Below are 133,939 nucleotides of genomic sequence, written 5' to 3' on the forward strand. Positions count from 1 at the left end.
TCTAATGGCATCTGTTTTATGTGGGGTGTCCCCAAACATTAGCTGTAATGAGTTGGAAGTGGCACAGTTAGGAGCTTGGGACATCAACACCAGATGTCAGGCCCTCCGCCTCCTCTGAGCACAGGACAAGGCTAGGCCAGGCCCACAGCCCTGGAACATTGCAGGAAGCCACCTCTGCAATGGACACCATGGAGTGCTCACCCCTGGAAGGCATGAACGGGTGCTGGGAAGGCAAGGCCCTGCCTTCCTGGCACTGTGGCAACTAGAGACCAAAGTGCTACATAATAGCAGCAAAGTCAGGTTGTGCTCACCTCATTCACTGAATCTGGGAGCTGTTATCTAAGGTTGCTGGCTGGTGAGCTCGGGGTTCACCCACCACCCTCCCAGCGCCCAGCACTGGGATTACAGGTAGGTCCTACGCTGACTTTTACATGAGTGCTGGGGATCTGAACTCAGGACCCCACGGCTATGCAGGCCACCAAGGGCGCACTGAGTCATCTCCTTGGGCCCCAGGCAAGTTCAATAAATAGCCCAGGAACAAAAGAAGACAACATCATGAACCAGCCGATCCTGTCTAGCACACCATGGCATGGCCTGGACTCCATTAGTGCAGGCAGCCCGAGGGTCGCTGGCACATGGGAGTTGGGGGTGGTCTCCAAAGGCTACATCTCTTTCCTGTAGACTGAGTGGTGTCTAGAAATCCAGGCTCAATGATCTCTGGGAAAAAAATAGTCACTTTGGGCCCTTGGAGCCGGATATCATTAAAGGAAGCCTGACAGGAAGTAGGACTCGAGGGGCTGGACCAATAGGGAACCTTTTCCTTCAATTGGATCCCTTCTTTTCTAAAGCCCTGCCCTGAGCATGCCCAGTGTTCTCCCGTGTCAGCCAGATCCAGTTGGTAACTACCGACACTACACCACCTGCCGAGCTTGCAGTCCCAGCAGCCTTTGTCTCCCTCTCTCCACGAAGCCCAGAAGTGCCTCCGAGACCCTCCGCACACGGGAGGAAACCTTGACCCTGAGCTGTGAAGGTCCTGGCTCATCACCTGTAGGTGATAAAGAGCAATCTAAAGAAGGGCCCTTCAGCTGGACCGGGAAGGGGAGGTGCGGGCTTCATCATTGGCCATTTATGCCCGAAGACGCTGCAGAGAACAAGATCATCACTGGAGACTACTGAGCTTCAGCCTCGTTTTTATGTATGGCTAAAACCTGTTCAGCTATATTATGTTCTGGTATTAGAGTGGATCATGGAAACCTGGTTCTGTGAGTGTGTGTGTTGCACACGCGTGTGCACACATAGGCCAGAGGTCGATGTCACAAGTCTTCCTCTATCACTCCACCATATTTTTTGAGACAGGGTCTTTCATTGAAGCGGGAGCCCGCCTGTTTCGCTAGGCTGACTGGCCAGCAAGTCCCAGGGATCTTCCCGTCTCTGCCTTCCTTTGTTACAGGTAGAAGTGTGCGGGCACATCTGGCTTTTTCACATGGGTGCCGGGGATCCGAACTCACAACCTTAAGCTTGTGCCATCTCCCCAGTCCCTGTGAGTCCTCTTGAGCCCCAACGAGTATTTTATCATGATTTCAACAGCAGTCTTCAAAAATGGCATCCACGTTTTGCAAAGGTAACGGAAACCTAGATGGAAGGGAGAAAGGAAGGGAAAGACGATCCCGTGTTTGTGCAGGGGTGAGGGAGACAGAGACAGGAGGACCATTGCAAGCTTAAGGCCAGCTTGGACAGCGCAGCAACTTCCAGGCTAGGCTGAGCTACAGAGTAGAAAGGATATCTAAAATAATTTAATTGTTTTTGCTTTTTTGTTTTTTCTTCCTTTTTTTTTTTTTTTTTTTTTTTTTTAATGAGAGGTGAGGTAAGGACGTAGGGCCCGTGGGCCGGCTGAAACGGCGCCGCGCCCTCCCTCGGGGCCTCCCTCTTCCCCTGGGCAGAGCCCGGCAGGCAGAGTGGGCCCAGCTGACGCCCTCCCTCCCGGCTCCGCCCCGCGCCGTCCTCGCCGCGCGTTCCCCGGTCCCCGCAGCCGCCGGGAGCCCGGGAGCCGGAGCCGCCGCCATGGGCCGGGCCCGCCCCGCGGCGCGCCGCTCGCACAGCCCAGACCCCGCCACGCAGCCCGCGCCTCCCCGAAGCCGTGCCCGCACCCTGGCGCTGCTCGGAGCCCTGGTGGCCGCTGTGGCCGCCGCCGCCGCTGCCCGGGCCTGTGCGCTACTAGCCGACGCCCAGGCGGCCGCGCGGCAGGTCGGTGGGGACCGGAGGGGGACGGTGCACGGGGCTGCCTGGGACAGTGGCTGCAGACTGAGGCTCAGAGTGAAGCTCTGCCCCGGACCCGGGAAGGGGGACTGGGAACGCTGGAGGGGACAGTGGCCGGGACAGGGTAAAGTAGGACCGGGCCTTTGGAAGGGAAGCGAGGGCACCCAGAGTAGACAATGGATGAAGGCGTGAATGTGAGGCAGGGGCCAGCCAGCAGCGACTGGAAAGGGGACAAGGAACTCTGGGGCTGCTGAGCTGGTATTTGGACAAATGGGCTGGCAAATACGGAGGGGACTCTGGAAGAGGATGGCCGGAGTTCACTGTAGCAGGAAGCAGCTGCCTGCTGGGGACTGGGATGGGGAGATTGGGGCCTGTCATCTCAGCCCTTTCTTCCCAAACAGGAATCGGCACTGAAGGTTCTGGGGACAGATGGCCTCTTTCTCTTTTCCTCGCTGGACACGGACCAGGATATGTGCATCAGCCCAGAGGAGTTCAAACCTATTGCAGAGAAACTGACAGGTACCAGAGATGCTGGGCACTCACGGGACGCATATCAGGTCGGGTCCCCCCCCCCCCACACACACACACACTACTTTGGGTGCACGGGCTGCTTTGGCACCCAAGCCCATTTCGGTCATGATTGTGAATGGTAAGCTGGCATTCCTCCACCACTTCCCCGCCACATCATTGGCTTGAAGCGCGCTGTGGAGGTTCAGCCTTTACCCCTGTCACAGGCCTGGGGAGTGTGGACACTGTCCTGCTAGCTGTACTTCAGAAGATGGAGACACCCGCTTGCCGGGCTAGAAGGCAGAGAACCAGGTTAGACCTGGCCGTCTGATTGTGGGGCCCTGCCCTGGCTCCCGGGGTTGAAGATTCAGAGGGGCTGTGAGCAATGGCCAACGTGCAGATAGTCACAGACAGGAACCACAGCTGTGTCCGCTGCGCTCTTGACTCCCAGGTGCCGTGTGATTCCCAGCGCCTGCTAGCCAGGGCTGCCCAGGTGCAACTGTTAATTTTCGTAAAATAAGAGCAGAATAACCTGGATCTCAAATATAAAGCGCTTGTCCCCTCCCACCCAGGCTGGGGGTCAATGCGCTTGTGAGTGTGGGTGTGTGGGGGCAGCCTCACCTTTTGTTTGAGGCAGACTCTCTCATTAGCTCCGGACTCCTCCACTTATGCTAGGCTGGTGGCCAGCAAGTGGCCAGGGGTCCTCTTGTTTCCACCTCCCCTCTCATAGCGGGATTGCAGGCGTGCATGACTCTGCCTGACTTTGCTTGTGAGACAAGTGCTCTAGTGAGCCATCTCCCCAGCTCACAACATCACTCACCCTCCTTCCTCCAGCTTTTGGAGACAGTGGATATTGAATACACAACTCTGTTTATATTTTACCACTGAACCAAGTTATGTATAGCCCAGGCAGGCCTCTGGCTTGCAGGCCTCCTGCCTCAATGTCCCCAGTTCCCTCTTCTATTCTCAAACCTACGATCTTAGGCACCCTCTTGGGCACCAGCTGGTTGTGGAAGCCTGTCAGTGGGCGAGAGTCAGGGGATGAAGAAACCAATTATTCTCAGGCTTGGGTACCATAGTGCCATCATGGGCCAGCTTTTGGGAATGGGTATGAAGGATGGTCACTGCTAGAGTAGGACAGTCAGGTGAAAATAAAAATATAAAAAAAAAAATTTGTTTGCATGTATGTCTGCATGTATGTGCACCATTAGAGTGAAGTACCCTCAAAGGCCAGAAGAGGGCATCAGATCCCCAGGAGCTGGAGTTAACAGTTGTGAGCCACCATGTGGGTACTGGAATTGAACCCAGGTCTTCTGGAAGAGCAGCCAATGTTCCTAAACAGAAAGTCATCTCTCCAGCCCCATCTTTTAATTTTGAAATACAATCTCACGAAATTGCCCAAGCTAGTCTTGAACTCTGGATTCTCCTGAATGCTGTTCTAAATTTCTGCTGGCCTGAAGTGATGGTACACACCCAAAACCCCTTCATTCAGGAGGCAGAGAGGGAACACACAAATTTAAGGCCAGCCTGATCTACATAGCAAGTTCCAGGTCAACCTAAGACCTTGTCTTAAATAAAAATAAAAAAAAGTGAATAAAAGGTTTTTCCTGCATTGACTTGCAGATCAAGAAATATCAACGATCATATAAAAATTGTATTATTAGTGTGTATATGCACAATCACACGTGTGTGCCACAATACACACCTGGAAGCCAGAGTACAAGTTTTGGATGTCAGTTCTCTTCCCTCCACCTGATTGAGGCAGAGCCTCTTTTTTCCTTTTTTTGGTTTTTGTTTGTTTGTTTTTAGAGACTGAGTTTCCCTGTATAGCCCTGGCTATCCTAGAACTCACTCTGTAGACCAGGCTAGCCTTGAACTCCCAGCGCTCCACCTGCCTCTGCCTCCAGAGTGCTGGGAATAAAGGTGTGCGCCACCACCGCCCCGCTGAGGCCGAGCCTCTCTAGTTTCTAGTTTCTGTTGTACAGCACATGTTGCAGGGATAGAGCTCAGGTCAGGCTTATGTGGCCATCTCGCCAGCCCAAAAGCCATCTTCTGACCAGGGTTGCTGTGGACTGGGCAGTTTCTTGAGTAACCCCTGGAGGGTTCACTTGGTAGGCAGAGGTGGGCCCTGAGCAGCTGCAGTGTGAAGAGGGAGTCTGGGTACTTCTGATGACCGTGGTTGCGAAGTACTTAGGCTGTGCCCCATTCAGCCTGGCTAGTCACCGGTGCCGCCACTAAGTGCCAGGCGTGGTCTCTGTGCCTACATCCATCCTCGGGAGCCTGGAGGATAGCGCTAGCAAGCTTCATTCTGTCATAGACAACCATTCTGTCATTGCTTTGGAAGCTGCTTCCTCCCCTAAACCCTGCATTGTGGCTCCATCCACATGGGGAATATGAGGAGCTTTGCATCTCCTTATGGGAGAGCTGCTCCTCATACAGAGAGGCCAAACCAGCCAGAAGAGCAGGGAGAGACAGGTCAAGTCTCCACCCACGGGTTCTCATCCAATGACTCATACGTCATAGCCTATAGCCTGATATGGCTTGCTTTTCTTTTGCTAAGATTCCCTTGAATGAGTCCCTCACAGTCCCCTAAGATCCAAAAGAGGGTCATAACTAATCATGAATTCAGAGTAACACGGGCCTGGCTTTGAGTCCTGACTCCCTCCGAAGTGAAGTCATCTCCACGTGCCTGTGAAATGGAATTGCTAATGATATCATCTGCTCCCGGGCTATGCTGGAAGTAGGATCCCTGCATGGTGTTTGTCACTTCGGTGACTGTTAGTTCTTAGCCCTGTCCCAAGCCTAGCTCCCTCATCACAGGCATCCTGGGAGAAGTGAGGCCTGGAGCCCTGGGCAAGATCTCTCCAGTCACCTCTGTCCCATAGGGTCAGTTCCTGTGGCCAGCTATGAGGAGGAGGAGCTGCACCATGATCCCAGCGAGGAGACTCTCACCATAGAAGCCCGATTCCAGCCTCTGCTCACAGAGACCATGACGAAGAGCAAAGATGGCTTCCTAGGGGTAAGTCGGGGCAAGGGAGGGACCACGAATGTCAAAACTGCCCGTGTGCCTTGCTCCTGAGGACAGGCCTGTGTCCTCTTCCTCACCCTTGCCAGTGTCCCTCAGGGTGCCCACAGCATCCAAGAAACTGAGCTTGCTTCCCAGTTTGGTCTGGTGGGAGAGCCAGAGGAAGCTGCAGGAGCCCCTCTTTACACAGGGAAGTCTGGAAGAGCTTCCTGGCAAGGGTGACATCTAACAGAGGCTGTCCCCAGGGACAAATGGGTGGGCTGGAGCAAAGAGTTAGAGTCACGGAGCCCTGATGATGGGCACTTTCTGTCTGTTCCAACTCCTGGCCTGTGGCAGGTTCTCTGTCAATGGTGACCTGGATGCACAGTGCAGTATCTGGCGGGGACTGTGGCAAGGACGAGCCCCTGGGGGAGAGAAGGGAAGAGATAGGCACCAGCTCCTTCCCAGCTCCAGGCCTTGAGGACACAGTGAGCCTATTGCAGGGCCATGCCCGTCCCCACCCCTGCTGGCTGACACCTGTCTCCTACCAGATCCTCTGGGTTTCCTTAATCACGAGGCAGGAGGGGTTGCTTCCCACCTCCCCGTCGGCTGCTCCCTCTGCCAGGAGCAAAGCAAGCAACCATCCCTCTGTGCCCAGCCCATACCTGCTCAGCAAAGCCCCACTTCTGCATGAGCAAGAGCCTGTGGCAAAAGGTGGCAGGCAGGCCAGAGGGCAGGTGCGGCTGGCCCAGGGCCAGCGAGAGGCATGCTGGCTAGTGGGGCAGCAAGAGAAGAAGCTAGATTGCTGAGGGTCTCTGTTTGACCTTTAGCCTTTGTTCTGCAGAAGCAAAAACGCTTCAGTGGGTTGGTTGTGAAATCAGGCTGGGGTGGGGGAGTTGGTAGAGGCAGGGGGATGGATGGGGGTGCAGCCTGGAGGGTACAGAAGAGGAAAGGGTACGGTGTGGCTGCTGATGGGAAGTGAGGAGCAGAGCAGGTGACGGAAACTCCTGGCTGGGGACCAGTGCTCGCTGTGCTCTTTGCCCAAATGGGGGCTGTAAGAAGAGGGAGAATATCACCTCGCCGGACACAGCACGCTGAGGTGGCCGAGGCACGTCAGGGGGAGTTCTGTAGGTGGAAACATGGATTCAGCTTTGCATGGGAGACCAGGAGTGGAGGAGGGGTTGGCAGTGATGGCGCTGCTCAGCCGATAGCTCCCAGGGAATACTGGGAATGGTGGAGGGATAAGAACCAGGCGGGGGGGACCTCAATACTCAGGGACATAGGGCAGTGCCCAGCTCTGCCACAGCGCAGGACCCTTCCTCTGTCAGTGCCCTGCAGGGTTGGGCAGGCAACTCAACCTGGCCCTCCTTTGAGAACCGGCCTGTTAGATTCCAAGCCTGGCTCTTAACACTGGAGGTAGAGAGGGAGGGAGGGGCCTGCTGCCCAGCAAGGATTGGCAATTTCCCAGTGGTCCAGATCTCCTCTTTGGGGAGGTATGGTGGTCCTCCTGCCCTGGTAATGGTGCCACAAGGGCCCAACACTTGCCTATACCCATAAGACCGTAGACAAGGGGCCACATACCTCCAGGGTCCTGCCTCTGAACTCTGGGCCATGTGTAGATAGCCCACTGACTGCTGGCTAACTGCTTCTGCCCACACACACTCTTCAAGGGAAGGAAACCGGTGAGGAAAGACCTTGCTCAGGGTCCGAACATGATGGGCAGGTGACTTGAGGCAGGGCATTTTGGGGGGGACCCTCCTGCTTTCCCAGGGTTCTGCTCTTAACTCTGGAGTTTTCTGGCTTTTTCACTTCCCTCCATCATCAGACTCAACAGCAAACCCAAACTCTTGTCAGATGTGGTTTGGAGCAAAGCAAGACTGCCTGGGACAGGGCCTAGCACCCGGGACTGGTTGAAGGTTTATGCAGGGGATTGGGGTCGGACCTTTGTGAAGCCAGAGCTCAGCCACATTGGTCAAGGCCAGGTGGCCCCTCCAGCTACTCAGTGGCCCAGCCTGAGTAAGCTGTCCTGGTGTGGCTGGACCTGGAAAACCACTGGGTATGTGTGAGACGAGCCACTCTCTGTCAAGACAGTGCTAAGATTGTGGCCGTGGCTGAGGTGTGACCTTCCCCATGCTCCTTCTGCTGCCCCAGCTGTAGTCTGACTGGGCTTGAGGGACATAGGGCATCCCAGAACGCTGCTCTCCCTGTCCCAGGTCTCCCGCCTCGCTCTGTCTGGCCTCCGCAACTGGACGACTGCAGCCTCACCGACCGCAGTGTTTGCTGCCCGCCACTTCCGGCCCTTCCTTCCGCCTCCGGGTCAGGAGCTGGGCCAGCCCTGGTGGATTATCCCTGGCGAGCTGAGTGTCTTCACAGGCTATTTGTCCAACAACCGCTTCTATCCACCGCCGCCCAAGGACAAGGAGGTAAGAGTAGTACCAGGAGAGGCAGGCCCCACCGGCCCAGCTCAAGGGTGGCCCTTCCTCTCTGAACCTGGACCCAAGTACCAGGTATCCCACTCCTTCAGTGTCCTGCCCTCTGGGCATGAGCTTACAGACCCAGGCCCGAGGGTTCGACAAGCCAGCCAGGGTCTCACTGCCGCCCCCAGGTCATCATCCACCGGCTGTTGAGCATGTTTCACCCACGCCCCTTCGTGAAGACCCGCTTTGCCCCTCAGGGCACCGTGGCCTGCCTAACTGCCATCAGCGACTCCTACTACACGGTGATGTTCCGGTGAGTGTCACAAAGCTTGGGGGAGGGTAGGGGAAGACCTATCCATTGACCTCCCCCAAACTTTACTGCCTCCCTCCTTTGTGGATTCAGGGTCTCTGAACCTGTTTCCTCCTCGGTGGGTCAGGGGAGTAATGACTTTCTCAGAGGGCACACAAGTTTGGTGAGAGGTGTCTGGAACTTGCCTAGTCCTGAACTAGACCTGGGTGGTAACCGGGATGGTATCATCCACACAGAGGGACACATACACATGCATGCATGCGCACACCTTGGATAAGGAGGAGGGGGAGGTGGGGCAAGGCTTCCAGGGAAGGCAGCACAGAGAATGCGTCTTCAAGAACAGCTCCATTTGAAGTGTCTCCTGCTGTCTCCCTATCCCGACCCCACAGGAGTCTGGGCAAGGCTCCCCTAGGTTCCGGGGGAGATTGGGGAGGGGTCCAGGCTTAGTAAACCCATTTCCACAGGATCCATGCCGAGTTCCAGCTCAGTGAGCCTCCTGATTTCCCCTTCTGGTTCTCGCCGGGCCAGTTCACCGGCCATATCATCCTGTCCAAAGATGCGACACACATCCGTGACTTCCGGCTGTTCGTGCCCAATCACAGGTAGGAACTGCCCCCAGCACAGCCTCAGCGCCCAGCTACTACATTCTACCACTGCTCCTGTTACCCTGTCCCCTTAGCCCAGACATCAGGGGGCCCAGGGACCCTTGAGTCTCAGTCCTTTCCCCTGCCCCCCAGTACCACCGCTTAGGGGACCTGGTTGCTGACTAAGAGGAGGCAGCATGAGGTAGCGAAGTGGTCTTCCTGTCTACTCAGACATCTCCAGGCATTCCCTCCACCTCTGTGGGAAGAGAGCCCAACAAGACACCTCGAGCCTTCACTGCTGCCCCATAGCCACCAACAGGCCCTCCCCAGAGCTGGTACTCTCCTAAGACAGCCCTAAGCTAGCCTACGTATGCCACTGAGGGGAATGCCAGCAGCTGCACAGGGCCCATGGGAGTCTAGGAAGGCTTCCCAGAGAGGTGACATCTAGTTTAGCCCTATGCCAGCTATTTGCCTGTTCGGATCAGCTCCATAATCAGGGGACTGAGAGGGTGTGTGGAGGGTGGGGGTGGCTTCCAGAGAGTCTTCCCTGATAGCGGGTGGACTATTAACAGGCTCATGAGGACCTGTGCCAGGTTGGGACCTGAGCTGGGAGCTCTGAGGCCCTGATTCAAAACTTGGTTTTGGTAGCAATGGGCTATGTGGCTGTGAGCAAGGCCCTGGCCCTCTCTGGGCCCATTTCCTCACCTTCCAGGTATAAGACTGACTCCTGCCCTGTTTCAACCATGGGGCAGGGGTAACCATGGTTGGGAGAGCCTGAACCCACTGAGAGAGAAAGAGACAGGACAGAGACATGGTTGTACACCTGCCCTTATGAGTTTTGCCAAGTGGGGCGGAGGCTGGCCTCAGTGTGCCTGTTTTGAGGTTCTGGACTGATTAAGACAGGAGGTAGATGACCAGGCAGATCCTATTGCTTCTGGGCCTATGTCTAAGAACCTGGCCACAGGGACAGCCCTGATGGTATCCAGTCACTGCCACAGAGACTATTGCTTGGCAGTCCTGGGGCTCCCCCGTGTGGCTGATCTTCAGATTGCACTGACCAAACCAAACTTCTGTCTTCTGCAGGCAAGAGCCAGCCTGGGAGGTTCTTCCAGGGGCCTCTGCACCAACAGGGTTCTCCTGCGGCCTCATCCTGGGTCCTGCAGCGAGACACTGGCCACCTCTCTGCCGCAGATGGGTCGTGTGATGAGAGTCCTTTGAACTGTCGAGGCCTGGCTCAGGCTCTGCTGTCAAAATCCCAGTGACAGCTCTGGAGTCTCAGTGTCTCCAAATGTTAATAGGACAGCTGCTTGCATTACATTAGATGGCACCAGCCGCACGGTGGTGGCACACACTTTTAATCCCAGCACTCAGGAAGCAGAGGCGGGTGATCTCTGTGAGTTTGAGGTCAGCCTGGTCTACAGAGCGAGTTCCAGGACAGGCTCCAAAGTTACACAGAGAAACCCTGTCTCAATAAAATTAGATGGCACCTGATGTGTGACTAACGGGCTTTGGTGGTGATGTTGTTTTACCCTGGCCATCCTCAGGTCCCTGAATGTTGACATGGAATGGCTGTATGGGGCCAGTGAGACCAGCAACATGGAGGTGGACATCGGCTACATACCCCAGGTGAACACTCAGGTGCCCCTACCCAGATGTGTCCAGCTGCAAGGCTTTGCCCTGAGCCCCGTCTCCCCGCCTCTGCAGAGTAGACCATCCCTGAAGGTTTCTCAGGGCCCCTCTCTGAGACACCCCTCACCACTGACTTCTGGCCCAGATGGAGCTGGAGGCCACGGGCCCCTCGGTGCCCTCTGTGATCCTGGATGAGGATGGCAAGATGGTTGACAGCCACCTGCCCTCGGGAGAACCCCTCCAGTTCGTGTTCGAGGAAATCAAGTGGCACCAGGAGCTGAGCTGGGAGGAAGCTGCCCGGCGCCTAGAGGTGGCCATGTACCCTTTCAAGAAGGTGAGACTGGGCGTAAAGGCCAGGGTAAGGCTCTGTGCAGCCAAGGCTGGGAGCTGTAGTCTGGTTATGGGCACTGTGCTGGAACTGGGGGCTCAGAGCCAGCTTGGGCGTGGGATTCCTGGGATTCCTCTCTGTTTCTCTAAACTCAGCCATGCCCCTGCACACACACATGCACACACATGCGCGCACACACACACACTCTCCATGTACCCCCCCCACGTGAATAAATACATACTTCACAAGCACAACCCCAAACAGGACCCTAGCCACTCAGTTTCTCTCTTGGTTTGACCGCAGGTCAACTACCTGCCATTCACGGAGGCCTTTGACAGGGCCAAGGCTGAGAACAAACTTGTGCATTCCATCTTGCTGTGGGGAGCCCTGGACGACCAGTCCTGCTGAGGTGAGGTAACACCCTGGTCAGCTCTAAGAGAAAGTGGGGGGGGGGACCTTCATACCCTGTGTATGGGGCACAAGAGGCTCTGGGACAAACAGAACTTGAAGCCATAAGGACCTGGGCCACCTAGGAATTGACTCCCAGGGGAGGTTTGCTGTGCTTGGGCTGAGCCTAGAACATGACGCCAAGTATAGAAGAAAAGGCCAGACGGACGTGTTCATATTCAGCCATTTTAGTTTGGTGGCCTTGACCAAGCAACTTCCCCTCTGAGCCCGTTTTCGTCATTGGGGTGTTGATGTATCTTATACTCTGTAAAGTCTCCAAGTGAGAGAAAAAACAGTGCCAGAAGCTGGGCCTGGGTTTCTTTTCTTTCTTTTTTTAAGATTTTATTTATTTATTGTGTATACAGTGTTCTGTCTGCATATATCCCTGCAGGCCAGAAGAGGGCACCAGATCTCATTACAGATGGTTGTGAGCCTCTTTGTGGTTGCTGGGAATTGAACTCAGGACCTCTGGATGAGTAGCCAGTGCTCTTAACCACTGAGCCATCTCTCCAGCCCAGGGCTTGGGTTTCTTATCCAGAATATTCACCAAAGACCTTCTGGAAAGTTCTCTGGGTGTCCAACAGTGGATTCAAAGTGGATTAACAGAAGCGAAGCTGGCGGGGAGGGGGGAGTGGTGGTCAGAAGGTTTCCTGGAGAAAGTGACTTTTAAACTCAGAGATGAGGTTTGTCACCTGACAGGAGGGAAGAGGGTTTGGGGTAGAAAGTGTCTATGTAAAGGCTCTAGAGACAGAACTAAGTGGATTGAGAGGCTGTAGCTGCTAAGAAGGTCCCCGCCACCCCAGCCTCAACCCGGGATGCCAGTCTGTTCGTGTTAATCCCACTGTCCCTTCATTCAGCATCTACTCCTTGGGGGTCTGCTGTTGGCTTTTTATTATTTCTTGAAACAGTAGCCCAAACTAGCCTATAACTCACTCCTCATGTAGCACAGGCTGGCCTCAATTCATAGCAATCCTCCTGCCTCAGCCTCCTGTGTGGTAGGCTGCAGGTGTGTGCCGCCACTCCTGGATAGTATCCACTCTTCTAACCTGTTATTTCGTCTGGGTGCAGAGACATTCTGCAGCCCGCAGGACTTACCCAGACTGAGATCATTGCTGTAAAAATTAGAGCTGCTCACCCTTGGCCTTGCCCCGAACAGGTTCGGGGCGGACTCTCCGGGAGACTGTCCTGGAAAGCCCGCCCATCCTTACGCTCCTCAACGAGAGCTTCATCAGTACCTGGTCCCTGGTAAAGGAACTGGAAGACCTGCAGGTGAGCAAGGGGTCAGGGGGAGCAGCCTGTGGCGTCCCCAAGACAGCATGAGGCCCAGGTACCAGGAAATAACATTGTTCCTCACAGGTCCAGCAGGAGAACGCACTCCACAGGCAGCTGGCAGGCTTGCACCTGGAGAAGTACAGCTTCCCTGTGGAGATGATGATCTGCCTGCCCAACGGAACTGTGGTGGGTCCCAGGGGACAGGGAGCAGGGGACAGCGAGCATGGGGGGTGGTCTCTTCCTGAGCTCGTCTCAGCTGGTCTGAGGCTGTCATCTCCATCAGTGGCATAAGGATCCTGAGCAGGAGATCCTGGGGTGGGCACGTACACAGGCATTTAATATAGTAATAGAGTCAAGATGTCCTCAAGGGAACCTCGCTGGACAAAACATGGCCCAAGGGAAGGCTCCCTGGGAGCCAGGGAGGGAGGGCAGAGAGGAATAGAAGAAGACCTGGCCTGAGCCGACATTCCAGGTCCCCCTCTCCCGAGGGGCTGCTTAGAGGGCCTGGCGTCAAGTCACGGCAGCGTTGAAAAACTTGTCCATTTTCAGAGTAGTAGAGCAAGGCTCCAGCTCTGACCAGCTGCCGTGTTACGTCTCAGTGCGGCCAGAGTGGGAAGACAGGGCTATGGGAGGGTGGTGAGCTGGCCAGCCTCTAGGGAGGGCAGTCAGGAGCAGGAGCTGTCTGGATGAAGGGGAAGGACAGTGTGCTTGAGGCTTCTGCTGGTCCAGGCTCAGGTGAGAAGCCCCTGGCCGTGTTGGGGAGCCAGGGAGGAAAGGCCCAGAGGGACAGTTGGGAGGCTCGTGTATTACTGGCTCCTACCCCATGGAGCCTACCCTGAGGTCCTGAAGACAAGGAGACAGGATTTTGGGAGACTCGACTGGCATGCATCTCACACCTCCATTGCTTCGTTTCCTCGTGGCTCACCCATCTGCTCATTCACTGCACACCCACCCCACCAAGCTCCTCAAAAAGGCATAGACACGGTGGTTGAGGCAGAGAGAATCTAGGGAGGCACACTGAGCACGGGGCACCCTGAGCATGGGGCACCCTGAGCACTTGGATAGGTGTTCGGGGTCATGAGGACAGAAGAGAGGCCATTTCTGAGGCATAGTAGAGGAAAGGTGGTATTGGAAGGTGGGTTTTCTGCTTAGTGGGTATGGTAGGGGGGCACTCCCTCAGTAAAGGGCTACATGGGAGCTGAAGAAAAGGGGAGCAGCCTGGCCTGGGCAGCTCTAGCCAGTGTGATCACCCTCAGTGTGCTAGCCTGTCTGATCTCACCCCAGCATGAAGCTGGCAGAGGCTGTGATGGCCTGGGCAGATGTGGCCTCGGCCTCTCCAGTCCTCCTCACCCAGCCCTTCCCCCAGGTCCACCACATCAATGCCAACTACTTCCTGGACATCACCTCCATGAAGCCGGAAGACATGGAAAACAACGTCTTCAGCTTCTCGACCTTTGAGGACCCATCCACAGCCACCTACATGCAGTTCCTGAGGGAGGGACTCCGGCGTGGCCTGCCCCTGCTCCAGCCCTAGGGAGCCTAGAGTCCTAGAGAAACTGGACCTGGTGAGAACCTGGTGGACAGATTCCACACACCCTGGAGCCACAATGCCCTCCATCCATTTCACACTGGCAATGGCCTCCGCGTCACTCCCAGGTTGCCTAGCGAGGTCAAAGGCCAACCAAGGCTGCTCCTTTCACTTAGCCTGAATGAAGGTGGTTAGGCAAAGGGCCTGGCTGAGTGTGTAAATGAGCCAAAGGCCTGCTACCACTACCAGTTCTTCCATTCTCATCGGGCTCCCAAAGCTTCAAGTCCCCCAAAACAGAGTCTGGGGTGATCTCCGTGACTCTTCCATACAGCGATGTAGGTCAGGGCCTTGGTGCTGGGAAGACAGACTGCCCCTTCTTTCTTGGCTCCCCTCTCAAGTCGAAGGAATTCAAGAGCTTGGCCCTGGGTGCCAGGCTGCCAGTCCCATGCCTGTTTGGCGCCTTCTCTCTTGGCATCCCCCAGGCAGCTTTCTGTGCCCAGTGCCCCCAGCTTGGAGTCGCCGTCAGCCGGAGACGGCTGTGGAAGCCTATGTGCAGGGCCCTTCTACAGAAGCGGAGACCATATTGTCACACTGCCCCCCTTCAGAGCGCTTCATGGACCCGATGGCCCGAGCCCAGTCCTGTTTGGGGAGTTGACGTTCACTGTGAAGTAGGTTGTATGTCAGTGATGGGTTCTGGGGCGTGGGGTCCTACTGCCTGCACCTAGCAGGGGTTCATGACAGGACCATTGGAGTCAGTGTTCCCATGACACCTCCCACCTGTAGACCCTTACTCTGTAGAAGTGTAGCCCAGCCAAAGACCACAGCCTTCACCACAGCCAGCACTGTCTAGGTCCTCAGGGTCCTACGGACAGACTCGTTTGCCACTGGGTGATCACCAGTTCCCCTCGGCTACTCTTAGACTCGGTCCACACCCTGAACCACTGACCATGGCCAGTCTTTTTTATACACACAGAAAAGTGTTTTTATATGAATGTTCTCGTTTTATATATGAATTTTCTCACAGTTTATATTTTTTAAAAAATCTGAATGCTGAGGAGAAAGAAAGGGGGCAGTGGCTTCCCCCAGCAGCAGCCGCATGATGGCTGGGTCTGAAATCCCAGATGGGTCCAGCCTGATGTCCTCGCAGTTGCACGTGGGGGTGGGAATACGCCCGTCTTCCTTCTCTTCTACCTTTTTTATAAGTAGTCCTTCCGAGGGTCAGCCTTTCCCCAGCTCTGTCCTGCGCTGCACACTTGATCTTAATGTCATTAAGGCCTTCTTGACTTCACCCGGTTCCATGTGTTCCCAGTTCTTTCCCCTGCTCCACCAGGGGCTCAGCCTTCAGCTTGGCAGAGGAGGAAGGCTGGTAGCCGTTCCCTGAGCCCAGCCCCCCTGTCTGCTGCTGGAGTCACCCACGGCGCCCACCTCAGAGTCTCTGGGATGCCCTGCAGCAACCACCCCCGCTTTCTCATTTAGTTCTCACAACAGAACAGTGAATTAGAAAATTACCCCCATTTTCAGACCAACGTGTTCGCATCTTGGGGAAGCCAAGTGGCTTCTCAGGGTCACTCAGAGCTCTGGAGTTGTGATTTAAATCCACGTGACTCCAGCGGCTGTGTGTTGGTTTGGGGGTGCTTTGTTTGATACCCCTACTCACTTCCCCCCATGGTGGGAAGGAACTCCTCTAAAATCATGACTCCTGCAGGTGGAGGTGGCGCATGCCTTTAATCCCAGCACTCAGGAGGCAGAGGTAGGCAGTTCTCTGTGAGTTTGAGGCCAGCCTGGTCTACAGAGTGAGTTCCAGGACAGGCTCCAAAGCTACACAGAGAAACCCTGTCTCAAAGAAAAAAATCATGATTCGTAATAGGACTGAACAGAGCAGGTGCCAATAGCTCTGCCAGGTTCTCGGGGGGGGGGGGGTTCTTCCATGAACCCTACAGAGAAGGAGGGCACCTGAGTGCTTCACAGTGCCTCTGCCATCTTGTGGGCATGGTGCACGTGTGCCACCCAGCCTCAGAAGGGGCCAGAGTGGATTCCACACTGACTGCTAGGGCTTTCTGGGTCTTCAGCTGATACCACTGCACATCCCCAGCTGCCTGCGTGTCACCTCTCTTGCGTGTCTCTCTCTTGCCCCATCCCTAGCATGTCCTGTAATAAAATTGGAGAGTTGAAGGGATCTTGGTGCTTTTCCTTTGAGCAGGATGTTTGGTTTCAACCTTGTGCCGTCTGACTGCTGCCTCTGTCGGGAGACAGGCAAGGATGGGCACATTTGAGCTGGTCTGTCTTTGGAGTTCTGTCTGTCAGGAGGTCTTGAGTGACTTGCCTAAGGTAAGTCTGTAATAGATAGAATGATAAAATATACCAAAGAATCTGGAACTTTGTGTAGAGAGTGGGCCTGAGGTTAAACCCATTGTCTAGAAGCATTAGGTAATTATGGGAGGAAGTGTGCCAGTAGGGGTGGTGGGATAGCTCAGTGGGTAAAGGTGCTTGCTACCAAGACAACCTGAGTTCAGTCCCTGAATCCCACGTGGTAGAATCAATTCCCAGTTGTCTTTTGACATCCACATAGGCACCATAGTGCACATACATGGTGGGAAGGGTGTTAGGAGGGGAAGACCTGTAAGAAGGGTTGAGTCAGAAGAGGGCAAGAAAAAGACGCAGAACCAGAGAGTGTCAACACCTAGCCATCCACAGAGGAGGGCTCTAGGGCAAACCACACTGCAGAGCCAAAGCCGCCTTTTGTGCTTCTGTCACTGACTAACGCGGCGAAGCGAAGTCAGTTTCCAGATTAGGGTTGGAAAATAGCCACTGACATACCTTCTGGGGACCAGTGCAAAATGAAGTGCAAGAAAAACGCCAGAAGCATTTAGTTAGGTGCTACGCAATGGTGGCTCTGTCACTGAAAGGCTGTGTGACAGTGATATCTTACAATCACAGGAACTGAGAAATTCCTGTTATCTGGGACTTGAGTGGTGCCCCATCTGTGTTTCTTTTTTATTTTTTTATTGATATTTATTGAGCTCTACATTTTTCTCTGCTCCTCTCCCTGCTTCACCCCTCCCCCCTTCAATCTTCCCCCAAGGTCCCCATGCTCCCAATTTACTCAGGAGATCTTGTCTTTTTCTACTTTTTACTTCCCATGTAAATTATATCTATGTAAGTCTCTTTTTGTGTCCGTATTTTTGTCTAAATTATCTGGGATTGTGGTTTTGCAGTTCTTTGCTTTATGTTTAAAAACCACCTATGAGTGAGTACATGTGATAATTGTCTTTCTGTGTCTGGGTTACCTCATTCAAAATGTTTTCTAGTTCAAGCTATTGTTATTTTTTTCTGCTGTGCAGTACTCCATTGTGTAAACGTACCACATTTTTCTAATTCATTCTTTGATCGAGGGGCATTTAGGTTGTTTCCAGGTTCTGGCTATGACAAACAAAGCTGCTATGAACATGGTTGAGCACATGTCCTTGTGGCACAATTGAGCATCCTTTGGATATATACCCAAAAGTGGTATTAATGGGTCTTGAGAAAGGTTGTTTCCTAATTTTCTGAGAAATCACCACACTGACATCCAAAGGAGTTGTACCAGCTTGCACTCCCACCAGCAATGCAGGAGTGTTCCCTTTTCCCAACAACCTCTCCAGCATAAGTTGTCATCAGTGTTTTTGATTTTGGCCATTCTTTCAGGTGTAAGATAGAATCTCAGAGTTGTTTTGATTTGCATTTCTCTGATGACTAAGGATGTTGAACATTTCCTTAAGTATCTTTCAGCCATTTCAGATTCCTCTGTTGAGAGTTCTCTGTTTAGGTCTATACTCCATTTTTTTATTGGATTATGTGATCTTTTGGTGTCCAATTTTTTGAGTTCTTTGTATATTTTGGAGATCAGACCTCTGTCTGATGTGGGTTTAGTGAAGATCTTTTCCCATTCTGTAGGCTGTCGTTTTGTCTTGTTGACTGTGTCCTTTGCTTTACAGAAGCTTTTCAGTTTCAGGAGGTCCCATTTATTAATTGTTTCAGTGTCTGTGCTGCTGGGGTTCTATTTAGGAAGTGGTTCCCTGTGCCAATGTGTTCAAGTGTGGCTTCCCTCTTTCTCTTCTATAAAGGTTCAGTGTAGCTGGCTTTTTGTTGAGGTCTTTGATCCATTTGGACTTGAGTTTTGTGCATGGTGATAGATATGGGTCTATTTTCATTTTTCTACATGTTGATATCCAGTTATGCCAGCACCACTTGTTAAATATGCTTTCTTTTTTCCATTTGATATTGTTTGCTTCTTTATCAAAGATCAGGTGTTCGAAGATGTGTGGATTGATATCCGGGTCTTCTATTGGGTTCCGTTGGTCCTCCTGTCTGTTTTTATGCCAGTACCAGGCTGTGTTTAGTACTGTAGCTCTGTAGTAGAGTTTGAAGTCAGGGATTGTAATGCCTCCAGAAGTTCTTTTATTGCCCAGGATTGTTTTGGCTATCCTGGGATTTTTGCTTTTCCAAATGAAGTTGAGTACCGTTCTTTTGAGGTCTTTGAAGGATTTTGCTGGGATTTTGCTGGGCCCCATCTGTGTTTCGATGTTTACAGTTGTGCTGCAGCTGCCCTGGGATTCGGCACCGCAACTGAGCAGGTTTGCCGCCTGGAGCAATAGGGCTACACCAGTTCCCTTAGGTGTCGCACACTGCGTTACGTAGTGTGTGTGAGTATACTCAATAACGCAGTCACCTAAGGACACGTTACTCGGAGAGTACCCTTTCTTCAGCAACCCATAACTAATTTCAAGAGGACAACAATAGAGAAACCATGCACAGGCGCAGTCAGGCAGGTCTGGGCGTAGTGCCCATTGTGACTGCATCGGACTGTCTGCCCACGAAGCCAACAATTTGTCCCTGGCAGATGGGATGACAGGCTTTGGGACCAAAGGAATGCAACTGGTGAGTCAGGCAAAGCCTTGTACCAACGGCAGAAACTGCAATGTGTCCCGTTAACTGGATGCCATGGAGACCAGAGGAATGAGCTTGCGAGCTTGGAAGAGTCTCTGGTGTCATCAATCCACCCATCTAACCCACAAACTGAATCATGCTGCACGCGTGTGTATGTGTATGCATATGTGTGAGATGCCGAGCTTTTAAACAGAAGAAAGCTGCTCCGAAGTCCTGGAGGGCATGCGTCAAGGGAGAAAGCCATTTTTGCTGGGAGCCTGTGTCAGGCAACTACAGAACGGAACGAAAAGCCCAGACTAGACAGGAATGCCAGAAATGCCAAGACGAGGATTCGGAGACTTGCAGCAGGAGTAGGTGCGCCACCAACTTATTTTAAGTGTTGAGCTGCTACACAGGCAGACTACCGCTGTCCAGAAGTTGAGACTAAATGTGGGGGAGCAACAAGAAAGCAAACCCCGCGGATAAAGATCAGGCTCCGAGCCCTCGGAACAACCCGCACACGGGGGCGGGGCCTGCAGAGGGGCGGGGCTTCCCGGGTTGCTGTCCACTCAAGAGACTGCGTCCGCTCCGGCCCCTTGTTAATCCCGCCTCTCCAGAGCATGCGGCATGCTGCGCAGCTGCAAACGATTGCTTCCGGAGGCGGGTGAGCGGAAGTGATGTCTGAGGCTCGGCTGCCTGCTGTAGTAGGAGGGGCTGAGGTGAGTCCGGAGCTTGAGTCTGAGGTGAGCCCGATGCGGGGCAGCGCCGCAGGCAGGGCGGTGGGCGCGGTGGGCGCCGCGGGTCTGCTGCCAGCGCCTCCGTCCCGGCGCAGGGGCAGCGCGTGATTCCTAGTCCCGTGCGCGTTCTCGCGGGAGGCGCCGCTGTCTGCCCCTCCTTGGCGGGGACACTGGTCCCGAGGCGTAGTTGCCGGCCAAGTCCCCCAGCCGCGGGGGTCGACCCCGCCTTTAGCGTGCGACCCCAGGTTTCGCGCCCCGGCCGCGTGGCGTTTCTGGAATCGGCACCGGCCTGGAGGCTCCGGCCCGTGGGTCCAAGGGCCACCGGGACACAGAGTGAGGACTTGGCCGACCTTGGCCTGGGCCGGGCCGCCTTCGCGGGGGCGGGGGGCACGTCGCTGAGGGCGCGAGGCCTTCCCTCCAGCTGGCGTGGCACACTCGCGCACTTAGCCCGGGTGTCCGCCGGGCACCGCTGGGCAAAGTTTCTGCCTGACCCGGGAGTGCCGGGCCGAGGCCCTCCGTGGAGCAGAGCGGGTCTGCCGAGAGAGACCCTGCGTCGGGGCGCGTACACTGCCCCCGCGGAAGGGGCTGCGGCGGCGCCGAGGTGCGAAGACCCGGGGCTGTGGAGCGGGCGAGCGCTAGCTAACGGGCACGCGGGGGGCGGGGCCTCGGAGCTAAGTTGGTGTCGCCGACAACGGTTTCCTAAAGCTGAGCGCTTGCGGTGCCTGGCAGAGGCCGCGCCGGGGGCCGATTGGTTACTTCATTTCTGGCTTGAGCGGCCACAGCGTGCACTGAGGACCCGCGTGATGCATGAGCACAGCGCTGAGGGACTGGGATGACCTGGATAAGGGTTCTGCCGCGTCCCACGGAGGCAATGGTATGGACCAGGGCTCAGAGAGGGCGTGTTGGGAGCTGATGGCTCAGAGCAGAGGACTAGGGAGGAAGGGTGGCCGCAAAGCGTGCACTGGCTGGCCAGTGTCAGCTTGGTTTGGGGAGCCGGAAGATGGGGTCTGGCTGTTTGGTAGGCCCTGCTGGCAGGAGGGCTGTAGAGTCCAGGAGAGTCAATTTAAACACCAGAGCAATAGAATGAGCAGTTTATTAAAATCTGCCTTCACCTAAGGATTAGATTCAGCTGGAGTCTTGGAGATGAAGCAAGACAGGAGTAGCACATTTAGATGACATTCAGCAAGAAGTCTGGCACACAGGTATTTTGTAAGCGTCAACAGGGCTGCACATACCAGAACTTAGAGACTTTGGGCACTGTCTACTGTACAGCCACTGACTGGCCAGACAAGTTCTTTCCTTTCTCTGTGTATATCATGACAGCTCTGGTAGAAGAGGAACTCCAGATCTCCCTGAAGAGATACTTCCCGTCAAGTTCAGCTCATCCCAATTCAGCACCAGACCTCGTTTCCCAGTGACTCCTCACCCAGGCATTGCAAACCCTCATGACAAGACCCCTGTCTGCCTTCTGCAATGTCTTAGGCTACTCTGTTGTCTTTTACAAGTCCCTCTCTTTCCTACTCTCTCCAAACTCAACATGGGGTCTTGGGCTGTAGTCAACTCAGATGCCCACCTGCCTGATGCCCAGCCTTCTTTAGAAAAATGTATATTCTTGGTGTTCGATAGACATAAAGCTCACTGAACCTCCGTGCTGTGAAGAATGCAGTCAAGAGTATTGCTTTGTACCTTAGAAATGAATTTTTACAATAAAACTCAGGAGTAACTGTCTTAAATTTCATTAAGCATTTCACCCACCTACCCCAATTTTACTGACCTTTAGGGTAGCCTAGAATGGCAGTTTTTCTTTCTTTTTTTTTTTTTTTTCTTTTTTTGAGGCAGGCTTTCTCTGTGTAACAGCTATGTCTGTCCTGGAACTCAATCTGTATACCAGGCTGGCCTTAAACTCAGAGATCCTCTGCCTCCCAAGTGCTGGGATTAAAGGCGCGTGCCACTACTGCCCAGCAAGTGGCAGATTTTCTTTTCCCCATTTTACAGATGAAGAAACCAGCATTAAGAGACAGAGCCATAGAAGACTAAGCCAAAATTTAAAAAAAAAAAAAGACTCGTGAGGCTGGAGGTGTGGTTCTGTGACAATGTTTGCAGCTGGGGATAGGGTGCAGCCTTACGACCACTTTCATCTTCCCCCACAGCCCAGTAGACTGAAATTAGCCTGAGTTGGCTGTTGACTTTCTTTCCCACTTGCGTTTTCAGGAATAAATTCCTGGGCTTGGATCATACCCAGGTTTTGCTTTCCTTTGAGCTGTGTAACTACCGAAGGGTTCTATCTGCATCTTTGAGGCTTTGCTTCAGTTAACCTTAGAGCCTGGAAATTTCCCTGGGTTGGCCAAGCTTTCTCAGCAAACCTGAAACAGAACCTGTAAGGATCCGGGTTTAGAAAAGCCAGTGACGAGTAAGGGTAGCCTCTTGGGCTAGTTTTCTTCCTTTAAACATTGAAGGTGGTTTTAGCAGTGACTTTGTAGAGGCTTATTTTGTGACTACCAAGTCCCTACTCTGGGTTTGTTTCACAGGAAAGATCTCATGCTCCCAGGAATGGCCTGATATGAAGGAGTCATACCTCCAGCTTTCCCAAGCTGCCCTGTGGGTGCCTTGTCCTTCAAGTGCAGGAGCTGGCTGAGCTGTCAGGAATGGAAGCCAATGTGGTAAGGAGTCTCAAGGCAGGGGCTAGAGAGCTGAGTACTGAACTTGCTGAAGAACTAACTATACAAAGCCCTGAGATACCAGTTCATTTTTGCTTTTCACTGAGGACCTAGATTGAGGAAGCTGCAGTCCTACTTCCTTTTTGGTACATTTTATGAATCCATGTTTTTACTTTTTTGTGCAGAGGAACATGAGGTAACCAGAATAGTCTATACCCAGAGCTAATTCTGGTTCCTTCTTTGGACCCTCCCAACCACTACTTTAACAGCACCAGGTGTAGAAACTGGCCCTTACAATTGACTTGACTCACTTCCAGAGGAGAAAGGAAGGCAAGAACAGTAGTTACTCACTCTGAGGCCTTTGGGTTGTCCATCTCTCTTCTCTAGACTATCCCAATCTGGCAAAACAAGCCACATGGGGCTGCTCGGAGTGTGGTAAGAAGAATTGGGACCAATCTACCCCTGAAACCTTGTCCCCGGGCATCCTTTGAGGTAAGTGTACTGGAAGGTGAGGAAAGTAAAGTCTCAAGAGTATGGGAGGTGAATGCTACTTCTGTGCTGCAGCCACCTTGTCAGTTGCCAAGGCTTGTCCACTTTCTCATTTCCTAAATGCTCATATAATAGACCCTGGTCATTGTGCCATTCTGATTGCATAGACATGTGACCACAACAGTCAGACTTCGTTTGCTCATAAATTGATAATCTTTCATCTTATCTTTGTTGCTGCTGCTCAGTGACTCAGATTTTATAAGCTTCCAGCGATGCATTTTATCAAAGCAGGCCAGAAAGCTTTTGCTAAACCAAGCCTCCAGATGACTTACATCAGAGCTGAGGCATTTGTGCCCTGGCAGGTCTCTCTTCTCTCTACATGAGTGCTGTGACTCTTGCTTTTCTCACCAGCCCTGTGAGTGGGCCACTTAGCTTCTATTTTTAGTGTTTCTCTGTGGCCTCAAATCCCCATCCTCCTCTTTCTGTCCAAATATGGCCACTGTATTACTGGGCTGTGTTACAGGCTAACCTCTGTCTCTATAGAGGCTTTAGCATCCACTCTACAGCAGAGATCCCTATCTGCACTAGGTCTCTGAGACCTGCTTCTGTAGTACAAAGTGAAATGTTCATTAGAGCCAGACGCCTCCATTAAGAACTTCTGGTGATGCGGCACACACCTTTAATTCCAGCACTTGTAAGGTAGAGGCAAGCCCTGTGTACAGAGTGAGTTCCAGGACAGCCAAGGCTGCACAGAAACCTAGTTTCGGAAGGAAAAGAACCGGTGAGGCACCAGCTCTGTGTTAGATGGTTAGGGTGGTAAGTGTGGGAAATGGACATGAAAGCATTATGGGCACACAGAGGAGGTAGAAACACGCATGAAAAAACATGGGCCTAGGGAGAAAGCAAGCATGCGTATGTATGTATGATGATAGCTGCAATCTGTAGGAACTGAATCCAGGGTTGGTGTTAGAAGGCAGGATTGGAATCAGAAGTGTATAGTTAGAGGACTAGTGTCTCATTACTGAACACTGTCCAGAACTGTCAAAAGAACATGGGAAGGATCTGGGTACTCAGAAGCATCAGAAACAAGGGGAAATAAAGTTGTGGAATGTAACACTGTGGAAGTTTTCCCACATTTGACTATACCCATTGTCCAGATGCTGCTGCGCAAAGATAGTTAAGGACACAGGTTCTTCAAAGAAGGGCTATATAAGTACTATTAACATTTATTATATGGGGCTGGCTTAGCAGCTGCTCTTCCAGAAGACTTAGGTCTGGTTTCCAGCACCTACATCACAGCTCACAACTACCTATAAATTCAGTTCTAGAAGACCTGACACTTTCTTCTGGCATCTGTCGGTACCAAGCATGCACACAGCACACGGCCATACATGCAGGCAAAAACATTGGGGATGGAGAGGCTCAGGCCAGTCCCATTAAATAGTCTGATTTGTAACCAAGAAACTTTCTCCTTACTCTAGGAAGCCTTCCTCACTTAGTACTGGATTAGGTGTCCCATTTTGCATTAATCCAATTAGCTGTTATCATGTTGAATAAATGTTGTGTTTTGCTTTCCTACAGACTCTGCCCAACATTTCTGACCTGTGTTTGAGAGATGTACCTCCAGTCCCTACTTTGGCTGACATTGCCTGGATTGCTGCAGATGAAGAGGAGACATATGCTCGGGTCAGGTAATCGAAGCAGTAGCTGCTCTGCTGGTGATGGGGAGCTTTTTCTACCAGAAGTGGCGATCAGCAAGGAGGGTGTTTTTTGAGGCTGAGGCCAACAGGAATGAGAGCTACGGGCTTAGAGGGAAGTGGTAGACCCTGTGGGTGAAGGAATTTAATCAGGGGTATAGTGGTCAGCTGTCTGTAGTAAGACTTTTTCCCTCTGGTTCAGGAGTGATACGCGCCCCCTAAGACACACTTGGAAGCCTAGCCCTCTGATTGTCATGCAGCGGAATGCTTCGGTGCCCAATCTGCGTGGGTCTGAGGAGAGGCTCCTGGCCCTGAAGAAGCCAGGCCTACCTGCCCTAAGCCGCACCACTGAGCTGCAGGATGAACTAAGCCACTTGCGCAGCCAGATTGCTAAAATAGTGGCAGCAGATGCAGGTAGGAGCCCCACTGAGGATGTAGCATAGCAGGTTGTCCTTTCCCCTGCCCCTGGTTATTGAGCAAGGATGAGAAAAATTATAGTCTCTGATTGAGAAAGACTTAGGCCTAGGGCTCTAGAGTTGACCTGAGGCCCAGATATCCTGTAATATATTTTAGAAGATGTCTACTAGTCACTTATTGATTGGTTTGATTAGGAACAAAATTTTAAGTTAACCAGTGACACTGAGGAAATTTCTTCTCAAAGCCAAAAACCTAATACCCCCTTTCTAATTGTCATTAATATCACATATTCCATGAACCCAAAGAGCTCACTTTTCAATATAAGCATTCCTCACCAGCACCATGAGACATAGCCCCTTAATTACCTATTTCCCTCTAATTGTCTTTTCTACCAGAGAATACTTCTCTATGCAGCTTTCTGCATACAGTTAAGGCAGAGCCTTAAACAGAAGGAGAGGAGCCTGCCTTAACCAGAGGCATAGACAATCACTCTCCCCCAAGTGACTCAACGACATAGCTCCTAAACAATATCAGCTAGTGGAGCACATACATAAAAGTTGTAGTGTGGGGGGCAGTAAGATGGCTCAGCAGGTAAAGGCACTTGCCACCAAGCCTAACTACCTGAGTTCCATCCCTAGGACTCACATGGTAGAGCAAAGAACAGACTCCTGAAAATTGTCCTCTGACCTACTCTATGGTAAACCTATACCCACCCACATACAATAAATAAATACAGTATTTTTTTTAAAAAAAATTGAGCCATAGAATATAAAAAACCAGTGTCATTTCTTAGGAACACTGAAGACAGTTGTCTCAATTAAAACTGGGCGGTGGTGGCACACGCCTTTAATCCCAGCACTCGGGAGGCAAAGGCAGGTGGATCTCTGTGAGTTGGAGACCAGCCTGGTCTACAAGAGCTAGTTCCAGAACAGGCTCCAAAGTCACAGAGAAACACTGTCTCGAAAAACCAAAAAAAAAAAAAAAAAAAAAACTGGGGAGTTTTGTGTAGTATACTTGAAGCTCATAGATAGCAGAATTCAAACTATCAACTTGAAACACTGTTACAATCGAGAAAATAACAAATGTAGGAACTGCAGGCCTTACTTGGCTTCAGTTTAGAATAGGGCTGCCAACCTGTACTTCACTGTGCATTGGGAGCATTTAGGACTCATGACTGTGTGTGTGGGATAGGGTTTTCTGTCTTGAACACGACAAGAGCCAGTGCTTCTCTGCCTACCTGAGCCCTCAGTGGGAAGTAGAGTGGGGAAGGCTCCCTTGGGGACATCCCTCCCTTAGCACTCTAAGAATGTCATGATGTGGGTTCAGGAAATGAGTGTGTTCTGTAAGCGGTGTTTGTGAGAAGCTTCATGGAAACCCAGTGTCCATTACATCTATTGTTTTCTCTTTCAGCTTCGTCTTCATTAACGCCAGATTTCTTATCTCCAGGAAGTTCAAATGTCTCTTCTCCTTTACCTTGCTTTGGATCCTCATTCCACTCTACAACTTCCTTTGTCATTAGTGACATCACTGAGGAGACTGAGGGAGAGGTCTCTGAGCTTCCAACAATCCCCCTGCTTTGTTCTGCCAGCCCTGAATGTTGCAAACCAGAACACAAAGCTACCTGCAGCTCATCTGAAGAGGATGACTGCATCTCTCTGTCTAAGGCCAGCAGCTTTGCAGACATGATGGGCATCCTGAAGGATTTTCACCGGATCAAACAGAGCCAAGACCTGTGAGTATCTGATTAAGAGCTCAGGTGAGCTTGAGACAGTTGTGGCTAATGAGGAGTAATTGTTACTACATTCATAAAGCTTGCTGACTGACTAGGGCCTAGTCTGAGAAAAAAGCAAGATACTGACTGCTCTTCCAGAGGACCTAGGTTCAATTCCCAGCTCACAACTGTCTAACTCCAGTTCCAGGGGATCTGGCACCCTCACACAAACATACACAGGCAAAATACCAATGCACATTTAAAACAAAAAAATCCCACCTCAGTAGCTTTTTAATTTGCATACTGCTAGCTACCATATTTCAACATGCTCTGCCCTTCAAAGTTGGGAAACTAGCAGACTTTTTGGTGGAAGAATTTCATAAAGATTTTATTTTTAAATAAAATAGCTTGAGGCTGGGAAGATGGCTTGGTGGTTAAGAGCAAGACTGCTCTTGTAGAGGACCCAAATTTGATTCTCAATACCCATAGCACAGCCGTCTGTAATCCAGCTCCAGGGGATCTAACACCCCTGGCTTCTGCAGGCACCTGCACTCATACAATACTCTGTAAGATAAAACCTTCAAAGTTCTGGTACTTGAGAACCCAGTGGGTTTTTTTTGTTGTTGTTGTTGTTTTTTTTTTGTTTTTTTTTTTTTTGAGACAGTGTTTCTCTGTGTAGCCCTGGCTATCCTTGAACTTGCTACATAGACCAGGCTGGCCTTGAACTCCATCTGACTCCAGAAGTGCTGGGACTCAAGGAATGTGCCCCCACACCCAGCTTGAGAGCAAGGTTTTAAGATTCATAATTCTTAAATCTGGCTGTGCATTAAACTGCTCAGATTTGGGGCTTTGGTTGGTCTTTTCAGTCAAGGTCTTACTGTGAAGCTCTGGCTGGTCTGGGACTCGCTTTGGAGAGTCCTGCCTGTCTCTGCCTCCCAAGTACTGGGATCAAAGGCAAGGGTCACTACACCCAGCCCAAATTTGTACACAGCAAACTTAGCTAATCAGAATGCCCAGGGAATGGAGCTGTGGTTGCCTTATGCTCAAGTCTAAGGGAATTTGGACAGGCCAAGTTGGAAGCAAGGCCATTTTCTTGAGCCCCTTGAGAAGCTTCCTGGTAGAAAAGCTCTAGAACTACCCGAGGGAGCCTGCAGTTTCTCCAAATGTACTCTGAGCCACTCTACAGGAGCTTGTTTTGGAGTGCCTTAGTTGGAGATTGGCCTTGATAGCCAATATAGCTGTCCTTGTTAGTGCTGGCCAGGAAACTGTCCTAGTCACTGTACTTCCTATCTGCCCCACAGGGGCTCCTCAGTCTCTCATCTCCCCAAATCCAGCTACTGCCTCACCTCATTTTCGGTTGGCTTTGTATCCTTCCTCTTATAGTCAGTGTCGTAAAACATGCCCCTTGTCTATCTCTCTGTAACTCAAGCTGGTCTTGAACTTAGAATCCTTCTGCCTCTGCTCCCTGAGTGCTGGAAATGCAGGTGTTTGTCACCAGGTCACCTTCTGTTACTTGGCTTCTTTATCTTTTTTCCTTGAGACAGGGTTTCTCTGTGTAAAAGTCCTAGCTGTCCTAGAACTCGCTTTGTAGATCAGGCTAGCCTCAAACTCACTGAGATCCACCTGCCTCTCAAGTGCTGGGATTAAAGGTGTGCACCACCACCTCTCAGCCTGTTACTTGGCTTCTTAGACCAAATCATATCCAAAATCTCTCCCATTTGTATACTGGCCTCTTTTTCTCTAATAGAAGTAACTAAACCTGGCTCAGTTAGCCAGGTCAGCTAAAGTTCAGACATGTGAGTCAGAGTCAGTCTTGGTCTTTGTGTATTACCTCCAAGACCCGTAAAACACCTTCATGAAATGTGTAGAAGTTAATAGCTTCAGACAACTAATTTTTAGAGCATTCAGTACCCTCTTGTGTGATAAAGGTATGCCTACACTAGAGTTGATTTGGTTCCCACGGTTCCTTATAATGTAAATGTTTTGCTATTTTTATCTATTAAGGAAAGATGGGGGCTGGAGAGATGGCTCAGTGGTTAAGAGCACTGGCTGCTCTTCCAGAGGTTCTGAGTTCAATTCCCAGCAACCACATGGTGGCTCACAGCCATCTGTAATGAGATCTGGCGCCCTCTTCTGGCCTGCAGGCGTACATGGAGGCAGAATGTTGTATACATCATAAATTCTTTAAAAAAAAAGGAAAGATGGTGGTAGGTTGTCTTGTCTCCAGAACTAATAAGGATCAGAATGGCGAAGCCATCAGTCACTTACTGCAGACCCTCTTGAGAATAGATCAGAACTCCAAAAAATTGATGGGCCTTCATTTTACCCCTTTTTTTGTAGCCATGTAAGAAACAGGTATTCTGGGCTGGAGAGGGTTCTGTGGTTAAGAGCACTGACTTCTCTTCCAGAGGACCCCAGGTTCAATTCCCAGCACCCACGTGGCAGCTCTCCAATTCCAGGGGATCCAACACCCACATACAAATATGCTCATAAAATAAAATATTAAAAGGAAATCAAGAAACAAGTATTATAGGTGCTGAAGAGATGGCTCTGGTTAAGATTAAGAGTACTGGCTGCTCTTCCAGAGGTCCTGAGTTCAATTCCCAGCAACCACATGACAGCTCACAACCATGTATAATGGGGTCTGATGCCCTCTTCTGGCATACGTACATGCAGACAGAGCACTCATACATAAAATACATATATATTCTAGTTAAGAGAAGATGAGGTACAGAAACAGCTGGTTTTAAAGGCCAGAGGTTGACTGTGACTCCATGTCTTTTGTGTGCTAAATCTTCCCATAGGTGTGGGAACATACACTGGCAACTGCTTCACAGAATAGCTGTGAAGATTCAGGAGGTAAAAAATGCACAGAGAAACCAGGTGTGGTGGTGCATGCCTTTAATCCCAGCACTTGGGAGGCAGAGGCAGGAAGATCTCTGTGAGTTTGAGGCCAGCTTGGTCTACAGAGAGAGTTCTAAGACAACTATGGCTGTTACAGAGAGAAACCCCATCTCAAAAAAAAAAAAAAAACAAACCAAAATGCACATAGAGCACAACCCAGAACAGAGCAATTACTTCCTAAATAGAAGCTCTTGTGTCTCCAGAAGCCGGAGTTTACTGAAGGAAGAAGACCCTGCTGTGCTCATCTCCGAGGTCCTCAGGAGGAAGTTTGCTCTGAAGGAAGAAGACATCAGTAGAAAAGGAAACTGACAGCACTGACTGTAACCTCAGTCTCATGCTCCTGACTCCTTCAATAGCTGCCTTCCTCGCTGCAGATGTCTCTGCCTCCGTTAGAAGTCTGCAAGTGTCTTGCCAACGAGCTAGAGCTTGGGCTGGAAGAGCTGGATTATGTGTTACTTGCACTTAAACCTTGACAGAAGCTAAGGTCTGTGGTTTGAGTTTAGGCATTTGTTACAGGTAATCAATCGGGTAGGGTGGAATGTCTGTCTAAGAGGTGAAGTTTCTTGTTTTTCCTAGTCTCTGCGTGAAAATAGGCCCTAAATGAATGACTCAGTTCACTGCGTTAGACTCCATAATTGGTCTGCTGGACACTTTGTGCACAGCTGTCACTCTCAGCAGCTTCCTTGCAGCACCACAAGGTTAAGGGGGAGGGGCTGTTTATGTTCATGTTCACAGGGACGATCTTCTGCTGCTCCATCAAAACCCACACCAGTGCCCAGCAGTCACCTTTTCCTCTAGCTATGGCAGTCAGGCCACTGAACCAGCCAATACTTGGCTGCTGCAGGGAGGCCTGGGCTATTTTTTTCTTAAACATATTTTATAAAACTACAACCAGATCTACCCTCCAGGGCCTCAGAAGTTCTACTGAGTGAAATTATTTTCTTCCATGGACTTAAGTCTGGGAAGGAGAATTGGGGAGAGAAAAGAGCATACTATCCTTCTAGGACAATAACCGATTTCTCTGGGTTGGGCCAAGATTTTATTTTCTGCATCATGCATGACTCAGGTGCCCTCAGGGCCCTTTTCTCTATGAATACTGCGTGTCTGAGTTGAAGTGCTATCTGACATTAAATGAAGGATTTGGAGAAATGGTGCATTTTCTTTATCACTGAGTTTTGACCACAGTGGCCTTTGGGGAGGACTCCTGTTAATTGTAAGGTATGTGAGCTTTCTTAAACAGGCTCCTTTCTTGCCTTTAGGACAGTGTTTCTCAGCCTTCCTAATGCTGTGTCCCTTTAATACAGTTCTTCATGTTGTGGTGACCCCCCCCCACCATAAAATTATTCTGTTGCTACTCTATATTGTAAGTTTGCTACTGTTGTGAATCATAATGCAAATATCTGATATGCAGGACACCTAATACACAATCCCAACGGGGTCGTGACCCATATTGAGAACCACTGCCATAGGAGGAAGTTTCCTGAGGCTGAAGAAATGACCCAGAGGTCAAGACCATTGGTTGCTCTTCCGAGAACCAGGTTGAGTTCCCAGCACCACATGGCTGTTCAGTCCGGTCCCAGGAATCTGACACTTCTGGTCTCATAGGTATCAGGCTCACATGAGGTAAACAGACATACATTTTATTCTAAAGGGTTTTGTCCTCCTTTCCATAGAAAATCTCCCAAATCTCCTAAAAGTAGTTCCATTATTTAGCATCCTGTGTTTGCACATCCTAGAGGCTATTTACGCCTCGGGTGTCATACCTGTGACACAACGGCTGCACGAACGGTGGTGCTCGGGTAGACAGAACACAGGACAGTTGACACCAGTTACTAAAAAGCTGACTTGGGACCAGATGGTGATGGCACACACCTTTAATCCCAGCACTCAGAAGGCAAATGCCATTGGAGCTCTGAGTTCGAGGCCAACATGGTCTACACGTGAGTTCCAGGATACCTTGGCTATATTGGGCTGGCAGAATGGCTCAGAAAAAGGAAGTCTTGCCACTCAAGCCTGATGATCTGAGCTTAGAATCCATGTAAAGGAGATAGGATTCTTGGAAGCTGGTCTCTGGTGTGGCACATGTAATTGCACATCAGTGTTCCCTTTTCTTTTTGAGCAGGATATGTGGGGGTTTTGCTTTTGTTTTTTGAGACAAGAGTTTCTCTATTTTATTTTAAAAAGACCCCCCCTTTTTTTTTCTTTTAAATTTATTATTTATATAGTGTTCTGGGCACCAGATATCATTATAGATGGGTGTGAGCCATTATGTGGTTGCTGGGAATTGAACTTAGGACCTCTGGAACAACAGTCAGTTCTCTTAACCTCTGAGCCATCTCTCCAGACCTTCTCTGTAGCTTTGGAACCTGTCCTGGAACTCATTCTGTAGACCAGGCTGACCTCGAACTCACAGAGATCTGCCTGTCTCTGCCTCCCAAGTACTGGGATTAAAGGCGTGCACCACCACCGCTCAGCCAGGATGTCTGTTTTAGTTGGGTTTCTTTTATTATTATTATTTATTATGTGTACAATATTCTGTCTGCATGTATGCCTGAAGGCCAGAAGAAGGCACCAGACCTCATTACAGATGGTTGTGAGCCACCATGTGGTTGCTGGGAATTGAACTCGGGACCTTTGGAAGAGCAGGCAAAGCAGGCAACGCTCTTAACCGCTGAACCATCTCTCCAGCCCTCTAGTTAGGTTTCTTATTGCTGTGAAGAGACACCATGAACATGGCAACTTTTAAAAATAAAAACATTTAATTGAAGTGGCTTACTTACAGTTTCAGAGGTTCAATCCATTATGATCATGAAGGGGAACGGCAGTGTGCAGGCAGCTGGAACTGAGAGTTACATCTTGCAACATGAAGTGGACTCACCACCACTCCAAGGAAAGTTTGAAAACAAGAAACCCCATAGCCCACCCCCACAGTGACACACTTCCTCCAATAAGACCACACCTACCCCAACAAGGCCACACCTCCTAATAGTGTCACTCCCTTTGTTGTCATTTTCTTTCAAACCACAGCGTCATTCTAGCTCAGGCTGGTTGAGTATGCCCTACGTGGCTGTGAGTTGGCCTTGAACTCATGAAAATCCTGTCTCCTGAGTTGCCATACCCAGCTAAAAGTTATTTTGAATTATCACTAGATCCAGCTTCACAGTTTTCCAAAAGGAACCTCCCTCTTCTGGGGGGACGGGGCAGGGAGTAATAAAAAAAACTAGGTTATTACACAGCTCAGATTTGGGAATGGGAAGACAGCAAACAACTTGTTTTTAACTGATTTCATTTTATGTCTGTGTACCATATGTGTGCTCAGTGCCTGCAGAGGTCATGTGGATGCTGGGAACTGAACCTGGGTCTTTACAGAGGCAGCAAATGCTCAACTGCTGAGCCATCTCTCCAGTTCCAGGTCAACAATGTATATAGTTACCATTAAAAAAAAAAAAAAAGGATCATGTGCCCTCCCACCAGCTCCACACCACCTGGGTTGGGGAGGGAGACATCTCTTAAAATGCAGTTGGGAATAATGGTCCCAAGCTCATGCTTGAGTGGTCCAGCCAGAGGTGAAAAGAGAACATATCTGTAGGAAGCAAAAACAGCCAGGCCTCTGGAAGAACAGAGTAGCAGCTCTGAACTGAGAAGTGGTTTCAGTCAACAGTCCTGTCCTACTGTCTCAGTTGGCATCCATCCAATGGAATGCACCAGTCACCTTCCTGAGAGAAAAGCATGTCTACCACACAGTGCTTGCTTTATTTACATGAGCACAATGTTCCATAATGACAACTGCTTCAGCCCACATGGCCTCTCACCTAAACCCTCCTCTCTACCCAGCCCCACTCTTCTTCCCTCCATCTCTGCCACTTCAAGATACACCCACACAAACATTTAAAACTAGTGTCTGATAACCCGATTACCTTCAGAGTCCTGGGTAAAGACCAGGTTTGGCTGCAGCTGTAACAGAGTAGGCTCTTCTTGGCACTGAGCCTGAGGGCTGTCAGGAAACGGCCCCGAGCCTTGATTCCTATCATTGGTTATATCTTGCAAAGGCATTTTAGTGTTGTGGGCAATGACCTGCTGGCCTTGGGAATCCTCAGTGAAAAGCTGACTCCAGGAGTCCCTCTCATTCCTTTCACTATCCCAGGGAAACACAGAAAGAAGAGGGCTTTTTGCCACCGACAGCAGTTTTTTCCTACTCCAGGATTCTAACCTGTAGGTTTGAAGATGCACAGAGGCCTGCATGTTTTTCTTGGCAGTCCCTTTTTCTCCCAGTTCAGCTTTGTCCAAGGGCTGATAGCATTTACCCCCAGACGGTCTAATGTGGCTTCCCATGCCTGGACAGTTTGTCTTAGATCCATGAAGCCATTCCCTTTTCTTTCTGGCCTCTCTTCGGTCCAGCAAACAATAACCGTCCATGTCCTGGGTAAAGGAAGAAGTCAGGGAGGCTTTACTTAGTCGAGCGTCCATCAGGATGTCAGGTTGGGGCGAAGACGTTGTAGTCAAAGGCGGTGTTTCCAAACTGTGGCAGCTAGAGAAGTGGGGAGATGCAGGAGAATGTCCAGCTTCCGGGATGTCTGCAGGGGCTGCTGTGGTCAAAGGTGATACCAAGCAATCCCCCAATCCCTGGGTTCTCTTGCATTCTTTGTTGATCTGATTTTCTTTGAGAGATAAAATGCTCTTCTGGTTGCCCCCATTTGCCATTCCTAATGAAACGAAAGATAATTCCACTAAAAAAATTGCCCTGAACAGAATTTTGTTGTGTTTTCTGAGACCAGTGTCAGCTGCTATTACTACTGGGTACAGGAGTCCTAGGCTCTTGAAATAACTGCATGGCTAATAGTCCTGCTTTCAGTCTTGCTTTTCCCTGCTGAATGCTCTAAAACTTCCGTCATATAGTCCCCTACTCAAACACGTGGATGCTCCCAGTGACCTACATCTACCTAGTATGTCAAGTGTGGTTTACAGTTAGACCATGGCCAACTTCTCCAACTCAGTTTTTGTTACATGCTTTTTAGCACAGGGCAAAATAGTTTTTAAACTTTTTATTTACTATGGTTCCTACTGAACATTGATCCTGCCACTAGCTAACACAAATCCAAATATTACCCTAAGGAAATATTCTCGGCAGATATTTTGTAAGGTCATAAAATCATTATCAAACTCTAAAATTTCCTGGTAATAATAAAAATAAATGTAGCTTTTCCACAATTCAGACATTTCATGGGAAAGCCAATGAAGATATATTAGGATGCTAAATCAACCAGTTACAAACTGAAAAACTAGCGTCTAGCTAGTCCATTAAGTGTAGGATGGATCCTGTTCTCCCTTAAGGATGAATGAAACAGATTCCCATTCTACACAAATTATATCAAGATACAGTTTTAAAAAGCAGAATGGTAGGTTTATTTTTGTCCTCTCCTAATAAGTTACACTGCAGAAACTGTTCTGTGAGAACACTAGCGTTTTCTTAGAATTCAACAGTATATAAAATAAATACACAAGATTTTGTAACTGGGGAAAGTTGATTTTGGGGGTACAGAGGAAGCTTTCCTTGTTATGTAAATTAAAAGTGTAAGTTTCATGTGAAAGAGGAATAGTGCACATTCTGTTTATACAGAACAATCCTGAGTGACACCCAAGAGTGGGCCCACCCCCTCCACCTGGCTGAGCTCTCAAGTATGCTCCTCCTCACTGCTCTGTTGGTAAATACAAATAGTTAAAATTAGACGGAGAGAACAGAACCAGCAAAGCACACATATAAAAAGCATGTATAATATATTCCTTTTCCAGAGCAACATCTACAGTTCATAAATGTTTCAACATGGAGAAATGAACACACTTGTTCTGCTCCTCAGATAATGAAAGATTCCCAGGCGGGTCACCATACCTGGTTGCAAGGTGACAAAGGATGCAATGCTGGTCTGCCGAGTGCTTCTTCTTCGAATAAAAGAAGTATCACATTTTCTTTCTCCAGGAAGCAATGTCAGCATTTTGGTGCCTGGTTTGATTAAATGTGTCTGAGGGAGAAAAATAATTGAACCTATTACTATACCAGTGACGCTGGGTAGTTTGTACTGGACATCACCTCCCACTACTTCCTGCCATCTTGAGGATCCTGACCTCAGCAATCACATATTCCAAGTAGCCCAGTCTTTCCAATTTCCAACACTTATCAATAAGGCTAACCAAAGAGAATTTATCAAAGTATCCAAAAATGAGGCACTCTTCTTTAGATTTAGAGTAATTCTGTACTGGCAATTGATACATTTTCAGTGGTTTTCAAATATTCACTTAATGGTTCAGAACATGGCCACAGAACCACATGGGTTGGGTTCAAATCAGTCAAAAGTCCTAAAGAAACTCAGGAGAAACAAACATAAAGGTGACATGACAAACCTATAGCCATCATTGCAGTACTTAATGAAAAATTCAAAGCATCCACTAAAATCAGGAGAAAGTCGAAGGTGTCTGCCTACTTTTTCTACTCTGAACCAGTGTTAGCAGTCTTAGCTAGAGAATTAAAAAAGCAAATGGAAGGGGCACACATAGGAAATGCCAAAGATCCCTTCTCGTAAATGATGATCTGTACATAGTGGCTCTACACACTACCAGAAAACCTTAAGAACTGATAAATATTTTCAGCAAGGCATCAAGATACATTAGCATACATCCATCTGTAGCCTTCCTATATACCAATAACAAGTATGCCAAGGAAGAAAGCATATCCAAAATTACCTCAGGAAAGAATGCCTTGGCATAAACTTAACCAAATAATTGAAAAATCTCTATAATTATAATGGAAACTTTAATAAAACACTCAGAGAAAAGATCTTCCATGCTCATGACTTCCAAGAACTGATACTGTGAAAATGGCTACCGTACCTTGGTCATTAATACTGTCCATTTGACAGGAGTTAAAACAGCCTAGGAGGCAAGCTTCTGGGGCGCACTAGGAAGGAATTATCTAGATTAGGTTCGCTTCTGGCCATGCGGGATTATTTTAAATTAACTGAGGTGGGAGGACTCACTCTTAAATAGGCAGCGCCATGCAGAAAAAGGAGAAAGCTGGCTGAGCCACCAGCAGTCATTCTCTGCTACTAACTGCAGGTGCAAGGCGACCAAATGACCACCACAAGGTACTATCCCTTCCAACGTGAGCCAAAATTAACCCACAGGAAACTTACCAAACTATAAATCCCATGACACCCCCATCAAAACATCAACATCATTCTTCACAGAATAGGAGAAAACCTTAAAATTCATTTGGAATCACTAAAGACTCTGGATAGCCAAAGCAATCCTAAGTAAAAAGAATGCAGGAGATCTTGCCACACCCGATTCCAAGTTATGCTTCAGAGCTATAGTAATAAAGAGCATGGTACTTGCACAAAAACACACATGTAGATCAATAGACAAGAATAAAATACCTAACATTAACACAGGCAGCTACAGTCAGATAGATAGATAGATAGATAGATAGATAGATAGATAGATAGATAGATAGATGATAGATAGATGATAGATAGATGATAGATAGATGATAGATAGATAGATGATAGATAGATAGATGATAGATAGATAGATGATAGATAGATAGATAGATAGATGATAGATAGATAGATAGATAGATAGATAGATGATAGATAGATAGATAGATAGATAGATAGATAGATAGATAGATAGATAGATAGATAGATCTCTAACAAGGTGCTGGGGAAAGCTGTAAAACAATGAAACTAGGCCCATCTCAACATAAGCCAGCTTCAAACTGATCAAAGACCTTAATGTAAGAACTAGAACTGCTCAGGGAAAAAGTAGAGAAAATACATTTTTTCTGAGTATAACTCCAGTTGTTCAGAATATAGAACCAATTAACAAATAGAACCTCCTGAAATTAAAAAGTTTCTTTATAGTAACAGTTAATTGAAAGAGGCAGTCTACAGAAAAGGAGAAAAATTTTGCCATATATATATGACATTAATATCTATAATACATTAAGAGCTCCAACAACTAAACAACAAGAAAATAAACCCAATCAAGAAATATACACTAAGGAGAGGCTATAGACAGGGCTTGGCAGTTAAGAGCACATATTGCTCTTGCAGAGGACTAGAATTTGATTTCCAGTACCCACATCAGGCAGCTCACAAAAGCCTGTAACTCCAGCTCCAGGAAATCTGACACTCTCTAGCCTCTGTGGGTATCTGCATTCACAAGCACATATTCACACACAGACACACCTTTAAACAGAGGCAGGAGGATTTCTATGAGTGTGAGTCCAGAGTAGTCTACAGAGCGAGTTCCAGGCCAGTCAGGACTACAGAGAAAGACCCTACCTTAAAAATAAATAAACAATAAAATTAAAATGTGTGAAGGAACTGTGAATAGTTCTCAAATGAATATAAAAATAGTCAATGCCTTTAGTGGTTAGAGAAATACAATTAAAACTACTCTGATGCTGGGCGGTGGTGGTGCACTCCTTTAATCTCGGCACTCAGGAGGCAGAGCCAACCAGATCAGAGTTCAAGGCCAGTCTAGTCTACAGAATGAATTCCAGGACAGCCAGGACTACACAGAGAAACCTTGTCTCAAAATAAACGACTCTGATATTCCATCTAACCCTTTTCAGCTATCAAGAACATAAATAAGGGGCTTATCTTAGTTATGTTTCGATTACTGCAATGAAACACCATGACCAAAAAAAGTTGGGGAGAAATGAGTTCATGTCTTATACTTCCACATTGTTGTTCATCACCAAAATCAGTCAGGGCAGGAAGTCAAGCAGGGCAAGAACCCGGAGACAGGAGCTGATGCAGAGGCCATGGAGGAGTGCTGCTTGCTGGCTTGCTGAGCCTGCTTTCTTATAGATGGCAGAACCATTAGCCCAGGGATGTCACTACTCACAATGGGCTGGGTTCTGCCCTCAACAATCCCTAATGAAGAAAATGCCTTACAGCTCGATCTTATGGAGGCAGTTTTTCAGTTGAGGCTCCTTCCTCTCTGTTGACTTTAGCTTGTGTCAAGTTGACATAAAACCAGCCAGTACAGGGCTGGAGAGATGGCTCCAGCGACTAAGAGCATTGGCTACTACTCTTCCAGAGTACCCAGGTCCAATTCCCAGCACCAATATTCCTGGCAGCTAACAATGGTCTAGAAGCCCAGTTCCAGGAGATCTCAGACAAGAACTGTTCTTGTCTGAGGGCCCCAGGCATGCACCCAGTACACAGTCACATGTGTAGGCAAAACACCCATACTCATAAAATAAAACTTAAAGGGAAAAAATGACAACAAATGTGGGTAAAAAGGAATCCTTATTCACTGTTGGTGGATGTGTAACATAATGCAGCTACCGTGGAAATCAGTGTGGACCTTCTCAAAAAAATCCAGAACCAGAACTAGCATGTGACTCACCTCTTCCACTCCTGAGCATATGCCCCGAGGTTAGAAACTACTGCAGCCATACTTGCTCATCAATGTTTATTGCTGTTTGATTCCCAACACCAAGGAGACGTGATCAACCCAGAGGTTCATCAACAGGTGAGAACGGGTAATGAAAATGTGGTATACATACATAATAGAATTATTCAACCTTAAAAAAAAATAAAATTGGGCTGGAGAGATGGCTCAGAGGTTAAGAGGATTGCCTGCTCTTACAAAGGTCCTGAGTTCAATTCCCAGCAACCACATGGTGGCTCACAACCATCTGTAATGGGGTCTGGTGCCCTCTTCTGGCCAGCAGGCATACACACAGACAGAATATTGTATACATAATAAATAAATAAATGTTTTTAAAAAAAATAAATAAAAAAAATAAAATTATGCAATTTTCAAGAAAATGAATAGAACTGGGAAACTTACATTGTGAGGCAACAAAGCCTCAGAAATACAAATACAGCCTGTGCTCTCGTGAAGGCAGACTTAAGTTCTAATTTGTACAAATTCACACCGGTGTTGGGCTGAGAGTTAAATTCCAGGACACTAGAAAAGGACCTATGGAAGGAGAAAACACAAACTAAGAAGCAGTGAGGGTGATAAAATGTGTATGGTAGTGAAAATACTGAGGGCAGAAGGGTTGGCCCAGGAAAGAGATGTAGTAATGAAGGTGGTACCAGGAAATGGAACCAAAAAAAAAAAAAAAAAAAAAACCTGCTGCTTTGCATGCTAAAAAAAATAGTAGTAAAATACAAGCCATGGAACAGCACCAACACTGCAGGGCAGACTTCCCTAGCTTTCTGTCTGGAAGCATTTTCCAGGTCAATGTGTGCCTACGCTGAGCTCACGGTCTTCGTGAGCTAAGTCAACATGAGATTAGGACTTGGGGAAGCTGAGGTAAGATCTGCAGTTCAGAGATGACTTCCAGACATCTACAGAGATCCCTTCAGTCTCTGCTCAGGCTACACTTGTATTTGGGAAACAGCCAGCTCAAACTGCAGGCTGAATGATTCCCAGAGCTCACACAAGGCCAAGACACTGGAGTTCCCACAACCCAGGGAAAACAGTCACGAGTTTCCATGTCATATGTTCTCTGCTAATGTGACCATCCTATTTTTACGTGAAAGAGGTCCTTATTGTTTCACCTTGAATATGGGGGAAATCCTGTGACTATCCTGAACCTCCAAACAAGAATGCACGCACTTCTGCCTTGCTCCCTGGAGATGCTCACTCTTGGAACCTAGCCAACACATTTGAAGACGCCCACACTGGCATATGGGTCTTCAGTTTTATAGGAACACACATATCTTAAATATGTGAAATATTGTGAATGATATTTGAGTGTCTACATGCAAGATGCTGAAATGAAAACAAAACAGACTCTGCCCTGGACAAGTTTGGAGCTTTGAAGAGAAAACAAGCTATTAATAGTTACTACATATATGCTAAATCCTATAAAGAAAACTACAGGTCAAAAAATTGTAAGCCCTCAATTGGCAAGATATCTGAGAATAAAGCTTTTTACAGCCCGGCTCGGTAACGCAAGCCTTCAAGTTCAGCACTCAGCAGGCAGAAGCAGGCAAGGTCAGCCTAGTCTACATAGTGAGTTCCAGGCAGCCAGGGCTACACAGTGTAATAAATAGCTACATATAAACAAAGTGTTTTGCTAGATTGGTCATTAGTTACTTTTCTAATGCTGTGCTAAAACATCATGCCAAGGCAGTTATAGGAATTTTATTTAAGATTCCAAGGGTTAAAGGTCTGTCATGGCCAAGTGTGGCAGCTGGAAGGATCCCTTCCTAGCTGAGGGATCACATCTTGAATTGCAAGCATGAGGCAGAGAGCACAAGCTAGAAATGACACCCGTCCTTAAATTCTCAAAGCTTGCCTCCACTGACACACTTCCTCTAAAATAAGGCCACAGCTCCTAAGCCTCCCAAAACAGTACCAACCTAGGACCAAGTATTCAAATGGCCAAGACTATGGAAATATCTCGTCTAAACCACAGGTCATCTTTGGTAGGCACTAAAGGAAATTCAAAGTGCTGGCAGACAATGACACTGTCAGCTCTAGCTGTCTGAGAATACCTATGGCCTTGGGAAGCGACTGAGCACTCTCAGAACAGAGAGCGACTCAGGTACAAAGTCCTTGGCTGATTCTCGTATCTGAACATAGAGACAAATACTATGTCTATGTGTACTCTGTACTGCTGAAGAAAGTCTGCCTATGAGCCAGGCTTGGTGGTACGTGCCTGTAATTCCAGAACTTGGGAGGTAGAGACAGAAGGATGGATCATTAGTTCAAGATCATTCTCTTCAATACAGCAAGTAAATTGGAGGTCTGTCGGCATGGGATGTGTGTGTGTTGATTTTATTCTTTGATGAGTATGGGTGTGCATGACCATAATCCCAAGGCAGGACAGAGGACTCATGGGGCCCATGCCTTTTACACAGTCCAGGACATTATTCAAACAAGTTTTACTTGGAGAGTTCCAATTGGTGGGCTTAAAGCAAGCAGATGTGAGTTCTAGAAGGTGGTATGGTTAGTACCAGTCAGTGTCAGGTAGGGGACAGGCCACATCTAGCTGTCCCTCAGGGAACTGGTCACCAGCGAAGAGCTGTACAGGGCAGGAAACTGGATCTACCGCACGGAGGAGCTCCGAGGTCCTAGCTTAGAGTACGAGCTTGAGACCTGTTATAGTCAACGGCCTCCGCGGCCGGCATGAGAAAATTAACTTCTAATTAAAGTGGGTGCCAGGATGACATAGAGCATGAGCTCCCACAAGTGCTGCCATCTTGGACTCTGCCACTATTGCCTCTCTATTAGGAAGAAATGAGGCAGTGTCAGAAAGCGGGAGCGTTAACCACTCCCACAGCCACGCTCCTGGAGCTCTCCAGATGATTTTTTTTTAAATATTTATTTATTTATTATGTATACAATATTCTGTCTGTGTGTATGCCTGAAGGCCAGAAGAGGCTTTACAGATGGTTGTGAGCCACCATGTGGTTGCTGGTAATTGAACTCAGGACCTTTGGAAGAGCAGGCAATGCTCTTAACCACTGAGCCATCTCTCCAGTCCCTCTCCAGATGATTTCTATCCCCAAAAGCTCAGTCCTCCCACTCATTCCGCAGAGCGAAAGAGTAAGACACTAGAACGGAGCAGAGAACTCAAAGCTGGAACAATGTGTTCACTCAGCAGATAACTGTTTACTGAGCAGAACTGCTTGGAAGACCACCTGCTGAACTTTGATGCCGATGGAGAGAAATGCACCAAAGGACAGGTTAAATATACAGCATATTGTATGTCTGATGAACAGTGCTATGGTGAAAAATAAAGACAGTGAGGGAGTGTGTGGCTTCGGCACCAAGGCTCCTACTTTATGGTGGCTAAGAAGAACTCACTGATCTGAGCACACACAGAATAGAGCAATAGAACCTTCTAATCCCTCCACACAGGCAGAGAAGTGCAAAGGCACCAGGCAGAGGTACCCGGAGAACAGCAAGGTCAGTACGGCTGGAGTGGACAGAATGAGGCAGAGAAATGGACCAGGTGAAAGCTGAACGGCATGAGAGCACACACACACTGAAACAGCGCTCAAGGGACTAAAAGGAGCTCTGGTTGTTATGGGGGTGAAGTAAATTAAACTGAGCGAATGGTCATTCTGGAGCATGTGAGAGACAGGGTAAGAAATCTGACTATAAACTTGGCATTGGGGCATCCTCTCATAATCCCACTATGTGGGAAGCTGAGGCTGGAAGATTTTGAGTTTGGGAACATAGTGGGACCTTGTCTGAAGAGAGGAGGGGGACAGAACTGAGGATATAGTAGGTGGTAGAGAGAGGCTCAGACACAGTGAGGCCCTATGTTCAATCCAAGGACAAAATGATGGGATGGGAGGAGAAGGACCGGAGGGAAGAACTCTAACTCCATCTGACAGCCCAGCAGAGAATGTGCTGATTGGACGAATGAAGCTGCCAAGATCAGGGTGGGGGTCAGTGCTCCACCCTGACCACCGCACTGGCCTAGAAACCGATGGCGACTCAGCCGAAATGGTATGCTCACAATTCCATTTCTCCTGATCATGTCCTTTAATTATAATGACATTTAAATGTCACACAATGGAGCTGACAAATATATTAATCACCCGAAATTTGTGTTGTCTCTAACATGTAGGAAAAACCCTTTTCCCTAAGGCTCACTAGGGTGTGTTCACATGTACACAGTGGATCATACATAAACACACATGCATACAAACGACAAAAAAGGCTGGGAAATCAGCTTGGTGGCAGAGCACTTGCCTGGCATGTGCGAGGCCCTAGATTCAATCCCTAGTGCTGCACAGAGGCAGTGGATATTTTTCAGTGTTTTTACATAGAAGAAGCACAGTTAAATATAAAACTTAGAAGTTACATCAATTAGCCTTTTGAGGTATCATACTGTCATAACTTGTAGGTCTATGTGGAAAGCTCTCTGTATCTAGCAGGAGGCAGGCAGCTGTGACCGTGTGAGAAATCCCTCATACTCGAGGTTTTGCTTTCTGTGTTTCAGTATCTACAGCAACTCAAGCCTAACATATTAACGGAAGTCACAGAAATAAACAGTTTTAATTTGAATTATACTCAGCATGGTGGTAAAGTTCTACACCATCCTACGGCAGCAGGATGTGAAACATCTTTCTCCGTATTCACACCATACACTCTACTCTCTCCATGAGAACGGAGAGACCGCGGCCGCGCTCCTCTTATGACAGCACATTGTTAGAGCTACTTCTTTTCTATCGTTGTCCTGTAGAAGGTTAAAACTTTAGGGCTAGGGATGGATTTCAGTGGGTAGAGTGGCTATCTAGCATACATAAAGCACTGAATTTGATCCCTAGCACCCTATAAAATTGGGCGTAACAGCACAGGCTTAAAATTCAGCACCCAGGAGACAGAGATGGGTGGATCAGAAGTTTAGGTCATCCTTGACCTTGTATGAGCTCAAGGCCAACCTGCACTAGTGAAACCTTTCTTCATAAGCGCTGTAGAGTCAACAGTGCTTGCTGGTTTTCCAAAGGATCCAAGTTTGGTTCTAGTACCTACAATTCAGTATTATTTGTTTGGTTTTATTTTATAAGTATGTATGGGTGTCCGTCAAGTAGCCCAGTGGCCTTGAACTCTTTTGATTTTGCCTATCCCCATTTCCTACATGCTGGGGTTACAGGCCTGTGCTACCATGCCTGGCTAAATACTTTTTAAATTTAAAAAGTAAAAAAAAAAAAAAAGAAAGAAAACAACTATCTGCTGTACCAAAACCTAGGTGATGAGGCCAACACTGCATGTATGTGGTATGAGAACAGATAAGACACAAACCCACTCTAAACATAGGCTGAAGGGTGTGCTTCCCTCATTCGCTCCAAAACGAAAGTCAGCTTTGTTCAGAGACCAAGAGGGGAGAGGCAGGTTTTCCAAAGCATTGGCCAGTAGCTTTGCTCTGTGACCTCCCTGCTGGCTGCTCCAGAAAAGGCAGGGTTCTGTATTCTGTTAAAGAGATGTCGTGGTGCTCTTCTCTGCTTTCTGCAGTGTTTTATGAGAATGTAGAAGAAAACATTCCCAACACTAAGTGTGTGGCTTTTTCCTCACAGTCTAGAAAACAATCCAGGCAGCAAAAACCAGCCAAGTGTCCTCTAACGTAATTCATTCTGACACCATTTCCCACAGATGATGTCAATCCCACAGGCTGAGTCAGGCCACAAAAAGCTACCCCATTTAGATGCCAATCCCAAGCCCAGGGTTGTTTACCTGTGCTATGCATTCCACAAACCACAGTCATTTGCTCTGGAGAAGCTCACAGAGCCCAGAGAAATACTACCATTTCCTGTTTTCTTTAAATATTACCAAGGGCTCCATGTGATAGCATAAACTGTCATCTCAGCAGGAGGGAGGCAGGAGGACCAAGGAAAGTTAAAGGCCAGTCTGGTCTACATGGGGAGCTCCAGGTCAATCTGGGCTACATAAAAAGAAAACAAACAAAAATAGTAATGATTACACAGGATACCAAAGAAAACATATATATATATATATATATATATATATATATATATATATATATATATATGGTGTAGATGGTGAGGGAAAAGGATGTATAACATTCTTGTCACAGAAATGGCTTTTAGGTTTGATGTGGGATGTCCTTCTGTATATGTGTTGCTTTTATTGGTTGATGGTAAAGCTATTTCAGCCAATGGCTTGGCACAGTAAAGCCAGGTGGGAAATCCCAGCACAGATGTAGAGAGTAGGCAGAGTCAAGGAGATGCCATGTAGCTGTTGAAGGAGAAATACGCCACCGGAACCTTACTGGTAAGCCACAGCCTCATGGTGATACACAGATTAATAGAAATGGGTTAATTTAAGATATAAGAGTTAGCTAGGAATATACTTGAGCTATTATCCAAACAGTGTTTAATTAATATAGTTTCTGTGATTATTCGGGTCTGGGAAGCCGGGAAACAAACATGCAGTCTCTGTTTCCATGGGTTTTATGTTTGTTTTGTTATTTCCCAAGACAGTTTCACTGAATAGTCCAAGCTGACCTGGAAATCACCCATTCAAAGATGGCCTCAACACACAATCCTCTTGCCTCCAGCTTCTGGGTCACATGCCATCAAACCTAGCTCATAAGCTGTTTGAAATAGCAAAAGATGGAAGACAACTTTTCATCAATTAGGAACTACTGAAAAGATACAGGAAGACACATTAGACACAGGGAGTCACATAAGACACAGACACACACGCGTACACACAGTGCTATGGACACTGGTCACATGGAGTTCATACACTGAAGCATTAACTCCCAATGAGATGGTACCTTTGGGAAGTAATTAGTATTGGATGAGGCCAAGTGGGTCTCTCACGACACTAGAGAGACTGCTGTTTCTTTCTCCATGCATGTACCCACACAGGCATACACCACAGTGTCACCTAAGCACGCTGCAAGAATCCTCACCAGACAGGAGTATGATGACACCCTGCTCTCAAGACTCGCAAACCTTAGAACTGAGAAAACCAATTCTGCTGTTTAAACCATCTAGACTACGGTATTTTCTTATGGCATCCTGGGTTTACTAAAGTAATATCACTGCATACAATGAATGGCATTTAATATGTGTAATATTACAAAGGCACCAGGCAGCTCTATGAAAACATTCATGAAGCAAGAAGTAAAGACAAAGTTACATGCTGCAGACATGGCTCAGTGGTTAAGAGAGCCTGATGCTCTTCCACTAGCCCCAAGTTCAGTTCCCAGCACCCACAAAACTCCAGCTCACCTCCAAGGTCATCCATACAGACATGTATGCATAAACGAAAAATTTTTAAAATCTTAACACATACACACACACACACACAGGCTAGAGAGATGGCTCAGTGGTTAAGAGCACATGCTGCTCTTTCTAAGGACCTGAGTTCAATTCCCAGCACCCACATCAAGTGGCTTACAACTGCCTGTAACCCCAGATCCAGGGGATCTCACACCTCTGAACTTTGTGGTCACCTGCATTCATGTGCACATACGCCACACACAAATACATAATTAAATTAATAAAAAATCTAAGCACACACACACACAAATTGCTAAACAATGTATAGCACGCTACTATTTGTAAATAGGAAAGAAAAGATGGGGCTGGAGAGATGGCTCAGTGGTTAAGAGCACTGGCTGCTCTTCCAAAGGACCCAGGTTCAATTCCCAGCACCCACACGGCAGCTCACAACTGTCTCTAACTCCAGTTCCAAGGCACCTGACACCTTCAAACCAATGCACATAAAATTAATTTAAATAAACTATTTTTATTTTTATTTATTTTTTAACAAACAGGTTTTATTTATTTATTTATTTTTTTTTTGGTTTTTTGAGACAGGGTTTCTCTGTGGCTTTGGAGCCTGTCCTGGAACTAGCTCTTGTAGACCAGGCTGGTCTCGAACTCACAGAGATCCGCTTGCCTCTGCCTCCCAAGTGCTGGGATTAAAGGCGTGCGCCACCACCGCCCGGCAATAAACTATTTTTTTAAAAAAAGATGCATTTGCTTGTTGCAGACACAGAAATCCCTGGAAAACTACAGTAATTCCAGGCCAAGACTAGACTACGCCTCATTGTGCGTACCGCACCTTTAACTTGCAGAGTGCATCAATAGAGTACCTGCCACTGTACACGCTACACCTTTAAATTTCAGAGCGCGTCAACGGAGTACAGATTCCAAAAATGTTCTTAAGAGGGGAAAAATAGCCTTTAACAGTCAGTCCCAAGTCAGCAGTAATCTTTCTGATTCCACGTCCTGCCTGGTTAAATGGACCAGCTGTATCACAAAAAGTAACATTACCTGAAACCTGACACAATGGCCAGCAGGAAATGCTAAACAACTATCTCACACGTGTTGGTAATGACCTAATCAGGCGAACCTGGCATACTCAACCCTCCTTCACTGGGAAAAGATCAACGACACAGGCAACGCATATTAAATGCCCACTACAGTCTCCGGCACCCCAGGGATGCCCGTTTAATCTTGGGCCAGATCCTCGCCCTGCATTTTCGATGTTCTGGAAGGCTGGGGAGAACACACCCTGTGGGTGACCCTAGTTGAGCCTCTCCCAGGACGCCATAGGACGACTTAGGCGCCGGCTTAGGCCGCGCGCAGCCCGTGGCCCCGAAGCCGTCCTCCCTCCATGCCGGCCCCCTCCCGTCGGGCGTCCCCAAAGCCCGCGTGACGCTTCAACCACTGCGGCCCACCTGCACCTTCCGCCTCTTCAGCGCCGCCGCGTCCAGCCACACGCCACACGCCTCCTGCTTCTTCTCCTCGGGCCCTCTGCGTCCCATGGCGGCCGCAAACCGCGCGCCCCTGCAGCCGCCGTTTGTGCCGACGCACTTTCGGATCTCGCGCCGCTGCGGGAGGCGGGGCCCCGCCGCGGCCGCCAAGACGTAGGCCCCGCCCCAGACCACGCCCAGTGCCCGAGAGAGACTCCTTTTCCCGCCTTATTATCCACGTCTGTGTGGGCCCTGGAGCAGAGAGAGGTCTAGAAAGCCCTCTGCGTGTGTGGGTCGCCACCGCGTTTGGTTTGGCAGCACTGCGCATTTTTCATATGTATGTGGATGTATATGTAAACTATATACATATTTTATATATTTGTATGTACACCTATTACCTATGTACGAGGGCAGAGCAGTCAGATCTCCTGAGCTGCCATATGGGTACTGGGAATCAAACCCTGGTCCTCTGGGAAAGCAGCCAGTGCTCTTAACCACTGAGCCATCTCTCCAGCCCCGAGCTGCACTGTTTGCCTACTCAGAGCCTCCTCTCCCACAAACGAAGCAGTGGAACCAGGCTCTGGACCCCACTCCAAACCTCCCGGCCCCAGTGCTGAGCTAGCTACCTGACACTCAAGGTTGCCACTAACTGACATGTAAGAGTCACTGAGCTACTACACGGAAGATTTTTGAAAGCGTGAAATAAAAATTGAAATCAAGGGGTGAGGATATGGCTCATTTGATAGGGTGCTTGTCACGCATGGTGGAAGGGTGTTAATGCCAGCGCTTGGGAAGCAGAGGCAGGTTTCTGTGAATTCAAAGCAAAACTAAGTATAAGTTTGTTACAATTATGTGTAATTATATTTAGGGGGGTGTACATGTGAGTGATGATTCCTTCAGAGGCATCGTACCCTTGGAGCTGGAGGTCCCTGAGATTGTGAGCCACCCAACATGTGTGTGGGAAATCTAACTCAGATCTTCTGGAAGGGCAGTCCACACTCTTAACCACCGAGCATCTCTCTAGCCTCAGGTGTATATTTCTTATAAATTGTATACATGTCATTTAATATACATTTTCACATGTGTAAGTTTCCTGTGTCTTCTATGGAGAGCCCCGGAATGTGTTGTTGGTGGAAGGATATGTCCTAGCCGATTATTCATTTGCCCTACTGGGGTTGATCCTCATGCAAAGGCTCTACAATCAGCTCGATCACCAGTCCTCTCTGAGACAGGGGCTTTCCGCTTCCCAGGCTACCATTCTACCACTGAGCCCTGTCCTCGACCCTTAGATTTTAAACACTATTTTAACTACCTCTAGAATTTAGTTATTTTAAAACTGCTCTTTAATCCCTCAAAATGCCAAATATGTATATACTTCATACACCCACACACACACACACACACACACATTCTCCACATCAATTTTATCCTCAGGTAAACATAAAACCCCCTGCTCCACAACAACCCCTCAGCACCCTGCAGCTTCAAAAGAAAAAAAACCTCCTTTGGGTGCTGGACAGATTGCTCAGCAGTTAAGAGTGCTCTTCCAGAGGATAGGGGTTCAATTCCCAGCACCTACATGGCAACTCACAACTGTCTGTAACTCCAAGAGCTGACACCCTCCCACAAGAACTTTTTTTTTTTTTTTTTTTTTGGTCGAGACAGGGTTTCACTGTAGCTATTGAGCCTGTCCCTTGCCTCTGCCTCCCGAGTGCTGGGATTAAAGGCATGTGCCACCACTGCCCGGCACTGGAATTTTTTTAAAAAGAGGCATAAGATGTATTCACTGAAAATAACTCTAAAAACAAACAAAATAAAACAAAAAACCTCCTTGTGAATGGGGCCCCTCCCTGGAGCAGGAGTCAAAAACAGAGGAAGCTGTTGTTGTAGTCGCTTTATTGAATCTAGAACATATCAGGGACCAGACTCCAGCCTTACCTCCAGCCCCACTGAACCCCTGCTCTGCGTCTCTGGGTCTGGGCCCAGGTGTCTGCTTCTGCCTGGAATGCCCATCTAAGCCCGGGGAGCAGACTCCCGACTCTGCCCAGCCCAGGATTCTGAATGCCCCAGGCGGTACTATGGTTAGCCTGGCTTCGGAGCTTCCTTTGACAGCTCCTTAAGACGCTAGAGCCTGGACTCCTGGGAAACAGAGCTAAGGAGACAGAACTCGGAATCCCAACTGAGAACTGTGGGAGAGAAGCTGGAAAGAGCGTACAGGACCCACAGGCCAATGCTGGATGCAAGGCTTAAGGCTGGGGCTGTGATGAACCGATGTGGGCAGCGTAGGGGATCTTTTGTCTTCGGAGACTCTCTGGAGCTCAGGGATCCAGGCTCGGGTGCAGAGGACAGGAAGATTAAAATGTTACCCATCTTTTGGCCTGTTTCTTTCCCCTCCACCAACGAAATGTGGTAGAAGGTGGTCCCTCCCTTTAGGTTCAAATCTGACGCTGGCCAAAGTCTCATCTCCCACCCAACAACCTGGAAACACCAAGCCAGGGTGCTGACCAAAGCTGAACCCCAACCGTTATCTCTGAGAGGAGACAAGGAAGTCAGGAAGATCTACTCCCTTTTCTCTTCCACTCCCAGGGCAGGGAACTGGCCAGGGACTCTATACCAGTCAATCTCCGGATCCAAGAACTGGCTAGCACCACCTTCGCCATTGAGCTTGTAGGCAGGGTGTCATGGCCTGCCAGATAGGAAAAACTTTACCAGACCTTGTCCCCATCTGGAGCCAAGTCCAGGCCCTTGTCCCTAGCGCCTTCTCTCGCCCTGCCAGCTCCCGCCCACACTGCTTTTCACTTAGTCTTCTGATGGAGTTTGCGCCGCACCAGTTGACTGAGGAGCAGGGCAGTGAGAACGCTGCTCCCCGCGGTGAGCAGGAAGAGGCCTGAGAAGTTGTGGGGCCAACGGGCATGCAGAGGCTCATAGATGGGCCTCCGGGCCTGATAGTCCAGCGTCACCGCCTCTAGCTGGGCCAGTGTGCACAGCACCAAAAAGACATGGAAAACTTGGTGTCCCTGCCCAAAGATGTGGCAGCTGCCCGGGAACCAACTCTCGGGCATGACGGTGGAGAAAAACGCAGCGGCCAGAAGAAAGAAAACCACCTGGCACTTGTGATAGAGAAGTGCGGGGTCCTCCTCGGCAGGGAGAGGGGACACTATGATGCGGTGCACCACGGGGCTGATGTCCAGCGCATAGGCAAGCGCTGAGGGCACCTCCTGGAAAATGCGGCCCAGCAGGCCTGGTTTCTGGCTGTACTTGTTGTAGCAGGAGCCCGCACAGGAAAGCCAGGCCAAGAAGGCAGCCATGGGCAGGAACATGGCCTGTACCTGGGCATGCCAGGTGGGCTCGATGGCATAGTAGAAGTGCGCCAGGGCACTGCCAAACTGGTACACGGCTACACCCACGTAGTCCAGGAAGAAGAAGCTGTAGTGCCAAAACTCCGACTTGGCCTGCAGGAGGTGCGCCAGGGCGCTGAAGGAGAGGTAAGTGAAGGAGGCCAGGACAATGATGAAGAGGGGCCGGGCATGCGGGTCTTCCCGGAAGTCCGCACTCCGCACCAGCATGACCAGGCGCAGCAGCAGCGCCAGGGCCGCCAGTAGGTGGGTCCACACGTTCACAGCCTCGTTATGCCGCTGGAAGAGTGTGCGGAAGTAGAAACACCAGGTCTGGTGCAGCGGCCGGTAGCCAGCGTCGATGTACGGCTTCCAGAAGAGAGGTGGCACCTCAGCCCGGTCCACCGTGAACACCGCCTCTGGCTGCAGGGGCTTCTGGCCCATGTGCCACAGGCTGGACAGCAGGTGGTTGAACTTCTGGGCTACTGCCATCGCCATGCCTGCGTCCTGGGCAGGGAACTGAGAGAGAGGGCAAAGCAAAGTCAGAGTTCCTGTGTCTCCACCTGGGGCTCTGATGCCCCGGACTTCCTCCCTTCTCCCATACCCTGTCTTTAGGCTGAGTCTGAGACCAAAGAGACCCTTACAAAAGGTACGCTCTTGCCGGGAGGTGGTGGCGCTCGCCTTTAATCCTAGCACTCGGGAGGCAGAGGCAGGCGGATCTCTGTGAGTTCGAGGCCAGCCTGGTCTACAGAACTAGTTCCAGGACAGGCTCCAAAGCCACAGAGCAACCCTGTCTCGGAAAACCAAAAGAAAAAAAAAAAAAGGCAAGCTCTCTCCCCTGGCATTCAGAACAGGGCCTGACATAAGTGCCTAGATGAACGAGTCTAGCAGGGCCACTCTATCTAGGACAAATCGTGAGCGTGTCTGCTAGAAGGACATCAACCTTGAAGAACCATTGTGGAGGACAGTAATTGTCTTCCATGATTTACAGAATCCTTTTTCTGAAGGGAACACTTCAGCCTTTGCATGATTTTGGTCACAAGATGCTTCTGGCACACAAAGCTCTTGGATGACTGTGTGCTGCAAATGGTACCCAATAAAGAACTAAAGCAGGCCGGGCGATGGTGGCGCACGCCTTTAATCCCAGCACTCGGGAGGCAGAGGCAGGAGAATCTCTGTGAGTTCGAGACCAGCCTGGTCTACAGAGCTAGTTCCAGGACAGGCTCCAAAGCCATAGAGAAACCCTGTCTCGAAAAACCAAAAAAAAAAAAAAAAAAAAAAAAAAAAAAAAAAAAAAAAAAAAAAAAAAAAAACTAAAGCAGTAGGGACATGATGCTCTCCTTCAGAAAAGCATATGAATTAGACTAGGAACCTGGGTATGAGGAAATACTTTACCCGAAAAACAACCTTGTGTGACAATCAATAAATACGCTTTTGTACGGCTGTCTGGGGCTCAGCTCATCGGAGGCTGGACCTTCCTGCTGAGTTCTTTCCTCTACCGACTCACCCCAACACAGAACCCCCGACACTTGGGACCCGTGGAAGGGCCTCGTTCCATCGCTCATAAGGCTCCCTGCTGCAAGGCTCCCTGCTGCAAGTCTCCCTGCTGCGAGGCTCCCTGCTGTAGTCACTTCCCTTCCAACCCAGTTGCCACACAGCAGTCCCAGCTGTTTTCTCTGCTTGACCAAAGAGGAGAAGGGAACAGACTCTCTCAGTCTGTGAGTTTGTGCCATTATCCATGTTCACTCTGGGTGACAATGACCATATTATCAGACCCAACTACCTCTTCCCACTACCAGGGACACCACTGACCACTCCCACTCCCACCCCACGTGATCTGCCCCTACTTCCTCCCCCAGCCTCACTACCTAGCCACAGTGTTCCCTGGTCCTTATTGCAGCCACACCAGACTCCGGCAGCTACTGCCTCCTGTCATAGCTTTGCACAAGCCTTTACCTCTCCCGAGTTTCCTCCCCATCTCCATCTGGCCTACTAGGCAAACTCCTATTCACTCCTCAAAACCTATTTCTTAGCCAGGCAGTGGTGGCGCATGTCTTTAATCCCAGCACTTGGGAGGCAGAGGCAGGTGGATCTCTGTGAGTTTGAGGCCAGCCTGGTCTACAAGAGTTAGTTCTAGAACAGTCTCCAAAGCTACAGTGAAACCCTGTCTTGAAAAACAAACGAAAGAAAGAAAGAAAGAAAGAAAGAAAGAAAGAAAGAAAGAAAGAAAGAAAGAAAAGAGAAAACACACTAATACCAGCACTCCTTTCTGTTTCCTGACTGCAGCTACAATGTGGCCAGCTCTAGAAAATCACCCCTGAAGCCTCTGCTGCCACGCCTTCTGGACCATGATGGACTGTATCCCCTCAGACTGTGAGCCAAAATAAAACCTTCCTCACTTTGGGTGCTTTTGTTAAGTATTCTGTCACAGAGAAGAAACAGTAACTGATATCTAAGACATGGTGACGGGCTGTTTTCCAGTCTTTTCATAAACACAGCATATTTGCCTGGCACCTGCTGCTTCATGCAGGCTTAACATTTGTGCTGGCTGGTTTTATAGCAACTTGATACAAGCTAGAATCACGAGAGAAGAGGGAGGGAGCCTCAGCTGGGGAATTGCTCCTATAAAATCGGGATGTAGCAAGCCTATAGGGCATTTTCTTAAGTAGCGATCAATGGGGGAGGAACCAGTCCATGGGGGTGGTGCCATTCCTGAGCTGGTGGTCCTGGGGTCTATAAAAATGCAGGCTGAGCAAGCCATAAGGAGCAAGCCAGTAGGCAGTACTCCTCTGAGGCCTCTGCATCAGCTCCCGCCTTCAGATTCCTATCCCAACTTCCTTCGATGATGAACTACAATGTGTGATGTGGAAGCATAGCCCAAATAACCCCTTTCCTCCGCATTTGCTTTGGCCATGGTGTTCACCACAGCATGGTAACTCTAAGACATCATCATTGATTAACTCAAGCATCTCTTGGTATCTGCCAGGCAACTCTCTCAACAAGCTTTCTAGACTCAGCATAGCAGGTGTTCTGTCCACGGATTATCAGATGTCTGGCAAGGCCACCTTTGTCCCAGACAATGTATATGCAGGCGCTTATGTTCTCATAGCCTCTCTGCCACTACCCCCACCCACCGCCCAAAGAACACTTGTACAACTCAAGAACTTGTATAGGTGGCATCAGAACCTGCCCCGAGCCTGCTCTCCCTCCCTAAACCCCACTCTCTATGCTTCTTCTAGAGTTTGATGATCAGGAGGCAGAAACAGGTGGATCTCTGTAAGTTCAAGGCCAGCCTGGTTAACAGACAGAGTTCCAGACAGCCAGGACTACACAGAGAAACCCTGTCTTGAAAAACAAAACAACAACAAAATTTCAATCAGTCACCCACCACTACACATGGTGGCTCCTCAGCCACAGAGAGCACAGAGCCTCTTGGGCTCCTTCGTCTCAGAGAGCCTGACTCGGGGTAGACTCAGGAAGCAGGTCCTTTAGATGGGCTATTAACAGGAACTATTAACAGTATCCACCCAAGGCTTCTTCCTTATCCCAAGAGACTGGACTTCAGCCAAAACAATTTGGCCTCTGTTCATGTCCACAATTTTGTCTGCAGGGACAGACTGGCCTCAGAATACATCTTGGGTGGCTTACAAGGAAACTAGACCTTGGCGTTGCCTTCTAGACACAGCAGGCACAGGAAGGCTTCTGTTTTACCAGGGGAACAGTGAAGCCATAGGGAGCCCATGTGATCCCTGTGATCTTTTAAGTCCACTCCCAGGCTCCATCTCCCACTCCTAGGACTTCTCAAGGCGCAAGAACATAGCAGAGGCTCTGGGAACTTCTACGGCAAAGTGTCCTTAGCTTTGTTGAACCTACGTGTGCCAAGTTTACATGACTTAGGCTTCCTCCCCCAGTCATGTGTACATGAGAAAGCCGGCTGAAGGCAAATGTTTATTGTGACCAATTTTTTCCCTGTTTTTCAAGACAGAGTTTCACTGTGTAGCCCTGGCTGTCCTGGAACTCACTCGGTAGATCAGGCTAGCCTCATACTCACTGAGATCTTGCCTACCTCTCAAGTGCCGCCCAGCATAGTCAATTCTGGTAATGTCTCTGGGACCTACTACGCCCATTTGGTGCTCAGATGGTGCAATCTAAGGGATAAAGAGATTCTTACTCAAGGGAGGGTGAGGAGGGAAGATGCATGCCTGTGGGACCCAGTGCTCTGCCTGCAAACCTGGACACTTATCAGCTCCTCTGCTGCTGGTCTGCCTCCCGTGACACCCGCCTGCACCTCCAGAACAACACTGCTATAAATTGACTTGAATCAGACATTCGGGGCTTGTGTAAATAATGTTCTTAGGCTTCTAGTCTCCCTCAGTCCTACCCTCTCGATCTGCACCAGGGAAGCCACTCTTCAGGAGAGGGACAATACCAACGCACAACCCCCATGTACCTAGACACAGCAGGCCCTGAACACTGAACCCAGAGGCAACATTCTAGGGGGATAGAGGCCCCATGGCTTGATTTCCCTTAGGACCCTGGCAGAGGCACTATTCCATATAAATAGATCTATTTTCAGAATTAGGCCCTATCTTCTTTAATCTATAGATAGAGACCTCAGATCCAGAATCCAGAGGAAAAAGAGGAAAGGAGGGGGCTGGAGAGATAGCTCAGAGGTTAAGAGCATTGCCTGCTCTTCCAAAGGTCCTGAGTTCAATTCCCAGCAACCACATGGTGGCTCACAACCATCTGTAATGGGGTCTGGTGCCTTCTCTGGCCTGCAGGCATACACACAGACAGAATATTGTATACATAATAAATAAATAAATATTAAAAAAAAAAAAGAGGAAAGGAGGGAGCAAGGGCAGAGGTCAAGCTGGAGCCACATGGAAAGGGGTGATGGGGAGTGATCCTATGGCATCCAGGGTGATCTGCCAATCAGGCAGCCAGCCCAGCAAACTGCAACAACAACCCCCACTCACTAGGCCCCTCAAATTGCACTGGGTACCTGGGGGTGTTTCTCTGGAACTTGGGGCCTATGACATCTCTGTGGAACTACACGAGATCACCAGATACCCAGTGCTAAATGGCACTTGCACAGGTGAGGGACACTAGGGGTGGAGCCTGGAAGTGTCCTGCGTGATGTCTCGGGAGGGTGGGACTGACTCTCTCTCTCTCTCCTCCCTTTCTTTCTGATCCCCGCATTAGTAAAATCCAGGCTCAGTCACAAACAGCACCTCGGTGGCAGAAGTGTATTGCTGTCTGGAAAGCTGTGACGTACCCGGATCATACCTAAAAGGAAGAGCCAAGCCAGCTGGTACCAAGTGGCTGGGGTCTGGAGATGGATATCAGGTGCACCTGGTGGGTTCCTACCCCAAATTCATAGGAATCCATAGGAAAGATAAGAATAAGAGCGTAAGCGAGCCCTGAAGGGTGGCGCACGCCTTTGGTTCCAGCACTTGGGAGGCAGAGGCAGGCGGATTTTTGAGTTCCAGGCCAGCCTGGTCTACAGAGCAAGTTCAGGACAGCCAGGGCTACACAGAGAAACCTTGCCTTGTGGTAAGGTGGGGGACGAGGGGGAAGTAAGCGGTCACGTTCTTAGAAAGACTTGTTGGGAGATGGACTTTAGGGACAATCAAATCTGATGCTAGACCCCCATAAAACACAAGCTCCATGATCTTGGGCCACTGACTGACCCTCTGGTTCTTAGCTCCCCTGCGGGAATGACAAAATCACACACCTTGCAGATTGCTGCAGAAATTTAAAGGACGGGGGCTGGAGAGATGGCTCAGCGGTTAAGAGCACTGCCTGCTCTTCCAAAGGTCCTGAGTTCAATTCCCAGCAACCACATGGTGGCTCACAACCATCTGTAATAAGGTCTGGTGCCCTCTTCTGGCCTGCAGTCATACACACAGACAGAATATTGTACACATAATAAATAAATAAATTTAAGAAAAAAAAAGAAATTTAAAGGATGGGAACTAAGTTTGAATACCGTTTAGGGACTAGGGTAAACGACAACCGCCATTTTTATGACTACTAGTAGAATGGTTAGAGAAATCCCAGCCTCAGATCAGCCTGACGGGTTCTTCAAAAATCTGTCCCCGGAATGAAGTGTGGCCTGGCAGGTGGCGTGAGGCCCAAGGTCCCACCCCAGCACAACAAAAACAAAAACCTTTCATCCAAGCCAATGGATCTGGGTGGAGTTGGGGATAGGGTAGAGGGGTGAGGGGGCTGGGGGTTGGAGGGAACACAGATGAACGGACAGAAAGTTAACTGTATCCTAACTAATCCGGTGTGGTGGCATCCACCCATAATCTCAGCACTTGGGAGGAGGAGGCAGGAGGATCAGAAGTTGAGGGTCATCCTTGGCTGTGTGACAAGAACAAGGCCAGCCTGGGCTACATGAGATCGTCTTGGGGAGAGGGTGGATAACTGTCCCCTGAAACATTTACCTGATCTTTGGGGACATATTTAAGGACTAGGCCCATCTCCTTGGCACACAAAGGTCCACTGTTACTTTGTGGACCCTGACGACTCAGCACATTCTCTTAAAGTCTATTTTATCTTGCCACGAAGAGCAAAGTTTAACCTCATTAGATAAAGAGAATAAAGAAAGCCAGGATCCAGAAACGACACCGTGTACAAACGTCATCTCTCTCCCTTCCTCCACTCTTTCTTTTCCCCGATTCCCTCCTTTCGTCTTTTTGTGTGGCTTTGTACACACGTGTGCATGCCCATGTATCACAGGCTTATACACGTGTGTGCATGCCCATGTGTCACAGGGTTGTACACGTGTGTGCATGCCCATGTGTCACAGGGTTGTACACGTGTGTGCATGCCCATGTGTCACAGGCTTCCATGTGGGTGCTGGAGATCCGGACTCAGGCCCTCAGGCTTACCCAGCAACCACTCTACTGGCTCCACCCTCTTTGTCCTTTCAGACAGGATCTCACCATGTTGCTCAGACTGGCCTTCATGACTCTCCTGCCTCTGCCTCCTGAGTGCTAGGATTACAGGTCTGCACCATCACGCCCACCTAATTTTCCATGTTTCTATGAACTTGTTAAAAATAAATAAATAGGGCTGGAGAGATGGCTCAGAGTCAAGAGCACTGGCTGCTGCTCTTCCACAGGTCCTGAGTGCAATTCCCAGCAACCACAATGTGGCTCACGTCCATCTGTAATGGGATCTGGTGCCCTCTTCTGGTGTGCAGGCAGAACACTGTATACATAATAAAAAATATTTTTAAAGATTTAAAAATAAATAAATAACTAGATAATAACCCAGTTGGGCATGATGGCGCACGCCTTTAATTCCAGTACTTGGGAGGCAGAGGCAGGTGGATCTCTGAGTTTGAGGCCAGCCTGGTCTACAGAGTGAGTTCCAGGACAGCCAGGGCTACACAGAGGAACCCTGTCTCAAAAACAAAACAATAAAAAAAAATAACCCTAGCAATTGGGAGGAGAACCAGGACTACTGAGAGTTCCAAACCAGCCTGGCATACATATAAGACCCTGCCTCAAAAATAATTTAACAGAGCTGGGTGGTGGTGGTGCACGCCTTTAATCCCAGCACTCGGGAGGCAGAGGCAGGCGGATTGCTGTGAGTTCAAGGCCAGCCTGGTCTACAAGAGCTAGTTCTAGGACAGGCACCAAAGCTACAGAGAAACCCTGTCTCGAAAAACCAAAAAATAATAATAATAATAATAAATTAACACCTACTTAGGGGCAGAAGGTCCATGTGGGAGCTACCAAAGATAAAGACTAGCAATCAGAAGTCTAGCCAGAGTTAACACTGGGAGTGTGGGAGGCAAAGCCTCCAGAGGGGTCCTGAGGGGAAGACTAGCCATGGAGGACCCCAAATGCTTGTCCTTAGGTGTTCTAGCAGTCAGCTACAGTAGCCAGCTTCCCATATGGTTCTGCACAACTTCAACCCCCAGGTCCATCTGGTGATCCAGGCCCAGAGGCAATATAGCACTCATGCTTGCCTAATACCAAGGCTAACCCCAGAAGCAGAGCTCCAGGCAACTCCTGGGCACCCAGTGGATGGATGTAGATTGGACAAGCGCTGGCAGGCCTTCAGATCTCTCAGCAACCAAGTCACCTCCCTCTTTGCAAACCGATTCTCCAATTCAGCTCAACCAGTTTAAAGAAAAAGGCCCCCACCCCCCACCCCGTGGCTTCCAGGGTGCAACAAAAACCGTCTGTGTTTGTAACGGCTGCGGGCCTCTGTTTGTGCTCAGAAATGTGACCGGAATGGAATGAGTAAGTTTTAAGAAAATTCTTACCCGGAGCTCAGACACCCCACTGCTCCAAGGAGAGTATCCCAAAGCGGGAGACAGCCCAGAGAGGTTGGGCCAGCTAGCTGCAGTCACCAGTACAGGACACAGGACAGGAACCTGAACTGCACCACTGACCAGCGAGGGTTATCTGTGACAGGGGTGGAGGCTGGAAAGAGAACCCTTTCACCAGGGGTGGGGACCTGAGGTACACAGTCCTCCTGACAGGAGCTTCTACACGGTGCTCCCGATGACCAACAAGTACAGGCCAGCCTGGAGAATCCACCAAACCTCACAGCACACGGCCTGAGGCAGACTCGGAGTCTGCAGAGGTTGCTAGGGGAAAACCTCCCAGGGTAGTGCTGTGGATGATGGGTTCTTGCCCTGTCCTTCTCTAGGGCAATCTGGCTTTCCAATACTGTGCCCTGGTGGCCCTCCCACCTCCCTAGAACTTTCCTCAGTTTCCCCCGCAGGATCTACACCCCCACACACACACACCAAACACACACCACACACACACCACACACACACACTCACATCCCTTCCTGCCCCATTATCTCCTTCCTTCTAGAGTGAGGCTGTGATCCCGCAGACCCCTCCCCTTGCCTACCTTCCCGCAGACCCCTCCCCTTGCCTACCTTCCCGCAGACTATATTGAAGTATTCCCTCCATCCTGCCAGCTCATAGACCATGCTCGGGTCCTGGTCCTCCTTCCCCCCTCGACACGCTGTCTCTGGTCCCCCCCCCATACTTCTGCTTTCTGCCCCAAGCTACAGTGTTCCCCACTATTCCTCTGTCTCTCCCGGAGGATGACCTCGGACTCTGCTTCTTCCTGTCTCCTCCTTGCTGCTGATTCCCCTGGTGGCCTCTCCCGACCCTACTGGGAGGTGCTCCCCTACTTGACTGTCAGGGTCCAGTTGTTCTCGCCCTCGACCCCCCTTCCTCCACTTCCGCCACTGGGCACCGCTCACATGTAGAGCAAGAAGCACACCCCCAACCCCCACGCCCACAGGAGGACCTCTTTACTCCCATCCCAGCCCCGGGATCTCCAGGCACAGCCTTACCTGTGGCCTGAGAAGAGCAGAGAGCTGTCTGCTACGTCCCGGCGTTGGAGTCGCAGATAAGGGGGCGGCCACACCCCAAGCGCGGAGGGCGGCGCTGGGCACCAGGGATTTAGCCGTCTCCGCCACCCTGCAGCCTCCCGCCTGGCGTTATGCAAGCTCGGGCTGCAGGAGGAGTCACTCCCGGCTGCATCTCAGGACTTCCTGTGGTCACAGTACAGTTTGAAATAGGAGGTCCAGAGATCCTAGGCTAGGCAATGGGGCTACAAACTCCAGCTGAAGTTGGTCCACTTCCGCAAAGTGCAGGCTTCGGTCTGGTGGTAGTTGCAAGAGCTTGACATTCGATGAGTGTCCCAGCCAGGGCTCTGAGCTCAACCCACATCGCTCATTTCTCCCGGGGCTACTGTAGTCCAGATCTGCCAAGGGAGCTGCTCCCCAAACTGAGCTCTCTGGCTTATCGAGGTCTCATCCCATGACCTCGGATAATTCCCCTGTCCTGGTTTGTCTAGACCTCTAGTGTCAAAACAGCCACTCCTTATTGTCACCTCTCCCTCCAAGTGTGGGCACATCCCTGAGCATTTTTAAAAGGCAGGGTAAATACTGGCTCACGGTGCCTCACGTGCCACCTCCTGTGATGTGCAGAGACCCCGTAGTACCTAACAAAAATGGAGCCCCAGACTGGGTCTTGAAGGCTGGGTTTCTGCTCTTAGCGAGCTCTGGAGTCTGGTGTCCCGGGGCACATTAACAGGCTTGGAGCCTGGTGCTACCCAGCTAACCATGTGACCTTGGACAACCTTGCTCTCTGGTTTCAGAATTAGGGAGGTGACAGTACTACCTAGCAAGACTGTTAGGGTTAGGTCAAAGAGCATGCGGTCCTGGGAAACTGCAGAATGCATATTTTACTCTGTGCCATGACGAAGCATGTGACCTTAATGGAATCGTGTGAAACCGGCCTCTCCTTCAACAAGTTCAGACAAACCTAAATCCTAAATCCATGCGACAAGGTGCCAGGCCTTCCAGCCCAGCTACTCTGGAGGCTGAGACAGTAGGATTGTTTGAGCCCAGGAGTTCAAAGCTGGCCTGAGCAGCAAGCACAAAGCAACCCTGTCTCCAAAGGATGAATAAAAACTAACACGACTTGCTGGGCAGTGTGATGCATGACTTTAGTCCCAGCACTTGGGAGGAGGAGGTGGGGGGCGAGGTCTCTGAGTTCAAGGCCAGCCTGGTTTACAGTAGTAAGTTCTAGGATAGCCAGGGCTACTCAGAGAAACCCTGTCTTGAAAAACCAACCAACCAAGCAAACAAACAAAAACAACAAAAACCCATGGATTCAGCTTCCATTTTTGGAAGGAAGGCCAAGCTCAGCTTGCTTTTATTTTTTGTTTTGTTTTGGTTTGGGTTTTGTTGTTGTTGTGTTTCTTTGTTCATTTGTATGTTTTTAAAGACAGAATGTCATGCAGCTCCTGCCTGGAACTCACTATGTAGCAAAGGCTGGCCTTAAATTCCTGATCCCCCTGACTCCACCTCCCAAGTGCTGAGCCTGTGGGCGCCACCACACCCCCCCCAGCTTGTTTTCAAATCCACAGTTTACACTTAATGTGCTTGGCACATGACAAGCAATGAGTCAAGCAGTTGCTATGGGGACCTCTCTTGCTCCAAACAATCCTGCGAAACAGGTACTGTGTTTAACCCATGCACGGAGGGGTGACAAGGGCCTTTTCGATGATCCGTTTAAACCTCAAGCATTCCTTTGAGGTGAATGTGGCAACCACTATTCTATGGATAGGAAAATTGAGGCCTAGAGCTGGGAAAGATGTGTCCCAGCTCAGGCATCTAGATGTGTCTGGCCCAGGCTCTGGGAAACGGCCCGGAGAAGTCATTCAGGCACTACCCCTCCACTGTGGATATCTGAGAGCCCAGTGATTCCGTAAGGACAGTGGTGGTCAGCCTCGGACCCCCATTGCCTGACGACCCCGTGCAAAGTCTGTCACGTATGCTGTTCATCTGTAGCGTATTCTGTCATCATATTTGTCTGTGGCTAAGGAAACAGCTTCCAGTGTGCTACCGGTCAAGGCCACCCAGGCACCTAGCACTGGGCCCGAATCCAGGTCAGCTCTTATCTGTGGCACAGGGCTGGTATGAAGGAGTAACCCTGGGTGCTTCCTTCACGTGTCCTGCTATGCAGCAACTCCTGTCCCCAGCCCGGGCAGCAGGAAAACAGCACAGGGGACACCACCTCCCACAGTTCAGGCCATTGGGTGAGACAAGGACTCAATGTTCCAGAGACACAGACAGAACCCCCAGAATCCTTTGGTGTTGTCCAATTGTCTCAGACCCTAGGAACAAGGTCTTCAGTGAGGTTGGATTCCTGGACCAGTGTCTCTTAAGCCTCTGGCAGAAGTCAAGAGGCCTCAGAAGCCAGGCTGTGAACTGGAAGTTATTAGAAAAGGCCTTCAAGGTGCTCATGGTAAGAAAAAGGATGAACAGGTGACACCAGCAAGGTCGCACATTCATGATCTCTGCAAGGCACCAGCTGGTCACATACCCTCTCTGGATACATCTACGAGAGAGAGAGAGAGAGAGAGAGAGAGAGAGAGAGAGAGAGAAAGAGAGAGAGAGGGAAGGAGGGGGAGGGGGAGGAGGAAGGAGAAGGAGGAGAAGGAGAAGAAGAAGAAGAAGAAGAAGAAGAAGAAGAAGAAGAAGAAGAAGAAGAAGAAGAAGAAGAAGAAGAAGAAGAAGAAGAAGCCACCTGTGGAAGTCAGAGCACAAAGTATGAGTTCATTCCCTTCTCGCACCCCCTGAGTCTCAGAAATTTAATTCGTGTCCATCAGCCTAAGCAGCAGGTGCCTCCACCCACGGAGCCTCCCTGCCGCGGGTGCCTCCACCCACCAAACCTTCCTGCCTGCCCAAATGTCTATTATCTCACACTTCGCTTCCCCACCAACTTTTGCTCAAAATGAGAAACAAAAAAGTAGCCCTGGAAGATCGAGGTTGGGCTCCATTGAAGACTTCCTGGCCTCACATACAGCAAAGCTAGTATTGAAACCCTGGGGTCTAGATGAAGACTTCGGTTGCAGCCAGGCTTGGGGTAGGGTGACTTTCCAGGTTGTTGGTCCTCCTGGGACCAGTACCCCAGGATGAAGATCCTCAGGCCCTCAGGAGCAAAGAGGACTTCAGGCAGAAGAAAGAGGAAGTCCAAAGGCCAAGAAGCGAAGACTGAGGACAGTGACTGATGGACCATGACCTGGGACATGGGAGCTGGGAGCAAGGTGGGGATTCTAGGGTACTGAAGGGAGAGCCGTGATAGAACTCTGGAGAGAGTGGGATAGGACGGGGCAGGGGCTTCAGCAAGCCAGGTGTCTCCTGTGACAACATGGCTTGGCATCTTGCCTGAGAATTCCAAAGAAAAATGGCCCAGCAAAGGCCTCAAAGTGGAGGGTGCTACATCTCTAGGGAGATGGGCCAGGTGTGTGTGCATCTCTATGGAGACAGGCCGGGTGTGTTTGCTTCCTGAGCCACTGGACAGAGCCAGCTGCAGGAACATCTCCCCAGGTACCCTGAGCCTGGGCTGGGCTCCTCAGGATGGCTGGGAAAGGAGTGATCCCAGACAACGTGCTGGCAGAGATTCTCCTTGGCAGGGATCTTCACATGGCGAGCCTACAGTGAGTTTCCAGTGTGGCAGACACAGGCCAGACCCATCTCTGCTTCAGCCTCAGCAGTGGAGGACTCCACCATGCTCACTGACTCAGCCACCTCCACTTTCCTGCCTTGGGGACTGTTGGCTAGCGCAGACATTTGGCACCCTGGGGACACATTGCTGTCTGGGAGCTTTGTACAGCTGTGGGCTGAGAGCAAGGTGGGGCTTCTCAGGGACTGAGGGGAGAGATGTGACAGGACTCTGGAGAGAGTGGGATAGGACGGGACAGGGGCTTCAGCATCTTGCCTGTTTTAGAGAACCTGGGTCAATTCTCAGCACCCACAGAGCAGCTGTCCACAGTCTGTTAACTCCAGTTTCAGGGAGATCTGACGCCCTCTTGTGGCCTCCTTGGGTACTGCATGCAAATGATTGCAAACCGATGCAAACAAAACACACACATAAATTTTAGTTCCAGGCTAGCCAGGGTTACATAGTGAGATCTTGTCTCAGAAATCAAATCAATAGTTGTTTTTTTCTGATAAAGTAATTGGGAGCATTTTTAAAAAAAAATCCTGAGTGTCAAGTTACAGGAAGTGTGAATGATTTTGGCCGTGAAACCAGAACCAGTCCACAAGAAGTATCCCTAAAGGTACTGGGGTCCTGAAGGCATAGGAAATCATTTTTTCCCTAGAACTAGGGGTCCCACCTTGTTGGGTGTGCTGGCCCTTTATGTATATTCGTCCCTAATCACTTTATTTACATGAATGACTAAATCCCCTTTAGTGTTTGGAGCTCTCTCTGTCCCTCACACTCTGTACTGTACACACCACACACTCATGCCCACTCTGAGTGGTTCCCTCCACCCCCGGGTTTAATTCCTGCCTCATTTCCCAGACGTCTCCCTGCCTCTGATCTACACTGGCTGACCTTTCACCTACATCGTGTTTTGCTTACGCAGGATGTCTGTGGAGCAAAGTCCTAGACACAGAAGTGTTGTCAAAGAGAAATGGTTTGGGGAGCCACAGTGTAGAGCAGAGAACCTGGCCTCAAAACTTGCAGAGGGGCCGTCTGGTTCTGTTAGTGTGCCACCTCCTCTCCCCTTTAGCTTGTGTGGCTGGGTCTGCATCAAACTCCATGGAGGAAGGGTCTGGAAAGATGGCACAGCAGTTAAGGCTTGGTGCCCACGAGGACAGAAGAAAGCACGGAATCCCTGGGGAACAGAGTTACAGACGTACAGACAGATGTGAGCCACCGAGTGGGTGCAGAGAATCAACCAGAATTTCCTGCAAGAGCAGCAAGTGCTCTTAACCACTGAGTCATCTTCCCAGTCCCATCTTTCCTTTTCTCTCTCTCTATCCCTCTCTCTCTCTCCCTCTCTCTCTCTCTTACTTCCTCTCTCTCTCTCTCTCTCTCTTTCTCCCCCCCCCCCCGCCCGTTCTCTCTCCAGGATCTAGCTTAGAACTCACTATATAGACCAGACTATCCTGGAGCTCACAAAGGTCTGCCTGCCTCTGCCTCCTGAGTGCTGGGACTAAAAGTGTGTGTCACCATGTCCTGCTGAAGATTTGTTTCTCATTTTTCAGTGTGTGTGTGTGTGTGTGTGTAAATGCACACGTAGATACACTAGAAGGCCAGCCTCTTCTAATCTAATCTAGAGCAGGAATTACGGGGAATCATGAGCCCCTTAGCCCCCAAATATGGGGGCTAAGAACTGAAGTCAGGTCCTCTGGAGGAGCAGCAAGAGTGCTAACCCTTGAGCCATCTCTCTGGCCCCCAAGGACAAGCTGGGTTGTAAAGCAGCAACCCCCAACTGCAGAGTCTGTGAGCTGTGGGCCTTGTATTCTCTTTCCATGTCTCCCCTCTGAGCCCAGGGAAGACTAAATAGCAAAGCCATAGAAATGTATTAGCATGGAAACAGGGGAATAGCAGTGGTGGTGCATGTCTTTAATCCCAGCACTCAGGAGGCAGAGGCAAGTGGATCTCTGTGAGTTTGAGGTCAGTCTGGTCTACAGAGCAAGTTCCAGGACAGCCAGGGCCACACAGAGAAACCCTGTCTCAAAAAAACTCAAAAATAAATAAATAATCAAAAGAAGTAAATGAGGACAGAAATGAACTTCCACAATAATTCTTGAACTCTGAATGACCCAAAAGAATGTTTGCTCACAAGCAAAACCCACCTGGGTGTGGTTCCTGGCTTTGGTCTTGTTTTCTGGATAGGTGAGAGGATCTTAGGGTGTGGATGGAAGTTGACTTCAGCAATCTGGTCTACGTGTGGTCCAGGGAATCCCTGTCACCGTTCGTGTGAGGAGCAAGGGAAGTCAGGAAGACCGGATTGTAAGCTGGTTTTAAAGGCCTTCCATCACCTTTAGATGGATTTCTAAGGTAGCTATATTTGGAGAAGCACTGCTCTCTCTGCTGTGACGTCATCCATCAGATGTCCTAGAGAGTTGGTCAAATCGAGTTGCACAGTCTCATTAACTTCTGCAGAAGAAGAAGGACGCACAGTGGGCGGAGAAATACATAGGAGCAGCCGTGACTTAGTGACTAGCACTCAGGGACAGCGAGACTCCCTCTCCTACCTGGAAAAGGCCCTTTCATGGTCAGGCAAGAATCCTGCCTCTCAACTACAAACCCAGCCCTAAACAAACAGAATACTTCCCAGCCTCAATGCCTGGTTTTCTGAGACCTCTCAGAGTTTATATCAGGCCCTGGGCTCTGAACTCACTGCTTTCCTGTTTGGAAATAAAAGTCCCGGGATCTTTCATAGACTAGCAAAGTCTGGGCAGACACTTTGACCAGAGACGGCTTCCAGCTGAAGAAACAGGGCCCAGAATACAGAGGGCCTGGCCAGCACCCAGGCACCTTGGTGGCAGTCTCACCAGTATGCAGTATGGACTGGCTTTCTTTGGGGACTACCAAGGAACCCATTGAATGAAAGCAGTCTGGCTTGGTGCAGGCAGTCCCTTGCTTGGTTCCTAGAGCCCCTGGGACTCTCCTAGAACCCTTCGGCCTGGGGTAGGATGGTCCTGAACCTGTCTATAGTCCAAGACTTCTAGGCATGGAAGGTGGGTCTGCTTCACTGTTTTCCTCTCTCTAAAGCTTTGCCTGTTTTGCTCTGGAATAGCTGGGGCAGAAGGAAATATGTCAACCCCCCCCTTCCTTCCTCCTCCTAGCTTTATCGGAACAGGGTCTCCCTCTGTAGGAGCACTGGTAGCTTAATACTGCTGCTGTTGACCAGGATGACCGTGAACTTACCACAAGCCTCCTGCCTCTGTCTCCTGAGTACTAAATTTACAGTTGTGGGTCCCCCGCCCCCAGCACCAGTGACTGCCTTCACTCTACTGATAGAGCAACATCACCCAGTTCCTCAGCTTCTTCTGTTACTAAGCAGGGTCAAATGTAGCCCGAGCTGGCCTGGGATGCTCTAAGTAGCTAAGAATGACCGTGCACATCTGGTCCACCTGAGGCCAACCCCCAAGCCCTGGGATCACCAACGTGAGCCACTGTCTCATCCTGGTGCCATTTCCACACCTTTCTTGCCAAGGCAGATTTGTAAGAGGAAAAGGCAAGCTGTAGGAAAGGGCTTCCATTGTAAGTGGGCCTCACCGTCTCTGGATCAAACTGACCCCAGGGCTGCTCCTATGTGCTTTCTACCCCTCAGCGTCTACATTTATATCCAGCTGCCACAGGAGAAACTTGCTTGGGCATGGTGCTTTCAGATGATAAAGCCTCTGACATAATCACCTTTCTTCTGAAGGTTCTGCTGGCCAGCATCGGAAGCTGAAGACAAGAGTCAAGAGAGTCAAGAGTCAAGTTCCTCCTCGGGAACTTGTCGCTTCAGGTCAAGCTGACACGGCCAGAAGCCCAGGCACCTTCTTCCCATAGATACTGATGGAGAACCCCCCCCCCCCTTACTGTTCCAGGGACACAGGTCCTCACAGGAGAGACCGTCCCCACCCTCCTAGTATACACACTATAATTTGTGGGTTGGGACACACACAGGAGTCTACATAAATACCATGAGTTTTAAAATTCAGTATAGGGAATAGGGAGAAGCCAGGCAGTACGCCTTTAATCCCAGCACTCCAGAGGCAGGCAGATCTCTGAGTTCAAGGCCAGCTTAGTCTACAGCTAGGGCTACCCTCGGTGAAGATAGGGGAGAGAGAGAGAGATACTGGGCAGGAGTGGCTGTTTTTGAAGGCTCTCACCTCTCTCTACCAAGAGGGACAGAATGCACTGTCCCCACCACAGCTCAGGACTGCCTGTGCCCTTTGCACATGCTCGGTGGGATTGCTGTCCTCCTCGGGAACCCTCCGTCAACTCCCACCCCACCCACAGATGGGTAACTGAGGCACAGCCAGCAGAACTGGTTGGTACTCAAACTCAAGTATGGCTGTCCTCAATGTCCTTCTTGTCTTTCATCTTTGACATTCAGGATCCTCTGGCCCAGGCTCTTCTTTAGCCTCGAGGTCACTGGCATCATCACCAGTAAATATTTAAGCACCTAGTGCCAGATACAGGTCACCTCAGGTCACCCAGATGGCCTGGAGGGTTGGGCAAAGGGCACAAACAGAGATGGGATGTTTCAGCTAAGGTCTGAACGGAGGCCAGGCCGGAATGTAACGGTCCAGAAAATAACCCTGGGAGCAAATGAATCCTCAGGTCATCTCCTGGAGGCAAAGGATGAGGAGCTACTAATTCCAGCTCTAACTGTAGAATGGAACCACCTCAGGCCAGCTCTAGATGTTTCAAGTCTAATCAAAATGAGAATCTGGGCACCCCACTCTGTTTGTGTTTTAGCAATGGGGTCTCATGTAGCCCAGGCTGGCCTTGAACTATGTACCAAAGGGTGATGATCTTGAACTTCTAGTCCTTTCTGAATGCTTGGATTACAGGCATGCATTTTTAGTTTTTTTTGAGACAGGGTTTCTCTGTAGTTTTAGAGTCTGTCCTGGAACTAGCTCTTGTAGACCAGGCTGGCCTCGAACTCACAGAGATCTGCCTGCCTCTGCCTCCCGAGTGCTGGCATTAAAGGAATGTACCACCACTACCTGGCTACTTCTTAAATTTTTATTTCAAGAGTTTTGCCTTCTCAGGCGGTGACTCATGCCTTCAATCCCAGCACTTGTAAGGTAGAAGCAGGCGGATCTCAGTGAATTTGAGGCCAGCCTGGTCTGCAAAGCGAGTTCTAGGACAGCCAGGGCTACACAGAGAAACCCTGCCTGAGTGGGGAGTTTTGGCTGCATGTATGTGTACTATATGATGCTTGGGCATCATCTGTACCGTATGATGGGACTGGAGTAACCAGGTCCTCTGCAAATGCAGTTAATCTGCAAGTGCTCTTAATCACAGAACTATTACACACACACATGCACACACACACATGCACACACACACATGCACACACACACAGCAGTTCGTGGAAGGGACAGGGTATAGAGAGGCAGGACGAGCAGCTTTTTTTGTTTGTTTGTTTGTTTGTTTGTTTGTTTGTTTGGATTTTCAAGACAGGGTTTCTCCGTAGCTTTTTGGTTCTTGTCCTGGAACTAGCTCTTCTAGACCAGGCTGGCCTCGAACTCCCAGAGATCCGCCTGCCTCTGCCTCCCGAGTTCTGGGATTAAAGGCATGCGCCACCACCGCCCGGCTAGGAGGAGCAGCTTTTGATGTCTAAGGAGCAACGGTGCAGCCCTGGGGACTAGGGACTGGCATACAGTAGGTGTATGGGAAAGATAAGCTGAGCGTAAGACAGAGGGAGACAAGGATAGCAAAGCGAATCCCTGCCTGGACCATGATGTAGAGTCTGTCTGTGTTCATTTTTTTGTTAGTGTAGGCGACTTGCTGTTTCTCTGGACCTCAGTTTCTTATGAGGAGCCAACTTCTAATCATTTATGCTTGAACCCACGGGTCAGCACTGGCCTTGACCTTGGCCAGGGAAGCTCTTCTCTGCAGTGGGCAGCAGTTAGTGGCAGAGACTCACAACCTGCCAGTGTTGAGTGTAGGACCCTCACCCCTTAATCTCAAAGGGGCGAGAAGAAATTTCCTAGCAGAATGTTTTCCCAGGAAGATAGTGGCCTTCCCCTCTCCCACCCAGGAGATTCCAGGCAGAAGGTCACTTAGCCCAGCCAGCCAGTCACCTGGTGATAACAAGAAAACAAGCAGAAAGCTGACTTAGCAGGATGGGAGGGAGCAAAAGTCCTTGCACCTGTGCCAAAGCAGCTTCAAAAAGCCTCTTTGAGAGCCATCTTAGGGTTGGCAAGAAACTTAACTCTAGAGGGGTTAGCAGGTGTCCAGGGAGATGTCCCCAGCTGGTACCTTAGGCAACTAAGGAGAGGGAACCTGAAATGACCCTATCCTATACTGATGAATATCTTGCATATCACCTTAGAACCTTCATCTGGCGATGGATCGAGGTAGAGACAGAGTCTCAGTTTGGAGCAACGGTCTGAGCTCTTAAGGTCCAAATGAGGAGCAGAAGGAGGGAGAACATGAGCAAGGAAACCAGGACCACGAGGGATGCACCCACCCACTATGACAGTGGAACTGATTTATTGTGAGCCCACCAAGGCCAGCTGGTCTGGGTCTGAATAAGCATGGGTTGAAACTGGACTCTCTGAGCATGGTGGACAATGAAGGCTGATGAGAAGCCAAGGACAATGGCACTAGGTTTTGATCCTAATACATGAACTGGCTTTGTGGGTGCTTAGCCGGTTTAGACGCTCACCTTCCTGGACATAGATAGAAGACCTTCGTCTTCCCGCAGGGCAGAGAATTTGGACTGCTCTTCAGTATTGAGAGGGAGGGGGAATGGTGTGGGGGGAGGAGAAGAGGAGTGGGGATAGGGGGAGGGGACTGGGGGGAGGGGGCAATATTTGGGAGGAGGGGAGGGAAATGGGAAACGGGGAGAAGGTGGAAATTTTAATTAAAAAAAAATAAAAAAAAATTTCACAAGCAAAAAAAAAAAAGCCTCTTTGTAGTTATGCCTTTAAAAGCTTACCCCACAGAGGAAATACAACTCTTCTCTACCTCACTACAGCGGGGTCAGAAGTAGGTTCCAAACATGTTTGTATTATGATGATTAAACTTTGCTTATTACAGTCTGGGCCTCTCTGGTGGTCTCTCTCTGGGGGTCGTAATCTGGGCACAACATTGAGAATAAGTGACAGTTGATCGATCATTCAGTCACACACGGGACATTTGTATCACCACCACTACTTCCACTAAGGCTCAGGGGACATCTCAGGAGAGGGGGTGAAAAGAGACAGAAGCTTCTGGACGTGGTGTGGCCGCTGTCCTCAGGGGGGCTGTGACTAGCTGTCTTCTGAATGTGGTGTGGCCACTGTCCTCAGGGAGGGCTGTGACAAGCTGTCTACTGGACGTGGTCTGGCTGCTGTGATCAGCAGCCCCCTGCAGCTGTGGTTATCCATACAATGTCAGGGTTTGGTGGCTGGCCTGGACCCTCAATTATTTCTCTACCAGACCCCAACATAAACTATCTCTCTCTGGACCAGAGTGGAGGAGACGGGACTAAAGACACGACTCACATGGTTTCATCAGGAGGGAGATTCTCAGTGGTCCTTCATGAAGTCCTGAGTTCACATCTTGAAGAAATTTCTCATTTATTCTCCAAACAGCCTTTATACCAAAACTTAACTGAGAGTGAAATACATTAGCATTCTATCTCCTAGGTAACCAGGTGAATGGCCTTTTGTCATGTCCACAACTACCTGTCTGCTCTGTATGCTATTACAAAGAAAGGAGCAAAACATCCTGACCTTTTGTGAGGTTAGCGAGAGCCTGCCTGGCAGGATACATGACACGTCTCAGGTGTGGCCTATGGCTTGATGGCTTGGCTGCCATGCCATACAGAAATATGGGCCTACAGTACAAGGTTAACTCAACATGGTCAACAGTCCAGCAGAACCAAGAGGACTCAGTGAGCTATTGTATCTTTAAGGGGGTGGGGTGGGCAGAGGCGGGCAGATCTCTGTGAGTTCTAGACCAGGGCTACATAGTGAGATCCTATCTGGGGGGAGAGAGAACAAGAAGGCAGAAGATGTGATGGAGGGGGTAAGAGAGCAGGGCTGGTGTGGATATAATCAAAATACATTACTTATAGACATGGAATTGCCAAAGAATAGATGAAAGATGCCTGCTTTGTCTTAATGGAACAGACTGAATTAGACCCTTTCCATCCTAACTAGGCTGGACCCTCCAGTGCAGTAAGCCCAGTTGGAGGACCACAGGCAGGCAGACTCCACCCACTCTCCAAGCCTGGCAGAGATACACACATTGGCATCAATGAGCATCCCCACACAACCCTGCCAGACTACTCCCTCTACAGCAGGACACAGTGTGGCTGTGGAAATTTCCACTTGGTCCCTCTAGCCCAGCAGGGAAATGAGGCTGTCCTTTTAGCTTCCGAGTGGAAATTTCCACACACAGAGACACAGATATGCACACAGAGAGAGGGGAGGGGTGGGAAGAGAAGGGGGGAGGGAGGAAGGAAGAAAAGGAGAGAATGTGAGCTGGCAGGAGATTCAGTGACAAGGAGCCAAAGACAGACAGTGATGCTCACAGCGGGAGGAGATGTGGGACAGCTTCCGGTTCCTGCTACATGGAAGATAGTCAGGGGTCCAGGTATCTATCTTCCTTCTAGAAACACTGGATACGCTACCTGATACATATTGGAGCTCACTCCAGTTACCAGGGACACTGTTGCTAACAGGATAGACATCTCTACCTTCCTGAAGGATATCACAGGGGAGGGGGGTACTTAAGTTTCTCATTGCTGCAACAAGAATCCTGACCAAAAAAGGCTGCTTATGGAAGGAACCTCTATTCTGCTTACAGTTACAGGGCAGAAAAGGCTCGGAGGCAGGAGCAGCTGACTGCGTTGCTCCAGTCAAGAAGCAGAAAGTAGCTGGGCTTGTTTGTGCACCCAGCACTTGGGAGGCAGAGACAGGTGGATTGATGAGTTTGAGGCCAGGCTGGTCTACAGAGCCAGTTCCAGGATAGCCAGGGCTACACAGACAAATCCTTGTCTCAAAAAAGTCAAAAAAGAAGGAGGAGGAGGAGGAGGAGGAGGAGGAGGAGGAGGAGGAGGAGGAGGAGGAGAAAATAAGGAGGAGGAGGAGGAAGGAGAGAAGGGGGAGGAGGAAGAAACACGAAGCAATGACTGTGCTTAGCTCTCAGTCTTCTACAGTCTGGGTCTGGGTCAGCAGCCCATAGAATGGCACAGTTCACATTTCTTTTTTTGAGTCCCACCCCACAGTCCACACTTAAAGTGGAATTTCCCACTTCAGTTCACCCAGTCTAGATAATTCCTTGTAGCTATGCTTAATGGGTATTCACCCAGCCCATGACCTTGGGCTATCAGGCCTGGTAGAGGCAGAGTTTCTTGTTTGCTGACTTGACTCCTTTAAAAAACAGAGACAGGCGCTCGCAGGTCAGGTCTGCTGGTTCCATTCACCCCCTGTCAGAGCAGAAAACCTCAGCGGCTCTCTACCTTGTTGTTATTCATGAGTGTTCCCTACTAAATCTTTGATATCCTTTTATTCAGGTGCTCGTGGATCACATACCTCTGCCTACAGCTATGTCTAGAGATTTCTCTGCTCAGCAAATCTGGATCCTGTCAAGTGACAGTATTAACTGTAGAGGAGCGGGGAGCCACATAAATACTGTGAACAAAAGCACGGCAAGGTAGGGGACAAAGATGGATTCTGGGGTCGGCAGTGGCCGTGCTAGAGAAAGTCATGTGTGTAATAGCAAGGGAATAGCGGGTGCAAAGGCCCTGGGGCAGGGGAGGGCAGCAAAGGAAGAGCTTGGGGTGCTGGGAACCTGTGGGCCTTGTTATGGACTGGGTTTCCTGCTTGGTGCCATGGAGACCCCATGGGTGGTGTTTTTAGCAGAGGAGAGGCAGTGATCTTGGGAGACTTCTCAAAGGCTTCTTCCCTTCCTGTGAGGCCACCGTGAGTGTGTCAGTCAGTTGAGAAGGGATTTCTGGGAGATCTTGTGACCACCACACTTAAAGATGTGAGCGGCCAGCGCAGGTCCCTGCTCACCCTCCTCTCTCTATGACTCAGTTTCTGATGGAATGGGAGAAAGCAGCAATGACTGGCCAACTCAGGGCCCTTGGTTCCAGAGAGCAGCCCTCATCCATGTCACAGCCCTGGGCCTTCTAAGGTGGGAGCCTGGCAAGATCATGTTGGCAGATGACAAGTCTCAGGTGACAATATTGCACTGCAGGACCAAGCTGGGCACGACTCAGACAAGCCACATGGCTGCTCACTTCCTTAGCCCTTCTTGAGGCAGCTGTGGGAGAGCTGAATGTTCTTTCTTTGTGGAACCCAGGTACTCCCACACTCTAGGGAAGCACTCAGCCACACCCCAATCTGGAAACTCTTCCTAGCAGAACCTTCCTGAGCTGCCTCTCATGCCAAGTCAGCAAAGTCCAGAGGCCAACGGGGGATGTGGCCCTCAGTCTGGGCACCAGGTACCCACCTCCAGAGAGCCGTGCCGGTGGTATGGACAGATGTAGCAGGGACGGGTGCCACCCTGGCATGGTGCATGCAGGGTTTGGCACCTGCAGGCCCTGGGTCATCCCCTGAGGGTTGGGTTCTGACAGAGCTTTAGGAAGCAGATGTCAATTCCTCGAGGCAGCATGACGCCTGGGTGTCCGGTGATGTAAGGTGCTGTGTTAGCCAGCACAGTGAGCCAGCCAGAAACCCTGATCAACAGATTCCCAACGTCTCTCCTGCCCTATGCGTTACCGTGTCCCATAGCCAGTTTTGTCTACATAATGTCAGAGACAAGCCTAGCAATTTATTGGATTTCAATGGAACCTTGGGGTGGGGAACTTGGCTTTATAGGATCTCAAGACTGCCCATGGGATATACTCTGTCCAGCACAAGGGCAGAACCAGGGGGCTAGTGTGGAGGCTGCTGCAGCAACCCTGGTAACAACAGTGGGGGCCAGGCAGGGCATGGAGAAGAGGCAGGTGGTGCTGGTTTGTGTCCAAGTACACGGATGTCTTGTCCTTCCACTGCCAGCTCACTTACTTGTCTCCTCTGCCCTGCAGGATACATGACAGGCACTCCATAGTCACCACTGCTGTGGGACATTCTTTGTGAGTACCCAGACGGCTCCAACCAGGCCACACTGCTCCTGTTCACCACGGTTCTCAGAGCCTACCTAACCGCGGCATAGGTGCGGCTCGTGACCTCCCCAGCCTCACACACACACACACACACACACACACACTGCCACGTCTCCAGCTGGGCCTTCTACATGCAACCTTGGGTGCAACTCCTCGGGTATTATATCCACTTAAACAGAGCTCTTAAAGTTTGTACATGTATGTGCAGTCATGCACGGCTGTGCACCACGTGTGTGCAGGTGCCGTGGAGAACAGAAGGCTGATGTGTAGGACCCCTTGGAACTGGAGTTGAGGGCAGATGAGCCACTGTGTTAGGTGCTGGGAACTGAACCTGCTTCCTCCCAAAGAGCAGCAAGTGATGGTAACTACTGAGCCATCTTTCCAGCCCTGGCCTCCTTCTATTTTTTTTTTTTTTCCTTGAACAGCCCCTCATTGACTTGGAACTCACACTTTTTCTGCTAACTGTACTCAATCCCCACTTATCCCGCAGGACTCAGTTGCTCCCTTCTCTAGAAAGCTTGCCTGCTAGTTGCAATTTCTGGGCTGGCATCAGTCCCACCAATGACCCCGCCAGCCCCTGTCATACCATGAGGCTCGTCCACTGGCTGCACACAGACAGATCATGTGTGCTGTCCTGGGACTTGTCTTCCATTCCTAGCACCCTGCACACACTAATCATCTTTAAAAGCACATACATGAGTGAAGGGTGCAAGACCCTTTCAGGTGCCTGATCACCAACGGCGGGTGACAAGATCAGCCTGCGCCTAGAGCAAGGAGAGGGAGCAAATCAGGAGATGACGTGTTCCCTGGGAACAGAAGAGGCCCAGAAAAAGGTGGCAGGTAGAGGGAGTGCAGCTTCTGGAATCAAAAGCTCTGGGTTTGAATCCAGCACAGTCATTATTAGCCACATGACTGACCTCCATCTTCTTGTAAAATGGGGACAAGGACACCGCCCTCAGAGAGAATGTGGTGCGGTAATTGGCTCATGCAGAACGTTGGGAGAAATGCTGGTGATTCAGATTGCCTCAGGTCATGTGTGGGTAAGGACTGTGAGAGCATGTGTGCCCCACCCCACCTGGGACCTCAAACTCTAGCACCTAAGGAAAGTCGAAGTTCAGTGGTGCTGAAATCTGGTCTGTCTTCCAGATTCCACCAGAGGGCGCACTTCTTAAGGCTGGAGTTCTGTCTACTGCTTCATTGCTATTTCTCAGTTCCTGGGATAGTGTCTGCTACATAGTTCTGCGAATATTATCTTTCTTTTGGATTTGGGGATTGAACCAAGGCCTTATGAATTCTAAGCACATACTCAAACACCACCCCAGCCCTTAATATATTTTGAATGACTGAGTAAATAATTTGGTACAAGTAGGGAGCCCCTATGCTGCTGCTGCTGCTGCTGCTGCTTCTTCTTCTTCTTCTTCTTCTTCTTCTTCTTCTTCTTCTTCTTCTTCTTCTTCTTCTTCTTCTTCTTCTTCTTCTTCTTCTTCTTCTTCTTCTTCTTCTTCTTCTTCTCCTCCTCCTCCTCCTCCTCCTCCTCCTCCTCCTCCTCCTCCTCCTCCTTTTTCTTCTTGTATATGTGGTATGCTGTGTGTGCATGTGGATACGGACATGCATGTGTTTGGGTATACGTGCATGTGTGTACACATTCAAGTGGAGGCTAGAAGGACAGGAGGACTGGGTGTCTTCAGTTGCTCTCCATATTATTATAGTTATTTTTATTAGAGACAGAGACTCACTATGTAGCCCTGGCTGGCCTAGAACTCACTATGTAAACCAGGTTGGTCTTGGACACACAAAGATTCTCCTGCCTCTACCTCCTAAGTGCTTAAAGACTTGCACCACCATGGCCATCCCACCTAACTTTTTTGATACAAGTTCTTTCGTTAAACTCAGCTCATTAGCTGGGCTGCGGTGGTGCACGCCTTTAGTCCAGCACTTGGGAGGCAGAGGCTGGCCATCCTTGAGTTCGAGGCCAGCCTGGTCTATAGAGCGAGTTCCAAGATAGCCAGGGCTAGGGCTATATAGAAACCCTGTCTCAAAAAACCAAAAGAAAAGCAAAAAACAACAACAAACAAAAACTCAGCTCATCTATTGACTATACCGACCAACCAGGGAGTTCTAGGGAGTCGGTCTCCCCCTCCCCTTTAACCTCCCAGCACTGGGGTCACAGATGTGCCCCATGCCTGACTTTCAGTGTGAGTGTGGGGACTTGCTACCATGCCACCCCAGCTCCAGATCCACTGATGCTCTCGTCCACCTCGCACTCAGCCTGAATCTACTAACACTGGCTTCATTCAACAACAACGACCAGTCAACCAGGAGCCTAAATAGGGAACTGTATTAATTTGCCTCCTGCCTCAGAACCCGGCCGGTGAGTCCTAGATAACGAGGCAGCTAAATTATGTCACCAAGACCTTAGGTCTTTCTGTCCCCTGATTCAGTCACCTTATCATGGAACTTTACCTTCTTGGTCACAAGACGATTGTTGCACTCCAAGCAATATGTCTCTTTTCCAGGTAGGGCATGAGGACGGCGGGGGGAGGGGGGCCTAGACCAGGCTTGGGAAAAGCCATGCTTGTTATCAGGAAAGAATGTATCCCGGGGAGGCAGCTGGCAAGCCCACTACAATGGCCAGATGGAGCCCCAGCTTCTCTCCCCAGCATGCTCCCCACTGGCTCCAGGTTGGATTTTGTTTGTGGGTTTTTTGCAGCAGGGTCTCCTGTAACCCAGCCTGACCATAACTTGTAACTCTTTGATCTTCGGATGCTCCCTCCTGCACACATACACACCCCCTGTGCTGCTGCTGCTGCCAGCTTATACAACACTGGGGATTGAACCCAGGGCCTTCGTGTGCTAGAAAAACACTCTACCAAGCTTTATCACCAACTCACGCTGGCTTTTTCATGACAGCAACAGCGCCTCCCTCCAGTCCTTCATGTCCCCAGGTGAAAGGCCAGGACCATCTCCAGGCCTATGACCACTGATAATCTCGGCATCTGTCAGCTCAGCCTAGATCTGCCCTGTCTCCCTTCAGTGTTGTCTAGGCTGTCCTCCCTTTTTCCCTCCCCTCTCCCCCCTCTACCGTCTGTTTCCCTCACAGTGGCAAGATCCTATGCACAAAGTATGGTCACATCATTCACTGTCGAAGCTCCCAAAGGCTCTCCTCACTCAGACTGTCCCAGATCCCCTCGCCCTGGACTGCAGGCTGCCAACTGGCCGCCCTCACGCACAGACCCCTTGTTCACTTTGCCCAGTTATCTGGCTCCCTCCTCACACCTGCTGGTTTCTGCTTGGGGCCTTTGCACTCACTGGCTCCTCTCCCCACCTCCAGGGAAGGGTCTGAGCTCTTCTCCCCTGCCATCTTCCTCCTTGTTCTCCCCACTCACCGAAAGCACTTCTGTCAGCCTTCCTCACCAGAGCATAAACCAGGAGGCACGGCCTCGTTCTCCCACAACATACTACCAGGGCCCAGAGCTGTGCTTGGCAGGAAAGATGGTGTGTGTGTGTGTGTGTATGTGTGTGTGTGTGTGTGTGTGTGTGTGTGTGTGTGAGAGAGAGAGAGAGAGAGAGAGAGAGAGAGAGAGAGAGAGAGAGAGATACCATAACCGAGCAAGTACAGAGGCTAGCTAATCTCTTAGGGAACTTTCTATCACTTGGAAACCTGAAGAAGATTGGGGAGTGGGGTGGGATACACATGTCAGAACCAGAAGTAATGAGGTTCCCCCCCATCACCACCCAACCCCTGAAGCAGGGGCAGAATCAGGGATGTTTGAAAAAAGAGGACTGCAGTGGCAATCTGCGGGGGTGGGGGTGACAAGGGCAGAGGAGACAGTAAACATGGGTACCAACCACATCTGACATACTAAATCTGAACCAGAAAGGGACCCAGGAAACAAACTCAGAGCCTGAGCATGTGACTCCAACCTTCAGTTCCCTGTAAACCATGAGATAGGATGAGAGAGGATTCACATCACAAGGCCATTTCAAACATTAAGATGGCGTGTGTTGGCTGAGCATGGTAGTGCACGCACGCCTTCAATTCTAGCACTTGTAAGGCAGAGGCAGGAGGATCACTGTGAGTTTGAGGCCAGCCCGATCTACAGACTGAGTTCCAGGACAGCTAGGAATGTCTCAAAAAAGAAACAAAACGAAACAAAACAAAACAACCCCCCCCCAAAAAACCCAAACCTTAAATATTATGAATATGTAAATCAGTAAGAGCTCAGAGAACCTGATGTCATAAAAAGAAAGAAGAGAAAGAAAAACAAACGCGCATATAGCACAGGCTCACAGGGACAGTGGGGTCAGGTGGACTGGAGCGCATCCTCTCAGAGGAGGCGTAAAGCACTCCAGAGTCAACCCTTCCCTCCAAACTGGCTTTGAGTACTCCTGTTCTAACTCACTCTGAAAAGACCAGGCTGGCCTTGAACTCATAGAGACCCACCTGCCTCTGCTTCCTGAATGCTGGGATGAAAGGTGTGCACCACAATACCAGTCTTACAAATATTTAAGTCTCAGGGAGAGCAGAGACTCCCAGAGGCTAGACAGAGGTTCAGATGAGTCCAGAAAGCCTGCTGCAGAGAGGTGAGCCTCTGGGCCAGTGCAGTGGGCTATGAGCCTGTTCTCCGTGACGAAGGCAAGGGCCTTCCCATCAGGGGCAAGCCGAGAAGACCCATGAAGCTGTGAATCAGTCACTGGTGGGGGGAGAGGGCAGGCAGGTCCTGGGTGTCATCTCCTTAAACCTAGCACCCAGCTCCTCCCACCCAGCTGAGGGGGATTATGATGCCCGAAGCCCATACAGCTGTTAGACCAGACCTTGAATCTCACTGTCTGTGACTCAAAGACAATTTGTTTGGCTGCTGTATGGAAATTGAAAGGTCTCTGAGGGACCTTTGCTAACTGGCTAAGACAGATGAGAAGTCCTTTCTGTAGCCCAAGGTTTCTCTAAGAGGGTAGACTTCACCAAACCCCAGGGGGCTTACCAGCAGAGGCCAAGGTGGGGATTGAAGGAAAATGCGCGCCACCTGAGGCAGAAGGAAATCCTGCAGCCGCAAAAGCCTCAAGACAGGTGTCTCCCCAGTCCAAGATGAGCCAAGAGAGCCTGCAGCCTTAGACAAACACCCCAATGGTCACTCATCCACATTTGTGCCCCAGGAGTGCACAGCGCAGGACTTAGGAGTCCCCACCTTGGGTTTTGAGACAGAGTCTCCCACTAAACCTGTAGCTTTTAAATTAGATTGAGGCCAGCGGCCGCAGGCCTCCTGCAGGTGAGGGCTTGTGCGGGCCAGTAAGTACACCTGGAGGAGGGGGGCTGTGGTGCACAATTCCTGCCGCCAGGGGGCAGCAGCCGCCAGGAGCTGGCTGTGGGTGGGGCTGTAAGCCAAAGCTAACCGTTTTTTTCAAGAAGCCTAAATCAGATTCTTCTGTGGAAATGTCGGTTAATTCAATCATTTAAGACACAGCATGGGCCAGGAACATGCCTGCGGACCGTTGCTGGCTGCAGACCACCAACCTGTCAGCTTTTGCCTTGGGGGGTAGGAGGATTCCATTACAAGTTGGGCACCTCCGCACCTAGTTGGCAGAGCTGAGGCAGAGGCAGCTTTTTGCCTCCAGAAAATTCAAGCGACTCTCCATGGGGTCCACAGGACAAAGCGGGTGACCTGAGGTGGACTGTGGGAATCATTAATTCAGCACTTTTTTATTTTTACATTTATTTCCTTGGTGTATTTGTGGATATGTGTAGGTGCAGGCTGGGGTTTCTGGGGACTGAACTCAAATTAAAAAAAAATTAAAAAAAAAAAACCGTTTATTTACCTAGCTCTCTGGCCCCTTCAGCACTTCTTAAACTAACATCTCACTATAAGCCAGGTTTGAAGACTCAGTGGGACTCGTGTAAGGACGGCCCTTGCTTGCGTCCCAGCTGGATATATGAAGGGGATAGGTAACACTGCATTTGTTAGGTGCAGGGTCACAGAGGCTGTTAGATCCGACCCTACCACTTTGGACAAGTGGCCTTGAGAGTTATGCGTGGGGGGGGGGGTTGATGAGCTCACGCAAATGATCAACTGTAAAGTACAAAACTCTGTGAGAGCTTCGGGAGGCGCCAAGCTCAGCAAGGAGAGCCCTCCAGCCCCCAAGCACAGTGACTACCTGGGCTTTTTGTCGGTGGGGAGAGTAAGGAGACGGCTGGGGCTGAAGTTCTGATCCAGAAGCCCCTGTATCCCCTGTAGTCAATCATCGTCTCGTTTGTCATCTGCAGAGATGACAGTCACGGGGCATCTGGCTCTTTCCAGACTGTGTGTGCGTGCGTGCGTGTGTGCGTGTGTGTGTGCTCACGCGCGTGTGTAGGGCCGGGGTCAGTCTTGGGTGTTCCTCCTCAGGAGCTGTCCACCTTGGGATTTGAGACAGGGTCTCCCACTGAACCTGGAGCTCTTTGATTAGGACAGACCTAGCTTGTGTCTTCCCTTATAACCATCTTGTCTCTTGGATTTAGGGGTCAAAGATGTGGGTATAACCCAGTCATGTTGGCAAGCGCCTGCCCAAAGTGCTACCTTTTGGAGCCCATCAAATCCTACAAGTAAGCTTTAAAAATCTATATGCGTGTCTGAGTCTAAAACTCCTTCCTGTGCCTTTTTAAATAATTTTTTTTTTGAGACAGGGTGTCATGTATCTCAGGCTGGCTTCAGCCTCATTATATAGCAAAAGATGCCCTTGAACTTCTGATCCTCCTGCCTCCGCCTCCCCGGTACCAAGATTACTAGTGCGGACTACCATAACACCTGATTTCTATGGTCCTGGGGGCAGAACCCAGGGTTTCAAGTGCGCGAGGCAAAGTCTCTGCCAACTAAGCTCCACCCCCAAGCTCTGCTACCTCTAACGTGCAGAACTCAGACTTCCACTGAGAGTGGGCCCAGCCACAAGGATGCTCAGGCCTCGGTGGGCACGTGAGCAGAGGCAGCTGTCAGGAGACTCCTCTACCAGCAGCTTTTGGGACTCAGGTCCAGCTATTGGAGGGGTCACACTCTCTGGTCACAGCAAGCTGGCAGTCTGCCCAGCCAGAAAGTCAGTCTTGGACCTGGCAGGTAACTTCCAGGGCACCTATCCTAACCTGCACCCAAACAGGAAAGCACTTCCGTGCAGACAGAGCTTGTCTTCTGATTATTCTGAATTTGAGTTGTGAAGGCAGCTACGCTGCAGGAAACCTACCTGGAAAGGTCAGCCAGCACTGGGGATCACAACTCTCCACTGTGAGAACATGCAGAAGGCAGGGGGCGCTGTATGAGGTGCAGGGATTGACAGAACCTCTTTCCGCACACGCCGGAGTAACAGGAGGATTGGGAATTGCCTTTAAGGGCATGGCCCTGGCTGCTTTTAGAGCTTTCTCCTGGTGGAGTCTGGATGCAAGGGTAGGATAGTGGGCCATCCCAGGCTAGAGGACACTGGGCCGCCAGGTTCCCCATACCTACCCTCCTTCAGGCAGCCCAGGGCCTGGAGTGGACTGTTACAGGTTCAGGTGGGACCTGTGACCTGCTTCTGACCGTTCATTCCTCTCCCAGTCATTTACAGGACAATGTAATGATGGTGAAGTGACAATGGAGGCTCTGGTGACCCTCCACAGGCTCCAACAGTTGCTGTCCTTTCCCATGTCAGTTACCGAGTGCTTTTTCTCTTCCATTTCCCGGGTTCAGCAGCACAGTCCAGGTGGCTCCTCACTGTAAGGTTCATGAACCCATTTCTCATTTATCTGTCAATTTTGGTTTTTCCAAGACAGGGTTTCACCACCTATCAGTCTGTCTGTCTGTCTATCTATCTATCTATCTATCTATCTATCTATCTATCTTTGTTTTTCATTGTGTAGCTCTGGCTGGCCTTGAACTCAGAGATCTGCCTGCCTCTGCCTCCCGAGTGCTGGGATTAAAGGGGTGTGCCACCACTGCCCTATATGGACCCCTTTAGAGCCCTCCAGCACCCCCAACCATGGGCTCATCTTAATCTAGTCACTCCCCTGTATTTTCTCTCTTAAAGATCCATGCCTTTAATTCCAGCACTTGGAGATGGGGGCAGGTGGGTCTCTAGGGAGAGCCAGACAGTGGTGGCACACGTCTTTTAATCCTAGCACTCTCAAAGCAGAAGCAGGCTAACCTCTTGAGTTCGAGGCCAGCCTTATCTACAGAGCGAGATCCACAGTAGCCAGAGCTACACACAGAAACCCAGTCTTGAACTCCACCCTCTAAAGCAAACAATCCTTAGGGAGGGACAAGTCTCATTTCCACTCAGGACGAAAGGAATGCTCCATGGTGGAGGCCCTGGTTATAGTCGATCTACTCTGACCTAAAGAGGCAACGTCAAGAGAGAAACGCTGGCACTTGGCTCTTTGGGTGAGAGGCAGGCTCCTGAGGCAGCTGAGCACCCAGGCCTAGGAAAAAGCCCTGACCCCTCTGGGGTGGAGACACCCCTCAGCAGTGTGCAGCATCCTGTGACTCCCAGCACAGCTTTTTAAAGACCATGACCCCCATGACACTTTTCCACAGGGATACCGGCAGGCACAGCCAGCAGTCTTGTCCCATCCATGAGATACGGGCCCAGGAGTAAATGCTTTCCCTAAGGTCAGGGCTCCTGGTTTTATGTTTAGATGCATCCCTGCAGCTCCCTGGAACAGTGCTGCCGTGCTGAGTGCGCACTGTGGTCCTGGGGCCATTGGCTTGCTGTTGACTGGGGTACGTCCTTCAGACCCACGTAACCCCTTTGCTTTTTCCAGACCACTCCCTTTTCTGCTTATCTTTCCAACAGAAGTGGTAGCATCTATAGGTGACAGACGTTACTGCTAATTCCTCCCTCCAGGCTGCCTCTGAATTCCACCTGCTCAGTCCTGACCAGCTCGCCTAGGCCAGCCTTCAGAACCTCTCTGTGGGGTACCTCGGCACTTATGCAGCCACACCCGACTGTTTCTCAGAACTATGATAGTCTGCCTTCTGCACAATTTGAAAGTCAGCTTAAGGCACACCAACACCGCATAACCATGCCCAGCTCAAGAGCAGAAATGGATCAGTCATTGCTAAAAACAATAGTCATGATTATAAATCAGTGTGCCAAATATACAGCTGTTCTAACCATCTCGCCACAGTCAAACCCCATTTCCCAACCTACTCTAAGACAGGAGGCCCTGTGGCTCTCACTCATATTTGGGGAAACACAGTGAAGTCGGGGTTGCAGAGGTACAGTGCAGTCTCGGGGAGCTCCACTTCTTTGTTTAGAGTGGGGCTTGCTCTGTAGCCTAGGCTGGCCTTCAGTTCCACAATACCCTCTCGTCTCTGCTTCCCAAGTGTTGAAATTACAGGCACAAGCCATTAAGCCTGGTCCCAAGGCACTGTTAGCCCTCCCGCAGGCAGGCTTACTGTGCATGCTTCGCTTCTAAGAGCTTTTATGCCGTGAGGCAGCTAGAGTGTATGTAATTAAAGCTATTTCCCAAAGGGGATGGAAAAACTGCCCAGCCTTTCCCTGACCTGAGGGGCAGTGTGGTGTGCTGACAGTAGCGACAAGTGCAGCCTCTGGACACAAGGTGTCTGCCTCGATGGTCCTTTCAACACACAGCTCGCAGGTTTCATGAGTATTTGGAATTTCAGGACCTCACTGAGAAGGAAGGAGCATTAGCTGACACCTCTCCCCTAACTGTCCTGTTAAGCAGAGAAACCATCGAACACCCTAAGACCTTAAGGTCACAGCGAAACTGTGCTCTAGAAAACACCATTTGTGCCTGTAGTCTTCCTTTTTAAGGGGAACAAAACATTGCTTGTTTGCACATAAACATCTGAAAGAAAATAACAGCTGATCCGGGTGAGGCACCACACAAAGCCCTGATTGTGGAAGGACAATTCAGAGACGGGGAGCAGAGAAGCGGCTGTCTGCAGCCGTCACAACGGGTCACTACCTGAAGAGAAAGGAGTCACTGCCACCAACAGCACTGTGCAGTTTATTAACCATTCAAGTACAGTAGCATCTGATAAGATTGGGACAGAATTGGGATCGCAGGTGTGAACAGATATCAGCATCTAACAGGTCGGAAGAAGCCACTACACTCCTCACAAATGTCTTCCACAGAGGCAATACAGTACTAGCCATTAACCCAGCACACCGAGTGTGCTCAAGTGGAAAAGATGCAACGAGAAAAATAGCTACATTAGAAAGACCAACACTTTAAAAAAGAGTAAAACACTTTCAGTTTCTCCCCTTGAGCCCCTAAAACATCTCACGGTCTGGATCTACCTATACGGTCCTACATCAGCTTCTAGAATATTTGTCAGGAGGGAAAAGTAAAATGACACTGGCCAGTACAGTCTTTGGATATTTAGGAAGGGGTCGGGGAGAAAAGTCAGTTCTCAAAACAAATTAGTCAGCCTCGGTCTCATCCGCAGGGTCTTTGGATTCTTTGTTCTTCCGCACCTCTTCAACGTGCTTGTCCTAGAAGAAACTGTGTGTAAGTGTCATCTGTCAAATCATTTGCTGAGCCCTGTCCTGCCCACCCGGAGGTGCAACACAGCCTCAGTCATTAACAGGCCCTGAGAATCCCATGACATCATCATCTTCAAACCTGCTGGGCCTCTTGGGATGACAACAGCTAAACCTCTAACTGCTCTTCCAAGGAATACAAAATCACGCTGAGAAGTCTAGAACATTCTTTTTTTTTTTTTTTTTTTTTTTGGTTTTTCGAGACAGGGTTTCTCTGTGGTTTTGGTTTCTGTCCTGGAACTAGCTCTGTAGACCAGGCTGGTCTCGAACTCACAGAGATCCGCCTGCCTCTGCCTCTCAAGTGCTGGGATTAAAGGCGTGCGCCACCACCGCCCGGCTAGAACATTCTATATTAAGATGAACTTCCTTCTTACTGAATGTGATGACAAAAAGGAATCAGTCTTATTTTATCAAGACAGTTCAAGCTCCTAACTCCTCCATAAAGAGGACACTAACCTTCTCTCGCAAACGCTCCAGCTTGGCAGCCATCTGCGCCTCCCGGTTCTCTTTGTTAGCTTCCATCTTGTGGGTGAGCTTCTCCTCTGCCATCTTGCTGAAGTTGTTGTTCTCCTCGATGGCTTTCTGCAGCACCTCCTTCTCGTGCTCCCGCTTCTCGGCGAGCTGCTTCAGGACTTCCGCCTCATGAGACTGCAAAAGAGTTCAACAGCCCTCAGAAGCGCCTCTGGCATTAGCTAGAACTGCGACAGAGATTATCGTCAGGGGACGGGAAGAAGGAAGAGACCCTGGAACTAATGCTCAAGCGAGGAGCTGAAGTATCTTCTGAAACAGTAAAAAATTGCCTTTGTTTTCCAACCAATGTTTGTATTTACTTTGGAATACTGTTCAGGTTTTTGTTTTTGAGACAAGATCTCATGTAGCCTAGGCAGGCCTGGAACTCTCTATGTAGCAAGGGCTCACAGGAACCTATGATCCTCTTGCGTTTATTTCCTGACGTTGGGATTATAGCCATATACCGCACCAACCTAACTTGTCTAGATTTTATAAGGAAATCCCTCTATGATGCAAAGTACTTAGAGGACTTGAGTAATCTACTTAGGAATCGCACTTTAATGAATTTCTGCTATTTAACTCCAAAGGTTATGGAAAGAAAAGGGCATTGTCAGCTGGCCGTGGTGGTACACACCTTTAATCCCAGCTTTCACAGACAAGAGGCAGGTGGATCACTGAATCTGAGGCCAGCTTCGTCTACAGAGTGAGTTCCAAGATAGCCGTGGCTACATACAGAATCCCTGTCAAACTTTTAGCAGTGGCCAATGAACAGAGTCAGACATATTTTGAAGAATGAACTTGCAGGGTCTGAGCGCAGGGCATTCGCCACTGGTTTTGCCCATTGTCTTCCACAGCACCTTTATCCGGATAGGAGGTGCACTACTTAGGCCGTCACTTAGTACGGGAAAACTGCGCACAAGGCCCAGCTTTCCTGTCTAGTCTCTGGTTATACTGCTCCCTCCTACCCCATCAACTCCAACCTACATCAAAGAGCAGGCAGATGGCACACCAGGCTTTGTGCCAAAAGCTTTTCATTTGATTTTTGGAACAAGGTCTCAGACTTTAGGCTGGCCTTGAACTCACAACCTTCCACCTCTGCCTCCCAAGTGCCGAGATGACACAGCACCAGGGACTGAACTTGGGACTTCATGCATGCCATGCAAGCACTCTACCAAGTGAGCCCACCCCACAGCCAGGCTGATCTCCAACTGGGTAGGTAGCAAAGGATGATCTTTAACTTCTGGCCCTCCTGCCTGCATTCCCCAAGTACTAGGACTGTAGATACACCCAGCTAACAGCCCGTTCTCAGACAGTAAGTGCTGACAGCAGGGTTCAAGAACTGAAAAGGACACGTGCTCTGGCAGAAAAATGTACATGTACATGTTAGACCACAAATTATCCCGGGGTGCCCATGTGGGATTGGCTATTACTTTACACTTTACCTTTTTGTGCCTTAGTTTCCCCAACTTAAAATTATATCCACTCACCTAAATCATAGCTGCTGGGGAGATTTAATGAAAATTTATGTAAAATTCTTTTGTTTATATTTTACATGTATAAGTGTCTTGCCTGCATGTAAGTGTACTGCAGCAGGCCTGGTGCCTGTGGCCAGAAGAGGGCACTGGTCTCCTGAAACTTGAGTTAGGACTGCTGTATGCTCCAGGCAGCTGTATTGGTAATGGAACCCGGGTCCTCTGCAAGAGCAGCAAGGTTTTTAACTGCTGAGCCATCTCTCTAGCCCCCATCTAAAGTCCTTAATAAGAATCCTGCTAAGTGGATATTTCTGGGAAATGAATTGATCATCTTAAATTTCCAGTTATAATTCCATTTCTCAACTCTTTTATAATCATATTAACAACTGTTAAATTTTCTCATTATTTTATGTGTATGGTCTGTGTGAATATATGCACATGTGCATGTCAGGCCTTCAGAGGCCAGAAGGCGGCATCAGATTCCTTAGAACTAGAGTTCCAGGCAGTTGTGAGCCACCCAACCTGGGTGTTAGGAGTCACGTTCTGGTCCTCTTCAAGAACAAGCACTATTCACAGCTGGGCCATGTCCAGCCTCTCATTGGGTCTTATTTACTTCATGTGCATGGTTGTTTGGTTTGCACATCTATGAGTGCACTACTTGTATGTGTGGTGGCCATGAAGACCAGAAGGCACCGGATGCCCTGGAAATGGAGCTATAAATGGTTGTGCGTCACCATGTGGGTGCTGGGAACCACACGGAAGGACAGCAGTGCTAACTGCTGAGCCACTCCTCCAGGCCTCACTGGGATTCAAAGATGGTCCTTAATAGCAGAATTGTTTAGAATGAGAAAGAGTTACAATGCCACATCCCTGGAAGTTTGAGTTTTTATTGCTTAGCTCCTAAAAAGCAAAACTAAGGAAACAAAGAATTACCTGCCAACAAAAGCCCTGCATTTCAAAGAGGAAAAGCATGAGCTTCCGATGGAATATGGTCTTAGGTGGAATTCTGCCTCCAGCACTCAGGAATAGGACTTTAGGAAAATGACTTAATACCACCACTTTCCAGTATGTTAGCCGAGACAGTTCCCACCATGGAGGCTCCATTTGTTAGAGAAAGCTCGAGTCAAGGAGCTGGATCCTGATAGGAGCTCGTTAAGCAATGGCTGCTGCTTTCTTCCAACCATCGATGGCACAGGACCTTCCCTACTTACGATCACAGGATAACTACAATTCTTTCTTCCTTTCTCTGAAAATTAAGTCAGTTTGCCTCGTTACACTATTAAGTGTCCTGTCTCCTGTAAATCGTCCAGTTTACCTTGCGCCGTTCTTCTGCAGCTTCTAATTTCTTCTGAATTTCCTCCAGGGAAAGATCCTTCTTCTTTGGGGGGGAAAGGGGGAAATCGGGGACAGATTCTTTTGACCGAGGGCTGAGAATCAGCTCAAAAGCCTGGCCGGAAGCACGCTTCTCCAGTTCTTTCACCTGAATATCTGGAGTTGATCAGATTTATGATAAATGAGGAAAACCCAGCTTGCTTATTAAAATAAAGAATTCTATACTTTTCTAAAAATCAACAATGTAATAAACCGAATTGAGGCTAGGCTGTAGGTAAGAAATCAAATAATCAAATCTCAAAAAAAAAAAAGCTAAACTGGGCTAACAAATACCATTGAGGAGGAATTAGTATTTGACAACCATTTTATTAAACAAAGAATGAAGTAAACCTCACAATTTTGCTTTGGACCAAGACAATTTATCTAATTATAAATGATGATGAGCTTTCCATATATTTATTCAAATGATAAAATTCTTTAATTGCTTTTTTATTGTAAATTCAGTTTTGAAAAAAACACAAATGCCCAATAAAAAGCCTAAGACCTGCACCACTTCCGATTCTAAAGCAGTAAGCCCGTCCGTTTCAGCTTTTCTCAATCAATTACCTACCAGACGATGCCATGTCGAACAGAAGACAAGAGACTGGCCGTGCACCCTCTACAATCCACTGGTAAAGAGAGCCCTGAAAATTATTTTCAAAGCACGCAATCAATTTCTCTGTATTTCTATATGTGAGCAGCACAAAGGAACCTCAAATCACACCCATGACAATGTCAGGAAAATCGTTAGGTGGAATCAAGTGACATCATAAAAAAATCCATCTAGAAACACCGAAACATATCGGAAAATTTAAACTGAATAATATTGGCAGCAGAAAATTAAATGATGTTCTTAAAAGAAAAAAAAAACCTGTAATATTAAAATTGAGGTTCAGTCACAGGGTTGAAGGATTCCTTCCCATAACCTCAATTTTTTCCCATCCAACGTAAGATATTCCAGATTCAACCCAACAATGAGATCGGAGCCATCTTAATTCTGTGTACAACTCATTGTGCAATTGAAATACCCACCCTTGCTTTGTCTGTGTCTGTCATGGTGGAGAACACCCAAGCTAGCAGCCAATGGTATTCAAGTCCCATTGTTCCTAGGGTTTAAGCTACTCGCCTAACAGTGGGAAAATGAAGTTTTATGAACCTCTAGGCTTCTTTTGACAGCAGGGTCTAGCTATCTAGCCCAGGCTGGCCTTGAAATTGCAATCCTCTTGCCTCAGCCTCCCCAGTGTAGAAGGGTGGGGTTTAGCCCAGCGGGTTAGCAGTGGCTTAACATTTGCAAAGCCCTGGGTTCGAGGACCACGTGAAGGGGATTGGGGACATTATTCTGAGTGTTGGATTAGATATACGCCACCACACCCGTCTTAAGTTTGTCTCGTTTGCAGTCCTATTTCGCAAAAAAAAATTTTTCGACAGTTGTCGATTATTTTCTAAAGAGATTTCCATTCTTTTAGGCTCGAAGCGTATGATTAAAGGTTCCAAATGCTAGACATTGAATTCCAAGGCACCAAAAAAAAAACGTCTAGCTGTAGCACAGCACCCAACGCAGCACCCACCCAGCATGGGCGTGGTCCTGGCCCGGGCGGGCAGGCTTGCGGCCCGGGCCAATCAGAACCCGCCCTACGCTCCGGCCCCTGGCCCCGCCCCTCTGCTCCCCGCGCCTTTTCGAATCTCCGCGAACCTCTCCACACTCGGGAGCCCGCGCGCGTGGGCAGCGACAGGATGGGCGGGGCTAACGGTTCTCCGGGGTGGCCCCGCCCCCCTCAGGCTGGCAGCGCGCGGCCGTCTCCTCCCCCCAACTCCCGCCAAAAATACCTCGCGGCTACGCAGCCCTGGGGTGGCTGCAGCGGGATCGGTCGCACCACCTCCACCCCCCCCAGCTCGAGTCCCCAGAGCTGCCCGCGACCTCCGCCACCGAGCCCCGGGAGCCCGGGCGGGCGCCGCCCCTCAAGAGCACGGGCGCCCACAGCCTTGCTCTCCATCAGACAATGGGGACCCCTGAAGAGCCGCGCCCACCAGGCGGTAGAAGCAGGGACGGCCCGCGCCCCTATTGTCTCCACGCTCGCACCCGGGTCTGAACCCCACAGCTGGCCGCGCCCCCTCCCCACCAAGCCGCGTCCCCAGGGACCAGGGACAAAAGCCGAGACTCCGCCAGAGCCTCACACAAAAGACGAACGCCCCCCGCCCGCCAGGTCTCGGAGCCCCCGCCTCTCCAAGCGTCTCCCGTTGGCGGCCCGCCGCCTTCCTGGATGGTCCCTATCCTTCCATATCCACTGCCTAAGCCAAGCCAGGACCCACCTGCTCGCTCCGAGTCGCCTGGCCACACTCTGAGCACCAACAGACCTGGGCGCGCACAAAAGCGCCAAACAGCGGCACGTGATCTAGCCACGGGGCTCCGCATTGGCTGAGTCTGACGGCACGTGCCGGTCCCACCCCCAAGCCTGGAGTGCCCCGCCCCTCTAGAGCGGCGCATCTTGGGAAGTGTAGTCCAGGCCAGTGGGGCAGGAGGACAATGCAAGGGGTGGGGTGTTCCGGAGGGGCTTCCTCCAGGTGTGAACCCGGGCTGGACCCCGGGTCTCTGCGCGGAAAAGCACTTGGCTGTGGCCGCAGGACTAATTCGGCTACGGGACTACATCTCTAGGAAAAGAGCAGGGCGAGGCACGGCGCAAGGGAGGGGTCGGTCCTAACCTACTTTGGTTTTATAAACCTTGACCGTCTGCACTCCTTCTGCTGACCCGCACGAGTCAGGTTCGCTTCCTAGGCAGTGTCCCTTTTGATGCCACACCCCGCCCAAGACAGTGCCTCTCCGCCCTCCTCCACGGTCCTCTACCCTTGGCGTCCTACCACGGACACACGCCAGATTGTCACCTGTGATGCAACATCGCAGTCGCTAACCCATTTCGTGCTGACAGGTCACGGGCGTGGTCCTTCCCGCGTCTATTTGCATTCTCCCCCTTCCTCAACTTCCCGAACTGGGAACACTGGGATCTACGCAGGGCTGCGTGAGGCTCTGGAATCTGATCTTGGGTCTAACAAAGCTTTAAAGCTTTAAAGGCAGACTCCATCTGCCCTGCCAAAGCCTTGCGGTGACAGGAAAGGGAAGAGCGATGGCAGTTCGAGATACACGGACTGCAGTAAAGGGCTGCTTTTGTTCTGAAAGCACGTGCTCCCCGAAGCGGGGCTGGGCTCTCTTTTGAGAAAGTAAACAAAAGGAACCACAAGGTCACAGTTCCCTCTGGCCTGGATAAAGCAGAACTATAACAGAGACACAAAGGAAATTAGCCTGACCCTGTCTCCCTTAGACCCCTTCTCTCCTCTGACCAAAGCTGTGTCCCCATGTGGTGGTCAGTTCCCCAAGGCACCTGCTCAGAAACGCTATACAGAAGGGATACTATTTTATTAATGGGTTTGGTCTCCTAAAAACCAAACCACACATAAAACGACCTCCGTGGAACCACGGTTCTAATTTTAAACAAATCCTACATCTGGCTAACCAATAGGAAAGTACCCGAGATAAAAAACAATAGGTGCACAGGACAATGAAAACTGTATTACCCAGGCAGCAGACAAGGCACAAAGCAAGCAATTGGCGGAGTACTGTTGCCTGAAATATGCTTATAGAGGCACATTTTCCAACAATTGCTCTTGTGTAGGGTCAGTCTCTCTCTGCCCTCACCCCAGCCGGTCTGAATGGTTCTTGCTCAGGGTGTGAGCTGCGGGAGCCGATTCTGCTAGCCGAAAGGCTTCTCTCTTTCACAAACATAGCCTCAGAACAGCCAGGTGCTTCAGTTTTCTGAATGGATCTCAGAAACCATTTAAACACTAGACAGGAATGAGGCTACGTCCTTTCTGAACATTGACCGCAGGGATAAGACGAATGAGCAAAGACCTCCAATGCCAAGAGGTCTGGGACCTCCTGAACCAGCACTTTGTCTTCAAGTCTTTGTACTGGATCTGGAGATGTGCGTGGCAGATCCCACCCATGTGATGCATTTTTTTCACCAAATACAAGTAATTGCCACCCCAAAATCTCATATTTCTTTTAATGTTGTGACAGGGAAAAATTAATCCTTCGAAACACTGATTATTTTAAAGCATTGATACCATCCCACCCCACCCCCACACACACCTTTCTCCCCAGAGCAGATGTCTATTTCCATGGAAACCACAGCTAGGCACGAAGTAGACGTTAGAACTCATGGAGATTTTTCATCTTTTTTAGCGATGCCTCTGGGCTTCTGGATTTGTTTTTGGGTGCCTGCTTGTGGTGGCATCTGTGACAAGACTTGCGATTCTCAGGGCTGCTTAGGAAGATGGGGGTGGGGCTAAGTTTCCTCCTGGAATGACCCTGTGCATAGCAAGGTGCTTGCCTGTGCAAGGTGCGGTTCTTTAAGGTGGATTGGGGTTGCTTCTCTGGAAGCCAGTTGTCCCCAGCGTTCACGGCTGGTCTCCAGGACTGGAAAGGGTAGCCAGCGGCTTTGCGGCTCCACTGTGGAAAGGGCCCCAACCTCCCTCTCCCCTAACACGAGCAAGATCTCCGCCCTCTCCAAGAGGCAGCGAGGGGTTAATGTTTCCGTCTCCGAGCTGCCTGTCTTTGCCTTTGAGAATTATTTTTTGCTTCTGCTCAGATGGTTCAGTAGGCTTGTGCTGGGGCCGGCTGTGACTGTGGATTAGCACAAAGTGAAGTCTAGATATGGCAGCTGTCCAGCATATTTGATCTGCGTAGACAGCCAAAGGAGAGTACTTCAGGCTTCAAAGCCCAGAAAGGATGTCTACACTGATGAAAACGTGCCGGGATGTTGTCAGATCTCAGTTACTCCCAGAGAGGCGACAGCCTTTGTTCATTGTTGCTTCTGAGGCCATAGAGGTTGTCTCCCACATAGGCGCCTCTGAGGTCCACCGCTGCTCCTGGGGCCTGTCTTCAGCCAGGGGGTGTCACGGGAGAAGTCAGTTTTATTGTTGAAGCGTCTTTGTTCCCTTTGTTCCCAGGTTCTGATGTGCCTGTTTCTGTTCAAACCCTATCTTTGGGCATATTTCACACATCTGTCTCCCTTAATGGGTAGAGGCAATGTCATGTCTCGTCTGAGAGTCCAGTACAGGGCTTCATACATGGTGAGGGCCTAGAGGTTTGTAGAGAAGAGGTGGAAGAGCTCTCTCTCACACCCAACTTCCTGTACTGAGCTGTTAGAGCCTCCGTTACAGGAGTGGGATCTGTGAGGATGCACCGACAGCACTGAGCACGGAGCCACGTTCAGCCTTGGTGCCGAGCATGCATTAACCAACATTGCTACAGTGAAGTTCCTTGATTGCGAGAAGTTGTTGAATGAATGAATGAATTAATATTAGACTTTTATCCTTAGGATTGGTATTGTCCTTACTGAATTAAATCTTCCCATGGAATTATTTTATTTCTTTTTTTTTTTAACTTTATTTTATGTGTATTGGCATCAGAGCCCCTTGCTTGGAACTGGAGTTACAGACAGTTGTGAGCTGCCATGTGGGTGCTGGGAATTGAACCCTGGTCCTCTGGAAGGGCAGCCAGTGCTCTTAACTGTTGAGCCATCTTTCTGGCCCCAGAATTATTTTGTTTCTAAAGCTTTTTTTTTTTTTTTTTTTTTTTTTTTGTGGTGCTAGGGAACAACTAGGCCATCCACGCGCATGCCAGGTGTTACGGTGAGGAAACAAAATGTTCCCCTAAAGGATCCTGTGTTGACTGCTAGGTCTCCGATTGCAGCAGTGTTCAGAGGTGGGGCCACTCTACAGCAAATGCGATGAATTCATAGCTTAATGACTTCCTGGAGGCACCAGAAACTTTAGGATGTAGGCTTTGGTTGGAGGGAGTAGGTCTCAGTAGGTATGCCTTTGAAGGGGGTGTTTGTGTTTGCTCCAGCCCCTCCCCACCCACTCCTTGGGGACACTGGAGTATGTGCCTGCCTCCATGAGGGGCACTTTTGTCTCCTGCCTCCCCCCTTTTTTTTTGGCTTTTTGAGACAGGGTTTCTCTGTGGCTTTGGAGCCTGTCCTGGAACTAGCTCTTGTAGACCAGGCTGGTCTCGAACTCACAGAGATTTACCTGCCTCTGCCTCCCAAGTGCTGGGATTAAAGGCGTGCGCCACCACTGCCCGGCTCCTGCCTCCCCTTTACCCCAGAGTCGATGGAGCCCGTGAGCAGGTAGCAAAACCTCTGACGCTCTGAGACCAAATCCACCTTTCTTTCTTCAATGTGACTTTCTCAGATGTTTTGCCATAGTAAAGGAAAACTAAGACAGCAGGGGACCCTCTATGTGACTTCATCTTGGGGTTGGGCATCTTCAACATACACTGCTAAGCTACAATCTCAGCCTCTCACTAGGGGATTTGATTTAATCAGTCAATCCTTTGCACTGCTGGGGACCAAACCTAGGGCCTTCTGCAAGCTAGGCAAGCAATGAACACCCCTGCCTTCCCATGGGGGGAGAGAGAAAGAGAGAGTGTGTGAACTGTGTATGTGTGTGGGCGTGTGTGAGTGTGCATGTGTGAGTGTGTGTGTGTGCGCGCGCACTCTATTGTTCTCCCCTTTCTTATCTTGAGACATGGACTTTCACTGTATATGGGAAATTTCAGCTTTTCTGACTGGTCGGTGAGCTGTATAGATCTGTCAATCTCTGTCCATCAGTGCTGGGCTACACACACACACACACAGCTCCTTATGTGGATACTGGGGACTCTTAGGCCCTCCTGCTTGTAGAGCAAGCACTCTTACCCACTAAGCCGTCTATCTGTTCAACTCCCCATAGAGTATGTTGTTTTAAAATTCAATTAATTTCACATGTTTCCTAGAAAACATTCATATGATTTAAAAATAAAACAGTCGTGCAAGGGCACATAGCTATAACCCCAGCCCTCGGTGCAGAGGCAGGGCTATTGCAAATGGGCTACATACTGAGACCCTGCTTAAAGAAAAATGGGGTGGGGGGAGTTGGAGAGATGACTCTACAGTTAAGAGCACTAGCTGCTCTCCCAAAGGACCTGGGTTCAGTTCCCAGCACCCACATGGCAGCAACAACCATTTATAACTACAGTTCCAGGAGTCATAGGCACTCTTCTGGCTGCCAAGGCATTAAAGGAAGGTGGGCACAGATAAACTCGCAGACAAAACAGTCACATATAAAAGAAAATTTTAAGGCGGGGGAGCAGATAGGACTGCCGAGAGGGCTCAGTAGATAAAGTTACTTGCCCTCAATCAAGTCTGAGTTCAATTCCCAGAACCTACACAATAGAAATGACTGACTCTCAACACTTGGTCCTCGGACACCCACATATGTGCTGTACGGTGTACCCACACACGTACACACATGGACGTGAACACATGCACGTGCTCATAAAATAAATGTCATACATTTTTAAGTATAAAACTCCCTTCTCTTCAAGGACAAGAAAGTTCCAGGACAGCAAGGTCTACATAGAGAGATCCTGTCTCAAAAAAAAAAAAAAAAAATTTAAATATCCCTCCTACTTTATTGATCTCTATCTGCCAATATCTCCACCTTCCTCTCTGGCCACAGTGATCATTACTTCAGCGTTCTGTGTGTCACAAGTGTCTTTGTAGCGACAGAAGCAGATTTGTTGATACGTGCTCCTGACCAATTTTACATGTGGCCAGGACTCTTCTGTGTTTAACTGTTTTGTTCTCGCTTAACAACATATTCCAGGGTCTTTCCTACATCTAGCTTGCCTTTTTCTGCTATCCACAGTACGACTATTCCATGACTGAGTTCAACCATGCTCACTCCATAGCCCCCCGTCATCTCCCAGCAACTTGCTCTTTCAAACGGTTCTGTGGTAAACAACCCAGTACACCTGACGTCTCCCATGTAGGTGAGCCTATCTGCAAAACACACCCCTAGACATGGAATTGCAATGTCAAAGAACCAGCCCGTTTGGAATTTGGGTAGTGCCAAATTGCCTGCCACGAGTGTGGTACCAATTCAGCACTTACCATGTGGTGATTTAATTCATTTTTCCCAGTTCATTCAAGAGCGGTTTGAAAGGCTTTGTCTCCGGAAATCTCAGGCTCCGGGGAAAGCAGGGGGAGGAGAAAAGCCACTGAAGACGTGGCTGTCAGTTCCTCAAGTATATTAACAACTCGTATAAAGGCTCAGAGAGAAGCAGCTGAGCTCAGAACAACTCAGGCTGCACCAGCGTGATTTTCTCAGGTCTTGTGCAAGCGTCTGCAGGTGTCGCTCAGAAAGTGGAAGCTTTTTGAAGGCAGGGTGTGTTTCATTGCTATTGTCTGTACCCCCCACCCTGTCCCATGCACACATGTCTGGCACAGTTATTACTTGGTTAATTTCAAACTACATCTCTGATCCCGAAATATTAGGATTATTGACAGTGACTTTTCTTGGTGTTAACTTACAAGCAAGTATTACTGTCAAGTGTGGAGATATGTCTATACTATGTGTGTACACAAAATAGTTAAGATAAAAATATCACTGTCCCATGTTCTTTGCTAGATTTGCTTTTTGCTTTCTTTTTTTTCTTTTCTTTTTTCTTTTTTTTGGGGGGTGTACTTGAGATAGGTTTCTCTTTGTGTAGCCCTGGCTATCCTGTAACTTCCTCTGTAGACCAGGCTAGCCTTGAACTCATAGAGATTTGCCTGCCTTTATCTCCTGCCTGCCTCTGCCTCCCGAGAGCTGGGATTAAACACATGCACCATCACGATTGGCTCTTTATTTGTTTTTTGATGTTTTGAGACAGAGGTTTCCTGTGTGGCTCAAGTTGTCTCAAACCCACAGTCCTCCTACTTCAGCCTCCTGAGTGCCGGGTTTCCAGTGTGCACCCCCACACCTGACTCTTCCTCCATATTCTAAACCTCATCTGTGTTTATGGAAGGTTCTGCCTTCTTCTAATGATTGTTTTTATGGAGTGACTCTCTAATTTTCTCCTGAGCTCACTATCCTGAGGCCAAAGAAAGGAACTCAGTGGCCTGGACACCCTGTTTTTTAGGTCACCTTCCAGAAATCCCCTGCCAAAATGATGGTATGTATGCCAGCTCCTTCCTCTCAGGCCCAAGCTTCCTACTTGTGAATACACCCAAACCCATGGAGAATTCTTGCAGCCTGTGGTCCAGGGATGCACATGGGGGCTGGGAATGGGAAATGAAGGGTCTGACTTCACACGTATGTGGTGTTTCAGGGAATCCAAGAATTTTCAACTTGGGGTTGGAGAGATGCTTCAGTCAGCAAAGTGCCTGCTGCACAGGCGTGAGGACCTGGATCTGGATGCCCAGAACCCATGTGAAAAGTCAGTCACAGAGGGGCATGCCTATAACGGGACACCAGGTTGGCTGTGGGCAGATTCCTAAAGTCCACTGGCCAGCTAATCTCATCAGCTTCCTGAGCCTCAGGGTCACTGAGAGACCCTTTAAAAATGAAGACTATGGGCTAGCAAGATGGCTCAGGCAGATAGACAAACACAGTCCACACACACACACGCACGCACACACACACACACAGTAAAAATGGAGATATAGCTCAGCGATATACTTTTCCAGAGGACCCAGGTTTGATTCCCAGCACCCACAAGACAGCTCACAATCATCTATAACTCCAATTCCAGGGAATCTGACACCTCTTCCTGACTTTCTCAGGCACCAGGCACACAAGAGGTGTACAGATATACATGCCACCAGCACACCCACACACATAAATCATTTTTAAAAGTCAAACTAAAAAATAGTCAGTCAGGCAGTGGTGGTGTGCACCTTTTAGCCTAGCACTGGGGAGGCAGAGGCAGGCAGCTCTCTGAGTTCAAGGACAGTCTGGTCTACAGAGCGAGTGCCAGGACAGCCAGGGTTTGGAAAGATTGCTCAGTGGTTAGCACATCTACTGCTCTTACGGAAAACCCAACAGTTCACAGCAACCCCATCAAACATTTCTCAACAGCTTATAACTCCATCTTCAGGGGATCTGGCGCCCTCTTCTGGCCTCCAAGGTACTTGCACTAGTGTGAACATACCCATCAAAAAAAATGTTGAGCATGATCAAGGCGCTGGCCATGGTAGCATATGCATTTAGACCTGGTACTTAGGAGGCAGAATTAGGTGGAAAGTGAGTTCAAGGCCAGCCTGGGCTTTTTTTTTTTGGGGGGGGGGGGGGTGTTTGTTATTTTTCGAGACAGGGTTTCTCTGTGTAGCCCTTGCTATCCTGGAACTCAATCTGTAGACCATGCTGGCCTTGAACTCACAAATATCTGCTTGCTTCCTGAGTGCTAGGATTGAAGGTGTTTGTCACCACAGCCCAACTGGAGGCTAGCCTGGTTAACAAAGCCAATTCCATGATAGCTTAGGCTACATAGAGAAATTCTGTCTCAAAGAACCGAAAGAGAGAGAGAGAGAGAGAGAGAGAGAGAGAGAGAGAGAGAGAGATTGATCAAGGAAAGACACCTGACTCTACATACAAGCATTTACATAAGTACATATATCATATACAAATATACAACAAACACACTCTACACGTGGACATGCAATTTTTTTAAAGAAAGAGTTCTCAACTCAAATATGTATGTCTAGGCTGTATAACAGTGGAAGAATAGAGCATGCATTTTTAAAAACTGGTTTGTGGACTTGATCTGTAGCTGAAACACTAGAACATATGATGTGTGGGCTTCTCTCTTCTACTCCTGGCTCAGCGTCAGATCTGCAGAGCTTACATCACCGGTCCAACTAGGCCACTCGGAAGCAACAGAGCTTCTTCATCTAGTCTGGCTCCGTCTCTGCAATCTGAGCAATCACTCACCCTGCATTCTCTTCACAGCTACTCCTGTTCTTTACAGATGAGAGCTGTGGTCAGAGAACTGAAGACATCTGCCCAGAGAGACCCAAAGTGTCACAGAGGGACTTCTCATCCTGTGCTTTGTCCATCGGTGCAGGTCCCATTCAGCACATTTGTGTGAATTCAAGGTGTGACTCCCCCATCTCATGAGAACGCACGAAGCCCCTGTACCGCTGGGGTGGTGTCAGGACCACATGGACTAATATACGACACATATCCGAAGTAGGACATTTGCATTAGTGCGCAGCTGTTAACTAAACAGCTGGCTAACTGCTTCCTCTATCCTCATACTGGCTTGCTTGTTTGCTTGCTTGGTTGGTTAGTTGGTTTGGGTTTGGTTTTTCGAGACAGGGTTTCTTTGTGTAGCCCTAACTGTCCTGGAACTTACTTTGTAGACCAGGCTGGTCTCAAATGCACAGAGATCTTCCTGCCTCTGTCTTCCAAGAGTTGGGGTTAAAGGAGTGGCCCAACCACCAGGCCTTTTTTCTTTCTGTTCCAAGATCTTAGGACTCTACCTTGCATGGGGAGGCTTGTCTCCTTAGTTGATGCCATTTCTTTATTGGAGTGGCTGGGGTGATTGCTTTCTACTGCTTTCCCTATCCAGTCTTTTCTGGATGGTCAAAATGCAAACGAGAAATAAATAGTGTGAACTGGGTGTGGTGTCTGTGCCTACAATCCCTGCCCTTGGGAAACCCCAGGCAGTAAGATTATTGCAAATCCAAGGACAGCCTGGTCTACGTAGTGAATTCCAGGCCAATCTGAGGTATAGAGTGAGACCCTGTCTCCAAATCAGAGGGAGAGCAAGAGATCCAGAGAGGGAAGAGAAGGTACGGGGGTAGGAGATGGTAGATGGATGCCGCCACCTCTGCTGGGCTTCTGCGGCTTCAGGGGAATAATTTGACTGGTCCTCCCCATGGGACTGGGAGAATAATTTTATCCTATCTCGTGCCATCAAATTTCATTTGTATTTATTTATTTTTATTTATTTGAGAGATGGTCTCATGTAGCCTAGGCTGGCCTTGAATTTCTAATCCTCCTAACCCTGTGTGCCCAACGCTAGGAGTATGTGTGTGTCCTCACACTTGGAAAGTTTCCATTTTGGATCTAGTCTATTTATTTTTATTTCTTTGTTTACTTTTGAGACAGGGTCTCCTGGATCACAGTCTGGCCTTGAGTCACTATGTGGCTGCGGATAGCTGCTTTTCCAATCCTCCTGCCTCTCTATCTTCTGAGTGCTAGGATTACAGGCATGTACATATATTGTCACTCCTGGTTTACGTGGTGCAGGGGACAGAAACCAGGGCTTGGGCACGCTGGACAAAGTGCTCTCCAAGTGAGCTACATCGCCAGGCCCTTGGTTACTTCCCCAGTGAGCTCTTATGGGCAGAGGAGAATCGCTAGTTTCTTTGGATTCATTATATTTCAGGGCTATCCCGTAGCCTCCCACAGGAAACATTCCCAGTCCCTACAGACTTCCTAAACAATCAACATCGTCAGGAGTCAGCAAGTCAAGGGGACTGAGGTTACAGCTGTCCCCAGAAGTTAAAAGGAGGCTGCTGAAATCACATGCCCTCCAGGCGGGGTGGAAGTCTACACTGAGTGGAGGAATTCAAACTAGAAAGTTGCGGAGGTGGCTGGAGTCAGGCAGAGAAGCAGAGATGCTGAGTAACAAGAAGAAATAGCAGGTATTTCCTCCAAGGGCCTCTCCTAGTGGAGCTCCGGCCTCCATCCACAGACAACAGTGACTCCCTCAGACCCATCACTCCGCCAGATTAGGGCAGGGTGTCAGCTAAGATCCCCACAGAGGGACCGGGACAGAGCAGTCCAGCAGGAGGCCAGGGCAAGTGGGAGGACACAGCCTGTGAATGTGATGGCGATGTGGATGGGTTAGCCCCTGTCTGGGCTGCCTTAACAAAGTGTCTCAAATTGGGCGGCTTCAGTAAATGTGCTGTCTCAACTTTCTAGGGCTGGCAGCTTGAGGTCATGGTGTCACGGGGTTGGTTCCTTCCAAGGTGGGATCTATTCCAATCTTCTTTGGGCTTCTGGTACCTCTGCTAGAGGTTGATGGACAAACCGAGTTCTCCTTCGGTCATTGCCTCATTTTCCCACCTGCATTTGTCTGCCTCTGAGTCCACAAATGCCCTCGTTATCCCAACACCAGTAGTACTGGATTGGTGCCCAGCTTGATGACCTCATCCTAATTTGATCATTTACCAAGACTCAACTTCCAAATAAGGTCACGAGGATGGGGGATGGGAGATTCAGGACTTCTACATTTTTTAGGAGGCTAGGATTCAGTTCAGCATGATACACTCTACTCAGTTTCAATAATGCCTAGCTTAGAACCATGTGGGTCAAGAAATACCTTCTGATATTTAAGTATTGACATCTAGTCAGCTAGAAATAAACTTTCCAGTTAAAAATGAGTCAGCCTTCGTCGCTAATGCCCCACGGGTCTTTCTAAGCTTTGGTAATCACCTGGTGCCCATGAGATGGATCAAAGCACACGATACCGTCCATAGCCTGTAGTGGGTCTTTTCCTGTCCCGCCAGCCGCTAACAATGATGCAGAGACTTCTTATTAATTATGAAAGCTCAGCCTATAGCTTAGGCTTGCTCCTAACTAGCTCTTATTACTCAAATTAACCCATTTATATTAACCTACGTTCTATCACATGGTGTTACCTTTCTTCCATCTTGAACTTCCTGTTTCCTGTCCGTGTCTCCTGCATGCCTAGATTCCTCCTCCTCTTCCTTTCTCTCCCTGGAAAGCCCACCTTTGTCTCCTGTCTAACATTTGGCCGTTCAGCTTTTTATTACACCAATCACAGCAAATACATCTTCACACAGTGTACAAATATCCTACGGCAATAATCCAACTCTTGCTCACCTCAAGGGTCCCTCCCTATGGCTCCATTACACCCTCAACCAGTACAACCCTGCCACAGTATTTACTGTCTCCCAGCCATGACAAGGTACAAGCTGTACCTTGTACCCCTCTGTGCCTTGGCACATCTCTCTGCTGGTCTTGCTCTCTCATCTCCAGCCTACGGAGTATTTCCTGGCCATCTTTGAAAGGTTTTCTTGTTGTTAGTTTTCTAAAGCCTTCCCTGGCCACCCCATCCCTCAGAGTTAGCCTCTTCCTTCTGTAGGTCTCTACCATCCCCGAAGATTCTCTGTCACACCACACAGTCTGTTTGCGGTTACCTGATTGCGCTTCTGCCTTCTGCCTGGGCCAGGACCAGGCATGTTTGGTGGGATAAGAAAGGTGCCATGGGAAAGTAGAACAGGCGGAGGACTTGCAGGTCATGTGTGTGCTGACAGGCTGGATCCAGAAGCACAGATGAGCCAAGATGTGACCCAGTGCAGGTTCCCTGGTCTCCCCTCCATGCTTTCTCCTCCTCCGTCAACTCAGTACCCTCTCTCAAACTGCTCTCCGGGCCTGCTACCATCATCTCTTCCTCGACCGAGCACCGCTCTTCCCCTCACCCCTGAGATAAGGGTCCAGGGAGATCCTACTGCAGGGAAGATTTTCTTATACATCATTTTTAAATGTTATTTTATGTGTGGGAGTATTTTGTCTGCCCTCCACAGGAACTCACAGACTTGCACACACCAGCACTTCTGTGACCACGTACACGCACACATACACACAAAATGGAAATATCCATATTTAAAAGGCAGTGAATTTTGAATGATGTTCGTATATCTTTCTTTGTGAAGGATTTCACAAAGGTTTCCGAAGGGAGCTATTTGTTTAGAAATTGCATTTGATTTATTTTGTGACATAAAAAATAGTGAAAGAGTATGGATTCTGAAACCACAGTCTATAAGTTCAAGTCCTGGTTCAGCTTCTTAACAGGAGCAAATCCCTCTGATGTATCAGATAAGCATCGGAGAACTCACCCCAGAGACTGAGTTCGAAACTGCTGATCTCTCTGCCCATTCAACAGATAATGAACTGTGAGATGCTGGACATGTCTTTCGGAAGGCAAATCTCAAGGAGGCCACAGTAGGTAAATATCAGTTCCAAGCACTAAGAACAGCCAGCCTCTGCCGGGTGGTGGTGGCGCATGCCTTTAATCCCAGCACTTGGGAGGCAGAAGCAGGCGGATCTCTATGAGTTCGAAACCAGCCTGGTCTACAAGAGCTAGTTCCAGGACAGGCTCTAAAGCTACAAAAGGAAACCCTGTCTCGAAAAACCAACCAAACAACCAAACAAACAAAACTAATGTGAGGGCTGGGATGGGGTGTAGCACATTGGTGGAACATGTGTAAAGTCTGTGATTTGACACCCCAACACACACATACACACACACACACACACACACACTAAAACAAACAAACAAAAGTACAAAGAAGGAAATTTTTTAAAAATTTAATCTACTGCCTGGGATTAGTCGTATTTGTCCTAAGTATTTTCTTTCTAAAATTATTTTTAAAATATTTATTTGTGTATGGGTAGTTTTTTGTTTGTTTGTTTTGCTTTTGAGACAGGGTCTCTGTGCAACCTTGGCTGTTCCAGAACTGGAACTCTGTAGACCAGGCTGGCCTTGAACTCAGAGAGAGCCACCTGCCTGCCTTTGCTTCCTAAGGACTGGGATTAAAGACTTGCATATGCAGCATCACCACCCAGCCCTGTGAGTATGGGGGGGTGGGCATCTGGGCCACAGTGTATGTGTGGAGGCCAGAAGACAGCCCACTCAGCCCTCTTTCTCTACTCTGTGAGTCCCAGGGATTGAACTCAGGTCATCAGGCTTGGCAGCAAGCATCTTTAGCCACTGAGCCATCTCAACAACGGCTGAGTGTTTTCTCACAAATGTACAACTTAGAATGTCTGAAGTGATCTGTGAATGACTTGCCTTTCGAAGGTATTTATATGAAGTACAAAAGTTGGAAGCCAGGACCTGGCATGCTGGGAAACTGTCTACCTCTGAGCTCCACCCCAGCCCTTGAACCCTCCTCTCCACTCACCATCTGCAGTCACTGCCCTCTCCCCAGAGACAGTCACTGTTAGGGGTCTATTTGTCTCTCATCCTTTCTTTTTAAAAATAATATTTGTGTGTTTGAATATAATTATAAAAAACTCCAGAGTTTTGTTTGCTATGTTGCAAAAATTATATTACGTTGTGTGCTTTATTCTGCATTCATTCTTTTACTCTTATTTAATATATTTTAAGCTCTATGTACCTCTTTGCACATAGCTAGCTTATTGCTTCCAGCTTCCTCTAGTGACCCATAACCCTCACAGACTCCCTCTTGCTTACACATTCCGTAATGCTGGCCCTTGAACTATAGGAAAGGTTTGCTTTTAGATACAATCTAAAGAGGACAAACGCCCTTTGCTAGGCTAAAAGGAAAAATAGAATGACAGGCGCGTCGTGAACATTTTTTATAGTTAGTTTTATTAGGTGAAGACAAATTGGGTTAGTCTATTCCCCTCTCCCCGCTCACCTCACCCGTACCTCCCCGGTCTGGCTTTAATCCATCCCTTCCCTTGCGCAGATGAAAAGATTGAGATGTGGGGGCTGAGTCCTGAGCTGTCTGGGGCAGAACGTAGACTAAGCCTCAAGGTCAGTGCCCCCCCACCCCCCACCCCCGCCAAACAGGTGGGGCCACGTGAGGAGCACAATGCGGTCGGGCGTCTGCTTTCCCTGGAAAATCAAGTCTGTAGAGAAAGGAAAGGGAGGGTGGGGGAGGGCACGGCTATGATGCTCCTACATGGTGATGACACCACGAGTGGAAATTTTTGGCAAAACCGCCCAGAAAATGGCTTCGCCCCTTTCGTTGGAGCTGCTCCCAAGCCACCTGCAGCGCGCACAGCTGCACACTGGCGTTGTCCTTGACTGGTCGCGGGCGTGCTGGGGGCCGGAGCACGAGGCTCAATGGACTCCGGGCTTAGCCCGCAGGGACCGTCCGGAATGCGGGCGCAGGTGCGAGCGCGGCTGCAGCGCCCAGCGCCCAGCACGGGCCAGGGACGCTTTGGCGACCCGGTCAGCCCCGCGGAGTCCCGCGGCAGCTCTCTGGCCCCGGGGCGGAGGTCTGCGCCGTTCACCCCCGGGACTGGGGACCAGCTCTCCGCCCCCTGCAGTGTCGCAAAGGCCAGCGCCAGCCTTTGAAAGAACAAAGCCGCGGCCCCGCCCAGCTGCCTTTTCTCAGCCGGGAACCCTCCTTTCCTCAGGTCTTAGGCTTGACCCCGGCAGCTGCCACCTTTTTGAGACCGTGCGGGGTGAGGTGCGGGGGGGGGGGGTGAGGGGGACACGGGACAGCTCGTTACCGAGTGCCTGTTACTCCCTCCGCCGAACAGTTCTAAGGCAGCACGGGCCCACAAAGAGTCCTATGCCAAGGTCACAGGGAAAAAGTGGTAAAACTGGGGTAAGGAAATTCCCAGATCCCGATTTTGAAATGTTTGTTTGCTTTGGGGTTTTGCAGACACGATCTCGTGTAGCCCAGGTTGTATTCAAATTCTTTATTAGCTGAGGCTGGCTTTGAACTCCTTGTTTCTCCTGCCTCCGATTCCAAGTGCTGGGATTACAAGTCTGTATCAATGTATTTTAAGATCTAAGAACTAACCACTTAAAAAAAAAGATTTAAAAGATCAATTTCGCTAATTTTAAATAGATCCTTTTCAAAAAGACGACTGAGGACAGACATTGTGCAAATAGCCAACCTGTTTCACTTCGAGTGGGAGGCGGGAGGGAGCCAGTGAGAGCAAACAGGTGTCTCCCAGCTGGCCGTTTGTATGAAGAGCTGCTAGCCTTGTCCACTGCCTCTGATGATGAAATGGTCACTTATAAAAGAAAAAGCAACCGCTACCGAAGGTCTGTAAGAGGCCAATCTCTGGGACATGGTTCCACCTACAGGAATCTATTGTTCAGATGTGTGTGGAATGGTTTATGAACAATGATACTCATCATTACACTGGCCCGATACTTAAAGATGGAAAAAAAACCCTAAACGACGTTAATAGAATTGATTAATTTAATTAGGATACATCCATCTAAATGAATTCTATGCAATGTTTTTCAGAAAAATCAGGCGGTTTTCATAAAAAGATCAGTCAATACTTTATGTGAAAAAAATGTAAGATCATGTCTCTGATATGCTCGATCACTTCTGTATGCAAACGGAGGGTGTGTTTAAAGTTTCCTCATTAAAAATCATACACAGAGCTGGGTGTGGCAGTACATACCTGTGAATCACAGGGCTTGGTAGGTTGAGGCAGGAGGATTGCAAGTCGCAGACCAGCCTGGGCTATGTAATGTGACTCTCACAAACAAAAACATACCAAGTAGATATCAATCGCCTATAGGGAAGAAACATGCTGAGGCCAGTAGGAGGAAGAGGTTCTTTTCATTCACGTAATCCTCCGTTCCTTTGGAATTCTGTGTCATGTGCACACATTAGCAATGCAAAATTCAACTTACAAAATAGATTTGCTAAAATCTCTGGTTTTGGAACCGGTACTCCTTTGGAGAATGTTGCTTAAGAAAATCATTGGCGATACCTGGCTGGCTGATATCCATGGGACGCCTGCCTGTATCTGAAGAGAAACAGTGGAAGATGGGGAAGAAGGTGAGGGAGAGGCTGGGAAACTTCAGTTAGAATGTAAAATCAAGAAAACAAAGGGAAAAAAAGAGAATCATTGGAATTAGGACATAGAGTAAAAAAATCACTGAGATCATGTAGTAGGGAAAAAATGTGAGCGACTTAAAGACCAACAATGGAGAAATAGGATTAAAACTAAGGTATGGCCGTATACTAGCCATAGTAATATCATAGAGAGATTGTTTCACAAATATTCGTATACTAGCCATCGTAATATCATAGACAGATTGTTTTACAAATACTTTAGTGATGCAGGGAAATGCTCAAAAGGTTTAGAAAGGCTGATTCCAAAATGATACAGTCTGGTTGGCCCGCTGTATCAATAACAGCATAAACAATAGGGCAGAGAGGTGGCTCAATGGTAAGGTGCTGGCCCCAGGAGCCTGGGGACCCAAGTTTGATCCCTGGGACCCAGGAAAGATGTAAGGAGAGAATCAACTCTATACTACACAGTTGTATGCACGCGCGCGTGCACGCACACACAAAGAGAGAGAGAGAGAGGATAAATAAAAATAAATAATTGGAAGCAAAACATGCCCCAAATTTTGTAAACAGTTGTGACTGCTGGATAAAAAGATTGAGTGATTTTTTTTTCCCCTCCCTGCATGGTTTTCAAAAAAATTTTTTCCCCAATGGACAGCTTTGTCTGGGATAATTAAAAAACAAAACCAAAAAGCTTAAAAATAAGTCCCCATGGTATTTAGGAAAATTAGATACACAGACATGTTACCCCAGCAATTCCACATCTAGAAATAACTTACCCCTCCACACACAAGCAGCTGTATGTGTGCCCAAAGCATTATCATTCGTATTAACAAAAGACTATAAATAGCATGGGAGCAAACAAATCGCCATGCTCTGTAATGGGGAGTGTGGGGCGGCGGCGGCGGTGGCAGGACGCAACTGTGAGAAAAATTACAGGGACAAAGCGATGTGATGGCTTCATTTGTGCTTGAGGAAGAAAAACGGAGACTCTAGGAGGACAAGAAACTGTAACCGTCGGGAGAAAGGAGGGCTTCAACAAAGGCCACTGTATCTCTGGTGTTTGTGTCTTTTATAAAAAGGGGTTCTCGGCCGGGCTGGGCCGACAGCATGACTCAGTAGTTAAAGGCAAAGACACTCGTGACCAAACTTTGATGGCCTGAGTTCTAGCCCTGGGGACCCACATGGTAGAAAGAGAAAACCAATTTCTACAAGTTGTCCCTTGACTTCTGCACACATGCTGTGACACACACACATGCACACACACGTGAATGCAGGCACATGTAGTATTTTTTAATTAAAAAAGTGCTCTGGTATCCTTTGTGTAATTTATAAATAGCAGTATTATGGGGTGGGAGTGAGCACACAGAGAGCTGGAAGACTGCACAAGAGAATTTATCATGGTTTGAAGTGATGGTTTGTTTTCTCATTGCCTTTGTGTTCCTTGGCGCAGGTTTTTTTTCTTACATAACACCCGGCCCTGTCTACACTACCTTCAGGATTCAAAACCGCTGCCCGTTGCCCAGGAAGCCCAGGCTCATCTGCGCTCTGCTCTGTCCTCTCTTGCTCCTCCTCTCTGTTCTCTTACATAAGGACCCTGCTCACATGCACAGTGCAGGAGCTCAAAGCCCCAGATAACACCAACCCCGAGTCTACTTTCACATAAGATGAAAGCTAGAAGCTGGGAAAGAGGACCGACGACCTGGATCCCAGGCCCCTCCCATCTTCGGTTTCCCAAGATAACCTGTTGCGGAGGTGGGGAGCTCTGGCCTGCAAGGTCCTAGCCTGAAGGATGCCTGCCAGGCAGCAAATTAATGATATCAATGTAGCATCAAATGAGGGGGACAATAAACCCTGTCACTTGCCATTTGCCTAGGAGCTTGGCTTCAGCTCGCTCCCTACCCAGACAATGGCTGTTCACAGACTCTCTGACCAGCCAGGGAGAGTGACAGAAAGCTGGGCAAACTGGCCCCTGGTGGCTAACACACTTGGATTCACCTCTAAGGACGTGGTCCCTCCGGGGAGTGTCTCAGAAACCCTCCCAGGGCCCCAGGCGTCAGCCCTAGAAGGTCTGTTTGCGCCAAAAGCTGAACAGAAGGCAATGGGTTTCCTGGGGTGGGCGTTGGCCTAGAGGCAAAAAAAAAAAAAAAAAAGGGGGGGGGTGCTTATCTTATCTCTTGTTTTGTGACTTGGCTACTGTGGATATCCGGGAGCCTGAGAGCTGGGGACAGACAGGGGCCTCTGGGCCTCTGCATTCAGAAAGAAAGGAGGGTATGCACCCCTCCCCCACCGGTTGTCTTCAGATCCTAGATGTAGAAGCTGCAGTTTCTTCTTCCCTAGCAGCTGCTGCCTGTCTGTCTCCATGGCAACCAGGCCAAAAGACTAATTTGCCAGGGTCCCAGCTCTGGAGCTTACCTTGGAGCTGGGTTTTCAACTTGTCTTTCTAGAAGCCAAGCCATTGCTACTCCCTGGAGTCTCTGTCACCATTGTCCCTGCCACTGTGTGGGGACAGCAGGCTCAGTGCCAGTCAGAAAGACACTCCCTGAATCCCTCGTCAGGAAACACAAAGAATGTGGTACCCACCGGTTCTCTAATCACCAATGATTTGTGTTTCTAAGACCACCAGCCTCCCCCTGGATGCTCTGGGCTACTGAGTGGGATCTGTAAGCACACACGACTTAGGGGACAGGCCATATGTCAGGGACACCCAATGGTACCCTTTCCTTTCCCTCAGACTCCTCTGTGCTCTTACTGGTCTAGGGATGGATCCGGAAGTCTTGCTGTGGCCTGTCTGGTTTTAGGAAGACGAGACAGAAATAAAAATAGGCCTGGGTCACCTGCCCCAGATGTCATCGAAGGACAGACAGTCAGAGATTTACATATTTCCTCCTTGGACGCAGTATAACGTCATCTCTACGGGGCCATTTTCAGTTACACAGCCAGGTTCCTGAGGAATGACTTTGGGCTCCTAGTTTTCCTGCCTTAGCCTCCCAAGCACTGAGATAGTGAGCCTGTGCCCAGCCCTCCCTGCCTTCTTCTAGGCTTTACAACTTCCTGAACACCGCAAGGAAAATGGAACGTCTTTCTAAAAGGCCTCCCGTCAACAGCTGGGTAGCCTGGGCTACACAGCAAGATCCTGTCTCAAAATAGACAGGTTTCATATCTGCAAGTCCTAATTATTGTTTAGGTCTGTTCCCTCCTCCCTTTGGGGTCCTGAGAGCCTGTGGGTGTCCTTGGTCCCTGAGAAAGTAACAGCATCTGGTACAGGGGCAGGATTCTCTCAGTGCTTTTCCAGTCAGGTGGGAATGAATGAGTGGAAAGAGGGAGGAGCCGGTTGGTGCCTCCAGCTCCCATCTTGTTGTTTGTTTGTTTTTGTTTTTTATGTACAATGGTGTTCAGCCATGGGTGTCATGTTCCCTTGAATAACAATCAATTGTGAGGGTTGCTGGGAATTGAACCCATGTCCTCTGGAAGAACAGCCAGTGCTCTTAACCACTGAGCCATCTCCCCAGCCCCTTCCAGCTCCCATTTGAATGAAGATGTTCAGAATTGTGCCTTGAGGTTGTGCAGTGCTTTCAATGTTTCCAAAATGCTTCTGACTTTGCAAGTTTCATTTGCTTACCACCACACCCAAGAGGCACACGAAGAAAGGGAACCTCTGCCCTGTAGTGCTCAAGGTCAGAGAGGAGCTGAGTTGTTAGAAAGCCCTGACCCCCTGGCCTGGGTTCACTTGACCTCCTCTGCCAGGTGTAAGTGTCCCTGTAAAGTTCTGGAATGAGAAAGCTGAATATGGAAGAATCCTGTGACTTGGAGGGGGATGGAGGTCATTTCTTCTTAGCATAAACCCAGTCAAGGACTATAGGGAAGGAACGTTCTAGAACCATGGACGCAAGGACTCAGAACCTGCAGAGCTGTGATGTCCACTTTCTTCCCACGTGATCCTTTTTCTTGCCGAATGAGGGGGAGAAGTGAGCTAGGGTCTTGCCATATGGCCCAGACTAGCCTTAAGTGCACAGCCCTCCCGTCTGAGCCTCCCAGGTGCTGGGCTCACACACCTGCCACCGCACCTGGCTGCCCATTTAATTGTGTTGTTTGATTTCCCAGAGCTTCAGTTTCCTCAGTCACAGGTGCCTCTTTCATGGAGCTATTCAGAAACAGTGGGGATCTCGGGTCAGAAAGAACGAGTGCCCTGTGACGTGTCATATGCCTGTCAGGGGATGGTAGGATTCACACCGTGGGGAGAAGAAGTCCAGGGTCTACCCCTGACTGCCAAGTGAGGGAGGGCAGAGTTCATGTCAGCCTAAACCAGCGAGGAGTTTTTTTCCTGTGCTCATGAAAAAGACCCCCATTTGCTCCAGCTCACAGATCCAGCGACTTCTGGGCAGCAGCTCTCCCCACATATTCTTTGGCTACTTTTTGTTGTTGGAGACTGCTCTTCATTCCCAGCCTTCCAGACCCGAATAATCAATCACACAGAGACTACACCACTTGGCCTATTAGCCCAGGCTTTTTATTAACTCTTATATCTTAAATTAACCCATTTTTATTAATCTGTGTACCAGCATGGGGCTGTGGATTACTGATAATGGTCCAGCGTCTATCTCCTTTGGCAGCTACATGGTGTCTCTCTGACTCTGCCTACTCTCTCTCTCTGTTTATCTCTGCTTTTATATTTTTGCCTGGCTTAGCTCTGCTAAGCTATTGGCCAAAACAGTTATAACCATTAGCCAATCATAATAAAACATATTTACAGCATACAGAGGGGAATCCCACATCATCTCCCCTTTTCTGTCTAAATAAAAAGGTTTTTGTAATTCTTGCTTGATACCTGTTTTGTTATATGTAATTTTACTATGTTAAAGTTAAAACATTCCTTTTTATTTAGACAGAAAAGGGGAGATGATGTAGTATTTACCTCTGTATGTTGTGAATATGTTTTATTACCATTGGTTAATAAAGAAGCCTCTTTGGCCTATGGCAACCCAGAATATAGCCAGGCTAGAAGAGATAGAAAGTAGGCAGAGTCAGAGAGATGCCATGTAGCTGCTGAAGGAGGACATGCCAGAACCTTAACTGGTAGGACACAGCCTCATGGTGATACAGATTACTAGAAATGGGTTAATTTAAGATATAAGAGTCATCCAGAAATATGCCTAAGCTATTGGGCAAACAGTGTTATAATTAATATAGTTTCTGTGTGATTGTTCGGGTCAGGGCATTCGGGAAACGAAAGAGCAGTCTCTGACTGCTGCTTTCCGACATAGTCTCCCTCGATGAGGTTGGTGGGTCATGTGCTTCAAAGCATGAACCCTGGCAGTCTTAGTGAAGTTGGCATTGCAGGGCCTGAGGGACAATGATGTCACTCAAGTCTCCAGAAAAACCACCTTCATCTCTTCAGTTAGCACCAAGTCTTACCAGACCTTGTGGAGGATAAAGCAAAATCCCTGGCCGCCATGACATTTTGCACACCCCCCTGGAACTGGCCTGTCCTTGCTCTGTCATTAGTGCCTTTTATGGTCCCACTATTGGGAGCCATGAGTTCAGTCTCTGTCTCACCCAATTAACTTCCCCGGCAGGCAGGAAGCTGTATTCTCCAGCTATGTATTCCACAGTCCCTTCCAGCCAGCACCACTGCCAATGGGCAGTGGGGGCCATGCCCCCTTACCTGCCTTAGCCCTAAGCTTCAGTGTGAGGATCCTGACTTATTCACATCAGTTCTTTAGTGGCTGGCACGGGATTGGCATGTTGTAGGCACTTACTAAGTAGTATAACTACCACTTAGTGCGTCCGTGTTAGATGCTCTATTTTTTGACATAGTCTCATGCATCCTAGGCCAAGCTCGACCTCACTATACAGCTGCTAATGACCTTGAACTTCTGACCCTCTATCTCATAAGAACTGGGGTTACAGGTGTGGTGTGTATGGCTGTGCTGTTTACTCAGTGGGGGGATCAAACTCGGCGTTTTGTGCATGCCAGGCCTCATCTGCTCTTTTCAACAGCTTCATAGAGTAAGAACACTGGGGCTTAAGCCCAGGCACTGAGCATGCTCAGCAAGAGCTCCTCCACTGAGCTCCACCCAAGTCCTGGAAATAGGAAACAGTAGTCTTTCCCTTTTAGAATGAAGAGACCAGCTCAGAAAGACAAAGTAACACATCCAGGGCGGCATGGCCACTAGACAACAGGTTCAGGCTTGGCCTGAGAGGTATCAGATTCTGTCTATTTCCATAGCTGGAACACAGGGCTGGAACACAGCTCAGGCTGAGGCTGAGGCACCCGCAGTTCCATCCTGACTCTAGGTCTTCCTGTCTTCCCAGTTCCCCATGGTGCTCCCCGTGGTGCTCCAGCTGCAGATTAGGACTCTCAGTCCTGTTCTCGGATGTCTTTCCTTGGCGCCAGTGTTTGCAGTGGCGGGTTTTGGGGACCTCTGTTCACAGGTGCTAACTGAAAAGGGAAACTCATAATGATTAAAATAATGAGGCAGTTGAAAGACACCTCCGGCCCCAGCTGTCCTCAGGGGAGCCTGGCATCCCACTCTAGACTTGGCCTGCTGACTCCCTCAGAGTGTGTGTGATGGGCTTCAGGCAGGAGGTGGGGGTGGGGTGGGGGAGCTCATTTACTTATGAAGTGATGACATCGAGGCTGACCCTGCTGGGGGGAAGAGAGGACACAGGCCAAGAGATTGGAGATGAAAAAGCAAGAATTTCAGACTGACTATAAACATGACATCATTTCTTTCGGGAATCAAGACTCATCTCTCTGCCCTGGCTTGGGGATTGAACCCAGGGCCTTGCACTAACCCACCTAGTCCAAGACTGACTCTCTCTCTCTCTCTCTCTCTCTCTCTCTCTCTCTCTCTCTCTCTCTCTCTCTCTCTCGTGTGTGTGTGTATGTGTAGGCCAGAAAACATCCTCAGGGGTCCCTTGGGCACCTTATTTGTGAGACCGAGTCTGTTACTGGTCTGGAACTGACCAAGAAGGCTAAGTGACTGGCCAGTGAGCCCTGGGGACCCATCTAGCGGCGCTGCTCCAATACTAGGATGATCAGTACAAACCACTTCACCTGGTATCTGGGCATCAAATGCAGGGACTCATGGTTGCTAGGAAACCACCTTACCCACAGAGCCATCTTCCCACCCCCAAGAATCTCTCTTCAACCTACCCCTTGTTGTTTTTTTTTTTTTTTTTTTTTTTTGGTACAGAGGCCTCAACTGGCCTCAAACTCTCTATGTAGACCAGGCTGGCCTTGAATTCACAGGGGCCCACCTGCCTCTCCCTCTGAAGTGCTGGGATTAAAGACGTGCGCCACCACGCCCAACCTAGGAGTCTCTTTTAAACGTAGGAATATGAGCCTTCCTTCAGAGAGCCGCATCTTCACTGTTTACTCATTTTCCTCTTTCAAAGAGAGGAAGCCTGAAGTGTGGGGAGTGGGATGTCGGAGTTCAGTGGTGAAACCCTGAAGGCTCCACCCCTCACCCAGGAAAGAGGGAAGGGAGAAGGAAAAGAGAAACGCCAGTGGTGCCTGACAGGCAGCTTCAGCCGCCTGGCTCTTTGGGTGCGAGAATCCTCCCTTGGAAGAAAGACAGTCGTGGGGGACTGAAGGGGGGGTCCTTTATCGTCTGTTCCTTCAGGTTCAGGCATGGACTGCTAAAGCAGATGCTATCATCTAAGGATTCATGGGCTGAGCCAAGATAAAAATGGTATTTAGCAGAAGAGAGAAAAATGAATTCAATTCCCAGTCCAGTTATGAGTTAGATGCGGCCGTGGGCAGAATAGCAATGAGCTCTTTATTTTGAGCAAGTGGTAGGAAGATGAAAATAGATCAAGTGTTGAAGCAATCCAGGCTTTTTTTTTTTTTTCAACCAGTGGATTTAAGACCACTCCTTTATTGGAAGGAGAGAGAAATATGGTCTTCGAGAATGAACCCTGGGGACGACAGGGTGACAGCCTAAGTTCCATCCCTGGTACCCACATGAAGGGAAGAGAGAACTGACTTCCCCAAGATGTCCTCTGACCTACAAGTGCATGCCATGGCAAATGCATGCCCACTCATAGATATAAATAAGTAAATAAATAAATAAACTTAAAAACTTAAACCAAAAAACTAATCTCCTCTGTGTAGAGAAGAGCTTTTGCAATCCTTTCTAGAAAAGACTTATTTTTCTTTCTTTTTTTCTTCCTTCCTTCCTTTCTTCCTTTCTTTCTGAGACAGGGTTTCCCTTTGTAACAGCCCTGACTGTCCTGGAACTCACTCTGTAGACCAGGCTGGCCTCGAACTCACAGAGATCCACCTGCCTCTGCCTTTCCAGTGCTGGGATTAAAGGTTTGCACAACTACCTCCCGGCAAGACTTAGTTTGCATCTTGGGGATGAGTTCTAGAAGGACAGGTGGACTTCAGTCCCTCTCCTGAGCTTTTGGATCAAAGCAAGACGCTAACAGAAACAAGGGCACCTGAGAGTGGTTCCCACGTGAGACCTGGTACCGGATACATTACACACATCATGGCCTCTAGACTTTGTCACGCCCTTTGTTCTGCAGCACTAGGGTTCAAGGGAAGAGTATTGGCTAGCTTTTCTTGTCATGCTGACACAAACTAGAGTCACCTGAGAAGAGGGAGCCACTCTTTCAACCAGGCCTGGTGCTGTACAGCTGGGATCCCAACACTGGAAAGGAGGAGGCAGGAGGATCAGAAGTTCAAATCTAGGCACAATAACTCAGAAGGTTTCAGGCCAGCCTTGAATATGTGAGACACTGTCTCAGAAACAAAATAAGGGCTGAGGATGTAGTAAGTCAGTAGGATGCTTGCCTAGTGTACATGAGGCCATGGGTTTGAGCTCTGGTACCCATAAACCGGATGTGGTGGGACATACTGGTAATCCCAGTACCCTCGGGAGGTGGAGGCAGGAGGACCAGAATTCAAGGTCATCCTTGACTACATGGAGAGTTGGAGATCACTTTGGGCTGGAGACCCTGTCTCAGAAAAACTAAAACAAACACTAGCAAGATGGCTCAGCTGGTAAAGGTGCTTGCTGCCAAGTTTGGTGGCCTAAGTTCGATCCCCAGGACCCACTCAGTGGAAGGAGAGAACTGAGCCCTGGAAGTTCTCCTCTAACTTCCATGTCTGTGCTGTGGCACAGACACCGCTCCCTGTGCATAAATATAATCTAGAAGTTAACAGAACAGAACAAAAAGTCAGCTGTGTACTGAGTGCATGCCTGCAATCCCAGCATTTGGGAGGCAGAGGCAGGAGGATCACCACAAATTTGAGGCTAGCCTGGTCAGTTAAGGTATAAATGCAAGGCTGTATCTTGAAATAAAACCAAACCAAACCAAATAGTCCAGAGGAAGGATTTGGACAAAGGCCCACCTAACACCCAGACCCAGGCTTTCTCAGTGCCATAGAGACTTTGGTTCAATTGTTGCTTCATAGCAAGGCCTCCCTGACTGATTTACCAGGAAGTGCCTTGTCCCTGGCAGTTAGTGTACCTGCCTCTTTCCTTTCTGTTACATCATTAGACCCGGTAGATTCTTCCTCAGCTGTTTGCTTATTGAATAAGGCCTCATTCCATAGCGCAGATTGCCTTCAAACTTAGTCAATTCTCTGCCTCAACCTCTAAGTGTTGTGGCTTTGAATAAGAATGGCCTTTGCCAAGGGGTGGTGGCACACACCTTTATTTCCAGCATTGGGGAGCCAAGGGCAGGTGGATCTCTGTGAGTTCAAGGCCAGTCTGGTCTATAAAGGAAGTTCCATGGGGTGGGGGTGGGGCAAGGAGATGGCTCCATAGGCTCAGATGTTTAAATGTTCGAATGCTTTGTCATCAGGAAGTATCAGTACTTAGAAGGATGAGGAGGTGTGGCCTTATAAGAGAAAGTGTATTACTTGAGGCAGGCTTTGAGGCTTCTGAAGCCCAAGGCAGGTCTAGTGTGTCTCTCTTTCTGCTGCCTATGGATCCAGATGTAGAATTTGCAGCTCCTTCTCTGGCGCCATGTCTGCTGTGTGCCTCCACATTCCCTGCCCTGATGACAATGAACTAAACCTATGGAACTGTAAGCCAGCCCAATTAGATGTTTTCCTTTATAAGAGCTGCAGTGTTTATAATGTCTCTTCGCAGCGACAGAACTGACGAAGACAATTGGGATCACCGGTATGTGCCACTTTTGATAAAGAATAATCTGTTATGACTTGCCTGCGGGTCCCGAGCAGCTCGCAGCAAATCCTGGTGCCTGGTCCCGAGCAGCGGGTCCCTGACCGGGAGAGCTGCCAACCCCAAGCAGGGCCCAGCCATACAGCTCTGGGATAGTCCTGGCAACAGTGAGTCCCCAGAAGGTGCAGGTTCCCGGCGGTGAGTGGATGGGAGACATGTGGACAGACACATTGGACAGAATAGAATTGGATATTTATTACTTAGAGGAGAGGGAGGGGAGAAGGAGAAGAGGACAGAGAGATAGAGAAAGGGGGGAGCAGAGTAGTGGGGTGAGAGGCAGAAGCGAAGCTGCCTCTCTGACTCTCTGAGAGGAAGACAGAAAAGAGAGTGAGCTCAGGCTAGAAGCTGAAGATCAACCTGCCTCGGAGGCGGATGGGGGAGGGAGTGGGTGTGGCTTGTATGAACAATTATAACATAATCCAGGAACCTTTAGGGAGCCTACAGTTTCTATGTTCTGCAGGGATAAAAGGAAGAGGACCAGGCGCAGGGTACTCTGGGAAGAAAGGGTGTTTACAGGAGGTGGCATCTAGACCACAAGAATGAGATGGGGCAGAAGGTGCTCATTCACAAGTCAGTGTCAGCATGCACAGAGCTAAGTGAACAAGAAAAGGGAGCAGGTGACAGGAGAGCAGGCCAGGTGGGGAGGACAGAACCCGTCAGCGGTGGGGCAGAACCGCTCCACAATGCCATGTGGCATGGGTTGTCTGCATGTTGCCAATGCTTCCTCCTGCCCCTTCATCTAGAAAGATAAAAGGCTAAAGAATCTTGCCCGCAGCACAGACACTACTAGTCCAGACAAGAGATGTACAAAGTCACTTGGGTGAGATGTTTCTTCAGTTTGCCCAGGCCCGGCCTCAGTGGGGATTGGAAAAGCCTTGCCCATGGCAAAGCTTGGCATGGTGGGGGTGAAGGAGGAGAGCGGCTCACACTACCCACTATCAAATAAAAAAAAATTATCTTTTTAAAACTCTGGTAAGGGCTGGAGAGATGGCTCAGCGGTTAAGAGCATTGCCTGCTCTTCCAAAGGTCCTGAGTTCAATTCCCAGCAACCACATGGTGGCTCACAACCATCTGTGATGAGATCTGGTGCCCTCTTCTGGCCTGCAGACATACACACAGACAGAATATTGTATACATAATAAATAAACAAATAAATAAATAAATATTTAAAAAAAAAAAAAAAAACTCTGGTAAAACACTACAAACTCTCTGAAAAATACACATTTGACCAGGTAGTGTTTGGCAAGCAGTTCCGAGAGTGTTAAGTCTTTTGGAGTTGGGTACCAATGCTAGGAGACAGACTGAAAAACTTTATTGCTAAACATTCACATGTCTAGAGGAACGAAGTGTTTATTGAACAGGAGTTAGCAAACCACAGAAACCCAGGAATACTAACAGGCAAATATAGGCTGCCCCGGTTCAAGTTCTGCAGAGAGAATGGTACCCTGGCCCCCAAGTCCCTGTATCTGTCCCTGGCAGCGATGACTTGGGACTACCGTGGACATATTCAGTAGAGTCTTTGCCTTGTGTCTCTCCTTTCTCTTTTTGTATGTGTATATATTTATTCATGTTTGTGTGTGTGCTGATGCATGCGTACTACATGCATGTGTCTGCGGAAGCCAGAGGTCAACTTCAGGTGTTTCTCGGATGCCATCCCTCTTGCCTTTTAAGATGGGGGTCTTTCAGGAGGACCAATGGAACTGAATCAAAGACCCAGATATTATACACACCTATGAACAACTGATTTTTGACAAAGAAGCCAAAAAAAAAAAAAATCTACATGGGAAGTAGAAAAAGACAAGCTCTCCTGAATAAACTCAGACAGCGACGAGTTGCCACGTGGTTGTTGGGAATTGAACTCAGGACAAGCAGCCAGTGCTCTTAACCATTGAGCCATCGCTCCAGCCCATTTTGCAATTTTCTATACTGAACCTGATGTGCGTGAGTGTCCTCCAGTAAGATCCACACGTGAGGCTAGAGACGTAGCTTGATCGGTGGCATGCTTGCCTAGCATGCTTGGGCTTCTGAGTTTCATCCCCAGCACTACATAAACTGAGCCCTGTCGTGTGACCCAGTGCTCAGGAAGTGGGAGCAGGAGGGTCAGAGCTTCAAGGTCGTTCTTGGCTGCCTAGAAGTTCAAGGCCAGCCAGGGCTGCATGAGACCCTGTCCTCGCCCACCCCCCTAAAGGCACGTGTTGAAACTATAACCTGTGATGATATAATGATACTGGGAATGGGGGCTTTGGAAGGCAATTTGGGAAAGAAGAGATCATGGGAGTGGACGCCATGACTGATTAATTTTCTTATAGGAAGAGGACAGGACAAGAGGTGAAGATCAGTGGAAAGGAAGAAAAAGCTGCCCTGTACTTCCACCGCATGAGAGACAACAAACAGGAGCACAATGGTGGCCATCCAAAGTGGGAAACTCACTAGGAACCAACCCATCTAGTGTCTTTTTTTGTTGTTTTTGTTTTGTTTTTTTGAGACCGGATTTTTCTGTGTAGCTCTGGCTGTCCTAGAACTCACTATGTAGACCAGGCTGGCCTCGAACTCAGAGATCCGCTTGCCTCTGCCTCCTGAGTGCTGAGATTAAAGGCGTGCGCCACCATACTTGGCTTCAAGTAGCATTAAACGTGGCCTTCCCAGTCTCTCAGGTAGTGGACCTAAGCGGCTGCTTCTGCCTCCTAGCCCGTTTTATCATTGTCACTGCAGCCTGCGCTGAAGAGACAGCATCTGTTTCTCACAAATGAAGAGGTGGGGTAGGAGGTGTAAAACACAAGAGGGGCAAATGAGGCTCAGAGAAATTCAAACCCAAAACAAGTCAAAATAGGGACGTCAGGCAGAGACCCAAAATGGGGATGGCTTCCTGGGGCTTTTCAGGGACCTGGGGGGCTCTGACTTTTCTCTGATTTAGAGTGGGGTCTTCCAAGCTCTGCAGCTCCAGGCTGTGACCTGGGTAGAGCAGGTGAAACTATTCCCCTGCCTCAGCTGTTTTTCACACAGGGAGTCTGGAGCACCATGACAGGGCCGGGGGCTGAAAGTCCATCTCTACCCTCACTGGCCAAACCTGCAACCCAGGGAGGAAAGGAATGCAGTGTGTGGGAGACCAGAGAAGGGAGGAGCCTTTGCTCAGACTGTAGATGAGGGTAGAGTCAGCCTGGAATCCGCCCTGCTCAAGACGTGCCCTAGCAGATAAGAGCCTTGGCCTGGGAGTTACCTCAGGAATCCCAGTCAAACTGTGCCTCACAGAAGGGCAGCTGGGGTGGGGGTGGGATAGGGAAACCAAGGGATACAGGGGACATTTTGATTCCAGAGGCGTTTTGCTATCAAAGTGTTGAATAGAATAGAAAACCAGGTTGTTTCTGCAAGATCCAGCCCTTGCTTACTTTCTAAGGCTCCCCCAGCCTGAGTACCATTTTGTCACCACCGACCTTCCTGACTGTGACCAGACCTCTGACCCCCAGCCCCCGATGGATCATTCCTGGTTTCTAGAGCTGAAAACTGGGGCAGGCTGAGGTTCAGAGGGGAAGTGGGGATGTTTGCTTTGCAGGTATCATCACTTCAAGGTAAAAGTTAGAGACATATTAGTTCAGGAGCTGGAGAGAAAGAAGGTTTGCTGTTCTTCAGAGGACCTGGGTTCAGTTCCTAGTACCCATGCTGTACCTCCAAATGCAGGAGAATCTGACACCCCTTTTTCTGGTCTCTGAAGGCTCCTGCATGCACATACACACACAGAGACTTGTAAGTAAAAATGATAGAAATAAAATCTTTTAAAAAATGCATTACTATCTGGTCTTATAAATGAATGTCCTGGTTGGACTCAGAGGCATGCCAGAATGTCCATGATTGAAGGACCGCTAGGAAGCATGAAAGGGCATGGAAGGTGTAGGTGCTGGAAGGTTTTCTTTTCTTTTTCTTTTGGTTTTTGAGACAGGGTTTCTCTATGTAACAGCCCTGGCTGTCCTGGAACTCGCTCTGTAGACAAGGCTGGCCTCAAACTCACTGAGATCCTCCTGCCTCTGCCTCCCAAGTGCTGGGATTAAAAGAGTGTGCCATCACCACCCAGAGGAGGTTTTCTACACAGAGAGATTTAGGAAAGCTCCCAGGTGAAGAGGTCAGAGGTCTGAGGAGGGAAGCCGCAGGAATGGCATACCTGACGATCCTTGTGAGGTCACGTGTGATCTTTCTGGAATCCTTTGGCATGCACTCTGTCCTTCTGCCTTCCTTTATGGTCTGGCATGCAAACAGCACAATGTAGACTCTCAGGTGTAAGAGGCAAGTGAAGACACAGGCCTAGCCTGTATCAGGACCCACCTCCTGTTCACAGGGACAGGTCTAAGAAGGAGACACACGCCCCAAGCAGCACCAATTTGCACCTCAGGTGGGTCCATTATCCTAGAGCCAAGATCTTCTAGGATTGTGGTCTAGAAAGGATGCTGGGAGCTTGGGGTTGCCAACAGCCATCTTGTCTCCACGCGGAGAGTTGATAACCCTACTTCAGATTTCCCACTTCAATAAATTCCCTTGTTGCTTAGACTCAATCAAATCTGGAAGGGAACTCGGTTGCTTACTGACAGACTATGCCCATATACCACACACAGCACAGTCACACAGTTACACAGTCATCCTGGAAAGGGACCCCCTGTGCTCTAAGAGCCTGCACAGTCAACCTTCCTCACTAGCCAACACCTTATCTATTGTTGTGGTTTGACTGTAAAGTGTCCCCCTGCCGGTCTTATGTGTTTAAGCACTTGGTTCCTAGCTAGTGGTTCCTAGCCACTTGGTTCCTGCCTCCAGTGTTTGGAGGATAGTGGAAACTTCTGGATGTAGGGCCTACCTGACAGAAGTGAATCCCTAGGGGCGTGGGCTTGAACTGGTAACACCTGCTACCAGTTCAAGCCCAAGCTTTCTCTCTCTGTGTCTCTCTGTCTCTCTTTGCTTCCAGATTCACCCCAGTAGTGAAGGAGTCATCCTGAAAAGCCCCACTCCCCAGCCGCCATGCCCTCCCTGCCATGATGGACTCTCTGTGTAGCCAAGGACCACCTTGGACTCTGATCTGAGCTCAGAATTAGGTCTTAAGTTAGTTTTCTAAGGATGAACAGCTAGTAAGTGGGCGCCTAGGGTGACCGCATCTCTGACCGCAGTGCTCTTGGAAGCAGTACCTGTTTATTGGGCACCGCGTCCCCTGCTCTCCATCAACTATCTCATTTGTGCTGGGTGGGTTTCCTTTCCCCAAAGTGGACATCACTTAATCCACTTCTGTTGCCTAGCACCGCCCTGGTACAGTCTGGGCATCTTGGTTCTCGTCCACACCTGCACTCATGAGCCTTCATGGCTAAAGCCTCTGATTCTTCTTCTTTTCTCTCCATCTTTTTCATGTGTACATGGGTGATATGTATGTGTGCACATGCATGTTTTTGCATGTGTCGGGTGCACATATGTGCAAATACAGTGGAGACTTGGGATTGATGGCCAGGGCTTACCTTTGATAACTCTTCACTGAGGCAGGATCTCTCAATCAAACCCAGAGCTCACTGATTCAGTCTGGCTAGCCAGCTAGTTCCAGAGATCCCACATCTCTGCCTTCCTAGGCTGGAACTGCAGGCAGCTACCACACCTTCCTAGCATTTACATGGTTCCCTGGGTCCCTGAACTCCAGCCCTCCTGCTTCTACAGCAAGAGCTTCAGCCTCCGAGCCACCAGCCCAGGCTGGATTCCTTACTATTATTATTATTATTTTAAGATTAGAGAGAGAACATTATATTCCCATTAAGGTCGACTGTCCTGCCTCAGCGAAGCCAGACAGCCTTGCAGGTAGGGGAGAGGACACAGAAACCCACATGACTGCAAACGGCATCAGCCCACAGAGAGCTAGAGGCGCCGGAGGATGAGGCTGGGTCTCTGCAGCTTTAGTCACTGTCTGCTCCACTTCCCAGGAGACCAGGGTGATCAGGGACTGCAGGATGATGAAAGGGAGAGAGGCGATGTCAGAGGACAAAGTGGGAGATCCGAGCTGCCCAGCCAAGAGAAAAGATGGAAAGAAGGGCCAGGTCTCCAGTGATCAGGGGCTCGGTATCAGGGTCAGAACATGAATCCAAGGCTCAGGGTGTCTGGGCTCTGGCTCTCGTCCTGGCTGTCAAAGCGAACAGACATAAAGCAGTGTAGTCTTTGACAAGTCATTTTAATTCTCTAATCCTCAATTTCTACATCTAAAAACATTAAGGTGGGGAGGCAACCAGTGTATACAAAGAAATGTACATGATGCCAGCAGCAGAAGCAAATACTTGTAATCCCAGCACCTGGAGGTGTAGGCCAGAGGACCAGGAGTAGTCAACCTCAGCAACATAGTAAGTCTGAGGATAGCCTGGGCTATGTAAGATCTTGTCTCCTAACAAACAAACAAACAAACAAACAAACAAACAAACAAAAATAAGGAGGGACAGCCTGGCCTGGAAAAATAGCTTAATAAGTGTTTGCCTTTCCAGTATGGGAACGTGAGTTTGATCCCCAGAAACCATGCCATAAACAGGTAAGGCCAGGGGTGGTGGCAGGCTTGTAATCCCTGTGCTGAGGAAGTGAAGACAGACAGACCCTGGGACTCACTGTCATCCAGTTTCACCTACTTGAGCAGTTCTAGGCCAGTGAGAGGCTCCAGCTAAAACCAAAACCTGACCCGATGTCCTCTGGCTTCTACACACACACACACACACACACACACACACACACACACCCAGCACTCTGCTCAGAGGCTGTGGCACGCACTCTGTGAGTGAGTCCCAGGCCAGCCGGACCACACAGTGAGACCACGCATGTAAGTTCCTTTTCTGTTGCTGCCACAAAACACCACGACCGACTCAAGGAGAAGGGAGTTCATCTTCCCTGAGCTCCAGAGGATAAGAGGCCATCATGGCAGGAGGAGGCATGGCAGCAAGTGGCAGGTGTGGCAGCAGGAACGAGAAGCTAAGAGGTTGCTTCTTCTCTTCCTAGCTCTGGGGACGAAGGGACAGGCAGAAGCCAGGGCTCCCTGGCCAGTCAGACTAGCCTACTAGTCAAGTCTCAGGCTGATGAGGAACCCTGTCTGGAAGGGAAGTGGTGGGGGGGCAGATGATTAGATGGTGACTGTGGAAAACACCTGATGCGCTCTCCTGCTCTCCCTCCTCCTCCCTTCCCCCCATCTGGATCCAGGTACTGACTGGATGGACGCAGGTACAGGCTGGGCACTGGCCTGTGGGATGAAGGCCTGGCCACAGCGCAGTAGTCCCTCTCTGGCTTCTTAGGAAGCCTCCACATGCTTCTTCGTCTGTGTGGCCCTGGCTGTCTTGCCACTCACTCTGTAGACCAGGCTGGCCTCAAATTCACAGAGATCTGTCTGCCCCTGCAAAAGATTCCGAGTACTGGGATTAAAGGCATGTACCAGCACTAGAGAGGAATATAAGACGGGAGGAGACAGCTCTCAGACACAGTCTTATTCTGAGATTCCTGGAGGCAGGATCACCATTTTGGGCCGAGGTAGAGGTAAGAGCCAGTGGCTGTGTGTTTTGCTTTTCTGACCTTCAGATTGAACCTCAATTTCTGTCTCTGGGTTTTTATTAATCGTGCTACATGGAGCTGCTTGCTTTCACAGACCTTTGGGGCTTGTGCATGCTAATCAAACACTCTACCAACTGAGTCACATACTCATCCTGAGATTCTAACCCGAGTCTGCCAACTACCTGCCGAATATCTGTGAACTCTGGTTTCTTCATGGACTACATTAGCTAATTCTCCATCCAATTCTAAAATATCATGGTTCTGATTTCTTAGCTAGGATTTATTTTTATCCCCTAAAACAGGCCAATCTGCCTAAGTCACTTCAAGGGGACCCTGACCTTGGCTGAGTGTCGGCATGACATCCCATCCATCCAGACTCCACTTTGGGTCCTCGGGGACCAGCATCTCTAGATCCCTGAATGGATCCTAGACATCTCCATACACGGTCCCCAAATGAGTCTGATGCACTCGTAGAAATACCAACCGAGGGATCACTAATTTCCAAGAGCCTAGGTAGTGTTTCTCTCAGTGTGGCTCTGTGGGTTATGGAGACACTCTTTTTACATCAGGCGAATGGAAGATGGATGCGTGATGGGTGGATGCATACATGATAGACGGATGACGCTTGTCTTTTACATCTCTCAAAGTTCATGTTTTACTGCTGGGACCAACAGTGTGCTGGTGTTCAGCAGAAACAGGTCTTTATCTGAGCAGACTAGGTTCCTCTGCTGGAACGGGGAACAGCAACCATATCCCACAACCAGAAAAGAGGACTGTGATCTGTGAGTCTACCCCTAAATAAATAACCTTTTATTGTACTCAATTCTGAGCTAATGTGGGATTTCTTTTTTAGCGTCCTTCTTCATCTGGCACCCTATGTTGGGTGCTGATTTGTTATGGGGGCTGCTGTACAACCCAGCCACCCAGAACCAAAATAAGCACACAGAAACTATATCATTTGCCGGGCGGTGGTGGCGCACGCCTTTAATCCCAGCACTCGGGAGGCAGAGGCAGGCGGATCTCTGTGAGTTCGAGGCCAGCCTGGTCTACAAAGGGAGTTCCAGGACAGGCTCCAAAGCTACAGAGAAACCCTGTCTCGAAAAACCAAAAAAAAAAAAAAAAAAAAAAAGAGAGAGAGAGAGAGAGAGAGAGAGAGAAAGAAAGAAACTATATCATTTAAAACATTATTTGGCCCATTAGCTCTAGTTTCTTTTTGGCTAACTCTTACATATTAATTTAACCCATTTTTATAACTTGTGTATTGTCACATGGCTGTGGCTTACTGGCTGAAGTTCCATCTGGCTTTGATAGAGCTCCATGGCTTCTCTCTGACTCCATCCCTTTCCCTCCCAGCATTCAGCTTAGTTTTCCCCACCTAGCTAAGTTCTGCCTTGCTATAAGTCCAAAGCAGTTTCTTTATTAACCAGTGATATTCACAGCATACAGAAGGGAATCCCACACCCTAGGTAGTGTGTTTAACAGGAGAAGAGAGCTGACAGAGGACCAAGAATGCTTATCTCTCTTTATCTAGCTATGTGTACGGTGTATGTGTGTTTGCATGTGTGCATATATGTGCATGTCAGTGTGTGTAAGCATAAACAAGCCAGAGGTTGACACAGTGTCTTTTCTCTATTGATCTCCACCTGAGTGTTTGAAACAGTGTCTCTCCTTGAGCCTGGAAGCTCACATGGGGGCTAGACTGGCTAGCCAGTGAGCCTGTGATCCACCTGCCTCTGCTTCAGAACTGGGGTTACAGGCATCGTGTGCCACTACAGATGTGCGGCGCTACAGACATTCATGCACCGCTGCAGTGACCACTACAGATGTGCACAGCTACATTTGTGCTGTGCGCAGCTATATTTGGCTTTTATGTGGGTGCTAGAGATTCAAACTCAGGACCTCGTGCTCCCACAGCAGACACTTCACTGACACAGCCTAAGAACTTCTTTGTTTTTGTGAGATGGCAAAGATTAGGAACGAAAGCACTGGCTTTGGAGTCTAAATTCTAGGTTCAAATCCTGGTCCCATCACCCAGATGCTGGTGACTTGGCTGGTCCAATAAATCTCTAAGCCTCAGCTTCTCCAGCCAAGCAATGGGAATAACATGGACTGCCTTATGGGAATGAGGGGAGGATGAGGAGATGCAGAGAGCAGAGAGCACTTAGTACCTGGCACAGAAGTGAGGAGCTTACTAAGTAGTAGCTCATCCAGCAAACACAAAATATGGCACACCTTGGCATTGACAGCTAGGTTAGTGTCTGCCTGTCCACCTAGTGCTCTGTAGACAACAAAGGCCTTTCCATTTTACATTTAGCTATCCAATCCCAGCAAAAGCACCCTGAGGTGGGCAAGACCTGAAAGAGTGACCTCACTTTACTGAAAAAGAAACAAAAGCTCAGGTGGGTCCATTGACTCGAGATCCAAGAGCAAAAGAAAGCGTCTGTGTCTGGATTCAGTCTTGGGCGTGATTCCGTGAAGACGAGTGATTACACACACGCACACCGGGCAAGCTGAGTGTCTCGGGGGCCATCTGGCTTCGCAGCTCGAGGAGGGCTGTGTTTCCACGCAGCTTTTTTTAGATGAGCGCAAGATGGGAAAGAGGAGCGGGCAAAGCATGTCCCCCCCCCCCCCCCCCGTTTTCAAGACTGGTGTGATTTGCGCTCAGCTCTGCCCTCCTTCTCATTCCCAAATGCGTCTTGTCTGTGGCTTCCTGACATCCTCTGAAGCTGCCCTTGGCTGGCTGGTCGCTGGCTCTGCCCTGGCCCCACAGCTGCTGGAGACATCAGAGAACTGGGCCAGCACCAGCTGGTCACAGGTCTGGGTAGGGAACGAGAAGCTGATGGGGGCAGAGGGCAGGATTCCTGCTTCCCATGTCAGTCAACTAAATGCTCTTTCTATCCAACAGATGGGCCCCGGAACCACGTAATAAAGTATAACATCCAATACGGCACAGACCGCAGCTCTCCCGGGAGCAGCCTGCCGAGAGATCAAATGTTAACTGAATGCAATCAAGACACTTCATTGAAGAGGGAGGCTGGCTGGAAGTGGTAGACCAGACTGAAGCACTAGTGGTATCGAGACGTGCAGAAAGGGGGCTGGGAGACCCTTAAAATCAGCAAAGCACCCTGAGGGAGGCAGGAGAAGGAAAAGATGTGGGAAGAACGGACAGCTCCGGGGCAGAGCAGACGTGGAGGAAGTAAGATTTGATTTTATGGGGCAGGGAGCATCCTGTGAACTGACAGACGGGACTGAAGGGGCCTCAGACGCCGGCCAACTGAACAACTGCTACCCTACATCCCCGTTCACAGAGAGAAATGCTGAGGCCAACAGAGAAGCACTCATGCAAGGGAGAGTGGGCCACAAGAGACTGGACAAGAACCCAGGGATCTGGGGAGGGGTTCATGAGAGCCCAGACCCCCACAAAAATCTGGTGGAGACATTTTCTTCAGTAATATAGTCACCGGTAGGTTGTCCATGCTCTTTGGAATGATTCATCCTCACCAATGCTTCCAAGGGATCCTCAGTGAAGTCACTGGGACAGGACACACACACATGCAGGCACACATGCACACACACACACACACGCATGTGAACAATACAGAAGGGTGATTAGCTGGGAAAATGAAAGAGATCAAAGGGGGGGAGGGGGTAGCTGTGGGCGACTGATAAAATGTTTAGTTTCTCAGGACAGGGTCTCACTGCTTAGCTCTGCCTGTCCTGGAACTCATTTTGTAAACCAGGCTAGTCTCGAACTCATAGAGATCCACCTGCCTCTGCCTCCCAAGTACTGGGATTAAAAGCGTGTGCCACCACTGCCCAGCCCCATTCAGGTTTTGAGCAACTGCTTTGAGTTTGGACAAGGCTGATTCGGTAATCATACATTTGCTAGAAGCTATGGCAATTGTAAGTATACCTGCACAAATAAAGACAGACAATGCTCCAGCACATATCTCTAAAACAATGAAACAGTTTTTTGCTTATTATAATATAAAGCACATTACAGGTATACCACATAATCCTGCAGGACAGGCAGTTATAGAAAGATCAAATCTAAAGGATATGTTAAATAAACAGAAAGGGCTGATAAAGACCCCCAGAAATAGTTTGCATAATGCTTTATTAACTTTGAATTTTTTAAAATGCTAATAAGAAAGAAACAACAGCTGCAGAGAGATATTGGGTAGTTAAAAAAAAAAAAAGAAATCATCCAATATACTTTAAAGATGAACTGACCTCAGAATGGAAACCAGGACATGTGTTATGTTAGGGAAGGAGGCTTTGCTTTTGAAAAGCTATGGATACTATCAAAATTGATAAAGATTTGATTTGAACAAGAGACACCTGTTAATTAAGAGAGATGATAGTTCATCAAACAACATGGCCATTTAATCTAAACTAACCTATAAAACTAACAAATGTTTTTCATTTGATCAGAAATAATTTGCCAAAAGAGAATCTCCCTAGAATTAGGGTTGGGAAAGGGTTTTGTTTTTGCCTTTCAGGAAAATAAAGGTATCCAGTTAAGGAATCTGAAGACCACTGGACAAATGAGACATCTGGAAAAAAAAAAAAAAGACAAATCATCCAGAAAAAAATGTCACAAGAAAAAGAATAAATTGGCCTATTGGTATATCACATTTCCAACAGGATGAAATTTCAAAAATCTTCCCAAATGTTTGTTTCTGCTATTCTTTTTTCTTTTTTAAATTTCAATTATTATATTATATTAATATGTAGAATAATATAAATAATTATTAGCTTAATAATTATGTATACAATGTTATGACTGCATACCAGAAGAGGATACCAGATCTCATTATAGATGGCTGTGAGCCACCATATTGTTGCTGGGACTTGAACTCAGGTCCTCTGGAAGAGCAGCCAGTGCTCTTAACCTCTGAGCCATCTCACCATCCATTTCTGCTGTTCTCTACGGACACACTGCAAATGGTCTTCTTGAAGTCCCAGTCCAGTTAAAGACTAAAGCTGGCTTTGGAGTTGGAGTGTGGCTCTCTCCTTCTCTAAACCTAAGCATGCTTATTAAATTAAAATCCAAAATCTCTGTCTCATGTCAGAAGAGTCACCTGATATGGGACAGAAAAAAAAACAAATATTTAAGGACTATTTTATTGCCACTAATCTCATAATCTTTTGGTTTTATATTGACTCTTTAAAAGCTTTCCTTAAGGTATAAATATTACCTCAAAATTTATAAGATTAATTAATATATATTTAAACTTTTTATCATGATATTAATGGTCATATAGAGTACTAACATATTCTAGAAAAAGGTTTCATCTACCTTCCTGTACATGATTTCAGGTTTGAGTCTCTACCAGTTTTCTGCAGTGAACCAAGAGCACGCATAACAGCGACCTTTGAAGTCTCCATAGGGAGCCTGGGGCCCCACAAGGACGATTCCTCCAGGACTATGATAACACCACTAAGCTGAAAAACACCACCTAAAGATCGGCTTTGAACTACAAACTTCTCAGAAAAATTTCAAGGTGGCTAGCTGAGATGATCCAGCCTCACAGACTACTCTAGCCAGGACTTGAGACAAGGCTTGCACTTTCCCATTCTGCAGAGACTGGACAACAAATGATAAAGCTATCTCTCCCAGGACTTGACAACCCAAATCTTTCTTTTCAGGGTCCCCTAAAGATGCCTTAGCCCCCAGACAGCAGGAAGTAAACTTAAGAACACAACACCCAAATTCCCAAGAGGTGGGGTGGGTGGTTTCTGGTTGCTCAGTGCTTATGGATATTTGTCATTGTTGGGGGTTGGTTACAAGTTGTTATTGGTTATAGTCAGGAGGAAAGTTAAACAAAGATTAGATTTAAAGTTCTTGCTTTGAAAAAAAGAGGTGAGGCTATAGATATGATAGGATATAAGGTAGATTATTTTTTTAATTGATTTTATTGAGCTATACATTTTCCTCTGCTTACCTCCCTTCCTCTCCCCTCCCTTTCTACCCTCTTCCATGGTTCCCATGCTCCCAGTTTATTCAGGGGATTTTGTCTTTTTCTACTTCCCATGTAGACTAGATCCATGTATGTCTCTCTTAGGGTCCTCATTATTATCTAGGTTCTCTGGGATTGTGAACTGTAGGCTTGTTTTCTTTGCTTTATGTCTAAAAGCCACTTATGAGTTTGTCTTTCTGGGTCTGAGTTACCTCACTCAATAAGATGTTTTCTAGATCCTTCCATTTGCCTGCAAATCTCAAGATGTCATTATTTTTTCTTGCAAATTTACCACATTTCCCTTTAAAAGGTAGATTATTAAGTCTGCTTTTTTTTTTTTTTTTTTTTTTTTTTTTTTGGTTTTTCGAGACAGGGTTTCTCTGTGGCTTTGGAGCCTGTCCTGGAACTAGCTCTTGTAGACCAGGCTGGTCTCGAACTCACAGAGATTCACCTGCCTCTGCCTCCCAAGTGCTGGGATTAAAGGCGTGCGCCACCACCGCCAGGCTTTAAGTCTGCTTTTAAACCACAAAAGCAACTACTAGTTTTCAATATTTTACATTGGCTTGAATTTTTTGTATATTGATATGAAATTGACATTATTTTTGTTAGAACATACTTTACATACATTTCTGATCTTGTTCAATGTATGGTACCTATGCAAGTCTTTTAACAATGTAATGCAAATGAAAGTTATTATTACTATTTAAGATAATAAGGAAATGCAGGTTAGCAATTAGTCACCTATTAAAATTGAACTTGTGAAGGAGAGCATGACAAGGTGACTCAGTTGTCATTTTCAAGCTGGGCCTTTCTCTCAAGGACACAGGGCACTTGACACACTCATCCCAACCTCAAGCCTGCAGACAAAAATTAACCAGCCTCTTTCCCCAGCTCCCTTTTAAGATGCCAGGCTCTCCCCTGGGCCAGTCTCTGCGATCCCATTCTTCCATGCAACATTTAAAGATTTATTTATGGGGGGAGGGTTGAAAGAGAGGGGAGAGGCAGGGAGGGGAGCAGAGAAAAATGTAGAGCTCGATAAAAATTTTTAAAAAGATTTATTTACTTTAACATACAGGCGTTTGCATGAGTTTTTGTGCATCGCGTGCATGCAGGGATCCTCAGAGGTCAGAAGAGGGCTTTGGGGCTTCAGGAACCGGGACTATCGGCAGCTGTGAGCTGTCATACTGATGCTGGGAACTGAACCCTGGACCTCTGTAAAAGCATTAGATCCTCTTATCCACAGATGCAGCTGTCCTGCCCACCATTTGATGTTTAGGACCTTTGCCTGTGTTTACAACCATTAGGTGTGAAATTAAAATCCCAGTGTGGACTACTGGGTGATCAGAGGCCGGCAGGATCACACCCTTGGTCAGAGGCCGCAGGGTTGCAACTGTACTGTGAATTTTGGTTTCTGATGTGAGAATCAAGGAAATCAGAGCAAACACAATGGGAGTGTGGTGTGGAAGTCCTTTTGTCTCTGTGTTGCTTTTATTGGTTAATGAATAAATATTTCAGCCAGGGCTTAGCAGAATAGAGCCAAGTGGGGAAAACTAAACTGAATGCTGGGAGAGAGCAGGCGGAGTCAAGAGAAGCCATGTAGCCCCATTGGGAGAGAGACACCAGATGGAACCTTGCCGGTAATCCACAGCCACGTGGCGATACACAGATGAATAGAAATGGGTTAACTAAAGACATAAGAGCTAGTTAGCAACATGTTTAAGTGATTGGCCAAGCAGTGATTTAAACCATATAGTTTCTGAGTGATTGAGCATAGGCAGCCGGGAACAAACAAGGGGCCTCCTACAACAGGAGTGTCTCTCTTCTCTTAGCTTCACTCTGGCAGAGAACACAATGATTGTGCAGACATTTAAAAGGCTTCATGTGAGGGACGCTAGAATGAAAATGGACCCCTGACCTCCCTTTGGCACTGCTGTGGCTAGAACCCAGGACCTTCTGCACTCTGGCGGGCACTCTGTTTACACCAAGACTGCCCTGGCTGTTCAGTGCACGGAGAAATGACGCCTAGCCTTCCGGCTGTGAAAGCACAGATGGAACAATGGGTAGCGCTAGTGTTTGCTGAGTCCTCCGGGCCACCAGGTCCTTACTGTGTGAAACGTCGTTTAGCGATTTCAATAACTTTGTGAGGTAAACAATACTAGGGTTCTTGTTTTACAAGTGAAAAGTAGCCAGGTGGTGGTGGCGCATGCCTTTAATCCCAGAACTCGGGAGGCAGAGACAGGCAGATCTCTGTGAATTTGAGGTCTACAGAGCGAGTTTCAGGACAGGCTCCAAAGCTACAGAGAAAACCAAAAAACAAGTAAAAAATAAAAAAGTCATACACTAAGTTAGTATAAAGTGATAATAAATTAAATTTTAAAATAATAAAATACATCTTTTTTTCCTAGACATGATTGACTGCAATGTCACTTATCAGACATGCCAGTTAGTATCAGGGTTAGCCTTATTTTCTTTTGTTTTTGCTTTCGAGACAGGGTT

At 48.9% G+C, this 133,939-nt stretch overlaps 5 protein-coding genes across 11 annotated transcripts; 2 read left to right on the forward strand and 3 right to left on the reverse strand.

The window, feature by feature from the left end:
• Nucleotides 1-1,953: 1,953 nt before the first annotated feature.
• Nucleotides 1,954-17,390, forward strand: Selenon (selenoprotein N). Of its 2 annotated transcripts, XM_057784709.1 has the most exons (13): nt 1,954-2,244; nt 2,658-2,775; nt 5,649-5,782; nt 7,981-8,190; nt 8,373-8,497; nt 8,959-9,096; nt 10,623-10,704; nt 10,853-11,041; nt 11,339-11,444; nt 12,639-12,751; nt 12,839-12,940; nt 14,121-14,319; nt 14,765-17,390. In XM_057784709.1, the coding sequence occupies exons 1-12, from the start codon at nt 2,062-2,064 to the stop codon at nt 14,286-14,288; spliced, it is 1,668 nt and encodes a 555-aa protein (XP_057640692.1). In that variant the 5' UTR covers nt 1,954-2,061; the 3' UTR covers nt 14,289-14,319; nt 14,765-17,390. The 2 variants fall into 2 exon arrangements, with proteins under 2 accessions (XP_057640692.1, XP_057640691.1); XM_057784708.1 differs by having other exon boundaries at nt 14,121-17,389.
• A 2,444-nt stretch (nt 17,391-19,834) lies between these two features.
• On the forward strand, nt 19,835-32,654 carry Mtfr1l (mitochondrial fission regulator 1 like). 5 transcript variants are annotated; one of them, XM_057784176.1, is made up of 7 exons: nt 19,835-19,906; nt 22,453-22,584; nt 22,969-23,073; nt 24,652-24,761; nt 24,970-25,181; nt 26,595-26,916; nt 30,003-32,646. In XM_057784176.1, exons 2-7 carry the CDS (start codon nt 22,570-22,572, stop codon nt 30,106-30,108), a joined length of 870 nt encoding a protein of 289 aa, XP_057640159.1. In that variant the 5' UTR covers nt 19,835-19,906; nt 22,453-22,569; the 3' UTR covers nt 30,109-32,646. The 5 variants fall into 5 exon arrangements, with proteins under 5 accessions (XP_057640159.1, XP_057640160.1, XP_057640157.1 ...); XM_057784177.1 differs by having other exon boundaries at nt 19,851-19,930; nt 26,631-26,916; nt 30,003-32,654; XM_057784174.1 differs by having other exon boundaries at nt 19,852-19,930.
• On the reverse strand, nt 32,569-48,082 carry Aunip (aurora kinase A and ninein interacting protein). The gene is made up of 4 exons (XM_057784172.1): nt 47,996-48,082; nt 35,687-35,816; nt 33,717-34,502; nt 32,569-32,641 (listed from the first exon to the last, which is right to left on the reverse strand). Exons 1-4 carry the CDS (start codon nt 48,080-48,082, stop codon nt 32,592-32,594), a joined length of 1,053 nt encoding a protein of 350 aa, XP_057640155.1. The 3' UTR covers nt 32,569-32,591.
• Nucleotides 48,083-49,902: 1,820 nt separating this feature from the next.
• Nucleotides 49,903-61,098, reverse strand: Paqr7 (progestin and adipoQ receptor family member 7). 2 transcript variants are annotated; one of them, XM_057784405.1, is made up of 2 exons: nt 60,688-61,098; nt 49,903-51,864 (listed from the first exon to the last, which is right to left on the reverse strand). In XM_057784405.1, exon 2 carries the CDS (start codon nt 51,841-51,843, stop codon nt 50,806-50,808), a length of 1,038 nt encoding a protein of 345 aa, XP_057640388.1. In that variant the 5' UTR covers nt 51,844-51,864; nt 60,688-61,098; the 3' UTR covers nt 49,903-50,805. The 2 variants fall into 2 exon arrangements, with proteins under 2 accessions (XP_057640388.1, XP_057640390.1); XM_057784407.1 differs by lacking the exon at nt 60,688-61,098 and adding an exon at nt 59,633-60,317.
• A 24,325-nt stretch (nt 61,099-85,423) lies between these two features.
• Nucleotides 85,424-91,718, reverse strand: Stmn1 (stathmin 1). The gene is made up of 5 exons (XM_057785181.1): nt 91,646-91,718; nt 89,907-89,979; nt 89,280-89,452; nt 86,439-86,630; nt 85,424-85,934 (listed from the first exon to the last, which is right to left on the reverse strand). Exons 2-5 carry the CDS (start codon nt 89,917-89,919, stop codon nt 85,863-85,865), a joined length of 450 nt encoding a protein of 149 aa, XP_057641164.1. The 5' UTR covers nt 89,920-89,979; nt 91,646-91,718; the 3' UTR covers nt 85,424-85,862.
• Nucleotides 91,719-133,939: the final 42,221 nt, after the last annotated feature.

This window comes from Chionomys nivalis, chromosome 11 (assembly GCF_950005125.1).
Source record: "Chionomys nivalis chromosome 11, mChiNiv1.1, whole genome shotgun sequence".
NCBI classification, from domain to species: Eukaryota; Metazoa; Chordata; class Mammalia; order Rodentia; family Cricetidae; genus Chionomys; species Chionomys nivalis.

Bases quoted from the DNA above. Each gene is read 5' to 3' on its own strand.
- Mtfr1l (XM_057784176.1), top strand. The intron at 25,182-26,594 runs GTAGGAGCCCCA...TTTCTCTTTCAG, and splicing joins AATAGTGGCAGCAGATGCAG to CTTCGTCTTCATTAACGCCA. The intron at 26,917-30,002 runs GTGAGTATCTGA...TTGTGTCTCCAG, and splicing joins ATCAAACAGAGCCAAGACCT to AAGCCGGAGTTTACTGAAGG.
- Aunip (XM_057784172.1), bottom strand. From the start codon at position 48,082: ATGGGACGCAGAGGGCCCGAGGAGAAGAAGCAGGAGGCGTGTGGCGTG. The intron at 34,503-35,686 runs GTATGGTGACCC...TCGTTTCATTAG, and splicing joins CTTTGTCACCTTGCAACCAG to GAATGGCAAATGGGGGCAAC. The intron at 32,642-33,716 runs GTAATCGGGTTA...TGTAACTCTCAG, and splicing joins CTTTACCCAGGACTCTGAAG to TTCCAGCTGCCTGCACACTG.
- Paqr7 (XM_057784405.1), bottom strand. From the start codon at position 51,843: ATGGCGATGGCAGTAGCCCAGAAGTTCAACCACCTGCTGTCCAGCCTG.
- Stmn1 (XM_057785181.1), bottom strand. The intron at 86,631-89,279 runs GTAAACTGGACG...ACTCTTTTGCAG, and splicing joins CTGCAGAAGAACGGCGCAAG to TCTCATGAGGCGGAAGTCCT. The intron at 85,935-86,438 runs GTTAGTGTCCTC...AGTTTCTTCTAG, and splicing joins TGGAGCGTTTGCGAGAGAAG to GACAAGCACGTTGAAGAGGT.